The sequence below is a fragment of the Coptis chinensis genome, chromosome 3 (assembly GCF_015680905.1).
Source record: "Coptis chinensis isolate HL-2020 chromosome 3, ASM1568090v1, whole genome shotgun sequence".
Classification (NCBI taxonomy): Eukaryota; Viridiplantae; Streptophyta; class Magnoliopsida; order Ranunculales; family Ranunculaceae; genus Coptis; species Coptis chinensis.
In genome coordinates, this window is record NC_141458.1 from 1,915,713 (window position 1) to 2,032,496 (window position 116,784).

The 116,784-nt window shown below is 36.1% G+C and overlaps 8 protein-coding genes and 4 long non-coding RNA genes across 16 annotated transcripts; 7 read left to right on the forward strand and 5 right to left on the reverse strand.

Annotated features, from left to right (window-relative positions):
* Positions 1-2,289: 2,289 nt before the first annotated feature.
* Positions 2,290-8,367, reverse strand: LOC147507164 (uncharacterized). Its single transcript, XM_086599881.1, is given in 7 exon segments — positions 2,290-4,830; positions 4,833-5,256; positions 5,259-6,833; positions 6,835-6,853; positions 6,855-7,242; positions 7,834-8,044; positions 8,119-8,367. Coding segments are annotated over 7 exon segments (5,199 nt in total). The 5' UTR covers positions 8,362-8,367; the 3' UTR covers positions 2,290-2,491.
* Positions 8,368-25,814: 17,447 nt separating this feature from the next.
* LOC147507165 (uncharacterized) lies at positions 25,815-29,127 on the forward strand. Of its 2 annotated transcripts, XM_086599883.1 has the most exons (3): positions 25,815-26,633; positions 26,706-28,498; positions 28,588-29,127. In XM_086599883.1, exons 1-3 carry the CDS (start codon positions 25,888-25,890, stop codon positions 29,022-29,024), a joined length of 2,976 nt encoding a protein of 991 aa, XP_086456009.1. In that variant the 5' UTR covers positions 25,815-25,887; the 3' UTR covers positions 29,025-29,127. The 2 variants fall into 2 exon arrangements, with proteins under 2 accessions (XP_086456009.1, XP_086456008.1); XM_086599882.1 differs by having other exon boundaries at positions 25,815-28,498.
* A 312-nt stretch (positions 29,128-29,439) lies between these two features.
* LOC147507166 (hexokinase-1-like) lies at positions 29,440-34,145 on the reverse strand. The gene is given in 10 exon segments (XM_086599884.1): positions 29,440-29,850; positions 29,852-29,923; positions 30,187-30,268; positions 30,391-30,521; positions 30,619-30,717; positions 31,061-31,216; positions 31,837-31,911; positions 32,587-32,772; positions 32,858-33,008; positions 33,660-34,145. Coding segments are annotated over 10 exon segments (1,488 nt in total). The 5' UTR covers positions 33,932-34,145; the 3' UTR covers positions 29,440-29,586.
* Positions 34,146-50,355: 16,210 nt separating this feature from the next.
* LOC147507167 (uncharacterized) lies at positions 50,356-55,807 on the forward strand. Its single transcript, XR_015216148.1, has 3 exons — positions 50,356-50,901; positions 51,254-51,339; positions 55,788-55,807. It is a non-coding gene; the product is annotated as an uncharacterized LOC147507167 (long non-coding RNA).
* A 2,175-nt stretch (positions 55,808-57,982) lies between these two features.
* On the forward strand, positions 57,983-58,761 carry LOC147507168 (uncharacterized). The gene is made up of 3 exons (XR_015216149.1): positions 57,983-58,036; positions 58,122-58,424; positions 58,526-58,761. It is a non-coding gene; the product is annotated as an uncharacterized LOC147507168 (long non-coding RNA).
* A 7,293-nt stretch (positions 58,762-66,054) lies between these two features.
* On the reverse strand, positions 66,055-76,245 carry LOC147507169 (uncharacterized). Of its 2 annotated transcripts, none has more exons than XR_015216151.1 (3): positions 75,153-76,245; positions 74,433-74,568; positions 66,055-66,465 (listed from the first exon to the last, which is right to left on the reverse strand). It is a non-coding gene; the product is annotated as an uncharacterized LOC147507169 (long non-coding RNA). The 2 variants fall into 2 exon arrangements; XR_015216150.1 differs by lacking the exon at positions 66,055-66,465 and adding an exon at positions 73,904-74,314.
* Positions 76,246-80,868: 4,623 nt separating this feature from the next.
* On the forward strand, positions 80,869-86,337 carry LYK3 (protein kinase family protein / peptidoglycan-binding LysM domain-containing protein). The gene is made up of 11 exons (XM_086599886.1): positions 80,869-81,518; positions 81,951-82,028; positions 82,647-82,946; positions 83,434-83,579; positions 83,690-83,779; positions 83,893-83,998; positions 84,302-84,453; positions 84,536-84,633; positions 84,724-84,871; positions 85,272-85,379; positions 85,913-86,337. The coding sequence occupies exons 1-11, from the start codon at positions 80,933-80,935 to the stop codon at positions 86,075-86,077; spliced, it is 1,977 nt and encodes a 658-aa protein (XP_086456012.1). The 5' UTR covers positions 80,869-80,932; the 3' UTR covers positions 86,078-86,337.
* Positions 85,011-86,030, reverse strand: LOC147507171 (uncharacterized). Its single transcript, XR_015217567.1, has 2 exons — positions 85,890-86,030; positions 85,011-85,770 (listed from the first exon to the last, which is right to left on the reverse strand). It is a non-coding gene; the product is annotated as an uncharacterized LOC147507171 (long non-coding RNA).
* A 481-nt stretch (positions 86,338-86,818) lies between the features above and the next one.
* On the forward strand, positions 86,819-90,978 carry LOC147507172 (senescence/dehydration-associated protein At3g51250-like). The gene is made up of 5 exons (XM_086599888.1): positions 86,819-87,976; positions 89,845-89,957; positions 90,090-90,256; positions 90,394-90,478; positions 90,647-90,978. Exons 1-5 carry the CDS (start codon positions 87,392-87,394, stop codon positions 90,807-90,809), a joined length of 1,113 nt encoding a protein of 370 aa, XP_086456014.1. The 5' UTR covers positions 86,819-87,391; the 3' UTR covers positions 90,810-90,978.
* A 6,361-nt stretch (positions 90,979-97,339) lies between these two features.
* On the forward strand, positions 97,340-99,728 carry LOC147507173 (uncharacterized). Its single transcript, XM_086599887.1, has 4 exons — positions 97,340-97,548; positions 97,704-97,808; positions 97,906-98,809; positions 98,923-99,728. Exons 1-4 carry the CDS (start codon positions 97,426-97,428, stop codon positions 99,180-99,182), a joined length of 1,392 nt encoding a protein of 463 aa, XP_086456013.1. The 5' UTR covers positions 97,340-97,425; the 3' UTR covers positions 99,183-99,728.
* A 2,600-nt stretch (positions 99,729-102,328) lies between these two features.
* On the forward strand, positions 102,329-108,609 carry LOC147507174 (putative ABC transporter B family member 8). The gene is given in 11 exon segments (XM_086599889.1): positions 102,329-102,805; positions 102,911-102,965; positions 103,051-103,229; positions 103,876-104,284; positions 104,287-104,332; positions 105,034-105,574; positions 105,690-105,869; positions 105,992-106,544; positions 106,705-107,438; positions 107,604-108,022; positions 108,171-108,609. Coding segments are annotated over 11 exon segments (3,741 nt in total). The 5' UTR covers positions 102,329-102,559; the 3' UTR covers positions 108,550-108,609.
* A 284-nt stretch (positions 108,610-108,893) lies between these two features.
* Positions 108,894-115,884, reverse strand: LOC147507175 (early nodulin-93-like). 3 transcript variants are annotated; one of them, XM_086599893.1, is made up of 4 exons: positions 110,458-110,783; positions 110,304-110,365; positions 109,520-109,595; positions 108,894-109,426 (listed from the first exon to the last, which is right to left on the reverse strand). In XM_086599893.1, the coding sequence occupies exons 1-4, from the start codon at positions 110,558-110,560 to the stop codon at positions 109,335-109,337; spliced, it is 333 nt and encodes a 110-aa protein (XP_086456019.1). In that variant the 5' UTR covers positions 110,561-110,783; the 3' UTR covers positions 108,894-109,334. The 3 variants fall into 3 exon arrangements, with proteins under 3 accessions (XP_086456019.1, XP_086456018.1, XP_086456017.1); XM_086599892.1 differs by lacking the exons at positions 109,520-109,595; positions 110,304-110,365; positions 110,458-110,783 and adding exons at positions 114,637-114,712; positions 115,488-115,549; positions 115,658-115,884 and having other exon boundaries at positions 109,079-109,426; XM_086599891.1 differs by lacking the exons at positions 108,894-109,426; positions 109,520-109,595; positions 110,304-110,365; positions 110,458-110,783 and adding exons at positions 114,101-114,543; positions 114,637-114,712; positions 115,488-115,549; positions 115,658-115,880.
* Positions 115,885-116,784: the final 900 nt, after the last annotated feature.

A 116,784-nucleotide genomic window follows, 5' to 3' on the forward strand; every position in this document is an offset into this window, starting at 1 on the left:
CCCACCATTCAGGAAAAAGGTGTTATTAAAAAGCAAATTTTGTATATGCGTCAAGTGGATCAAAGTTGTGCTCGCATGGTTGAAGTAGTAATGGAGCAAATAGTAACCTTAACTAAATCTACTTCATAAAAAAAACTTGTAAGGCATCATATTAGTATATAACAGCCGAGAAAAAACCAACTGTTTCTTGGGAAAATGAACTGAGTGGCTTTTAGGCGTTGTAGTAGTTGCAGTGACCTCTGCACTCATATTTGAAAGATTATCTATGTCCACCAATACAGACCACCCGCATATTTCCCTCTCCACATGTTTTGTGGAAAGAAAATAGGCAATCCTTCATGTACGTAATATTGAAGAAATGAATTATAATTGAAAATACAAATGATGCGAACAACTTGGAAAAGATGTACAACCTCTTGATGGTGATTACAAACCAAGAGTGGTTTGAACTTTTTTTGACATGGCGCATTGTAGGATAGATGTCATACATAATGAGCATATTCATCAAGAGCGATTACTAGGAACATAATAACTAATACGCAACTCCACAACAAACATGGCGGTGGTAGTTTTGAATATAATTCTTTAAAGCGGAATATATTGTGAGCTAATATTCTGTTTTAGAAATATTTGCTAGAGAATCCGGGGGATGCTCAAGGTTGGCCTTGAGTTTATGTTTTTATATCTGTTTTAAATATTATGTCGAACAGAGACATTTCTAATCAATATGGGAACCAAAGGTTTGGATTTCCTCGTGCAGTCATATAACCATGGACAGCTGAACGATTGCAAGAACATGTTGGTTGACTATACTCTTGCAAATTTAGAAATAAATATAGGTATAAGCCTAACGAACATAACACTTCCATTCATTTTTAAGCTTACCTGATACCTAATTTTCTTGCAAATTTAGAAGTAAATATAGGTATAAGCCTAACGAACGTACCACTTCAATTCATTGTTAAGCTTACTTGATATCTAATTTTAATACTATGTAAGTTGTTTACATGTATACAATAAACAACACAAATTCGCATCACCAATTTATAATTTGAGAAACAATATACCAGGTAATTAAAGTGTAAAATATTTGAATTCAACTATATATTGTCTAAAGTATTAAATCAGCGAAGCACAAAAAATAAATGGAATCCTTGTACTTTTTTTTTTTTTTTTTTTTTAATTATCATATATATATATATATATTAGATAGGAAAATTTACATTGTGTCTGTCACTGCTCAGAATGTCCTTGTACCTTGACTACTAAAGAATAATGATGTCCTCCGTCCTCCCAATGGATAACGATGAAGAATTTTCCGCAGCAACATACATTATGTGGAATCATCAACTATGAATTCTAGTCAAGTACGTGGGCAAAATAAGTGACAGAGGATTACACAAATTCTCACATACGAACTGCAATACCATCAAAGAAAAATGACAAAGCAATTATCAAACAAAAATAAAAAACAACACACACTTAAAGTTTGTAACACTAAAAGGTGGTTTTAAAGTGAGATAGAAAAAACTAAGAACTTCCTCAACATACAACACCAAAAGAAAATCAAGTGGAATGGCAAATGAAAATTATTTTCAGTGATTGAATGTGGTAAACTTAGGGATTACCATAAAAGTTAGAAAGATGATCGATACCTGGTGCTTGGAGAGAATATCGGTGTATCTCTGATGAAATGAATGATGAAGTCTTCTCAAATTCGTAGCCTTGGTTATGCCATTTACTGTTTTTTCAGCGAGATGAAGAGAAAACCATCTACCACCGTCTCTTTTTTTTTGTTGATGGAGTCTTGGGGATTAAGCCTACTTCTGAAGCCCACTAAATTAGATAAGGGTGTTTTTTTTAGTATAGAAATTAAATAATAAATTAATTCACCGTTATAAGTTAATTAGGACTAAGGGTATGTTTGTTCTTGAGAAAATGTTAGGGAAAGAAAAGGAAAAGAAGTGTGGTCTACCTTTTCCATAGTTTTTTTGTTGTTTGTTTGCAAAGCTGAAATGATTTTGAGTCCATAGTCCAGACCTAAAAATTTTAGGGAAAGGAAAGGTAAAAAAGAAAACAGACACAGTTTACTTTCCTTTCCTTTCCACAGTTTACTAAACAGACATAATTTTAAAACTGTTTCTATTCTATTCATTTTCTTTGCATAGTGGACCACTTATTTTCTTTTCTTTCCATTAGTTAAAATTTAACAAACTGACCCTAATAGTTAATATGGTGAAGTGTGCTTTAATAATATAATAGATGCATGTGAAATCATAAATCACACTATCGAGAATGCATCTTTACTAGTTGTAAACAAAAGTCCGTCATTCTTGAGAAGTACTATATTCATGAAACATAACCTCAAGCAGACTTGACAGGCAATCAAAAATAGCAAAAATCCATAGGAACAGTAGAGAATACTAAAGGACACCAAATGAAAATTCTACTAACTGACATGTCACGAACTTGGCAGGAAGTGCGGCTAGAGCTATTCACTGGGAAATTTAGAATTCAGAAACTCCAAATCCTCCATAAATAGTTGCAGATTTTTGGTTTTCAGCAAGAAACCAATTGCTTCCTCTTCAAATTCCAACAGCCAGCCCAACTTGATCAGTTCACACAGTTCTGGAATCCGTTCAGATTTCTCCCATAAAATCCCATCAGCTATCACCTGAGAGAAAAACGTAGCAAATTCAATATTGGCTTTGTGTCCACATGACCTGTTTATCTTCTGAGTGAACACTTTGGAACTCTCTCTCTCCCAACGAATCATCTGGCTTGCCTTCACATTAACACTTTCTCCTGAAGACAACGATAAGCTATAACCTACTGTAATGGGTTTCTCAGTCTCAAAGACATTAACATCAAGAAGAGCCTGGACTATCTTTTGCCTCTTGTTCGCATCCACTTCGATAGAAGGATCAGCAAGAAATCCCAGTATGAGCCTTATAAGCTCTCTACGGATCAGAATTTCACTTGGATTAACCTGCTCAAAATCACCATCCACTTTAGAACATTCACTCTTTTCAACAGACTCAGAAACGACTCGAACACCAATACTACTGTAAATTTCATGCAGTTTAGTCCGTGGAATAGATGGTAAACTTGGCTGCGGATACCAGACGAATAACGGATCTGGAGAAGCATTTTGCAGTAGATCCATCAACAGCAAATCATCGGGAATGAAAATATCTTGTTTGTTGCACAACTGAATTACATCCGAGTTTGTGTATGCAGGCAGCTTCACCATTTCAGCAAGAAGATTTTTGGTCTTTGAAGAATTCCAGTGCTGCACAATGCATACCCAAAAAGCACAGCACTCTGCATGTGTCAACTGGCATTCCGAACTTTCCCAAGTCTTCCAAAGCCTGCAGTAGTCATCAACAGAAGGATTCTGCCTCACGTGCAAAGTCAAGGAGAAAAAATACCATAGTTTCTTATCATAGTGTCTCTCCAAAACATTCAACTGTGAGCCAAAGAGACCGTCCATATCATGAAGAACACATTCTTCAGGGCTCACCCACTGTCCCTTGTCACTTCCATCTGGAATCCAGATCCAGTTAGCAGTTCTGTCGTCTGGTTTATCTAATTTCCAGTCGTATTTTTGTAAATACGCATAGATGCGAGCAATGACAGCAAAATGAGAATGAGACTCGAGTTCACTAGCGAGTAAACGGCAGCCATTTTTAACATCAACGGTAACTCCAATTGAGTTCAGCTCCTTTTTGTAGGATGCAAGATCAAAGCCATAAAACTTTTCATCAATAAAAGCACCATCTTCCAATTGTAATATAGAATTCCAATCTGAACCAAATAGCAAACACTCGTTGGGAGGTCTGTAACCCATATGGGTCTTCAACCATTTCTTATTGATTCGCCGCATGAACTCTTTGGGTAAGGGGGGGTCGTTTTTAGATTTCAGCATAATATGGACACATTCAAGCAGTGAAAGAACACTGGAAGGATTTATATCCGTTGGATTGTGAGGGATAGTTAAACCATCAGCTACAAACTTCGACCCCTTGTTGAATTCAAGTACCACCCCCATTGCCTTTAGCTCTTCTTTGTATTCTCGAATGGCAGTACCATAGCAATTCTCACTATCAACAATAAAGGGAAGCAATGCAATTGGAGAGAGATACACCCAGTCTGAGGAAAAAAGGATAGACTCCTTCGGGCTTTTCTGTCCAAGACGAGTCCGCAGCCACCTCTCATCACAGATACAGTTATGAAGCTCTATTGGGATCCGGTGGCGAGATTTCATTAGATCCCTGTAACATTTCAGAAACATGATCACGTTTTCTGTTGTGATGGAACACGAAGAAGCGTGCTGCTTGAATAGACAAGCAAATGCCTTAGCCGCCTCCTCAAAATCAACTACCACTCCCAGTTTCTTCAGCTCGTTTTTGTATGAGAATATATAATTTCCATAGGACTTTTCACAGATCAAAGGGAAACCACCAAAGATCTCAAGAAGGCATCCCCACTCAGAATCGAACAGGAAACATTCACTTGGAAATTTGTAGCCAACAGTTGTCCTTATCCATTTTCTACTTTTTAGTACACTGACAAGTTGATCAGATGATCTTGAATGACGAAGGCAATCCAGTATCAAGAGAACCTCATCCACTGTCATAGATGTAAACGATGTCGGCATTCTGAAACACTCAGTGAGACGCTGATAATCTTTATCAAACCCAACAACAACTCCCAAAAGCTGAAGCTCGGTTCTGAAAGTCAGGATTCGTTCTCCATAATACTGTTGATCAACAAAAGGAAGATTACAAATTTTTGAAGCAGCATTCCATTTTGAGTCATACAAAATGGATCCAACTGAGATCGTTCTCCATGCTTAGTCCTTAACCAGCTTCCCACTCTCACACTCTTGACGAAGTCATCAGGTGGCAAGTACTTTTCCCTCAAAAACTTGATGAAATTAAGGATCGAGAACACATTTGCCCTCGTTAGATTGTTGTTAGAAGCCAAATGCATGAGGTGCCTCCCAATGAACCGACATGCTTCCCCAAACTCGGACATGACCCCTATCGATATTAGCTCCTCCTTGTATTCAATAATTCTATTGTCATAGAACTGCTGATTGATCAAAGGGATATCAACCAGCTCAGATCCGTTTTTCAGTAGATTTCCCCACTCAGGAGTAAGTAAGAATGACTGCGATGGAGGCCTGTATCCCACACTAGTGCTCAACCAACTTCCATCTCTTATGCATCTCAAAAAAAAATTCCGTCCACCAGAGACCTCTTGCGTTTTAAGTTCCGAATCCATTCAAGAAGTAAAAACGTGTTCTCCTTGGTCAACGGAGAAGAAACAGTTGGAAAAGCATCGTCAGGAGGACATAAATCAGGTATATCTGAAGCACCAACATACTTTTTTAAGAACATAACTAGCCGCCTCTCAGGTGAATGTACACCAGCGAAATTGCCCGCATGCAAGTAGTCTTCTCCTAATTCGATATAATTTTTCCTTCTCCACGGATTTGATCCAATCAGTCCCACCCACTTACTTCCTTTAGCTGGGACAAGAACCCCACTTCTCTCTGTAGACACACAGCCATAGTTATCTAACAGGGGCATCTTATCGCACAAGCTTTCAGCTTCCTCTTGAGAAACATATTTATTCACGAGAGAGTGGCGTAAGAAGTGAGCAAAGGCCACAACAAGCCTTCTGTCATTGTTCAGTGAGTTCAAGAGAAGATCAGCATAATCATTAACTTCAATAAAGCTAGCTTCCACATGCTCTGAAAGCCATTTCTTTAATGTCACTGCAGAACGGAATGACCACATTGCCTCCTGTGTGCTTTTTGGCATGAAGAAACAAGCAATGGCTCTGAACTCCTTATTCCAGTCAATCAGCCAGGAAATATGACGAGCATCATGAGAAAGACATATTCTCTTTCCAACCGGCCATTCGGCCACTTCATTAATACTGCACAGATATACATGCCCGTCTTGACCTACATATTTCAGCAGGGGGATATTCTTCATGTTTGTATGCTGAAAATGTGACGTCCACTTATCAGCGACAAAGAAGAGAAGCTCCAAGTAACCATCTTCAGAGAGTCCCAATACCAGATTAGAACTTCGAATACACTTTGCATACCACTCAGCATCCATGAATTTCACCTCCAGAAAGTTCAGTAAGTCATCGTAATATTCCTTATCAAATGCAGAACTCAAAGCACATATTCCATGAAATGACAAATTATGCAAGCTCACCCCTTGGTCCCTTGCCTTGATCAAGATATTCCAAAAAAAAGGAGGCATGATCCCACCTACATCACAAGGCTTGTAGAAGAACTTCTGTTCTGTGCATGACTCTGATAGCATAATGTTTTCTGTTAACAGTTTTTCTCTGATAGTGTCTCTCACAATATTCAGGTTTCCATATGAGGAGCTGTCAACTGGTAAGAATTCAAATATACGCAGTAGAGATGAATTGGGAGCACCTTCTGATGTTTTCAGTAGGGAGATGAAGGCATTAACAAAAGCTAACGGAATAGAATCCAAAATCCCCTGGTTCCACTTGTTGTCTTGGAGGATTGTTTCCCTCGAAGATGCAAGAACAAAATCAGCCTGAATAATAAAGGGGAAATTTGTAACCATCTCCGTTGGCAGAAAAGCGTAGATTCCAGGCGAATCCATCCCTCTATTGAGACGCTTCCCATAAGGAAAAGCCAGCGTGATTACTAACTCATCAATTCCGTTCCTCCTTTCCACCATATTTCCCTGATTAACTGGAAATTTCTGTCTCCACATGTAGTATCTACATTCTCTCTCATTGTCTTCACTATCTTCTTCAGCAGAAAGAAAAAAGAGTGTACGACTCAGCCAACATTCTTCCTCGTAACAAGATCAGTTTCACTTGAAATTGAGATTGCACTAACAGTATTGAGCTTGGACTCCTCGTTATCTTCCCTAACAGAGAGCTTCCTGATCTTCGAAAGAAACAAAAGAACTTCCGGATGGATTTTTGAAAGCTTAATCTTTACAACTCGCTCCTTCTCAGGCTTCAGAGGAAGAATTATAGTCGTTGCTGGAAGAGCGTCACGACCGTATATCTTTTGTATGTCAGCAAGAGTAGGATTCTCATCAACCCACTCAGGAACAATATACCCAAGATTGCAATCTGGGCAAGGGTCTTCATTAAACTTTATCTGATACCCATTACTGAATATGAAAGGCTGAGCCGTGATCAGAAACACGCTCTTAAACCCAATTCCTGCAATGTAAATTGAATATCAGTTGTGTTTACACTAACCAAGTCAACCCAAATCAGAAACTATTCACAGGTACCAAAACACTCCTAATCTTGCCATATACAAGAACAATCATTTGAGATGAGATTTAAGATAGAACTTAGTCATTACAATTTCCAAGGAATAACATAAAACCTTATATTCTTCACTATTAAGCACATAACATCTTATTGGACATAATGGGAAAGGTACCAATATTAACAACAACACAAACATTTTATGCCAACAATTTCAGTTAAAGGTTTCCCTTTTCTATCAAGCTATGAATTACAATAGAAATCATATATATAACAAAGACTCTTGTATGGGAAATCTATTACTTCTGCTCACACTTAAATGGTACAATTATGTTTCGCTACTTCCAAGATCAACTGCTAATACACCATATTCCCAGCTTAACCTCACTAATTGATCCCTAACTCTCCTACTTGTTTATATACCAGTAAAATTAAACATCAAAACACAAAAATGGAATAACAACTAATTCAGAGTAAGCCTCAACACAAATATGAACATAACATTTCAATAATCTCAAAAAAAGAAACATTTGTCACCTTTCTCTCCAATGTAACCGAGTTGTCGTTGTCCTTTCTTAGTAGACCTTCCAACACTACAAATCGACTCAATATTCTTTGCAGAAAATCCTTTCTCATTATTAAATATCAACAAAGTAGACGGTGCACCAGTTCCAGTTATATCACGTGACGTCACTATAAACTCCAACGATGGCTTCACTCCATCTCCATACACATTATCCTCCGCATTCTACAAGCAAAACATGCAAACTCAGTAGAAAAACAAAAAGAACATATACACACAAATAAAAAATGAGTAGTTACCTGAATGATCTCCATGAGGAAGTGAACATCTTTAGCGTAAAGTTCAGCGGAGAGGTTTTTAACTGACTGGTGAAGGTCTTCAGTTAATGGATTAAGCTGTCCACCTATGGAAAATTTACTTGTCCTTATTTGTTCAATGTGTTCTTTTGCTGTCGTCATTCTTTGATCACTAAAAATAATGTCTTCTGCTGTTGAGAAATGAAGAGTGTTTTTATAGTGAGAGAGAAGATGAAAAGCTTGCATGCGAAGGAATGAATAGTGAAAAAGTTAAAAAAGTAGATTCTTTTCTTATTTTTTGGAAGAAGAATAATTGTACGGTATTGACTTTGAGTTGACGGAGAAGACCTACGAGCAGTTAGTAGAGTTACCGATGATTCGTTGGGAAAGAATGCCTTTTTTTTGTATTTTACGTTACGAGGCTACTTGATTCTTTAGAAGGTGAAAATGTGGGTAGTTTTCACTAGTACAAAATATCAGGATGTAGGTATTTATCGATATTCAATTTCTGGATATCTATTGTGGGTATATCCCCTTCTTTAGGGATACTAGCCATTTGGCCCGACCTATGGCCGGACTTGCTACATAAATAGCTAATAACTCAAAAGTCTAAAGTCCACTTGAATAAATAATATATGTATATTGATAGCTAATGATTCATTGCATACTTTGTTTGAAGAGTTTATGTTTTTTTATTTTTTTTAAAGAGATTGCAAGCTCTCAAACCTTGATATCCTTGCAGTAAGTTAGGTTCCTGAGTTACTACTTTGGAGAGCTCTCACTTTTCAGGTTTCTTTTTGTTTAAGAATGGAGATAAGAGGAAGAGAGATGTTTTTCTTTTATACTTTCTATTTTTTTGGTTTTTTTTACGAACAATTGAAAATGGCGTGGATTTGTTTTGTTTTTTTTCTGCAGAGGGTGACATGTCTTTATTAGAGTAAAAAGGGGGCTGACGTGTTTCACTGAGAGCATTCTCAACTACTCAGTATTCATAGTCAATCATGAGTATAACAATAGAAGATGTATTATAATGGGGTTTTAACCTATGCATCGTATAAACAAATAGTACTACGACTATCAAATATTTGTATTTTTTTTATAATCGAGGTGGACTATTATACTCGAATAACAAAGGCCTTGTTTGGCATCCTGCAGCCCTGCCCCATCTTATAGTTATTGGTGACAAACGCACTTTCTACAACTAACATATATGATATTATCTTTCTCCAAAAAAAGTTCAAATTAAATTCATTATCTTTCTACAACTAATAATCATGGTAAGCATATAGGCAAAACTACTGCAGAGCAAAATACCAGACAGTGCTCATAAAAACAAAAAGTAATAGAGTTGTAGAAAACAAAAATCTTATACCTAAGAAAAGAAGAGAAATGCATCCGTCAAACAAAATTAATGGCCAATAAAAACAGAAGGCCATCACCAGAAATCAAAATGTTTCAAGATCTTGAAATAAAACCGATAGATCAAATAATGGGGACGATCCAATTAGTCGACCTCCTCAATCTTGGGGCCGACCGCTTCCACCAACGAAGGACCATCCTCATCCATACCAAAGCACCACCCATATCGCACCGGCTCCTTGGTACATCTTTGCAATGATGGGGTTGCAGATGCTCTCCAGCTATTTCATCTTGTCATCAAAACATTCCACAGGCACCAAATATTAGAAGGAAGCGAAAAACCTAAACAAAAAAATGAGAGAGTCCGGCTCTTCTAAAACCAGGCACAAAAACGCCATCTCTGTAACTGTTTTAATTTATGTGTCGCCTGTCTAATACACTAACAACCAACAAATATGTGGGTTTTGTAAATACAAATCTTGAACTGTTGGTTTTCAGCAAAAATCTGATGGATGATCTCTGGGGTCAAGTTAAATGTGACTTTTTGCTCGCCATCGATCCAATGGTCCGACATCCGCAATCATAGCACTTTTAAATCCCATTTGTTGTTTTGGAGCCTTTTGACATCGCCAGAAGCAAGCAACTCCTTTCTTGTTGCCCGAATTGATTTAGGTCAACACACCACCGATGACAAATTGCTTATGTAATTTCTGCGGTTTACTATCCTCTTGAAGCGCCTTCATTCAAGTTCCATCTCAAAGAAGATAAGTTGTTCATCACCAGATTTCTTAGAAACCGGTGTAGGATCCTTCTCAGATGATTTGGTAGCTTGAAGCTTAGTAAGGACTTTGCTCACAAAATCACGGCAAACATTGCTCTCAGAGAACTTCTCAAACTCAAAAATGCAACCTCCCACCTTAATAGAAGGATCTATTGTAAGATTTAGAAGGGCTTGTTTGTGGTTTCCTTCCTTCATAAACTGGTGCTTTTGAATTGAGCCGACCCCAACATTAAGTTTCACAGATTACGTAAGATCATCAGGTGTAAATGAAAATTTGTCTTCCATGATTATAAGCACGCCCTGAACACCAGGATCCTTTACTGAAGTCTTATACTTGGCCCTCATAACCACCTGCCGAGTTGCCATGTCTTTCTTATAATTGATCCAATGGGGATCAGCCGGAGTTCGAACATTATACTACAATCACCACAGAATGACGCCAACCACGTGTGACAGAGAGCCTCCACTTCCAAAGTAGGTCCACTATACTTGTAGAAAAATGGTCTAACCTTTATTTCATTCACACACCACTGCACATAGAAGGAAAGATATTATCAAAACCTATGAAAAATGGTTTTGTATATCTTCAGTTTTCTGTCTCAACCTGCTCATATAGTACTTAGAAGGAAAGGTGGTGTTATCGAATATCTTTTCCCGAAGTTCCTTAGCAAAAGATGGGGAGGGATTTGAGAGGTGTTGCCAGAGAACAGCATCTTCTGTAACCAGATATTCCACTCACACCAGGATGCACACAACAAACATTGTCCCTTTTGCCTAGAGTGCTTGCATTCCAAGAAGATCCCTTTCCCCGAAAACAGTTATAAAAGCGAGCATTTGTCGCCAAAACCTAAAGCCTTGCTATCCTCTTGAGAAAACGAAGACTATCCCCGATTTTTTGCAGCTTGTGCATAGTTCTCTTCGTCGATAGCAATCTGCAAGTCCCGCTCTAAAGTCTACTCATCCAAAATAGTACCTTCACGACTTAAATTTCCATCAAAATCTTCACTTTTAACTCGACATACTCTAAGTAAATCTCTGTGAGATACTTTAGAGTGCAATGCTGTGAGATACACGGAAATGAATCTTTTCAGTAAAATAATGATAATCTAGTATATAGAATACTATAACAGTAAAAGAAAATATTTATCTTTTTTCATATTTGCTTAAGAAATTTATTTTCATTATTTTGACACTAACAACAGCCGATTTCCATAAATTTATGAATAACTCATTTAAAACTGCAGCATTCCAAAAATGAAGTGCTTAAACGTTGGAAAATCATCATTTTTCATTTGTGATTCAAAATTTGTGGTTGCAACTTATTATGTGTTTTAGAAGGAAAGAAAACCTTGCTTACAGTAATGCGAAAGGGATTCTGATTGGCCAAGCCAACATTTAAAGTCCTCCAAAAAAATAGGTAATTCAACAGGAGGTCGAGGCAAACCAATCACAACTTATATGAACGTAGAGGCAACCAAACCAAACTAACAGTTGTCTAATCATCTCTCAAGACCAAGGTCCACCATACTAACGGCAAGCTTGTTCCCCTCCCCCTCCCTCCCTCTCTCAAACCTGGCACACACACACACACAGAAGGAAGAAAGCAAAACCATGCTTAGTGCTTATAATAAGCTTACGGGAAATCTCATACGAAAACCTATATTTAATGCGCTCCAAAAATATTGGTGGAGCGAGTGACTGGCATAGGATCGAGGCAACCCAACACAACAGGGTCAAAGTGTCAACCAACTTCTAACAATCAGTTGTCTATCAGGACCAAGGTCCACATTGGAACTTTGATATCACTAATGTCCAGTGCGATTGGGCAGCAAAAGAGGAAATTGAAACAAAGGGAGGAAAAGAAATACTTACTTGATTTCCGAAATTTTGTGGCTGACCAAGCAGAATCAGATAAAGATAAACTCCTTATGCGAAATTCATACGAATTTTTCAAGCATTGTTGTCAGAGAGAATTAAACTAACTGAAAATACATGGAACCAATTGATTGACGGAAGTAGATCCTTTCAGCACACTCACCGGAAACTGGAAGATTGATACTACAAAATTCGACCTCTGCCGGAGCCATTAATATTAGTGACTTGAATATCGGTGTGGTGCCTTGTATTAGAAAAAAAAAGCCCAACCCACGCCAGAAGCCAAAACTCTTGAAGTAGAGTGATGTTCCATTCTACTTGAAAGGCTGCCATTTTGACTTATTTTATGATCAAACCTGCGAGGATTGAAATTATCGGTGTCATTCATTGCCTCTAAATTTATCGAGATTAATGGTCTTTGAAGGAAAATGTATGCGATGTAAAGTATTTATAATAGCAAAATGGTCGAACACCTACCATACGTTATACCGACCGGGTAACGAATTCCCATCACCTTCCACGTTGTGCATTTTATATTCTCTTGATCGTTTTATACGGATTGCAATAATAATTGCGCACGCCGCCCACTAAAGCTACTCCAACAACGGTAAAAGCTATTCCTGCAAGGTTACATTTGAGCAGTTTTGTCTTTAAAAGCACCTCTTCGGTGTGTTCATCCAAATGCTTCAAGTGGACCTATAAAATGGATGTCAATTAAAAGCATAAAAGGGCAGTTGCATGATATCGCTCTTTTTCTATACATCATGATGAAGGGATCAAAGACTGCTAGATGTCATAAGCAACAAATACTGCAATTAAAGGAAAAACTCAAATATATTCTCGACCTTGTAATCTTGCATAAACTCATAGTGCGAAACCGTTTCGACTCATCACTGGGCAGCTTCGGGAACTTCTCTAGTCCCTCACGGGTACCATTGTCCACTAACAAAAAAAGTCTTAGTATTGAACTAAAGGTTATGTATTTTTTTTAAGGATTCCCGATGATCCGGAGCTTCAACACAACTGAAAACGCTTTGATCATCTCTTAAAAAGATGTAATGCATGATACTACTAAATTGCATATTTACATACTCGATTTTTCAGTTGAAAGAGACACGATAAAGAGAATGGTAAAAACTAAAAAATAATTTTCATTACCATAGTTGGTTCCAAGAACGTATAGTTTTTCCAAGTTTAAATGTTCCTCTATCGCTCTTAATGTCTTTGCAGTCATAAAGAAACCACTCTGCATTAAAATTGTGAAGTTTGTAACACCTAAAATTTGAACATACAAAGGAATGTTGAGAACATAACCCATAGCCTTGCACTTGGCACCCTACACCACGAAGAGAAGCCTCTTTACACCTGCCACCGACATTGGAATAAAAGACAAAAAGGTCATCTTCAAGATGTTAAAATATATCCCACATTATTGAATTGTCACAATAACAGTGTGAACAGAAAACCGTAGAAAATAAAGTGCAACCACTAATCACTCATTACCAATATTCTTTACATCATAGAATGACTCTCCATGAATATATATATATATATATTGAAGTTCCAGTCACATATTCCTCTTATGTACTCCTTTTGCGAGATCCGATTTCTTATCATTTCTTCGATCTTCGGAAACAACTTTAAGTATATAAAGTAAACCCCATTTGTTCTTAACACTACCAATACCATTTTTGGATGAAAATTTGATGTATAAATCATGGTCCGTAAAAACATAAAGCGGTTTGTCCGGAAATAAGAATACCGATACAAAGACAATAAACACTTACAAAACTTTTCAATAGACTCCAACCGCTCCTCAACTTTTGTTTGATGAAGATACCGTGAGTGAGTAGCCCGCAACACAATTTCAAGTTCTAAAGGTGAAAAAGGCACCATGGTTATGTCAATGATACAGGTACACTAATATATGGTATCCCCATATATTTTTTTCCTTTTTCTTGTAGTTCAAAATTACTTTCGGGTTTCATATGGTTATATCATGGTTTTGACATGGGAGTTGGAATGGAAAAGATGGAAGTAAAAGCAACGAATGACGCTCCAAGTTTGTTATTTATGAAGGCAGCTACAACGGCTTTCTCTCTCTCTCGAACAAAGTTATTTACTTGGTATCCTTGGACCACTAAAGAACAATGCTCTCGAACAAAGACACATCCCATACTTGTTAAAAAAACTTGTTTCCATTATTATTTGCTATCTCTTGGCAAGAATAATCTAAAAGGCATTGGACTAACATTGCTTGTAAAAAGATGCAAAGATCAAAATTCACAAAGCTTCATTTGTATTTGCCATTTCATAATTAGAATATCGCGATGACTCGCTAGGAAGTATATGTCCAATATTATCTGCCATGTTTATTGTCTTTAAGAAGTATATGTCCTTCAGTCCTTCACAATAGGGAGGGGAACCATATCACAAGAACTGCCATCCTCCGTATGCTCTTAATCGTGATCGGAGCAACGACAAGACCTTCTCTAACTTTGAACTTTGAATGTCCGAGCTCATCATTTTCTCCAACTTTACGACGAAGAAGAAGAAAGAACATGTTTCTTACCAAAGACCCACCGCTTTCAATGGCACACAAAGTCACCATGTCCGCAAACTCCTTTTCCCAAATAGTCGCACCCTTAACTAATCAATCCAATTGCAAATTAATCTGAAAAGAAACTTATGTGAGAGGATGGTGGGCTGGTTTCCTTGTGCTACTTTTGGTCACCCCCTAACCTTTACAATATACATACACATTATCCAGCATTTCTTAAAGAATTATTATAAGTTACAGTTTAGAGCACTACAAAGATTTCTAAATCAAGATAATCCCTCAAATTGCTCAATAGATTTCATCGCTTTGGGGACGGATGTATCCCCCCAATAAACTCATGAGTCATACCATTTATTTGAATTGAGTCAAAGCGGTATTCATGCCGATCTTTCTACCATTCATTAACTTCCTCATCTTTGTAACATCTTCCCATCTCCTTTCGCTGGGCATAGATGTTGGCCATGACCGTATAAACCCCACCATCCTCGTGGTCCAATTCCATCAAGCGTTGAGCTGCAATCTCTGCAACCTCAACATTCCCATGTATTCTACACCCACCTAGCAAACCACCCCACACAAACACATCAGCTTTCATAGGCATTCCTTCTATCATCTCCATGGCTTCTTTGATCGCCCCGCTCTTTTCCAAGCAAGTCACCCATGCATCCATAATGCTTGAGCTCGCGTTGCACCCCATAAACAGCTTCACGAATATAAAATCACAATGTTCATGGCAGGAGATGGAAGCTATCAGACAAAAAAGAAGAGTTTCCATTTCGATATGTGGGTTTTGTAAATACAAATCTTAAACAACTAAAAGGAAAACAAAAAACAGATCGACGGAGTCTATTGGGCAATTTAGAACAGTTTAAAATGCTTATCTATTTTGGGTGTGGAACCGGATCGGGTTCGTAAGAATCTAAACTCTTTTCTGATACACATCTAATTACTGTCGGGAGAAGAATAAGAGAGAAGTTTGAAGAGAGGAGATAAGATTTAAGAATGGAGATAAGATTTAAGAAAGAGGTTTTTATCTGCTTACCTATTTTGGGTTTTTATGTATTTTGGGCTACGAACAATTGAAATCGCCAAAAAAAGGCGTAGAATTTATTTTTTTAGATAAAATATGATGTGTCAGTCCCAGAGAAAAAAAAGGGGCTGACGTGGGTCACTGGGAGCATTCTCAACTACTCAGTATTAATGGTCTTTGATTTGACATTGGTTCACATGCAAATATCGTAGATATATCCAAAATATCGATAAATATCGTAGATATTGTGGATATTTCTTAATATATCATGATACATTATTTATATTTATTTGAAATATAATGATAAATATTAAATAAAATTGTTATATACACAAAATATCGCCAGATATCACCAAATATTCCCAAATATCGTAAAAATATCACCGATATTTGCAGTCGTATATATCTCTAAACATATCGTGATATTTATATATCTTTCTCTGAAATCTGGATAAATATCCCCAAATATCGGGATATATCAGGATATTTTGTACTATGGTTTTCACTGCAATACGATTTCCCACGCGCCACGTTTAGGTAGGGAAGAAAACAGTATTGCTAGTGGGACCTACTTTTTAGACCTAATATACACGGACACGTATCATTATTGGGAGAGAAAACAGGTGGGAGTGTGGGACTCGTGTGAGTGCTGACTCCGGTCAAGTCTCGTTACCAAGAAATTGGGCAAGAGAGTCTCATTTTTTTACCAATAATTTTATTGGGTTTTAATACCTTCTGCATTCTGCTTTGTTTTTATCGGCGTAAGTGTTTTTTAAAGGTGATTTTGGACACACCCATAAAAATACTCCTGTACTTCCTAACTAATATAAGTTTTTGCTATACCCCAATAACTACTTAAATCCAATAATATCTCTCAAATAATTTGGGGTATTTTCAATAGGGGCAAAAGATTAAAAAAAAAAAAACATAACGCACGGTTTGTTTTGGTTCCGATTTTTCCGTTTTTGTTAGTGAAAGTTTGTTTATGCCCATTCTTTTTCCCCCACTCTTCTACAAAAAAAATAATAATAAATTCTCTTTCGAGCCTTGCAAACACAGTGGTTTTTTGGACGTTGTAAGTTTCTTGGATTCTATTCAAATCTGCCACCAACAACATGCTTTTTGAAAATCTCAAATAGAGTTTGGAAACGGGATGTTTATACTTTATTGGTATGTAAATGTTTTCATGCTAGTAGTAAAACTGAAAGAGGATGCATATGGCTACAAGTCCTGACAGATGACTGTTGATACCATACTCTGTATGAGAAACTAATTAATATAGTAGTTAATATAATCGCTTCAGCGTGAATTCTTCTCAGTGCAAATGACTCGTTGTTCAGTAATCCTGAGTTGTATTCTTGTCAACAATACTTCTTTATTAATTAAGTTCTAGACTTGTAGTCTGTATGCAGAGTTTTGTATATGCGGTCTGAACTCTAAAGCAGGGCCAGCTCTGGGGCAAGGCCAACTAGGCGGCTGCCTAGGGCCCCAGAGTCAAAGCCCAATAATAAGGCCCCCATTCAGTGCTTGGGTCCAGGGTTTATCTACTATATATCAAATAATCTGGATACAAAAATACTCACAAATAGAGAAATTAGAATAGCAACCAACTACACTAAATAATTTTGGATGCTTATTAGGCATTTAAAATATTTTTGTAGCATAAACAATATGTTACTTACTCCCTTTTTAAGAATTTGCATTGGGCCCCCACAATCTCAGAGCCGGCCCTGCTCTGAAGCATAGAAACTAACCAAATCTCTCCTGACATATGCAGAGGATCGAGGTATCATCTGGGAGTTTGACAAGTAAATCTTTAGTTGGTTCAATGAACTTTCTGGGGCCTTCGTGATGTTTAACTTTTTGTTAAAAGTACAAGAATGGAGGTCTTGAATTCATTAGCTATAATTTGCATCTGATCCAAGCATTAATGGTCCAGACTTCTGGTACTTTTGGGGCCTTACCCAAATTGAAAATTCATTTCCAGTTATATTCATTATGTTCTCGGTTTATTTCCACAAGAAAGGATTCATTGTATTCTATGTTTTTTAAATAACTAGGGTTTGCCTGTGTCGTACAACACAGATACGGGCGCCTTCGGCGCAATTTATATCTATAACGTAAGGCATATATGTATATGTATATGTTTTACCTTGCGCATACACAGTAAAAAGTGTGTTCCACTTTAAACTTGTTCCCCTTCAAAAAGAAATTCAAAAGCATGGGATTTAACAATGCAACACTTCGCGTATTTCAAAAGTGACCAAAAAAAGAAAGTGTTTCAACGAACTTTAATAAATTCAAGCTAGACAAAGGAAAGTCAAAACAATTGGAGATAAGACGCATTATATGAAATTCCACCTAACAAACACAAGGTTCAGCTAAAAATATGAGCAAAAAAGTATTAGGTAACGACTGGAAGTAAAATTTACTGCCATAAAGGCCATAACTAAAAAATAGTAGCCCATATTAAGCAATATCACCAATTCATAATTCCCTTAACCAAAACAAAAAGTACCTATGTTCAAAATACCATGACTGGAAAGTTAAAAACAGTAGAAGCTTAGCCAAAAAATTCTTCAAGATCGACAATAACTTAATTAGTCGACCTCCTCAATCTTAGGACCGGGACCCGGACCACCGCCTCCACCGACCGAAGGACCATCTTCATCCATTCCAAAGACCCATATCGCCAGACCTGCACCCTCGGTACATCTTTGTTATGATTGGGTTGCGAGGCTCTCGAGCTCCTTCATCTTGTCCTCGAACTCATCCGCCTTTGCAAGCTGGTTGTTGTCGAGCCAAAGATAGCAGCCTCAATGGCATCTTCAATCTTATTCTTATCTGGGGGTCAAGTTTGGATGCAATCTTCTCATCCTTGATGGTGTTCCTCATGTTGTGAGAGTAATTCTCGAAAGCATTCTTGGATTCTACCTTCTACTTGTGTTCCTCATCCTCGGACTTGTATTTCTCTGCCCTCTTGAACCATCTTCTCTATCTCATCCTTAGACAACCTACCCTTGTCGTTAGTGAATGGTGATCTTGTTCTTACGCCTGTGGTCTTGTCCTCACCAAACATTTAAGATACCATTGGCATCAATGTCAAAAGAAACTGTAATATGAGGAACACCACGAGGAGTAGGAGGGATGCCCAATAGCTAGAAATTACCTTAACATAGAACGTTCTTATGTTATGCATGGGCAGCTAGAGCCAAGAGAGCGGACTGAACAAAAAAAGATTGTTATTACAAGTAAAGAATCTCAACAATAAAACTTTAAGGAACAAATATGAAAAAGGTTGCATGAAAACAAAAACTGAAAAGAAAAATAACCTTTTAGAATAGTATCTCGGCTGCAACTGGAGGAGGTATAGCAAAGAAAGAAAACTCCAAGAGGAGGATTTGCCGATGGAAACTTATCCATGACCTCAAGGTGACTTCTCGACTTGCAACTATCCACTGTGCATATTCATCCTGCACAAAGAACGGTAAGTTAGCTTCAATGTGTAAAAAGTAAACAATCTCACCAATTGGTTGTCAAGTATTAAAATGCAAACCTTCCCAGCAGGAGATGCAATATTTCTTTATCAATCAACTTCACTTGGATCGGATGCATGAGCAGCTAGAGCCAAGAGAGCGGACTGAAGAAAAAAATATTGTTATTACAAGTAAAGAATCTCAACAATAAAACTTTCAAGAACAAATATGAAAAAGGTAGTATGAAAACGAAAACTGAAAGAAAAATAACCTTTATAGGAGAATTTAAAAGATCAGCATATAATAAATTAAATTAGAGCACCAGTAGAAACACCATTCCCACTTAAGAAAAAACCTAAATTTCTCTAAAAAACTTGCTGAAAAACATAAACCGTAATACTATATGCAGAATTCAACACGGTGTCCAATAAAAATGTTTCTTGCCAATAATGAGCAATCAATCTCCCTAAATCTAAAATACCCAACACTACCAAGGAAATCATGATGGATGACTAAAACAATACCGTTAAACTTCTCATTTAATTTAAATTAGAACGTGCAGCTTGAACCACCATATCATGCGCGATAGTAGCCCCTTGCACTATCACATGTCATGAAAATTCGATTAAAGTTGGCATAGTTATTCCACCAATGTGATCGTCAACCTGACATCCAGAAAATAAAGCTAATAAAATGTTAGAAAATGATCGAATGAGTTCTCCATCTGGTTTGAAAAACTTACTGAGGCCCCAAAATGAGTGACTTTTGTGTGTATCCCATGACTTGAGTAAACATATCCGAAGATGTAGTCAGGTGCCTGTTCATATGTTACGAAAGAAAGTAAGTACAGAAACAAAAGTGTCCACTTACGAAAACAAAGCAAAAGGAAATAAACTAAGTGGGAAAAGGAAAATTACACATTTGTCGTTGAAGATGCTTATAGCAAAACTTCTAAGTATACGACATTCGTGGTTTGACTTTCTGCATTTGGAGGTAGAAGAATGTTGATCCTGTCCGCTGAAGTGCATTTTGAGAGTGCCACATACAATTGACCAAGACTGAAAACTTCCGTGCGGAGGTCAATACCAACATACTTCACTGATTGTCCTTGAGACTTATTAATAGTCATTGAATAGGCCAATCGAACTGGAAATTGTCTTCTCGTCATATGGAAAGGGAAATCAGAATATTGACCCTAATTTATGTTTGAGTACAAAACGTGCTTTTTACTGCAAAACATTCATTGAGAACTCAGTAATCTCTATTAACCCTAATTTATGTTTGAGTACAAAACGTGCTTTTTACTGCAAAACATTTATTGAGAACTCAGTAATCCCAAAACGTGTTTTTTACGTGTATTTACCTCAAATTGTACAACTTCCAGAACTCAGTAATCTGAAATCACGTATTAGGAAAACACTTACACTGAAAATTAACAACTCTGATCATATTATTACTCATAATTAATTATTACCAACAGTAAATTATACTTTGAAATGGACTACATAATATAAAATTATAATGTAGAAGGAAAAAACTATAAGGTCCTAAAGCAGTGTATATATTTAATAACCAACACGGTACTATTACACTGTTGAGTTTGAGATGATAAAAAGCATGAAAAAGGGAGAGAGAAAGAAGAACAGATGGATGTTGGAGAGTGAAATGAGGGGAAGAGTGTTGTTGTGGTGGCAGAGAGACGTTGAAATGTACACGTGGTGACTTGTGGCACTCTTGAATTGGCGGTTTTTTTTTTTGTTTTGCTAAAATTGGTGGAACGTATCTCGAGGCACTTTTTTTTTATCACTCGTGAGTCGTGTGACTCACCCCTGCTGCTGCTGCTACTACTGTTTTTTTTTTGCTGTTTCGCTTGTGATTTTGTCTTTGCAAAAATGTGATGATTGGTGATTACTATGAAGATGACCTTTCAATTTTCAAGGAATCATTGTTGGAAGTTGGTTAAATGCCTGAAATTTAATGAGCATATCTGCCATGTACTTCACATCATTAACTACGAGAGAAATACTAAGAAGCAACGTTTTTTATAAAAGAGGTGCACCATGCAAACGATATTTTAAGACTAACCTATCGAGTTATGGGCTAGCAAGAATAAAACTAGTATACTGCTAAGGCAGTGGGGGCATGAGCGGAGAGGGAGGAGTTGAGAGGGAGAATGCGTGAAGAGAAACGGAAAAGGCGAGAGATGAATAGAAGAGAAGAGATGAGGACAGACAAACAAAAACCAACCAAACACATATTTGTCCGCGTACCCTCTTTCTACCCAGAACATTCGCTCTGCTCACTTGATTAATTTTGTGAAAATTTCTGTGATTGGTTGCCTGAAACTGGAATAACTATACTTGGGAGTGAGGGGAAAGAATGAGAGCGAAGACGAAGATAGAGGGGGAGTTTTCAGCGAAAAAGAAGAAAACATAAATTAAGTTTTGAGGACAGTTAGGTGAACGCCATCTAATTGACATTCTAGACCCCTACCTCTTAGAACCAAAAATGTTTGCTCTGCTCACTCAATTATCACAAAATTTAGAGATATATGTCGGCGTGTTTTTTTTTTTCTTGGATGTATGATGGCTATGAATAGTTGAGTTAGTAGGGTTATGAAAAGAGTCACAAGACGAATTGCAAGTTTGCAACATGTATCTTGGTTCGTCCCTAAATGAATGGGCGTCACATTGCCAATATATATATCAGAGGTGGCACAAGTTTTCCAGGAAAATCCTTATTTATTTTTGTGATGGTAAGCAAGCAAGAACTAACAAGCACGCAAGAAATATCCATCGTAAGATGGAAAATTCCTGATGAAACTTAAGTTCGTCAAACTTTTCGTCACATTCAAAATGAGCTGGGCTGAATTCATTATCCATGCTTCGAGGAGTTGGGGCCCAAAGAGTTGAAAATGACTATGAACTTACAGAGAACAGGCTTGATTTGGATTTGGGCCTTCTTAGATCTCAATTCTTATCTCAATCATAACTCACAACCTTGTTTATAGTGGAGAAGGCAAATTTCCACAACCAAAATATAATGCAAAAATGTTCAATTCGATTTGAACCAAGTTTTAAGAGAGAACAACTTGGGTAGCACAGATCATCTCATCTTCTTTAACTGCAGTGAAAAGGGCCTAAGGGGACTGGGGCATGGTTCTATCTGTGTCAGTAACTTGAAGTAGACAGTGTACTACATATATTGCGAAAAATCCGCAGCATTACATATCAAATACAGTCAACGGGGTGAATCCCACTCTCTAGAAACCGTTACTTGTTCTTTTAGGCTGAGTCCAATGGTTTTGGACTATTTATCCTTATTTCTCAATTTAATAGGGTTTACAGATATAGATAATGACAATGGGTCCAATGGTTTTACAGGTGACAAATCACTTCATTTTATCTGGCTCAAAATGCAAATAAAAAAAAAATTAATAAAATAAATCATACCACTCCACTTGAACTGGTGCGGAATAGAAAAATAAGTCATACCACTCTATTTGATTTGGCACGGAATGTACTATATATCTCAATAATACTCTTTCTATATATAGAATAAATTACAAATAAAGAGTGAAAACCTCAATTTTGACCACTTTATAAAGAGCCATTGGACTTAGCCTTAGCATTTCCGAAATTTTTTGTTATTATCTTCTATATGTCAGTGAAATTCTTTGGAGCAATCATTCTAGGCATTACTGATTCCATTGTGGGCGAACAGTTTATTTTTCCTACTAACAAGTAGTGAATGACAACATACCAAACATTTAACTTTTGGCCTATTGAGTGCGTGTATTGCATAACATATTTCCAACATATTTGTTGTAAATAAATTGTTGAACATAAAATGAGTCTGCTGAGTGCTGGCCATATGCTTAGAAAAACTTAACTACCAACCACCACATTTTGACGATATAGGATAGCATTAATATAAAATCATTGCTATGAGACAATTGCCAGCACCCTTCTTTTTTCAGGCTGCGACCATATATAGATATAATCATATAAACATATAATGACCTACACCTTTTAGTATAGACCATATTTTGAATTATCAGATTAGCAGGTGGGAGATGGTCAGATTGAGACCAAATCTGATTTGAAAATGCGCTTTAATAAGACTTTTGTCGAGCAGACACAGTGAAATTTATTTCTGATCCCCGAAACTTAGTCACCAGAACTTTGAGCTGGAGCGAGATCGCCAAAACGGTTAACTTGAAAAGCTCCATGATCTATGATCTAGAGCGTCTTCGGAGCGTAACATATTTTGCATACAATTATATATTTTTACATACTTAAGAAAAAAGTAACTGTAAAAGAGGGATTAAATAATTGGTGAACTAGTGTTACCTCCTTACAAGATGAGCCAATTTGAATTTTCTCTCACTAGATGGGAAATTAGGGTCTCCTCCCTAAACACACGGTCAATTTGGTTTGACCGTTAACTTTCAAGTCAAACAATTGAAAATGACATAAATGTTTCTACCTAATTAAAATTGAATATTTTCTTTTTGAAAACAATAAGGACATTTGTATAATTTTTAATTATTTGACTTAAAAGTTAACGGTCAAACCAAATTGACCGTGTGTTTAGGGAGGAGACCCTAATTTCCCATCTAATAGGAGGAAAATCCTAATTGGCTCATCTAGTGGGAATAATACTAATTAACCCTTAAATAATCGAGTAACCTTTCTTTCTAGCCCAATTTATTAGTTCTTCTTGATAAAAAAAATATATATAAAATTGTGAGTAGCCACATCAAATAGGATGCTACATTGCTATGAAGTAACAAAACTGATAAGATTCTTATGAACAAATTCAACGTGAACTATTTGTTACTTCAACCATGGCCTCTTTTAAAACTTGGATCATTAACTTTTTTATTTAAAATAGCCAATCTTTACCAGCCTGGAAAAACAGAATTTGATTTTGTGAGGAAATTTAATCAAGTTTCGCACCCAAACTTAGAGAGCATGGACTCAATATCCCGAAGTGCGGTTTTGAAATTTGTAGAGCACGGTTTAACAGAGGTTTTGGGAGCAAAACCGTAAAACAAGAAGACAAGTAGACGGTTTGTGTGACTAAGCCCCGAACATTACTTTACCACAATCAAATTGAGTCTTGTACTAAGTATCGTTTGAGGCCTTAATTACTGAAAGACCTTTGGACAAAAACTAAAAGAAAATAAAGAAAGGAGCAGGAGGAGTCGTCAACCAAATAGGTGAAAGAAAGTGATGTTATGTTGAAAGAATCATATTCCTTCTAGATACACAACAACCAGATACCAAATACATGCCTAAAAACTAAGTAGAGTGTAGACCGTAGAGTCTAATTTGGTTTATATCTACCTAATTCCGTCCATTCTTGATTAGATGGCGGCCAAATTTATATTATCTTCTCCCCCAAGTCTTCCAAAGCTATCTTGGGCTAAAAGCCTATATAACAATAAGTGGGATTGGAGAAAATAACGAAGCTATCTATACGCCTATACTGAGAGTGTGCGACTTTAAAGGAAGCACCGAATGCTGATACAGTAATACACTTTTTTTCAGCCAGCACACTGATCAAATTATGATTTTGATTTCTCAGAGCTTTGGATGTATATGGATTAATTAATAAATGAACCACATGTCCAATAGTAAATTTGCGGACGGTAAAAATTATAGAAATTATTCGTTAAAAACTTGAAACTTTGAATAATAATAAATTTAAAAATTCGGCTAAAAAAACGAAAAAAACGCTAAACATATCATTCGCCTTTTATACGCGTATAATAGGAAAAAAAATCATATATATTTTGTTGCATTATAAATTTAGAATATAATATTTTATCATAATTGTTCATTAACTACACATATATAATTTAATGTTTCATTTATATTTACTTACTAATATTTTAATTATTTTATATTCTTTAGGTATGGAAAATTCTAAATTAAATAGATTTTCAAAATTTTCTATTTTGAAGTGGCATCATTTTTTTTATAGTATGTTTTTTTTTTTTTTAAAAATACAGACCTTATTATTCGGCAATTGTAAGTCTGGATCATAGAATTTGTATATTAATTTTAGATATGAAATGTTCGTCTTATTATTCATATTATACGTAAAAATATATTAAACAAATATTAAGCACGAATTTCCTAGCTATGGGTCCAATCAGATATAGGATCCATGCAGAGAACTTCATCATCAAACATTTTCACATGTTTAATGTGAGTTTAGAGAGCGCGCTTCCCCAACTCCCGACAGTTTTTCCTTGTTCTGTCAGTTCAATACGACTGCTCCATCAGTCACCAACTACTAGTAGTAGCATATTGATCAGTTTCATTTCCATTTCTTGTACGTTTAGCTAGCTCTAAAAGTCATACAACGAAAAACATGGCTCCGATTGTACGTACACTCCAATTCTGTTCTACTTAAATTGGAACATAAACTCCATTGCCAGTTTTAGCAATCGTAATTTGCACGTGTAGAAAAGTTATTTGACTTAGCTTGAAGTTTATACAGACCATCAAATTCAACACTAATACAGTTAGTAAACAAGTAATTGTAAGAAGTCGTAAGCACTCATGCAGTTAACCAAACTAGAACATATATATAAGTGCAAAACAATAAGCTCATTCTCAGACAAGAACTACAAATGACTCCATACTAGTAACCAACTCTCCCTTTCTCCAAGTCGAAAATGTCTCCCTCCAACCTCCTCTACTTACTCCTTCTACTACTTTCTTCACTCTTTCAAGCAAAGTCTCTTGAACAAACTCAAAACCAAGAACTAATCATACTCCAAACCTTAAAACACCAATGGAACAATCCTTCTGCGCTGGATTCTTGGACACCCACATCGCCAATTTGCACTAAGTGGATTGGTATCACTTGCACTAATGGTTCAGTCACTCAACTCATACTTCCAAACATGAACATAACCGAAAAAATCTCGCCGTCCATTTGCAACCTTAACAACCTCACTCATATTGACCTCTCCTATAATTACATTTATGGTGAGTTTCCACTCTTTCTTTATAACTGTTCCAATCTCTACTCACTTGATCTCTCTCAAAACTACTTTGTTGGTCCCCTTCCGAATGATATCAACCGACTTTCTCCTAGTTTACAACACCTTAATCTTAGTTCTAACAACTTCTCTGGTGACATTCCAGTTTCAATAGGCCAGTTAAGTTCATTGCGGACTATGTATCTTTTTTCTAATCAGTTTAATGGGTCTTTTCCATCGAGTATTGGTAATCTTTCTTACCTGCAGTTGCTCGGGTTGGCTTACAACGAGTTCATGCCAACTAACATTCCAATGGAGTTTGGTAGATTGAAGAACTTGCAGTATTTTTGGATGGCACAGACTAATCTTATTGGAGAGATTCCAGGGAGCATTGGCGGGATGAGTAATATCAAACATTTGGATCTTTCAATGAATGAGTTGAGTGGGAGAATTCCTGATCCTTTGTTCCTGTTGAAGAACTTGACTTACTTGTATCTTTATGCCAACAGGTTGTCTGGAGAGATTCCTAGAAATGTTAAAACTGTGTACCTCACAGAAATTGATCTTTCCATTAACAACTTGACTGGAACGATACCGGATGATTTTGGGAAGCTTCAGTATCTAAGAAGCTTTGATATGTATGCTAATCAATTAGCTGGAGAGATACCGAGAAGCCTTGGCCTAATCCAATCACTGATACGTATTCGGTTGTTTATGAACAACTTGACTGGTGTTCTGCCTCCAGAACTAGGCCTTCATTCAAAGCTTGAAGCTATTGAAGTCTCGGATAATTATCTAACTGGTACTTTACCAGAAAACCTATGCGCAGGCGGAGTGCTGATAGGAGTGGTAGCTTTCTCAAACAATTTAAGCGGAGAATTGCCAAGGTCATTAGCAAATTGCCACAGCTTGAGAACTATCCAGCTTCACAGAAATAATTTTTCTGGTGAGATTCCGGCTGGATGTTGGTCTTTGAGGAATATGTCATCCATAATGCTAAGGGAAAATTCATTTTCGGGTGAACTTCCTCATACACTGTCATGGAACTTAACTCGGCTGGAGATAAGTAACAACAGATTTTCAGGTAAGCTTCCTTGTGGAATCAACTCATCGAAAAATATTATGGTCTTTGATGCAAGTAACAATTTGTTTTCTGGAGAAATACCCATGGAACTAACAGCTTTATCTAGCCTATTACTTTTGTCGCTCGATAGGAATCGCCTTTCAGGCCGAATTCCATCAGAGATAATTTCTTGGAAGTCATTAAACAGTCTAAACCTCAGTGGCAACAAACTTTCTGGTGATATCCCACCAACTATTGGCCTACTCCCTGACCTTCTTCGACTCGACTTGTCACAAAACCAACTTTCAGGTGATATTCCACCTGAAATAAGCCAATTGAGGCTCACCTTCCTTAACCTCTCTTCAAACAATTTGACAGGGAAAATCCCAGCTGCACTCGAAAACTTAGCTTATGTCAACAGTTTCTTGAACAACCCTGGCCTTTGTGATGATATCCGGAACCTCAGCTCTTGTATTTCTAAACCTGGAGCCATATCACACAAATCTTCGCCTTCATTACTTGCAATACTTCTAGTTCTTTCCGGAGTTATTGTTGTAGCTGTCGCACTATATTCCTCATTTTTCATTAGTAAGCGTTTGAAGGAAAAGCGTGCACAAGTACTTTCTACATGGAAACTGACCTCATTCCAGAAGTTGCACTTCACTGAATCGGACATTTTGTACTGCTTAACTGAGGACAATTTGATTGGAAGTGGTGGATCAGGAAAGGTTTATCGTATTGCTCTAAATCATTCTGAATTCATTGCGGTAAAAAGGATATGGAACAATGGGAAGTTGGACAATATGCGCGAGAAAGAATTTCAAGCAGAGGTCCAGATATTGGGAACAATTCGTCACTCAAACATAGTAAAACTGTTTTGCTGTATTTCTTGTGAGAGCTCAATGCTTCTTGTTTATGAATACATGGTGAATAGCAGCTTAGACCGATGGTTACACAAAAGAAAGAGAGAATCAATGGTTTCAGATTCAGTTAACCATGTTCTCTTGGATTGGCCTACAAGGTTGCATATCGCAGTTGGAGCTGCTCAAGGTCTTTGCTACATGCATCATGGATGCTCTCAGTCCATCATTCATCGTGATGTGAAATCCAGCAATATCTTGTTGGATGCCAACTTTAATGCTACGATTGCAGACTTTGGATTGGCAAAGATGTTGGTTAAGCATGGGGAGTCGGATACAATGTCTGCGGTAGCAGGCTCTTACGGATACATTGCGCCAGGTGAGTCTTATTTGAGTACATTTCTATATTTTATAACATACTTAAAGTTGGAAAATCGGCTAAACTGCAGTTGGTTGATTGAATTTCAGAGTACACTTACACAACCAAGGTGAATGAAAAGATCGATGTATACAGTTTTGGGGTAGTACTCCTAGAATTGACTACGGGAAAGGAACCTAATGATGGAGATGAGCACATAAGTCTTGCCGAATGGGCATGGCGTCACTTTAATGAGGAAAAATCTATAACTAATGCCCTGGACGAGGAGATCAGGGATCCATGTTATTTGCATGAAATGAGTTTGGTCTTCAGACTAGGGATCATATGTACCTGTGCTTTACCTTCAAAGCGACCTTCAATGACGGAGGTATTGCAAGTCCTACTCCGATGTGGCCCTCAGCAAATCAACAGACAGAAGAAAACCGAGAACATGCATGACGTCGATCCCCTCCTAGATACAACTAGTAGCTACCTTCTTTGCTACAAAGATAGTCACTTGGGATCATTGAAGTACGATTCCTTTTAGTTTTGTATGTATTATTGTTGGTTTTCCATGTATTATCCAGGGCTATACCGATTAGTAGGGTTGTCTCTGCAGAAATAATAGAAATAATTCAACTTGTGCACCAGTTATTCAGAGTTTAAGCCTGTTGACTATGGCCCTTTGTTGAAGAACTTCTACTAAAAAAGAAATAACCGTTATAATATTCACCAAAATCTCTGTTCTAGATATAGCGCACGTTCTGGAATATAGTCATAATATATAAGCACCAACCCTTGTTTATTCTCTGCAGTTCGCCAGTTCCTTGCACTATCAGATCAAAAACCAAAGTGCCATGGTTACACAATGTGAAGTTTGGAAGCAGTAGTGTTTGGCTGGAATACAAATTTGGTGTAGCTATGAGTCCCAAATATTGTGAGACACTGCTAATTACAGTAGTAACTTTAAAGATTAAAAAATGAAAACTAAAAAGAACAAAAATTTTAGGCAACACCTTATGGAAAAGATACAGAAACGGAATTTTTTTTTGACAAGATACAAGGTCGCTCTCACCATTTCAGGAAAGCTACTCAACCACTCTCTGACTCTAATCATTATACTGGGAATGGGAAGCTGCAAGAAGAGCAGCTCCAATGCCTGAGCCATCATTTGCTTGCTCAATGACAATGGTGTCTGCAACTCCCTCCCCCAGCAACTCTTTAATGGTGTCCTCCAAACACTTGCTGAACTCTGTGTAATGCTCAAATAATCCACCATCCATCGCTATTACAGTTCTCTGCTTCTCCCCCTCCTTGACTGTGTCTCTTCCGATTTTCTTCAGGATGCCTAAGATTCCAGCAGCAGAAAGACGAGGCTCCACGCGTTGCAACAATGTTGCAAAGCTCAACAACAACTTTTCTGGTTTTCAGGGATGTATTAGGAATCTGAAATATTAGGAAAAACAACAATGTAAATGGGGATCTTTCATCTGAGCACCAGTTGCTCTTCAGCAGTGTAGAAATTTCAAAATCGCTACAAGTCTTTCAACTCAAAAACAAGAAAATGCTGCACAAAATTTGGACTTTCACCCACTGTGAAAGAGATTCTCCGTGCATATACATGACAAATAATTGATGGTCACAACAGAATATAAGCTATTATGGTACGTGATAGAAATTTCATATAAGGTAAAGACCGGAATTTGTACCCCCAAGACATCTTTCAATTTGTTTCCCACCACTCTTAGATCAGGAGAAGTATCATGATGCATTGCAGACATTTCTGGGGTCCTGCAATATATACTCTAGTCAGATAGATTTGAGGCATATGGAAAAGTCTCAGAATAGGAAAGGCGATCGCAAAGGAGCATGTTATAAAGGAAATCTCACAGTGAAAAGAGAACATGGACTACCTCAATATGAATGGAACATTAAGTTTCGATGGAACAGTATCACCAAAAAAGGCAGCTTCTTCAGCCATCTTGCATAAGACTCTGCGCACAATATCCCCCAAGTACATTCCAGATATAATCTTCTCAAATATCTGTAAAATCAATTAAAACATTATTTAAATTTCAACAATCATGAACACATGTTCTGTACAAAAGCAATTAGATGGAAATAATCGTAAGCTTAAGTACCTGTTCGCCAACATTTAAACTCTCAAGATCCAGCGCATGATCGTACTCCGTTAGAGGAAGGTGTGATGATCTGAAGTTACCCCACTCCATGTTAATAACCTACAGTATCAGAAGGGAGATGCCTTAATGTCAGTTATCTATTATCAGGTGGTGGGTGAGATGGGAGGATACTGTTCCTTTATTCATTGTTTATAGAGGATGAGAAAAACCCAAATTCGGATCAAGACAAACATTCAGGAAGATGATAGCCATGAGCAGTCTGAAACCATCTCTCCTTGATATATGTTGAGAACATGAATAAATATTTATTTATCAGGTGTTGGGCAGTATGGAAGCATGTTCTTTTGTTCCACTTCATGTTTATAGAGGAAGAAAAAGAACACTAGATTTTGATCCAAATTAAACATTCAGAAAGATGATAGCCAGTAAGAAGACAACAAACCATCTCTCCTGATTTAGGTAGAAGACCATGCCACTTAGGAATCGCACTTGCGCGCTCCACATATGCCGCATTTGTTCCAGTACCTAAGATCACTGCCGCAATGACATCATTATTGTCGTATCTGCCTCCAGCTAACGTACCAATTGTATCGTTAACCTGCATAGACATTTTAAGTTAGGTATGTGCTGGTTGAATAATACAAAAAGGAATAGCGCCTATACCTACTGACCTGTAACACTCAATGATTAAAGGAGAACGGCATCACTTGGATTTCAACTCTAAAAGTATAGTGAAGAACAAGAAATAGACAGCATTTATTTAAGTATTTAACTTCATTTAAGCATTTAACTGATCCCAGGCATTCATAAAATTTGATATACCTCCTTTCTGGCAGTCTCTAACTGTGATTGATGGAATTGATAACTACGGTCATTGTACGTAAATTTCAAAAGAAAAACCTTACCCTGTTGTTCATACTTTCATTTATTTCTTTTATTATAAGCAACTTGACAGTATTTTAAAATAAGCTACGCTAAAAATGCTTAAAATACTGTCAAGTTGCTTGGAAAGATCTGTCAACTTGCTAGTATTTTAAGCATTGGAAAGATCTTTTGTCACACTTTCAAAAATAATTACAGAATAATGCCCAGACATTAAACTATTTCTTTTATACAGTTAAATGTTTATAACATTATTGCAAAGAAGGCAATTCAAACAGGCTAGAGGCTGCCCAATTCAAAAGAGTTGAAATAAGGAACAAATGGTGTTCGACTTACTAGCGCTGCGACACGCATATCAAGGCCCTTCTTTTCCACCGATTTTGTCAGTTGTGCTACCACATCTTGGTCAACCTAGTCATATAGAAACCAAGAAGAAACAGATCAGGAAAAAAAAGAGAGAGGGAGAGAAACAGATCAGGTAAAAAAAAAAAAAAAAAAAAGAAATAAAGAGAGAGATTCAGAAATGACTTTTGGGGAGTCCACTGAGTTCATTAACAAAGACACGAGAACGCACACTTTAGTATGTTGAACTTTGATTAGAACATCTAAGATATATCTTCATCAGAGGATCTTTTTCGTGTGCTTTTAATGAACAAATAATTAGAGGAATATAAAGTTACAGTATGGAATGTCTCGGCCTTATCATTATTTCAATGAAGATACAAAATAAAGGAAAAAGCCTCGTCCCGGGAATACATTGAACGCATCAACACAGGCTAACCATCAAAGAGTTTTATGTGGCAGAAGACCTAAAAGTGCCAAGAAGTCATAACTGTGCATTCATTGGTTCCTTCTTTTTAATTGATATCAGAAACAAGATATAGCCTATAGGTCCACTGATATGAACCCCTGTAACTTCTAACAAATGTGGAGAGGAGGAGGAGGGGGGGTCAATAATAAGTCGGACAATACATGATCCTACTCTCACTAAAATTGATCTATGTTTTCAGTTCACCCAACCAAAAAAAAAAGAAAAATTCACCGACTATCAAATAACGCAAGTAAGTCACAAGTAATCAGGATTACCGAGTCCTCTATGGAGAAGCCTTTTGTCCATCTAATAAGACTCCCTGAAGCTATAGATGTTTGCTTCACTGGAAATGAAAAAGTAAAACCCAATTCCCTCTGCCTACCAGGAGAAACATGAAAAAAACTATCGCCTTCTGTACCAACAAACTTTGCTAATTCTTCAGCAATAAAATCAAATAGTCCCTGAAACCATAACATCCAAAAGTTACGGGTGTGCTAAGAATATGATTGAAGAACTTGGTATTCAGTTATAGTTCTTCCTACTTACTTCAGAAGTTCCAACCATCAACTCAGGAGGTATTGACACTTCAGTAAATTCCTGTTTCACAACACGCCCTTCCTTTCCACCCAATTGCACACGTATAACACGGAAATTTGTTCCACCAAGATCCAATGCATAAAATAATCCATGCTCATCCCTAAAACAAAAAAAAAAATTGTAAAAAGATGAGCTTCTTATATCTAGGGCAGAAATTCAAAGCCAATAATAAGCAGAAGTTTGAGACACCGACAACTACATTACATAGAACACGTAGACATGGGCAAGTATACATATAGCGTGTAGAAGATGTTCTATAACATATCGATGCTAATTATACTAACACGGGACAATACAGAATCTAACTTGAAAGTTTTGACAATAAATCAATGCAGACTTACAGTTTTAAATAGATTTCCTCAAAATTCAACTATAACAAAATAAACTAACTACAGGTTATATACTAAACTTACGGTTTTATAAACAATCTAAAAACAGCAAAAGAGTTCCTTCACAAATCACAACTATAATTCCAGCTACGATTTTTCATATCAAATATCTCATAATTCACCTTATAATATAAAAAAACCAACTACATCTTATGTTGAATCTAGATAAATAAGTGGGTAAGAACAATAATTAAATTTGACTCCCAATGTAATTCCATGCATTGCTTAACAAAATCCAATCAAACTCTTCTACCAAAATTCAATTGCAGAGCTACAAATCAAACAGAAACTTAAAACCAATGAGAAGCATAATTAGCTAAACAATATTATTATATATAAATAAAATGATTGAATCTTGTTACCCTGTGGGCAGATTGTCAACATAGCTAATAAGCATCTTAAGTTTACTTCCACCTTCAGAAGCTAAACCAGCATGCATTTCAACAGTCATTGCATCAGCAACTTGTTTCAATTTCCCAATTGGTGTGTCACATTTTTCTTCAAAATCTTTCAATATTGCCATTGCTTTAGCCCACTTAGCTGAATTCTTCATTCTTCTTTGCACAATCAAAGCTGCTGCTGCACATACCGTTGCTGCACATATCACTGTTGCCCCTACTGCTAATTTCCCCATCCTTTTTCTTCTTCAAAAAATAAAAATCTCAACTTTGGACTAAAACAATCAATTTAAAAACACCCAAGTTTAATTCTTTATCTAGTAGATCAGCTTTCACGTTATTGACTTTTTTTATTATTTAAATCATTTATAGTGGTGATGGGGATGACGATGAATCTGCTGCATCAATGAAGAAGAGAGATTCTTGTAAGAGTCTTACCAGGGCATGCCTATTTTTGGGTCAGTGAAAGAATCTTATATATATATTTTTTTTTTTTATATATCTTGTTTTCAGTGCAACACTCAAACTCAAATTATCTCTAGAGTTGCACTAGTGCATGCCTCATAATACTATTTTCCAAATTTTTAGAAAATCAAATTAGAGGACGTCTAGAGTGCATCACGATGTCCGTGTGTGCAGGACATTTAGCCGTTCATAATATTTCTGTCTTGCAATATACATGAACCCCTGCCTATATGAGTGGCCCAAAAGCCTGCGTATAGGTATACTCTGCACACACTAGATTTTTGCATCAAATTAACTAGAGTCTGCCTCAAAATTAGCATATTATGCAACTGAAAATGTGGGTTGCTTACTAATATTTTTCTTGTTATTATCTGGTTGAGAATTTTAACAACTGGTTTAGGATATAATTGACTATATTTGGTTGAGCCAAGTGGCGGTATCCATGCACACCAACTGTTTCTATATGTAGACCATCTGGATGATTGGAGAAAATAAAAATCAAAGCGAATTAAATGTGCATTGAACACAAATTGGATTCTTTAAAACGTGGAAATAAAAATAGTCAAACCTTTATTTATGGGGGTGGGCTATTCTGTGATGCACTATTTCACGTTGATGAATGTTAGGAGGCAGCCAGGCATATATACTAAAATCACAATCTCTGTCTTCAGATTTCATGATTTTGTATGTATATTTTCAGAATCAAAGACAACAATGTGTCGTCCTTTTAGGTGGCATGTATGCAACAGAAAAAGATGGTTTGTATGCTTGCATTTCTCAGTTTTATGGATATTTTCTGACACTTGGTATAATCATACGTGCAAGACCGCAAGGTGCGCAAAACTACAAAAGATAAGGACTACGTAATAGCAAAACAAATTTTTGTCCAGAAAGACGCATGGCACGACTTTAACGGTATTGGAGAAAATTTTCGTAGACAGGACTAACTGACGCTAGCTATTGGGCCCTTCTGAGATTTGACCAGCCCAGTATTGTATGGGGCACAAGCAGGTAGAAAGAGTCGGGGAAATGGAGTTTGAACCTTAATTTATTTATTATTACCTTTTTTTATAGATAAAATGAAGACACTTCCAAAACCATGAAGAGCTCTTTACAGTCATTACATCCATACATCAACTAATCAGCGACCTTGCCGTAAAATGTGGAGGGACTTACCGGCCCCTAGCCGCAAATACATAAGCAATAATGTTCGAGTCTCTAGAAATGTAAAAGAAATTACAATGATCAAACAAATAGATAGTATAGTAAATATCATATGCGACTGATCTAGCTTTCCAGGATAAATTTGTTCCTTTTTGCTCTAGGACTTCTGCTAGGTATTTGTAGTCCGTCAAAATGGCGACACATCAGAGTTGCAAACATCGACACAAGTCTACTCCTCCTCGGATGGCTCGTGTTTCTGCCTCTTCCGAGTCAGCGACACTGGTTCTGTCATGTCCTGCTCCAATATAATATCCAAAGTTATTCCATATAGAAAAACCGAGGCCTGTCTGGTTAGTGTTACTATTTCAGGAGTCATTTGTAAGGTAGTAGCAGTCATTTTCTATCTCAGGGCAACGGTCTATGTAATTGCTTTTAGCATAAGGTTATTGTTTGTTAGTGATGAAGGTTGAATCTCTATGAATTATATTAACTGCATCTATTTGCCTAATATTAAAAATTAGATAATTTCTACTGGTCCATATTGAAAACATGGTAGAAGCAAGATTACTCAGAGTGTCTCTTATCTCAGTTTTATTTTTTATTCTAGCGATAATGGTGGTTGTTGTATGCAGATAAAAGAAAACAATAGAAAACAAGGAATGAGAATAAATTAATAACCAAAGGCGCGGATTAAATGGTAAGGAAAGACAACAATTTTTCCTCACAAATCAAACAAGGTAAGGTGGTCGGTTCGAGATAGGATCACACTTCCATAGTAAACTCTAAGAGATAAAGACTCATCCTCAAACTCTAAAGAGATAAAGACTTCGTCATCCTCATCCTCAAACTCTATTTGTGAAACCGATTAGACAATCAAACTAGTCTTTAGAAATACTCCTTCAAATGGGTGATAATGTAGGTAAGGGTATTTGATTCCAATGGTTCCTTTTTAGAAACATACCGGACTAGGACTAGTAAATTTAACCCTTACAAAGATGGAAAAAATCCATAAGGGATTATATTTCTATTCCATAGGTTTTCTCTTGTGGCAAGGTTGTTGCTAATGGCTTTCCAAAAAAAGAGTTTTACTCTTTTTGCTGTGTCCAGGTTCCATGAGTGATTCCAAAATTTTGGATTGTGGTTGTTGTTGTCTTATGTGTTTTTGCTTAGACTTGTAAACAGATTTCACTGTTAGTTCACCGTCCTTTTTACCCATCCATCTTATGGAGTCAACAATATGCTCGTTGTGACTGAGCGATATTTTCATGATTTCTGTCACAATACATGGGAGAAAGATATTGTGTAGAGCGGTTATTCTCCAAGTTCGAGTTCCACTATCAATTAGGTATTCCACTCGCTGATATGGGCTTGCGCGTGGAGGCCCTATTGGTTTTCTACTTGGTAAGGTTGGTATCCGCAGATCTAGCCATATGTTGATGTTTCTTCCTATTCCGATATGCCAACAAAGTTGGGAAAGGATATCATCTCTTGCTTTGATAATGTCTTTCCATATCTTTGAGGCACATTTTGGGTATGTAGCTCTAACCATTGATTTTCCACATGCATATTTCTTCGAGAGACTAATGGCCCATGGTTTTTCAGGCTCTTTGATTATTCTCCAGAGTAATTTTGCTTGCAGAGCAGTGTTATGATGTGAAGCAAGTCGAACTCTTAGTCCACCACACAACCTTGGTTGGCAGATCTTGTTCCAAGATGTGTAATGCACCTTATTTGTATTGTTGTTTATTTGTCCCCAAAAGAAGTTTGAGTTTACGGAATCTAGGTTTTTTTTAATTGAAGTCCAAAGAGAATTCGATAGGTTAAAGGGTAAGTTTTCCAGTTTGAGAAAGGAGTTTTGCTCTCCACCCTTCCATTCTTCTCCATCTAAAAAAAATACCTTTAACTATAAACTTATAATGTTTTTTTGAAATCTAGTTGTTTCAACGTTTAAGCTAGTTGATTTGTGTGTTGTGATTAGTGATTTAAGATGTGAGAAAACATCTTATTCTCTCATGACAAACACTCTTATCACTTTGCAATCTACTTTTTCATTTTTTCAATTATAAGTTATTGATGATTGAATAATAATTAGGTCGATTTCGACACTGATTTGACAAGCAATTCAACAACAATTGAATTTTCCCTTCAAATGTTTTAATTTTATGTTAATCAATCGTGTGATTTATCTCGATTTCAATATTATTGTCGTCGATGATATTTTTAAATTGGGACTTTAAAGTAGTAGTTCGATACACATGCAAACGCTACTATGTATGTGTATACCAACATGCAAACATCATTACTCATGTGTATAACACGCGCACATGCCAATACTACTATATATGTATATATCACACATGCATGCACTATTATGCATGCATAAGTATAACACACATGCAAACATTATAATGCATGTGCATTAAACACATACATACGCCTCTTTGTATGTAAATTTGTTGCTAAAATATGAATTTCCCATTCTCCGTAATTACATTTGATTCCCAAAAATTAGTAGAGAGAGATGAATAAAAAAATAAAAGAGAAAAACGGTCAAACAAAATTGAGACATGTTTTTGCTCAAAATCATCATTTGGAGGGCAGAAATGTCATTGAAAAAAATTGTCCTCTAGCCATAATCATATACTGGCCCTAACTAAAACCAAAATTAAAACTTAATATTGTCCTATCGGGAGTTCTTTGTTACGGAATTCACATCAAAATATCAAATGCAACTACGCATGCTACATGTAAGCTGACAATCCGATAATGTCCACCAAAATTTCAATATATCCCACTCATTCTCTTTTACCTTCAAAGATGTACAGTAATGTTTTATTTATTTTACGCGAATACGAACAAAGAGGATATCTGTTTAATTAAAAACATGGATGTCTTTTAAGGTTGTTTTAATCATTGTTCAAGATTCCAAACGGAATTTCGGAATTCCACCGGATATTTCGGTTTTTAAAAAACCATAAAATACAACATAGGATCGAAATATTAATCATTCTGAAATTTGGTTGAAATCAAAATTTGACATGAGTCGAAATATGATCAATTTCGGTTTTTGGATTTGTCGGAATTCCAAAATTTTGAAATCCCGAACTATGGTTTTAATTGGCTGTTCATGTTGTCCCTTCTAGCATTGCAAAATTTGCAAGATTGCACTTCAAAATAACAATCTTGGTTGTATCTTGTATCACAACTCACAACTTGTGCAGTTTAATATGCGATTAATAACCAATTAATAGGCGCATATGCACTATAAGCTACTTGGCCGATACGATTAGCAGAAAAAATCCCGATCTAAGCGGGATCAATTAATAGCCCGATTTATGCCGATTAATAGGACGATTTAGAACAAATAAGTGTTAAAAAAGCGGTGATTAATAGGTCTAAGGGTTTGTTGTTTTATGTTTTTCTCAAAACATGGTTTGTATATATAAAGTTATACAACAAAAGACCTATGATATATAAAACCCAATTTAAACCAACTTTTCCATGATATAATTTTAGCGGAGTCATTGACGCCTTTGTGTTTTTCATATTTTATATATTTTTTATTTAACTTATATTGACCAGTTGTAAGTACCATCCATTCTACACTATAGAGCACGTGTCCACAAGGTAGGACGTCTTACTTCAGCTCGTCCCACAACATCAGATCGTACCAACGACCTAACACCCAAGTCGTTACCAGCAGCAGTTACATCCATTCATGGAAAGATATCAACTAGCGCAATCCTGGAGCTCAGTCAACGCAACAATCAAGGAGTCATTTACTTTGTAACATCAGAGTAATGGCGAATCATCAAGATAGCATACAAGATGGATCTGCAATCTATAACGGTTCAAGCACACATCTATAAATAGAGAGGGATGAACTACGTAAGGCTTGATTCAAGTTTACCCCGAGAAACTTAATACGTAGGCAACTCTTATCCCAAGAAGAGTGCAGCCATTTTCAATCCAACAAATCATCAGGTCGTAGTCCCAAAATAACCAACATCTACATTAGCGCCGTCTGCCGGTTCGTTTCCTTAAGAAAAGAACAACCACTCTTTTCTCAAGCCCACGAAGCTGGTCAGAAAAACCACAATGGAGCCCAACCTACAAGCGTTGGCAGACCAGATGAAGACACTTTAAGAAGCCTTCATCACTTTGCAACAAGAAAACCAGGCAATGCGAGAACAGACCAACTCCAACGCCAACAATGGCACCACAGAAGTCGGGGAGCACAACACTGTTGCAGCCCTAACCAACACCACTAATCAGTATTTAGAAGACTTCGCGCAAAAATTAGAGAAGTCAAGCGAAAGAGCCAGCGCGATCCAGATCGCTCAAAAGATGCTAGAGACGTACAAAGCATCACCATTCATCCAAGATATCCGAGACAAACAACCTCCTTCAGAGTTCATCCAACCAAAGTTCCCGTTGTACGACGGTACCTCCTGCCCAGGCGAGCACGTAGCTCGCTTCAGCCAAATCCTAACACTCTACAGTCATCCTGACTACGACTACCTGAAGTGCAAACTTTTTCCAGCCAGTTTAAAAGGAGCAATAGACTGGTTTTACACACTCCCTCCAGATTCGATTAACAACTTTGACAGCCTTGCTGAGACGTTCGTAGCATAGTTCGTCCACAACAGAAAGAAGCGCGCCGACCTGGACTCCTTGTTCCAGCTCAAACAAGCTCATGGCGAAACAATCCGAGCCTTCCTAGGATGTTTTAAGAAGGACCTCCTCTCGCTGGAGTTAGGACTTAGTGATTGTTTTGCAATTTTTGCGTTCACAAACGCCCTCTTAGACGACTCCGACCTAGCAGGGTCCCTCATGCACAACAAGTCAGACACCTCAGCCGACCTGTATCACAGGGTCGACAAATACATCAAGTACAAAGAATGGATGGCCAAGCGCAAAGGCAAAGAGGTCCTCGCAGTTAGCAACGAGCTAGACCCCAAGGAAAGCAAGCAATATTCAAACAACAACAACAACAAGAGATCCAACGCCAGCAAACCCTCATACACAAAGAGGGAATTCTCCAACTTCTCCAGGACGCCAAGTCAAATCCTGAAGAAGATATATACAGTGTCGTACTTCAAACCAAACATCAACAAGGTGATAGCCATACAAGAACATCCATACTACTATTTCCACAAACTCCACCACCACGACACTAATGATTGCTGGAGCCTCAAGCACTACCTCCAAGACCTAGTGGAGGAAGGCAAATTAAAAGAGTTTTTGCCAGAAGGCGATCTGAGGCACAAGCTGGATGCCAAACACCACAGAAGCAGGAGCCGCAGCAATGAACGACCTACCAACAATAGAAACAGAAGCAGGAGAAGATCAACTTGACGATTTAAGTCTCCAGGTTGGTCAAGGCACAACAGGAGACAACACTCCTCCTACCAAGATGAGGACAAAGTAATCAACATGATTACAGACACCTTAAAAGACGAAACCTCAGGTCGGGAGAAACGCAAAAGAGTGGGAGCAATCCAAGAAATCTACCACCTCTCACACAAAGCCGAGATGATAAACTCCACCGACCCCAAGAAGACAACAACAATTGCATTCATAGAAGAGGATCTAGACAAGGTGTGCCTACCTCACAATAATGCCTTGGTAGTGCATGTCAAAATTAACGGTTAGACAGTCAAAAGAGTCCTCATCGATCTAGAGAGCTCATGTGACATACTATTCTATCAAACATACAAGGACATGCACCTGCCAGACTCAGTGAAGATAGAATCCAATGCACCGCTCTGTGGGTTCAACGGAGATCGTACAGATGTCATCGGAGATGTAATCCTACCAGTCTCCATTGGCAAAAAGAGGACATGGTCAAAACTTCAACACGATTAAGTGTGATCAATGTCAGGTCGTCCTACACTGCTATTCTAGGATGCCGTTGGATTCACAAAATCCAAGCAATTCCATCAACCCTACACCAGGTCCTACGATATCCCGGTCCCAGAGGCATCATGGAGCTCAGAAGCAACCAACTGGAAGCTCACCGATGCAATTAGGTCAACACGACGACCTTACCTAAACCTCAGGTCATTGAAGCCAAGACGTCCCAAAAAGGTAAGATCCTCAAACATCCAGCCCCCCAGCAACGGCATCAAACAAGCTCAATGGAAAACAAGCTCAAATAGAATCAGGAGAAAAAGTCAATTTGGGCACAACTGAAAAACAAAATTTGTGTATGTAGGGCTGACTTAGACCTCAAGCTCAAGGAGCAGCTTGTCAAATTTCTATCTCTCAATAAAGATGTTTTTGCTTGGTCGTATATCGATATGCCAGGAATCAACCCTCAGGTCGCTTGCCACAAGTTAAATGTAGATCCAACTGCCAAGCCTATCAAACAACGACCTAGAAAACTAGCACTCAAGTTTCAAAAAGCCATCAACAAAGAGATAGAAAAGCTCAAAAATGTTAGATTCATCAAAGAAGTCAAGTACCCAACCTGGCTTGCCAACATAGTAGCCGTTCCAAAGAAGAATGGTCACGGATTGTAATCTCTGCAAAAACAAACCAAATAAATAAGAACATCCAAATTATAATTTACAACACACACATTACGACCTACCACGAGGTTGTACAACACGTTTATCAATCTCCAAACCAGGCGGGCAATATCTACCTACAGCCAATAATGGCTTACGCCCCCAGTCCTCCTTGCTCACCCCCACAATAACATAAGACTTCCCCTTATAAACATGAAAACTAAAGTTCATAGCACCCGACTTCCTCATAACAAAGTGCTCTGTTACACGTTTAAACATATGTTGTAGCCCCTGTCATTCAATAGGTCCAACACATGGAGAATCCTCCAATTGTTCCCCACGAGCTGACAAGGGGTTTTCCCCAAAAAATTCAAAACTTCCACAGTAAAATGGGAAAAGGGCAGCCTCATCCCAGCCTTCATCTGCCCATAACAAACAACTACTCCTTTACCCCAAGGAACGTGGTCGTTAGTCGGTATACAAATTCTTCCCCAACCAAACTCCTTCCTCAAAGCGGCATTACAATTCATTGACTTAGGCTTCCTCTCATCCACCGTCTCCAACGAGAAAGGCGACGAAGCCTCATTACCACTACCAACCCTCTCCTCAGTTTCTTCACTTACAATTCTCTTTCTCCATTCATTAACTTCAACTTCACCACTCAAACTATCACTAGTCATAGACATTACACAATCAAAAAAAGAAAGAAAGCTCAAATTTTTAAAGTTGAAAGACGAACCTGATTCAAGAAGGAAGATAAGTTTTTTCTTTTTTCTTTTTCTTTTTCTTTTTCTTTTTTCTTTCACTCTAGATTCTTTTTTCCTTTGGTTGAAAAGTGAACAAACAAAAATCTTCTATAAGTCAAAAACCCCTCAACTGCCCAAACACCTCGAGACAATCAAAACATTTTGTGTTCCCAAAACTTAAATTATTACTCGCCCACAAATCGCCGTAACTCCAGGCCCACGAATCCAGCCCAACAGTTCCCGCACATTCCCCAAAATCTAAATTCAAAACAAACCAGCTGTCAGACACGTGTTTTCAAACTTTACTTTTAAAACCGTTCTTGTTCCACGCAACAGCTGTCCAAAGAACAAATAAAAAGTAAAGGGGGCTGTGTAAGTACCCTCCGTTTTACACTACAGAGCACGTGTCCACAAGGCAGGACGTCTTACTTTAGCTCGTCCCACAACATCAGATTGTACCAACGACCCAACACCCAGGTCGTTACTAGCAGCAGTTACAGCCATCCATGGAAATATATCAACTAGCGCAATCCTGGAGCTGAATCAACGCAACAATCAAGGAGTCATTTACTTTGTAATATTAGAGTAATAGCGAATCATCAAGATAGCATCCAAGATGGATCTGCAATCCATAACGGTTCAAGCATACATCTATAAATAGAGAGAGATGAACTACGTAAGGCTTGATTCAAGTTTACCCTGATAAACTTGATATATAGGCAACTCTTATCCCAAAAAGAGTGTAGCCATTTCCAATCCAACAAATCATCATGTCGTAGTCCCAAAATAACCAACATCTACACCAGTAGACTATCTAATTAGGCTATGATTGCATTTTGGTGATTGTTGGATATGTTTCTCATTTTCATTTCACTTCAATATGCATTTAGCTAATAGTTATTTGTGGCATGTGTTATAGATTACTTATGGGAATGGAAAATCTTATTTAGAATTATCACCTGATTAGTTTCAGATTAATCCCCGATATATTCTGATTACTAGACCTAATCGCTATGCACTCCTTAATCGTCTGATTACTAGACCTAATCGCTATGCACTCCTTAAGTGATTAGCTAACGCTTAAACTGCACAGCTCACAACAGTCACAATCATACACAAAAATATTGAAATTTACAATTCCGACAATATGAAAACCTATATCTTTTTGGCAATATCCGTGCTTTTGAGCTGAAAAATTGATTGAATTGGTAAATGGTAAATGGTAAATGGTAAATTGGTAATATGATAGTGAAATCAAGGTGAGTTCAGTAAATGAAGATATGAGAATGGGCTGTTCTGACCGGTCACCGGGAGTAGCTTTAGCAGTACGTGCATGGGACAGTCTAGTGTTAAAATCCAGGTTGTCCTTGTTCGTGTTCTTTGTCGTTTTTTGCTTTCCCGGTCCCATCTGCAAATATGATAATTTCTCAATTTTCTTCATTTCTTACTGACCCACGTGCGGGTCTTAAATTTCCATTTCACTATTTATTGCTTCCAATCAATCAGTGAGTTGATGACTTCACTATTTACAGAGAAGTTCCGAAAAGTAGACTTCACTTCACTATTTAAAGAGAATTTCGACACCTTAAAAAGCTTCCCACATGTGCAGTTTAAGCTCCTACTAATCCCCGCTTAATCAGTGCATAACGGCTATACGTCTCCGACCAATCCAATCAAGAAAAAATTTAGAAATCTGAACGGGTGCTATAAAATGGGCAATTTTTTCTGCTTAATTGACAATTAATCAGAAAATCAGTATAAAAAAACACCGATTAATAAGTTTACAGGTTTTGTTTGTTTGTTTTTTTTTTTATTTAAGTCCATAAAAAAACCCAAAAAAAAACCCCCACAAATGACGAATCTATATATTGAAATTTTTTGAGAAAAAATAATCAAAACCGTAAAAAATGAAAAATCATTAAAGAAAATTTTTAGGCCAGTTAACACTCCACCACTCAGGTTTGTGGTTTTTATTTTAAAATGAAAAATCATTAAAGAAAATTTTTAGGCCAGTTAACACTCCATCACTCAGGTTTGTGATTTTTTTATTTTATTTTATTTTATTTTAGATTGTTATATCACTTATATATGGCATATGTATTATAAGTTAATTAAGACGATTAATTTCAATTAATCTCCAATTAATAACTATAAACTCTTAGAGCGATTTGCTCCCGATTAACGTTTAAACTATATAGTATCCCAGTTGAAGTGTTCGACTTTGGTGAAAATTGAAAAGTTTTAAGATTTCAGCTTGCGGAATTTTGTAAATTCTAGAAGATTGTCCACCCCTGAGGTACTGGACAACTGCTGCTGTACGGCAATGCTGCGTAGCCAGTTGTTACATCGTTTATGACTAAGTCAACGTTTCAATTTCAGTTCATAGGCACATTCTAATCATAAAAATTTGAGCCGATCACATGGCCTTACGTGTATATTAAAAAGAGCAGGTATACATACAGTTTAATTCTCATGTCCTAAGTTTCCATACTAGGTAGTAGGTAAAGCCCTAATGAGCAATGACTAAAAATACGTTTCACAAGAGTGTGTTACGTAGGTGATTCTAAACAAACATGATGCAAATTGAACCAAACCCTATGTCTTGTGCCAATGTACAATCCATGCTACAATGAACATTGAGGGACGCTGCGCTCAATATTGACCGAATCAACAAGGTGCTATCAATGTTCATCACCAAACATATTCCCCATTGCAGCCCAAGCTAGGACGGTGGAATGGTGCCGCGGTCTCTAAAAAGCGAAGGAATTAGCTGGTCGAATCTGAGACTCTGAGTGACCATGTTATCAGTTAGCTGCCAATCATACCCTTTTGTCTGGTCAGTATCTTCTTTCACTTTCATTATTGTTTTTCTTTTCCTTTTCCGTTCTTTACTTTGCTTTGGTTAACAATTAAATTAAATTCAGGCCCTTAAACCCTTGAACAAAGTACAGTGAAAATAAATGAACAGTGATATTGTCATTCTTCCAGACCTGTCATGGTCTCAAATAACATACAGAGTTTTGTGATAATACAACATTTTCTTATATAGTTGAATTTGTAATTAGTAAATTAAATATATGAAAGATGAGATGGGTAGTTTAACGCCACTTTAACAACATAAATGACCACTTTAGACTATAGTTGCTGTTTCTAATTAACCACTGCCGTTCATGATCCACTCCACGAGCACAAGTAGTCCTCTGAGGAAGGATGTGCGACCACTGACCACCTTAGCATATATATACACTTTAACTGACGCAAATACTGGAAAAAGATAAATCAGAACTCAGAGCTTGTAGATATAGTCGATCCAGCCGTGCATGCAATTACTTTTAAATGGAGTGTGTTCTTATTGATTTGGATACAACTAACCCACGTGATCCAGCACAAAAAAAACGTCCGAAAAAGTCGACTTTAATTGGTGTATTACAATAAAGTAATGAGTCAAACTCTCTCTCATCTCTCTCCTCACCAGCCAATCACAACTGACTTTGAAACCTACAACCATCAAACAATCAATTGTTTTTGCGCCTATAAAGTCTTAGGTACTTAGAAATATCTAAATTTACACCAAAGATTAATTAAGACTTAGTTTTTAGTTCTTAAATTAGGATAATAAAGAAATAATGATTTTATTTAGTGTTAATGGCTACTCTTCATAAGTAAGAAGATGCTTATGTATCTAACACTGTGTTAGTGAGATTAGAATCAAACCACACGTAGCTCTAGATGATGGATTTTATAATCATTGAGAGTGAGTATCAGATGCGACAGTATACTGATGAGTACAGATGTGCGGTCGAGATGGATGACATGTGCCTGTGAGAGGCACGTGGATAACAGTTGTAGGTGTTTAGGTCTATCTGAATTGGCATAGAGTGTAATAATAGTGTTCTTCGTAATGATGGTGGATGGCTGTAATAGTGCATGTATTACAGCAGGAAAATGGCTTAAAGATAAGTTGATAATGATAACAGTGATAGGTGATAATGTCACGAGATGAAATCGAGTGACGAGTCACTGGGCTGTTGAGTCACTGGGCTGTTGAGTATGTCTGGGAGTCGCATTATATTGAGGAAGTTGTTGCATATATACATCACGTGAATGGTGGGATGTCCCTTATAGGTACAGTACATGCAGATTCATTTTACTAAGATATCACAGCATAATCAAACATATCGAGATATAGTTACTTTGTAATTTCGTATGGATGTCCATGTCCTCATGTCCATTTGCTTAGTTGATTTTTAGGGTGTACGGGTATGGGGCCCTAGTGCGGAGGCTGGAGGTATGCAGCGAGCGAACTCTCAAGTTCGGTTTCAAAAGGAGCCAAAATCATGTTTGGTCCCCCTAAAAAAAAAATCTTCCCGCTCACGTCCCCACTGCAATGCAATCTACAAGTATAGTTGTTTTTTTTTTTTTTTTCATCAGGAGCATTATATATCGTCATACCTTTTATTTGACTAGGTATAACCCATGCCTACAACACGATTTGTTGATCACCAAAATACATTTTCTTTAAAAAAAATGCGAGATTCATGAAGATAGGTTCACATACGATATTTTAATTGAGAAAAACATTGAGATTAGTTACGACCATCAAAATATTGACCCATGCGACGTCACGCACAACTACTACCATTTGTCAAAAAGTTATATATATTATTGCCAAAATAGTAATTGTAGTTACAGCAAAATAAGAGATTAAATATAGCGTTGTAAGAGAAGAAAAAGACAAAGATAGAAAATTGTTTATGATTATTGATTACCATTCTATAGTACATAATTCCAAACATCTGTAATGTGAGGAGGCCCTTTTGGGGTAGTTTATGAAGGAATCTTCCACCAGTGAGAGACACATTTTGCATAAGTTAGCAGTTAGCACCCATTCTGGCACATAAGTCAGCACAAGTGTTCACCTCCCTCCAAACTGATGTTATGTTACTCCACCAAACTTTGTGTTTGCACATTTGACATTGCTCTCTTTTGCCAATAAACTCTATTGGATTGAAATGTGTTCACCGCAGTGGCAGAATCTGATTCAATCTAGATGTTTTTCCATCACAACTCAATGGCTTCGGGCAATCCTTTAACAATAGATACAAATTCTGTAACATAATTTGTTTCTAACACCAAGCCACCATTATAACCACTTTCACCATCGCCACTCTTTTTTTTCAAAGTAACGTTCCCTAACTTGTATTCCCATGGGTTCCTTTTAGATGGGCCATCAATATTGTTCACTTCTAGCACCCCAAGAGGAGGGGCTAACCAATAGCAATCAAGAATTCCGGGATCTCGATCTTCTTGCTTTGCCTTGCAGACCCAATCCATGTTATGTTGTATCACAGTCCATGTTATGTTGTATCGCTAGGACTGAGGTTTTGTTGTCCATGCAACTAACCTATAGAGTAGTTGTGCACTCTACTGGTGCGTACAACTCCTGATCAGCAAAGAAAAACAACTAAAATTAAGGTTCCCGTTGTCAGACATGATCTTATTTCTACCCTATCAAATTAGAATCATACCAATGATACAACAGCCTCCCAATTGCCGAACACCAGTGAGCTTTTACTGCTGCCTCTGTCTAGTATGTCAATAAGACTCTGCATTGACCATGCATTATTTCACCAAAACTGAAGAGAATTCAGTATGAGAGTACATAATTATATATTACTTTACAATGTAAATTCATTTAAGAAATAGCAAGGACTTAATAGCTTCATCGACATATATTTAGCAATAGATAGATCAAAATGTGAATACTTTTTATTTACTTTGAGGCATCAAAATAATGTCCCCTTGGTTCATAAGAAGATTTAATTCTTCTAGTCAAGTGTGCAATGTTGTCAGTGGACTTGGGGTACCTTATAAATGACACAATTGATGGATGGAACAAAGTCATCATACAATACCAAACAGTTTAAATATATGGAAATGTATCCTATGGAAAATGCGCGCTAATATCATCAAAGCTTTCACCCATAGTACAATACCCTAGTTGAAATTCATGTATCACGTAGTTAGATCAAGTCAAGCAAACATTGCAAATGAAATAATAATAACAATTACATAGTTAGAGGAAAAATATAGTTGAATTCAATTAAATGAATTGGGTGTTGTCCTTTCGTTCACATACAATTGTTGAATGAACAACAAAAAAAAAAGGAAAATCAAAAAACAAAAGCCAACCTAAAATCAAATAACTTATCAATAGGTTGGAAACATAAACAATTCTAATTCCTTGTAACTCAACTGGCACCTCAAACAACTGTAATAGCAAGATTCCCCTCAGAGCTCATTTTGGCTCCTGCATGTCTTTACATATACAAATAATGGCTCAGGTCGTGAACATCACTTAGACTAAGTTTGTTGTGTTGCTGTTTATTGCATGCAGAAATCATTTCTGGAAATTCTTGAAATTTGTAAAAGAAGAAAAAAAATAAATACACAAACAAAAGCAAATGCGTCACGTTAATTGGTGGAAGCATAGTTATGTTAATTGGGCATCGTAGAGTAACTAAACTCTAAAGCAACTTCCAAGATGTTCCCTATTGTTGTTGTTTCATTTACGCACATGTTAGTTGGAGAATGTGTTGCATATAGCTACTCACTATAAGGCATAGTAACATGCAACAACTATACACTAAAACATTCCATCTATAGCAATAATTTTCTAATGCAATGTAATCAAAAGAAAATATTTAACATACTAAACACGGTTCCACTTTGTAAGAAGGAAAAAATATATTTACTAATCCAAAATTTTCAAGATTAGTAATCTAGTGCTAAATCTAAAAACTAAAAACCACTGCACAATGAAATAAGTCCGACAAAAGAACTTGCACTGCATGGGTTGTTTGAGAATATGCTGATATGAAAGAGGAGATGAGAAAAATGAAGTTGGAAAATCAAGCAGCATCCAATAGAACTAATAAATAGATTAGTTCCAGTGATGTTATTTGTTCAAAGTTCCCTAAGTGGAAACATACGCATTGAGAACTTGCAAGCTATAATTTTCAGTTGTTAGGAAATACCATACAAACATTCATTTTCTAGATGAAATGGTGGACATACCAAAATATGGTGAATTTGCATCTTCTCCATGAATCTGCATATATATAGCAGCCAGCGGTGCATATATTGGAATTTCTTTGAGCATTTGTGATGAAGAAGTTTGCAGCGCATGCAGTGGGTATATATCTTACATATTTCGCTGACCACCTCTCTAGTGTTTAGAGTGCAAATAAGACATTCAGTAACTAAATCATCATTTCCCAAATGATAATGTTCTAAGTGCCAACAAATTTGATAGTTAATATCAGGAAAAGCTGAAAAACGTTAGAGAAACAAAAAGTGTGTAAATACTCCTGCCTAACCAATTCCAATCTACCAGAAAGAATAACAGCCAATGGATTATCCCAAGGCAAAAAATCACCCTACAGCCATGGTACAATTCAAAGCTCACATCCAAAAATAGAGACTATTATGACTAAAGAATAAAAGAAAAAGTATCAAACTTTAATACATACGAAAATTTCTTTTACTAATTATTAGGTGGGACAACCAAAGCTATGTTGTAAAAGAGCTCAATAAAATGCTAAGCATTCACAAAAAGAAATACCTGTTACTGACTTGTAAATGATCTTACGTAGTAAATTGAAGTCGGATAATACTATTTTGATTCCTGTTCTGCGAAAACTAGACACTACAAGAAAATCGATTTTTCCCCACGGATTCCCGGTATTTTTAGCCACAGTCATAAATCCTTGCATAGTTTCCTACGAATTTTGACCGTAGCAAATACATTTTTTCTCGTTTCGTGCCTTTGATACCTTTAGCCACGGTTTATCTCTTTAATTGGGCCGTGGGTGGAGCTACGGCCAAAACCGTCGGGTACAATTTTTTTAACCATTACACCTGCTCTACGCGTTTTGACCGTGGGCTTAGAGCTGAAAAGTTTGGGCGGGCTGACCACTTGCTTCCCTCCCACCGCCAACAGTTTTAAAAAAGAAAAGAAAAGACCGGACTGTTCCTTCTTCTCTCATCTCCCACCGCGAACAGTTAAAACACTTCATCCCCCACCGCCACTCAACCCTATTTTTCTTTTCTGTTCCTTCTTCTCTCATCTCAAGAAGGTATTTCAAGCACCGATTTTTTTTTCAAGCACTGATTTTTTTTTCAAGCACCGATTTTTTTTTGCCAAAACTGGGAGAACTAATTTTTCAATTTAAATTTTTTTAGGATTTACTAAGTGGGAAAGGGATTACAAGCTTCGTTTCTCTTCTCCGAACGCGATTCCTCCATTACAAATTGAAGGTGACTTATTATGCTATTAAACATTGATTTTTTTTTTAATTTTTTTTTTCGTTTTTAATCTAATATTAGATGTTGTTGTTATCAAAGTAGTATTCATTCCCTATTCTCTCTGTCTCTCTAAATTTATATTAACTGATCGCCATGTCATGTTTCTGTAACCATTTTTTTTAGGGTTTTATATCTTTTGTTGGGTTTTATTTTATAAATATGTTTTTACTGTTTTTACTTTGTATTGAAATCATGACTTGTTTTGGATTGTGTGTTTCTTTTCTTTTTTTTTTATTCTCTGTGCCGTTACGTATGCTATTTCTGAAATGTTAAACTACTGGTAATTCGACCTGCTACTTGAAAGGGATGTTTTTAATCAAGACCTAATCTATCTCTCGACCAAACGCCTCAGATTGTTCGATTGTCCTCAAAGTGCAACCTTTATTCAAGGTAAAGAATTTCTATTTATGTTTTGTATTTATGTAATACCAAATTCCTTGTATAGAACTGCTTGTAGTGCTTGTTGTTGGAACATTAGAGCTACCAACCATCCCCCGTATAGAACTGCTTTCGTGTCAATTTAAAAATGGTTCTTTGTAATTTCGAGACAAGTCTCGATACATTCACTTATGATATAATGTTCTGATTGTCTATAAATTTGTGAGATAGCCTATGGATTTTAGAAGGTCGAATTGGAGATATTGGTGATTAGTCATTACTAGTCACTTTACTTGCTTTTTAAAGTTTGATTAATTTTACTAGTCCGGACAGTTGTTATGAATATTTGATTTGTTTGACTAGTCTAGAGTCCGGCATGTGCTATGAGTTAATCTTTAGTTGATTAGTTTTACTTGAGGTGTCGGACATGTCCATGAAATAATCTCTAGTTGATTAGTTTCACTTGTGGAAGTTTGAAATTTGTAGCTAGAATAGCTCATGAAATCGAGGCGCATTTGCACATTCATTAGATTCATTTGTAACGACGCATTCTTCTAGGCATTTTGGTATTGTAGATACGAACAAGATTGGATTAATGTGGTATATATGCATGGTGATATATTATTATGTCTAACATTTTTGAATGTTGTGTGTATCTTTTATTTATTCCTAGATACACCATGGAGGGTTCTACTCCAATCGATAGAAGTTGGATTGAATTAGATCACCATGACGAACGCTTTCTAAAGGGTGTTGATGAGTTTCTAGAGTTTGCAAAAAAATACCATCATAATAAGGTACTGATACCGTGCCCGTGTCGCATATGTAGAAATGGGGGGAAGGCATTGACACACGAAACCGTGAAATTTCATGTTTATAAATGGAGGTTTTATCCAACATATTTACGTTGGATTTTTCATGGTGAAAAAAGACAAGATGCACATGTAGAGTCCAATATGAATTCTAATGTGTTTGAGAATATGAATGATGCATTTGCCACTGTGGTAGAAGAATTTGGTGGTGAAGACTTGGATACATTTCTTGGGGGTTGGGAAGTGGTGCTTTGAAGGGGACTAGTCGATGATGATGAAGCAGAGCCATTGGTGTCGGATAAAATTTTTGAAGAGGCCACAAGTGCTTTATACCCTGACTGTAAAGACTTCACTGTTTCACAGAGTTGCTTCAGTTACTTAAAGTTGTACTACCGCATGGTAATAAGATCCCGAAAGATACATATCGAGCAGAAAAGTTTGTTAAGGATTTGGGACTGAATTACCAGAAGATTGATGCTTGCCCGAATGACTGCATCTTGTATTGGGGAGATAACGAATTCCTGGAACAATGTCCTACTTGTAACTCATTCAGATACAAGTTTGCAACAATTCAAGACAGAAAAAAAAAACGTGTTAGGCAAGCTGCAAAAGCAATTCGCGTACTTTCCTATAGCAGATAGGTTGAAGAGAATGTACAAATGTTGATTGGGTAGCAAAAGCAATGTGTTGGCACTCTACAAACCGATTGAAGGGTGGTGAGTTGGGTCACCCAGTTGGACTCCTCATCTTGGAAACATATTGATAAAACATACCCAAGTTTCTCGTCGAGCCTCGTAACGTTCGATTGGGTCTTTCTACTGATGGGTTCAATCCGTTTGGAATGCAAAGCACTTCGCGATAGTTCATGGCGGTAATGTGTGTCACATACAACCTCCCCTTGGCTGTGTATGAAACCACAATTCACTATGCTTGCATTGCTTATTGAGGGTCCAAAACAGCCTGGAAAAGATATTGATGTTTACTTGCAACCATTGGTTCTTGAAGTTCGGATCTTTGTGGGATATCGGAGTGTTAGTTAAAGATGCTAATAAGGGAGATGTGTTCACCATGCGTCGCGGTGTTATTATTGGGACAATTCATGACCTCCCCGCATATGGAAACATCTCTAGTTGTAGGACTAAGGGGAGATTTGCTTGCCCCCTTTGTGGTCCTAATACTTCCACTTTGAGACTTGTTCATGGGAGGAAAAATGTTTATCTTGACACGAGGCGATTTCTAGGGCAATCGGATCCAAGCAGATTTGATGTGAGAGAATCAACTTTCAACAAGAAAGAAGAACATCGGGCACCACCGCACCGGACATTGTTGGTAAGAAGGTTAAAGAGTCGACCGAGCATCTTAAAGTGAAATGGGGAAAACGAAAGAAAGGGAAGGGTGGTGATTCTGAGGAGGAATATGATACCAGTGACTCTTGTTTCTACAAGCAGTCAATGTTTTTGAAGGAGCTAGACTATGTGGAGGAGCTTCCCATCTTTCATAACCTTGATGTAATGCACATTGAGAAGAACGCGATGCTAAATACTTCTTTCTATGATGTTGGACCGCAAAAAACCAAAGATGACATTAATGCACGCAAAGACTTGGAGCTCTTAAGGATTAAAAAGAAGTATTGGTTGACTGAAAATGCTCGTAAGAAGAAACGCGGGGGGTTTTGTGTCCATTACGAGGAGAAGAAGTTGTTTTTACTACTTTAAGGAATATCGTGTTCCGTTGGTTTTAGTAGTAATTGGAGGATTATCGCCAATGAGGGATCGTCTATGGAGCTGAAAGGGATGAAATCTCATGATTATCACATTTTAATGCAACATTTGCTCCCCGTATTAATCCAACATGCGATAAAAGATAGGAAAGAGGCTCGAAATGTTCTACTAAGTTTTTGTACCTTTTTCCGTGCTCTATGCTCGAGGAGAATTGATGTTGAGTCGCTGACTATACTTGAGATGGGTATGGTACGAACCTTATGTGAGCTTGAGAAAATGTGCCCCCCTTCATTGTTTGTCATAATGATGCATCTGCCTATTCATTTGGCATATGAGGCCCGTGTTTTGGGACCCGTGTTCTACCGGTGGATGTATGTTTTCGAAAGGTACAATAATTTTTATTTTTTATAAATAGTTAGAATTTATTTTACAGAATCTTCCTAATTCATTTTAGCACTCGAAGGTTAATGAAAACCTACAAGGACTCTGTCACGAACAAAGCACGTCCAGCAGGTTGCATTGCAGAGAGATATTTGAAGGAGGAAACAATGACATACTGTGGAGGATATGAAGGAGGGGGTGGCATCCTTCAAAAACTAGATGAAGATGCTGAGGGTTCTACGGTAACAATACCTCTAGGTTCGATTCTTAGTGTTAGTGAGGAAGACGAAGTTGGTCCTCTTGGTCCTCAGAAACGTTATCTTCTAGAAGGTGTTGAGTGGGAACAAGCACGACAATGGATATTGAAAAGCCACCCCAAGTATGATATGTGGAAAAAGTACGTATTTTTCGTGTTGTTACATTGTGGATGTGCTTTTCAATTCCATATTTTATTTTTGTATTGTATGTGTTTTACATGAGAAATTTGCTCACTTTAGGGAGTACGATAGCTTCCTCGAAACATGTAGGAGGACCATGGGGAGAAGGGCAGGGCAAAGACAAAAGTACCTGAAAAAGACGAGTTCATGCCATGGTTAAGGAGACAACTTGACGCTCAAAACCCGAAAGATGATGAGCTCATACAAATAGCAAGGGGACCAACACGAGAGGCCAGAACTTATGATAAGTACACAGTGAATGGGTTTTTATTTGTCACCAAGGATTACGAGATGACTAAACGAAATCAAAACAGTGGAGTTTCTACCAAGTGCCCAACTACCTTTCGCTCGAGTGCTAAGGATAAGAATCCAATTGATGGGTTTGCTGAATACTATGGTGTTATTAGAAAAATCATTCAATTGGAGTACCGGAGTATTGACTATGAACCAGTTATATTCAAGTGTGACTGGGTTAAGCTCCAACATGGTGTGAAGGTCGATAATGAATCAAAGTTGTTGTTGGTCAATTTGTCCAATATATATGGGTCATCCCAAAGGAGTGACGAGCCATTTATTCTTGTTGATCGAGCACGTATCACAAGTCTTTTACTCTCAAGACCCAGTGAATCCCGATTGGCATCACGGTGATTGAGGTTCCAAGAAGGGTATACTCGATCTAGATGCAACAAGATTGGTGTCGGAAGATGTAGTTGTGGATGAATCCTTTTCATGGGCTAGTGAATCAAGAACCAATTAGAATGGAAGACGAAGTGATATTTAATGACCAAGAAGACATGGTTGAGGTCAAGTTCCTAGGCTAAGAAAAAAAGACTTAGAAAGAAGTGAATGTATGTATCTATATATTGGAACTTAAAATAAGTGTATGTTTTTTTTTAAAACTTTTTCCTTTACATATGCGTTTTTTTTGTTTGACGTATTGCATGTCTATTTTAACTCTGTAAGGACATCTATTCAATTTTAAACATCTTGACTTGTAGCCCGCATAAAACACTTGACCTACTGAAAATATTATTAGCTATTGTGGCATTGTCTAGTGTATGTCCCATGTGTGATTATTTGTTTGATAATGCATTTTTTTTTAATATCAGGTAATTTACAATGGTTAGCAAAGACATCACATGGTTCGGTTCCACTTCGTGAGTCCCTAGGGGCAGGTACATAACATTAGGCTAACATAACATTTTATCGACATTAGGCTACATAACATTTTGCTTCTCGACTTCCACCCATTTTATGATCGGTATGTCCGCCACTTCACGGGCGAAGGTCGGGTAATACTAGAGGCCCAAATATATACTTGCTTTTCAAAAGGTTGAAACCGGTGAGAAAATTGTTCTTCGATTAATCAAGACACCTTGCAGCCTTGCTCCCCTAAAAAGGGTGTACATCACTTGTCTAATGAAATTGCTACACTTGTTAAAAACATAAGATCCCGATTTACTATAAATCTTTTCCGGATATGATCATAGGTTGTCTTGAGAATGATATCTTCCCTTATAAAACCATAATTGATAGTCCGAATAATATGTTTCAATTTGAGGGTGATGATGATGATGAGGGGGTTGTTGGTGATTATGTTCGAGACAAGATAATGGCTGCTTGGAGGAGTCGCAAGTATGACTTAAAGAAGACATACCTTGATGGTAAGGATCTAGAAGAAGTGAGAACAATGGAATCCCCATAAGACATTCCTTTGGAGGATTGGAGAGCTTTTATGAGCTTTGTAATTCAGACAACTTTAAGGTTTGTAAACCATACCCAATCATTTTACATTACCTATTTGATAGTATGTTGTCCGATAAATTGTGATTTCTCTTTGTATGCTTGGTTTGAATTTTATCAATGACGTGTAGGAAAAAAGTCACGAAAAATAAAATTAATCGCAAAAGCAAAGAACCCAATTGCTTTCGGGAAGGACACCGCACAACTTGTTAAGCCATGAGATTGCAAAGGAAAGAGGTGTGCCGATGTAGAAATTTTCGTGGTGACTGTACCTAGGCATGCATAGCCATGGGAAAAACAAAATTCATAAAAGACAAGATTTGGTGGTAAGTCTTTATATGGTACCTTTTGTGATTTTTCGATTTGCAAACATTTATGGTATTGATAACCGGAGTTGGTATGTTTATCTATCAATAGGATAAGATTGGTGAACATTCTGCCACCAATCCTCAATCGGACCGACTTGTGATCTTTGTGGCGAGGGTTTGAAATTTAATTGTTTTTTTTTTTCAAAAGGTAAATTAGTCTAGAATATTAGTTATAAGCATAAATTAAAATTTTCCAATTAAATAGGTTCTTGGCAAGGATAGTAGAGGTCGATGCGGTTGATGGGATCGGGTTGCTCCAAATCAAAATTGAAGAACTTCGTCTCCTTATGTCAAGAGGAATCGAGAAAACAAGTGAAGGCGACTTCGGACTTAGCCACCTTGTTTGAAAATAAACTTGATCGGTGACTAACAAATTTCAAGGGCAAGTAGATCACCGACTGAAACAAAGCGGTGCAAATTCTCTCCCCGTATGATACCAATCACGCCTAGTACCCCTAATGGACCATCTTCTTCTTACGGATTCTCTTCACGTAAACACGGTTTCCAATGTATGTAATCTATTTAATTTTTTTATGTTCTTAATGAAACATGTATACTTTCGACTAGTAATGTTTCTTGCACTGTTTTTCAGAAAGCAATTACATTGATGTTGAAGTGGATGTTAGAGCTCATTGGCCTTTGAGAAAAAAGTTGCATCCGGGAGGGTGATAAATGTTGATCCAGGACATAAAATTGGTAGAAGAACCATAGGGAGGGCAATTTCCTAGTCTGCATTGAAGCGATTATCGAAAGCTCATGTGAGATACCGAACCATATAACCACTTTCAACCCTTGGACAAATTGGCAGGAAATGTTATATGGCCTAAAGCGTTCTCAATTTTCTCCCTCCTCGTTGTTAGGCAGCAAACTTGAACTAGTAAGCTTCATTTTGAGTTCCATGTAAGCTTAAGTACTTTATTAGACATGTAAGGTTCATTTTGAGTTCCATGTAAGCTTAAGGTACTTTATTAGACATGTAAGCTTCATTTTGTGCAGACTTTGTCTTTCTATGGATAATTTTGTTAGATGGAATAGTTTATCTTATTCATCTATTTAGTTTTATTTTTTTTTCATTGTGGAACTTGCATATGTATGTATGTCTATGTGTTTGATATTCAGGTGGTGGACTCTACTCAATTGTACTAACCCCTTTTAACTCATGATGCAAATTTATTTGCATTGTCGATCCCAAGCCCAATAAAGGAGGAGGGAAAAGGGTGGCGACTTGAAGGAATGTTGAAACTTAGGTATGTGCTATTCTACTTTGAAATATTTACATCTCACTCTTTTTAAAATTTCAAGTTCACTAAGTAAAGTTTGGTTGGCATCGAGGTGGTGGATTACAACAGTATTGGGGATTACTGGATGCGCTGTTGCACGAAGCGGAAGTTCTTTTTTTTCAGTGAATGGGGTGAAAGATAGAGTCTGTGGAGAGCTCTTGGAGAGACCTCATTTACAACCCAAACTGGTGGCGAGATCATGGGAAGGAAAAACTTAATGGACAGGTCAAGAAACTTGTTTTTTCCCGTGGCAATTTGGTTGGTGATGATCATCCACTTCCAGCTGTAGAGAAAGTGAAATTATCCCTTGCATATACCATTCCTTCATCAATCACACTGCTTGCAAATGAACCTGGTATGTGCTACAATCCTACAGGGGTCATAGAGTATTTCTGGTTTGTTTCTACCTATTACCGATTGCTAAAACCGTATATTGTGTGATCTCAATTCATGCAGTGAATACCCCCGCACTAATCCGGTCTGCCACTCAAGCTGATCACAGCCCAAAGAGAATTCTTGCAATACCTATTAGTCTGTTACTGTAGCAAACGGATGCACTATCAGAGTAGCTGCAGTTGGCATTCATAAATCTGGAAAGGTTTTTGCAAACTCTTCATCTCTTTGTTTAAACTGGGAGCTGAGCAGTTGTAATGGGTTGGCTCACTGGGAAGGTAATGGGTTAGAAAGTTCAAAGGCCATTCCGGGTATTAGTCTTAGGGGCCATTTGTTTTTGCCTCTTATAAGACCTTGAGGTCTTATAACCTCTTATAAGATGTGGCCCAGTGATTTTGGACATTTTTTGTTTGTTTTTGCCTCTTATAAGAGGCATTCTACTAGAAATGTCTTATAAGAGGCTCCAATTCTATAAGTACCAAAATTGGATCTACTTCAATTCTATAAGTCTTATAACTTGAAAAATGACACAAACACCCCCGTCCATATACCCCTAGCCTCATTTCTCTCTTCTTCCCTTTTCATTATTTTATTTTCCAAATAACTCCATTACCCTAACCACCACCGACTACCACCACCACCACCACCACCACTGCTGCCACTACCACCATCACCACCACTACCACCACCATCACCACCACCATCATTACCTCCACCACCACTATCACCGTACTATTAAGACTATCACCACCACCACCACCACCACCGTACTATTAAGACCAATATCATCACCTCTACTACCACCACCACCGTATTATTAAGACTATCACCACCACCACCACCACCGTGCTATTAAGACATCCACCACTTCTACTACCACCACCATCACCGTGATATTAAAACCAATATCATCACCTCCACTACCACCACTACTGCCAATTAAGGTAGTTTCCTAAAATCGATATTTTAATTATTAAAATTGATTTGAAACCAAAAATCAAACTATACGTTTGTTTCAAATTAATATATTCAAATTAAATGTGATGTAAAGTAGGGTTATATTTGTCAAATAACCATCTATAAGATGTCATGTATTTGTTTTTTCTATTTTTACAAGTGCTTATAAGAGAAACTTAAAATAAAAAACAAACCACTTTATAAGACCATCTTATAAGACCCTCTTATAACACATGGTCTTATAAGACCCTCTTATAACTTAACACAAAAAAACAAATAGCCCCTTAGTCTTAATTGCACATTGTAAGAGAGGTAAGATTATCATTTCATTGATTATTCTCCTCTCAAGATTGCTCGATTGGCTTTTTACGCTGAGAAGTTGAACTTTATATGAATCTGTTTTAAACCCGACATTGTGCTAGCTCTTTATCCCCCATTTATATTTTTCTGTTTATATTTTTTTGCAAGTCGCTACTTTATGTGATATTAGGTGTTGGATTTGTAGACAAAGATTAGCTCTTTCCTTAACAATTATATTGGATTACATTGTCTACTTACGCACTTGGTGGACAATTGTATTTGAATAATTCAATAAGTACTTGGTTAAAAGAACATAAGTTTCAATCCTCGGCGATAAATACTAGTGGGTGACCGGTTCTCCGACTTCCATTAAGCGGACCAACCAGCCCAAACCTCATTGCGAATGTTCAATAAGCCTCTTTTTCCTTCCTTAAAACCTTGTCGAAATGCCCAAAAGTTAGTGTAGGTTATAAATCGTAGACCGTGGTTCAAGCTTAGCCTAGAAAGGTAAGATAGTTGTTGGATGGAGGGATAGTGGCACCATCGTGATTATGTTCATATTATATATATCGTCTGTTCACCACAGTTTACCGTCACCTTATTAGTGATAACGTGCATCGAAACTGTTTGTGAACTGTCCATCCATCACGAGTTATTTTCCACTTTTTGTTCACCAAGAAACCAAGATATTAGACTATATGTAGATCTTTTTATTTTTTTTTCTCGTTGCCACTTATTCCTACTATGTCTTGTCGATGCGGTGGTTTTCCTTTTGCTTGATCACGACAATTTTGCTCCTTGCAAGTTACCTAATAGCCTAAACAAGGTGTTAGTGATGTTGCATATCCCTAAAGAGATGTTCCATGTTGATTAAGCTGTTTGTTCTTTGTCTCCGGCTAAAGTCACACACACACACACACACACAGCTTTATGCTTTTTAGTCCTTAAGCTGTCAAAATTCAACATCTTCATTGATACTATTCAAGACTAGACAATACATACAGTTTTTTGTTTAGGACACCTTGCATTTCTGATTTTGGTATTCAATCATTTGACACAGGCATTTAAGCAAACGTTTGCCCCTTTTGGTATGTGTAGGGAATCTATTGGATTACTGAAAAATGAAGGTGTGATTACCGTCACTTGGAATACTATCAACTGCGGGTGTTTAAATGAGGCTAATTACGAGAGGGGCACTTGAATTCTCATATGAGGATGCCAAGGGTTGGAGCACGATATGGTAACTTCAACTTCTAAATAATTGTGTCAAGTTATGCAATAAAGTAACAGGAAATATTTTCTCTATATGAAAAGAGTTCTTTATTTCTAATTGAAATTGTAATGTTCTTTTCGGATAATTTGGTGGAGGATCTCTTGGGAGAATTTGAATCTGAGATGGCGATCCCATATTTGCTATATAAGAATGCTGCCCAAGAAGTTAATGGGATATGGTTCTACAATTCATCCGATTGTGAAGCCGTTGAAGATTTATTCATTCGCAAACCGAAAGTGTTTAGTGCTCTAAAAGTTATTTTCTCATGTAAGAGACCCGATACTTTCTCTTTTTTTTTGACCTGATATGACATCTGGTGGAGTAATGTTTCTAATGCTGATACTTGTCCTATATGAGGTCTGTGTGTTGAAATTTAATGTGCGTGTGACCACATATGAATTTATTATGTACGACCGGTCGAAGCTATCAAGAATTGATTGGAAGTATATCATAATCGACGAAGCACAACGAATGAAAGACAGGGAATCAGTTCTAGCGCGAGATCTCGATAGATATCGCTGCCAACACATTTACTTCTTGCTGGCACTCCATTACAAGTAAGTTATCCTCTCATGTGTAATAATTAGAGATGTATTTGCAGCTTGAAATAAAATAAACAACGAACCAAAGTGCATTTTTTTACCTTACTTTATATTGAAATTTGTGCTAGTAGTGTAATTTATGCTATTTATGGTTTCTTGCCTCTCGGTGATTGGTTAATTTGGCTAGTTACTTGAGATGTCCTCTATTTCCTTTGTTGCTTTCTCCGTACCTTGTAATTATATATATATTTTTATAGCTCAACCGCGATTCTTTCAAAATGATGAGGATGAATGGAAATGGTGATTTTGAGGTGTAGGATGGTTAGGGGAGTTTTGCTAGGTCTTTGTTGATGATTGCAGGTAAAATGACCCAACAGGAATTAAAATATCAATATTTTTTTTAAAACAATAAATAACTCTGTCACGCCCATAGCCGTCATAAAATACTTTTTCCCACGGTCGTCCACTTTACCCACGGTCAAATAACAACCAGCCAAAAACCAAAATTCACGACGCAAACACCAAATCCCACGTACTAAGACCGTAGGAAATATCTTTACCCACGGCCTATAACCGTCGGTACAAATAATCTTTACCTACGGACTCAAACCGTGGGAAATACAGACTTTTTCCGACAGCTTTTTTGACGGGTTAAAACCGTGGCTATACCGACGGCAATGACCGTCACAAAGACCGTCGCTATTGGTGAGCTTTACCGACGGTCATGGCTGTCGGCAGACCATTCCCGACGCACAAATACCCCACGGTCCTCTGACGGTCCAAAACCGGACCGTGGCGTAAAACCTGTTTTCTTGTAGTGAGAAGCTATATATATATTAACAAAATGAAAAGAGAAATGCATACCCATTTCAGTTTAAGACTCTGAGGTTGTGATTCAATGCTTAAGTTTGTATTTCAGAGTAGTACGTACAATGACCTCAATGAAAAAACCAAAATCCGACAATTAGATAGTGAAATGAAATATTATTTGGAAGAAATCAGTTTACTGCAATTATGAAATATACATTACCAATTAAGTCAAACAGAGTGGAAAGAATAATACCATTGGCTATTGGCTATATGTTAATGTAAAGAAGAAAATTATCACAAAGATTGGAAGAGATTGTACCTTTCAACCAACAAAAATATAACATTCCATTGGTTATGATTTTTTCCTTTGTGAAACTCAGTTTCCTACGACTAAACCAATTCAATGAAGCGAGAGCAAAAAGTATTCCATAATGTCAGTATTTCTTAATCCGAAAGTTGGCAGGTGCCGACTAGCAAAGTCGGTAAAATCTTTGGGTGATGATACCAGAGGTCTGGGGATCGAACCCCGCCAGCATCAAAGAGTTACTGATCTCATTTAAAACAGGCTTGCCAATCAAAAAAAAAATCCGAAAGTTGAGTAATTAGAAATAAACGTGCTAATAACCGGAGGAAAACAGAGAACAATTACCTTGAAAAAGGATTAAGGAGAGGATTAAGAAGAAGAACAATTAGCTTGAGATAACGTGTCCGCTCGCTTACTTCAATCAAACCACAACTGCTGTCCCAACCAATATATTGGGAACTCAAGAAGATGAAAGTATTTTTAGTTATTAGTAGACTTTATGAAGCCATTATGTGAGAGCACGTTGCATTTTGTTTTAAAACGGCTAGAGAGTAGAGACGCTATAGAAGGAAAGTGCGCATGAACTAAAGTGTATAGTTGAACCATTTTGCCGATGGAAAATCTTTATTAACCCCATGGCAATAACTGTTTTTTTTGTTGTTGTGAATTATTGGCAATAAATGGTGTTGGAGAGAAGACGTCAAGAGTTCAATTGCCCGGGAATTCCGCTCCCTTTGAAAAACGTTACAAACCACAATAAAGTCAGTTGAGAACTATTTTATGTCACCAAGAGTCGCGAATAATTCTTTAGTTTTAAGCCTAACACTTCAACCCAAGAGTCACGATTCATTTTTATGACATTTAGCACATTAAACCCAAGAGTTTTTTTTTTTGGTAATTTATTAAACCCAAGAGTTGCAAACCACTTAATTGGCATATTTTTAAAATTTAATACATGAAGACTACTCAAAGCTGTTTCAAAATGTTATTGACCATACACATGTTCCTCTTCTAACTCGAATCCCGAGATAATCCCGACCACCTTTTGTCTTCTCATTTTGTTTTATTATAATAGACTAGATATAACCCGTGTCGTACGACACAGTTAGTTATGAGGTGCTTATTATTTAGTTATGATGTGCTTATTATATTGAATGGAGGTGCTTATTATGTTTTGAAGATGCAAAGGAAGCTTTTAGCTCAGTGTGTGAGAAATTAGTCGCAAAGCATAATACCATTGTTGAAGGTACATGTCTCTCAATTTAGAATCATATTTAATCAAAATAAGTTTAGGAATTAATGATAACTTGTACCAAAAAATTAAATTTTATTTAAGTTAACCTACCTAGGTAGTCAAGACTGAAATAAGAAGTGACTACCAAGACATCCTTAATCAGGCTCTCAATGGAAAAAACCTAAGCCACAAATTAAAAGCAAAGCGTCTCGCATTAAATAAGATAATAGATTGAACTGAATCTGATTTTTCTAGTATGAATAATAGAACCCATAATTCTTCGGACTCCTTCTGAAGAAATTAGTTTTTGATGTCAGACTTTAAATCTTCAATTTTCTTATACAAACTGATAATTTCTTCCTAGACAATTTTGAAACATATAAATTTATAAAACCGGTGTTCTTTTTTGCAATTCCAAGCTTAGTTTTTGTATTTTTTCTACCAAGTCTCCATAGTTGTAATTCTCTACTTCAAACGTATACACTTGACATAAGTCAATTGCTCTTCTAGCACCTAAATTTCCAAATACTTCTTGGATTGTTGATGGTGTCTCTTCAAATTTGTATATTGGTGGTTCGTATTCCAACTGTTCCACTACCTCTATTATCGGAAGGTTAAGAGAAACAGAAACAGTTGATGTAAACTTGCTATCTTCAAGTATATTGGTGGAGCGTCAATTTTGAATTTGTCAATGATGAAGTATTGTAGCATCTCTTTGAATTAGACTGGTATTATGTCATCATATATAAATTACTGCAAAAAGTGATAATTGAATGGAGGCTCTCTATTAACCGAAGTTATTGGTTTGATAAAATAATAGTAATTTAAAAAATAAAAGTCTTACCTCTCTTCCATATCTGCTAATATTTAACTCACGTTCACTGTTTTCCATGATTTGTTTTACCTAAGATAGATGGATTTTCCTCAAATATAATTGTCTATACCTTATATTCCCAAATCAATTACAATCTAATAAGAGACATCTCATTTAGTACAATTGTTCGAAATTAAAACACAAAATAGTTACAAATGTTTTAACAATAACAGATCCGTTTCGATGCTTTTATCATGTTGATGTAAGGTCTTTAGAATTGAAACCAAACTAATATATAAAGCAAAGTACACATACACTTCCGTAGAAAATTAAAACATTTTCTGTAATGGTGGGAAAAATTCACCATGTGGGAGCTTGCAAGACTACTTGACATGACTCCCAAGCAATACTGGTTGTTTGCTTACCTAATAGGCGAGCGATAAAGTTAAAATACCTAAATTGCATTCTAACTTAGCATATATGGTGTAAGATACCCAATTCAAATATGGATATGATATATCAGTATTAAACACAAATTCAACTCAGTAAAAAAAACTGAAATTGTGATTCCGAACTTTCAGTTTTGGTCGATGGATGAGGCTTTGGTATCGATTACTTATTTGCAAAGGGTTGTTGTCACGAAAAGCAGAATATGGTATTGAAAATGTAAAATGCAAGTCCATCGATAATTGTAGGTATTTTTATAAGCTGAAAAATTCACACTGGATACTTTTTTGTTGAGATCATAATTTCAGAAAACAAATTTCATGGATGAGTTTAACCTAGTTCTCGTTCATTTTTTTTTACCGGAATTAATATGTATGTGCTCGCTTCGCATAATATATTTTCCTTACATTGATTCCAATAGGAAAAAATCTAAAAGAAAAAAAGGATATAAAGTATGAACCTAAACCATTAAGAATAACTATGTACCAGTCAAACTTCCGTGTTGCATTGCAATAGCTCTAGAGGCACCTATATTAAAGGTTGTATCACCTTAAGAAGCACCCTACGGCTCTACGCAAATAGATTATATATTCTTTGAATTCCTGAAAATGGACAATGTTAAACATTAATAATGGCATTTTAAAAGTTCATAGCATGCACCTATGTATAGTATTTCCTTTTACAGTCAAGAATATAAGTTGGGCTGATGCCCTAGAAAATATAAATGTAAAACCAACTTGCAAATGACTGTTTAGTGACCACACTCTAATAACCACTGATTATTGATCCAAAATGGCTAATCAAGATAATTATTCCTCCCCTTCTACAAAAATTAAACGATAGATGTTTGCAGCCACCACAAAATAATTTCCATCACAACGATCATATCACGACATATATCCACACAACAACTACTTTTTCTCAGATATCAATTTGCCTCATTCTAATAAAGATAAGTGCATTGCTAAAAAGAAATAACATATATAGAGACTAACCATTCACAACTCACGTGACTTGCAAATATATGAAAAATCAAATCTAAAAACGTCTTCAAGTACAGTAGCAAGAAACTAACCCAACATCAACATTTAACGAATGTAGATCTCAAGATAAAGAAGAATTACTTTGGTAAATTGAAATAAAGACAACGAAGCCTTCATCAATTACCTAAGCTATGGAATCAAAGCGACACTTTTAAAACAATTTGATGCTCGTAAACCCGTGACTAAAACTCACTCGCTCTCCTTCTCCTTCAATTTCCATCACTGGTTGGAGTCGAAAAACTCGTGATAATCCGCCCCTTCTAGGAATTCATACAGAAACTATATCCAAGAAACAATATATGATTGTACATTAATAAACACTTGGAGACAGGATATTGTCACACACACACGAATGGAGTGACTCATTGATTTTGTATGTGGGTGGAAGAAGACTTACCAAAAGCGAGAAGAACTCATCTAATTCACAACTCAATGGCTTCGGGCAATCCTTTAACAATAGATACAAATTCTGTAACATAATTTGTTTCTAACGCCAAGCCACCATTATAACCACTTTCACCATCGCCACTGTTTTTTTTCAAAGTAACGTTCCCTAACTTGTATTCCCATGGGTTCCTTTTAGATGGGCCATCAATACTGTTCACTTCTAGCACCCCAAGAGGAGGGGCTAACCAATAGCAATCAAGAATTCCGGGATCTCGATCTTCTTGCTTTGCCTTGCAGACCCAATCCATGTTATGTTGTATCCGCGATCAATATTATGTTGTATCGCCCGAGATCGAGGTATTGTTGTCCATGCAACTAACCTATAGAGTAGTTGTGCACTCTACTGGTGCGTACAACTCCTGATCAGCAAAGAAAAACAACTAAAATTAAGGTTCCCGTTGTCAGACATGATCTTATTTCTACCCTATCAAATTAGAATCATACCAATGATACAACAGCCTCCCAATTGCCGAACACCAGTGAGCTTTTATTGCTGCCTCTGTCTAGTATGTCAATAAGACTCTGCATTGACCATGCATTATTTCACCAAAACTGAAGAGAATTCAGTATGAGAGTACATAATGATATATTACTTTACAATGTAAATTCATTTAAGAAATAGCAAGGACTTAATAGCTTCATCGACATATATTTAACAATAGATAGATCAAAATGTGAATACTTTTTATTTACTTTGAAGCATCAAAATAATGTCCCCTTGGTTCATAAGAAGATTTAATTCTTCTAGTCAAGTGTGCAATGTTGTTAGTGGACTTGGGGTACCTTATAAATGACACAATTGATGGATGGAACAAAGTCATCATACAATACCAAACAATTTAAATATATGGAAATGTATCATATGGAAAATGCGCGCTAGTATCATCAAAGCTTTCACCCATAGTACAATACCCTAGTTGAAATTCATGTATCACGTAGTTAGATCAAGTCAAGCAAACATTGCAAATGAAATAATAATAACAGTTACATAGTTAGAGGAAAAATATAGTTGAATTCAATTAAATGAATTGGGTGTTGTCCTTTCGTTCACATACAATTGTTGAATGAACAACAAAAAAAAAAGGAAAATCAAAAAACAAAAGCCAACCTAAAATCAAATAACTTATCAATAGGTTGGAAACATAAACAATTCTAATTCCTTGTAACTCAACTGGCACCTCAAACAACTGTAATAGCAAGATTCCCTGTAGCTCATTTTGGCTCCTGCATGTCTTTACATATACAAATAATGGCTCAGGTCGTGAACATCACTTAGACTAAGTTTGTTGTGTTGCTGTTTATTGCAGAAATCATTTTTGGAAATTCCTGAAATTCGTAAAAGAAGAAAAAAAATAAATACACAAACAAAAGCAAATGCGTCACGTTAATTGGTGGAAGCATAGTTATGTGTTAATTGGGCATCGTAGAGTAACTAAACTCTAAAGCAACTTCCAAGATGTTCCCTATTGTTGTTGTTTCATTTACGCACATGTTAGTTGGAGAATGTGTTGCATATAGCTACTCACTATAAGGCATAGTAACATGCAACAACTATACACTAAAACATTCCATCTATAGCAATAATTTTCTAATGCAATGTAATCAAAAGAAAATATTTAACATACTAAACACGGTTCCACTTTGTAAGAAGGAAAAAATATATTTACTAATCCAAAATTTTCAAGATTAGTAATCTAGTGCTAAATCTAAAAACTAAAAACCAATGCACAATGAAATAAGTACGACAAAAGAACTTGCACTGCATGGGTTGTTTGAGAATATCCTGATATGAAAGAGGAGGAGAAAAATGAAGTTGGAAAATCAAGCAGCATCCAATAGAACTAATAAATAGATTAGTTCCAGTGATGTTATTTGTTCAAAGTTCCCTAAGTGGAAACATACGCATTGAGAACTTGCAAGCTATAATTTCCAGTTGTTAGGAAATACCATACAAACATTCATTTTCTAGATGAAATGGTGGACATACCAAAATATGGTGAATTTGCATCTTCTCCATGAATCTGCATATATATAGCAGCCAGCGGTGCATATATTGGAATTTCTTTGAGCATTTGTGATGAAGAAGTTTGCAGCGCATGCAGTGGGTATATATCTTACATATTCCGCTGACCACCTCTCTAGTGTTTAGAGTGCAAATAAGATATTCAGTAACTAAATAATCATTTCCCAAATGATAATGTTCTAAGTGCCAACAAATTTGATACTTAATATCAGGAAAAGCTGAAAAACGTTAGAGAAACAAAAAGTGTGCAAATACTCCTGCCTAACCAATTCCAATCTACCAGAAAGAATAACAGCCAATGGATTATCCCGAGGCAAAAAATCACCCTACAGCCATGGTACAATTCAAAGCTCACATCCAAAAATAGAGACTAATATGACTAAAGAATAAAAGAAAAAGTATCAAACTCTAATACATACGAAAATTTCTTTTACTAATTATTAGGTGGGACAACCAAAGCTATGTTGTAAAAGAGCTCAATAAAATGCTAAGCATTCACAAAAAGAAATACCTGTTACTGACTTGTAAATGATCTTACGTAGTAAATTGAAGTCGGATAATACTATTTTGATTCTAGTTCTGCGAAAACTAGAAGCTATATATATTAACAAAATGAAAAGAGAAATGCATACCCATTTCAGTTTAAGACTCTGAGGTTGTGATTCAATGCTTAAGTTTGTATTTCATAGTAGTACGTATAATGACCTCAATGAAAAAACCAAAATCCGACAATTAGATAGTGAAATGAAATATTATTTGGAAGAAATCAGTTTACTGCAATTATGAAATATGCATTACCAATTAAGTCAAACAGAGTGGAAAGAATAATACCATTGGCTATTGGCTATATGTTAATGTAAAGAAGAAAATTATCACAAAGATTGGAAGAGATTGTACCCTTCAACCAAAAAAAATATAACATTCCATTGGTTATGATTTTTTCCTTTGTGAAACTCAGTTTCCTACGACTAAACCAATTCAATGAAGCGAGAGCAAAAAGTATTCCATAATGTCAGTATTTCTTAATCCGAAAGTTGGCAGATGCCGACTAGCAAAGTCGGTAAAACCTTTGGGTGATGATACCAGAGGTCTGGGGATCGAACTCCGCCAGCATCAAAGAGTTACTGATCTCATTTAAAACAAACTTGCCAATCCGAAAGTTGAGTAATTAGAAATAACTGATCTCATTTAAAACAAACTTGCCAATCAAAAAAAAAATCCGAAAGTTGAGTAATTAGAAATAAACGTGCTAATAACCGGAAGCTAATTATATGAAGCCTCTAGAAATGAGGAAAACAGAGAGCAATTACCTTGAAAAAGGATTAAGGAGAGGATTAAGAAGAAGAACAATTAGCTTGAGATAACGTGTCCACTCGCTTACTTCAATCAAACCACAACTGCTGTCCCAACCAATATATTAGGAACTCAAGAAGATGAAAGTATTTTTAGTTATTAGCAAGGCCGAAAATATCGGTCGATTTATCGAAAAATCGCCGATATATATCGTTTTTTCAGCAATCCGACTTGAAAAATCCGAAATATCGGCTCAAAAATTTAATATTTTTAAACCGATATATATCGGTAAAACCGATATAAAGATATATATCGTATATTCCGATGTATTCGATATATATCGTTTGACTTGGTTGGACGGTTTGACTTTTGACCGATTTTGTTGATCGTTGACCGATATATAACGATATATCCCGATATATATCATTATATATCGGTGATATTTTCGATATATTCCGATTTTTGATTTTTTGAATATTATCACCAAAATGGGCAAAAACGATTTATCTCTCCGACATATCGATATATCCGATATATATCTTTTTTTGGCCTCTCCGATATATCCTAATATCCCGAAAAATTGGGCCTTGGTTATTAGTAGACTTTATGAAGCCATTATGTGAGAGCACGTTGCATTTTGTTTTAAAACGGCTAGAGAGTAGAGACGCTATAGAAGGAAAGTGCGCATGAACTAAAGTGTATAGTTGAACCATTTTGCCGATGGAAAATCTTTATTAACCCCATGGCAATAACTGTTTTTTTTGTTGTTGTGAATTATTGGCAATAAATGGCGTTGGAGAGAAGACGTCAAGAGTTCAATTGCCCGGGAATTCCGCTCCCTTTGAAAAACGTTACAAACCACAATAAAGTCAGTAGAGAACTATTTTATGTCACCAAGAGTCGCGAATAATTCTTTAGTTTTAAGACTAAGGGTGTGTTTGTTATGATGGAAAGGAAAGGAAATACTATGGAAAGGAAAGGAAAATAAGAGTGGTCCACCTTTTCCATAGTTTTTAAGGCGTTTGTTTACCCATGGAAAGGAAATGAGTTTTTCCATATGGAAACAAATGGAAAAGGTTTTGTGTCTTTAGCTAACCCCTGAAATTTTTGTGGAAAGGAAAGGAAAGGAAATAGATAAATAGGAACTTACTACTAATACACTCCACTCAACAATACAATTATTCCTTTCCATAGCTTTTGCAAACAAACATGATTATTCCTTTCCCTAGTTTTTACTTTCCTTTCCCCAGTTTACCAAACACATACCATTTAAAATTATTTCCTTTCCATTCCATTCCATTCCATTCCATAGTGGACCACCCATTTTATTTCCTTTCCTTTCCATGAGTTAAAATTTAACAAACACACACTAACACTTCAACCCAAGAGTCACGATTCATTTTTATGACATTTAGCACATTAAACCCAAGAGTTTTTTTTTTTGGTAATTTATTAAACCCAAGAGTTGCAAACCACTTAATTGGCATATTTTTAAAATTTAATACATGAAGACTACTCAAAGCTGTTTCAAAATGTTATTGACCATACACATGTTCCTCTTCTAACTCGAATCCCGAGATAATCCCGACCACCTTTTGTCTTCTCATTTTGTTTTATTATAATAGACTAGATATAACCCGTGTCGTACGACACAGTTAGTTATGAGGTGCTTATTATTTAGTTATGATGTGCTTATTATATTGAATGGAGGTGCTTATTATGTTTTGAAGATGCAAAGGAAGCTTTTAGCTCAGTGTGTAAGAAATTAGTCGCAAAGCAGAATACCATTGTTGAAGGTACATATCTCTCAATTTAGAATCATATTCAATCAAAATAAGTCTAGGAATTAATGATAACTTGTACAAAAAAATTAAATTTTATTTAAGTTAACCTACCTAGGTAGTCAAGACTGAAATAAGAAGTGACTACCAAGACATCCTTAATCAGGCTCTCAATGGAAAAAACCTAAGCCACAAATTAAAAGCAAAACGTCTCGCATTAAATAAGATAATAGATTGAACTGAATCTGATTTTTCTAGTATAAATAATAGAACCCATAATTCTTGGACTCCTTCAAGAAAATTAGTTTTGATGTCGACTTTAAATCTTCAATTTTCTTATACAAACTGATAATTTCTTCCTAGACAATTTTGAAGCATATAAATTCATAAAACCGGTGTTCTTTTTTGCAATTCCAAGCTTAGTTTTTGTATTTTTTCTACCAAGTCTCCATAGTTGTAATTCTCTACTTCAAACGTATACACTTGACACAAGTCAATTGCTCTTCTAGCACCTCAATTTCCAAATACTTCTTGGATTGTTGATGGTGTCTCTTCAAATTTGTATATTGGTGGTTCGTATTCCAACTGTTCCACTACCTCTATTATCGGAAGGTTAAGAGAAACAGAAACAGTTGATGTAAACTTGCTATCTTCAAGTATATTGGTGGAGCGTCAATTTTGAATTTGTCAATGATGAAGTATTGTAGCATCTCTTTGAATTAGACTGGTATTATGTCATCATATATAAATTACTGCAAAAAGTGATAATTGAATGGAGGCTCTCTATTAACCGAAGTTATTGGTTTGATAAAATAATAGTAATTTAAAAAATAAAAGTCTTACCTCTCTTCCATATCTGCTAATATTTAACTCACGTTCACTGTTTTCCATGATTTGTTTTACCTAAGATAGATGGATTTTCCTCAAATATAATTGTCTATACCTTATATTCCCAAATCAATTACAATCTAATAAGAGACATCTCATTTAGTACAATTGTTCGAAATTAAAACACAAAATAGTTACAAATGTTTTAACAATAACAGATCCGTTTCGATGCTTTTATCATGTTGATGTAAGGTCTTTAGAATTGAAACCAAACTAATATATAAAGCAAAGTACACATACACTTCCGTAGAAAATTAAAACATTCTCTGTAATGGTGGGAAAAATTCACCATGTGGGAGCTTGCAAGACTACTTGACATGACTCCCAAGCAATACTGGTTGTTTGCTTACCTAATAGGCGAGCGATAAAGTTCAAATACGTAAATTGCATTCTAACTTAGCATATATGGTGTAAGATACCCAATTCAAATATGGATATGATATATCAGTATTAAACACAAATTCAACTCAATAAAAAAAACTGAAATTGTGATTCCGAACTTTCAGTTTTGGTCGATGGATGAGGCTTTGACTGTCAGTACTTATTTGCAAAGGGTTGTTGTCACAGAAAGCAGAATATGGTATTGAAAATGTAAAATGCAAGTCCATCGATAATTGTAGGTATTTTTATATGCTGAAAAATTCACACTGGATACTTTTTTGTTGAGATCATAATTTTAGAAAACAAATTTCATGGATGAGTTTAACCTAGTTCTCGTTCATTTTTTTTTTACCGGAATTAATATGTATGTGCTCGCTTCGCATAATATATTTTCCTTACATTGATTCCAATAGGAAAAAATCTAAAAGAAAAAAAGGATATAAAGTATGAACCTAAACCATTAAGAATAACTATGTACCAGTCAAGCTTCCGTGTTGCATTACAATAGCTCTAGAGGCACCTATATTAAAGGTTTGTATCACCTTAAGAAGCACCCTACGGCTCTACGCAAATAGATTATATATTCTTTGAATTCCTAAAAATGGACAATGTTAAACATTAATAATGGCATTTTAAAAGTTCATAGCATGCACCTATGTATAGTATTTCCCTTTATAGTCAAGAATATAAGTTGGGCTGATGCCCTAGAAAATATAAATGTAAAACCAACTTGCAAATGACTGTTTAGTGACCACACTCTAATAACCACTGATTATTGATCCAAAATGGCTAATCAAGATAATTATTCCTCCCCTTCTACAAAAATTAAACGATAGATGTTTGCAGCCACCACAAAATAATTTCCACCACAACGATCATATCACGACATATATCCACACAACAACTACTTTTTCTCAGATATCAATTTGCCTCATTCTAATAAAGATAAGTGCATTGCTAAAAAGAAATAACATATATAGAGACTAACCATTCACAACTCACGTGACTTGCAAATATATGAAAAATCAAATCTAAAAACGTCTTCAAGTACAGTAGCAAGAAACTAACCCAACATCAACATTTAACGAATGTAGATCTCAAGATAAAGAAGAATTACTTTGGTAAATTGAAATAAAGACAACGAAGCCTTCATCAATTACCTAAGATATGGAATCAAAGCGACACTTTTAAAACAATTTGATGCTCGTAAACCCGTGACTAAAAGTCACTCGCTCTCCTTCTCCTTCAATTTCCATCACTGGTTGGAGTCGAAAAACTCGTGATAATCCGCCCCTTATAGGAATTCATACAGAAACTATATCCAAGAAACAATATATGATTGTACATTAATAAACACTTGGAGACAGGATATTGTCACACACACACGAATGGAGTGACTCATTGATTTTGTATGTAGGTGGAAGAAGACTTACCAAAAGAAAGAAGAACTCATCTAATTCACGCAACATCCAATCTTCTCTTCCACCCAAGCAAGAGAGAATCCTGCTAACTCGTAAACTCCGTACTAATTTGGTAAATGCTTCCCAAATTTGCAGTTCATTTGTTGCCCTTCTCACCACAAAAATGCAAAGTTTTGCTTAACCCAAAGCATTAGATTAAGAAAATATTCAGAAAAAACAGTATAGCGTACTTGTTACTTAACTACCATGACAACTCCATCATATCATCACTAACGTTGGGAGCATATCACAAATGTATGTTTATAGTGAAGAATGTAGTGAACTTGTTGATGCTATATTATTGCAGGTTTGCCAAAAGCTGAGAAGGGAAACAAAAAAAATCTAGAAAAAAGTAATATTTATTGTTACTGATTAACATGACTAACATCCCAAAAGAAAATAACACATTCCTTAAATGCCTAAGACATACATAAATAGTAAAAACAGGAAAATCATGATGCACTAATGATAAAATGTTGATATGTCGACTGTCGCTTGTATTTTGTACTTTCATATCATGCCAACATTACCAGGATAGCATATGAGACCAATTAAATTGACAAAGAATGAATGCACCAAGCAATACAGTTCCCTCTGCTCATGCACACAAATACAAACAAAATTATTACCATACAACAACCTACGTGTGATTCATTCAATGTTCAAAGCAAAACACAAATTGTGATTCTTTACCTCGCTTCCTCAGCAGGTTTATGTGACTTTCTCCTGCCCTTGTCTACATCTCAATGTTCAGCGAATTAGGTGTTTTGAGATCAAATACCATTCTCAAATGCAAACATAAGTTTCACATGTAAATCACAATAAAAAATTAAATCAAAAGACTAATGTAGATCAGTTATATTTGTTTGTTACGTCGAAAGTCATTATGGTGGACTGAAAAAAAAAAAAAACTACTGTGTGCATTCAATATACGTAATTCCAATGCCTATATATTCATTCTTGTTCCTCTGAGATAGAAGTTTTCCTGTGCATTCAATCCAACTTTGTCTACAGCTTTAGACGACACAATGAATCATAATTTTGTGAGTTCTAACAAAATTAGTGAATATGACAGTGCAAATACAAATCAATACTACAATCCTATTGGAATTTGAACCATATATATAAATGTGCAAATTCAAATGAGGAACAAATCAAAACTGTACAATGAATTGAAGAGACATGGAGAAGTTGAAAAAGCCTTTGTCCTCACAGTCACTGTTATGGAAATTCTAGCTAAACACTATCTTCAAATACTAATCGAAAAATTACATGTTATGATATATTTTCTAGAGAGGAGCAAATTAAAATTTTAAGCTTTCAGAGATATCCAGAAAAACAACATAGAACATTATAAGAAATTCAGCCACCTAAAAAAGCATAATCAATTCACTTAAGCATCAAGTAACACTACCAGTGCCAAATGAGCTTCTAAGAACAACAGAGGAGAAATAGTGATATACAATACAACAACTTCCCAAAAGGATAATATATATTTTCCTTTTTTCGTATACAAAAGCCTCCATTATTAGAAATCACACTTCCTTCCCCTACTTGCAGTTTCCAATCAACAATTTTAAACTAAATAAAGCAAAAGAGAATAGCATAACTGCGAGTGGAATATCGACCCTCAAAAGAAAATTCTTTAATGAAAATGGAGAACAAAAGAGACATACCTGCTTGAGAATAATTGAACCCAGAAATTTTAGTCGGTTGTGAAAAAGAAGTGAGTCAAATAGAGAGAGCAATGGACGGTATTGTTGTTTATTATTGGACAAAAAATGGACGGTATTGTTGGATACGTTAGACTTGAGTTCAATTTTGTGGTAATTATGAGACGTCTTATAAGGAGCCATTACTTTGTTTGCATGCGTATGTTTTCTCTTATTTTTTCCTTTTACATGTGAGGTGCAGTACATTTAATTTATGGGGAATGTAAATATAAATAGGCACTATAATAATGATTTCCGATTGGGCAAAGTTTAGAAAAGTATTGTGTGAGGTTTAAGTTTAAAAAAAAAATCGTTTAAGTTTTAAAACACATCTATGTACCAATAAAAAAAAACACACACACATGTAAGTTAAAATAAGTAAAGGAAGTTGAAGGGTTTTAAAAGTTTTATTATCTTGCCAATTGAGGGTGTTTAAGTGCTTTTAGAGAGAACTTTGTTTAAGTGCCAACTTAGGGATTTAAAGTTTAACCAAGCCCAAATCAAACAAAGCCCTCGTGCGGTACACTTTTTTCATGAAGTTTTATAAAGTTTTACACTGAACCTCCTGTACGTTACACTTTTTTCGAAGTGTAGGCTCTTCGTAATTATGAACATTTATCTATGTATTTATAAAAGTCCATGTCTGAAGCCACCTATTTAAGGCATGTTTAACACTTTAACCTCTTAAAGTCTAGTGCTTTGGTATTCTTGGTATTCTTTTGGGAACATTTTTCTTTAATCCAATCCTAACGTTAATGGCTTAATGCAATCATTTGACCAAAGTTTGTCAACGTATTTAAAAGTATCATTTATTCACAAAAACCCACGATCCCACGTATTAAGTTAGGCTATTGATTGAGCTATTTAGTTAATATATAGTTATTGGGTTGAATTTATTTCCCCCACGTATTAAGTTAGGCTTTGATGCTCTTTATTACAACTGTTACATTTTGATTTTAATGCTTTTAAGAATTAAACCCAAGAATCATAAATTTTCTTTAATGCATATTTTTACATACTAATGCACTTCAAAAATTGTTTCAAAATGTTATACACCATACACGTGTCTTCCGTCGAACTCAGATTTCCACAAAATCCCAACCACCCTTTGTCTATCCATTTTGTTTTATTATAATAGATAGACACATCGTCATATCATTAATTAAGGTAAGAGTGATAATTTGCCATTAATGAAACACTTGGGCATTTATGGTAGTTTACAGTTAACTCAAAAGTCGTTTAATTAGTTAACTTAGATTTCCCATAAAAATCTCTTGGATTATTTTCATCATCTTCAAATCACCTTCTCTTATTTACCTGTCTAACCATCACTATCTTGTTGTACGTACTCCTCACCAGTCACTACTCCCTCCTTACAAATACGGTTTATGTTTTCTTTAATGGATTACAAGTTTTTCTCTATGTTTATATTCATATTTTGCAAATCCTTTTATTTTGTTTATTGAGTTGGTATGGTTTGGTATGTATTTACTCTATTCGTATTCATAGTTTGTAAACTCTTTATATTTTGTTTAGTGATGAGTAATTGCGGATTTGTTAGAGGAGTAACAAGTATTGGTTCACCTGATTATGCAAAGTTGGAAATATCTTCCTCAGGAAGAAACTCTCCAAGACAGATCGGGGAAGAACGTAACTCGTAAGGATACATTTTTTTTAATCACTCACAAAGATGGGTATATGAAAGTTCAAGTATACCATTGACGCGAAATTAAGAATAACTCGAGTAGATGAAATGTCCCCTAATGAGAAATAATAAGCGGCGCGGCCGAACCAAAACGACCCAGTGTATATAGTATGAACAATCATTGTTCATACCTATTTAGTATATAAACAATCATTGTTCATACCTCATCATGAGTTATGAACAACTATTCATACCTCAATGATGAGGTATGAACAATGATTGTTTGGCAATCACTGTTTATACCTCAATATAATATATATAATTAGTAATAACACCTATTGGAGTATGAACAATCATTGTTCATATCTATTTGGAGTATGAATAATCAATGTTCATACATCAATATAATGTATGATCAGTAAGAACACTTATTGAAGTATGAACAATCATTGTTCATATCTCAACATAAGATATGAACACTCACTGTTCTTTCTGATCATACATTATGTGATGTATGAACAGTATGAACACTTATTGGAATATGAACAATCATTGTTCATATCTGCTCATATCTATTTGGGGTATGAACAATCACTGTTCATATGAACACTCATTGTTCATACTTATTTGGGGTATGAACAATCAATGTTTATACCTCAATATAATGTATGATCAGTAAAAACACCTATTAGGGTATGAACAATTTGGGTATGAACAATCATTTTTCATACCTTAACATAAGCTATGAACACTCACTGTTCATAATGTTCATACATCAACATAATGTATGATCAATAAAACACTTATTGGAGTATGAACAATCACTATTCATACTTCAACATGAGCTATGAACACTTATTGTTCATATAAACAATCATTATTCATACCTATTTGGGGTATGAATAATCACTGTTCACACCTCAACGCATCAACGTAACGTATGATAAGTAAAAACACCTATTGGACTAGTATGAACAATCATTGTTCATATGATTGTTCATATTTATTTGGGGTATGAACAATCACTGTTCATATACTTCAACATGAGCTATGAACAATCAATGTTCATACCTCAACATAATGTATGATCAGTAAAAACACATATTGAAGTATGAGCAATAATTGTTTATACCTCAACATGAGTTATGAACAATCATTGTTCATACTTTAATATATTGTATGAGGTACATTAATCTATTTGGGTATGAACAATCAATGTTCATACATCAACATAAGATATGAACACTTATTGTTCATAGCAAAATGACTGAAAGGGTAAAATCAGAAAATATTTATTTCAAATCCGGACTATTTGTCTTTACAAATTATTTTCACTCGAAATTTGGTTTTCCGGATTATTTACACCTGAAAATTGTCTTTTAGAGTGATTAAAAAAAAAACACTAGTTCTATGAGTGATTTTCACTTGCAAATGGCCCTTGGGACCAATTTTACATGTTGGTTTGTTTGCAGGAGCAGGCTATGGCAACTGTTTCGATACGACACCTTGGTCTGTTTAAAATCCAATACGTACTTCCATTTTTTTTTTGCACTAAGCACTCATAAATAAACCCAACTATATTAAGTACACTGATTTATCTTTAAGTTGACTCTCCCCACCCCCCACCCCCCCAATGTCTGTTGGTATTCATTTAGTATCAAGGATTTCCACAATTGCGAATGTAAATGGTTCTCTGAGCTTGATCGATAAGAAATCAGGGATGGTTAGACTTTTAAATCATGTGAATGGATCAATATCATCCATGGATTGGACCGGTGCAGTTGAGAGAGTTCCTAGTTATATGTTCACAGAACCTACTTTTGAAGGCTTATTGGAGCTTGTAAACGATCAGTGGGAAAATTGTTTTACAGAAGAAGACCTCAATTGTTCAACTGTTCGTAAAACGGTAGTAAGTGGCTAAGTGTCCTTGACCGGGAGGCATTACAGTTCTTTGATTCTTCTCCATTCATTGATGGGTCCAATTCGCTACTTATTTTCGAAATAAATTTACTTCGCTTGCTTGGAAGTTGGAACTCTTGGAGGCAACATCAATCCACATACGATCATAAAGGCGGAAAGCATCATATCATCAGTTAAAATTACGTACTACACACAGCTACAGAAATAAACTCTGTAGGCCTACCAGCCTAGTTCAAGGTATACTCCATCCACAGCATTCAAAATTATGTCATCTTGAGGCAGGAACCAGGAAGTATCCTCTTCAAGCTCGTTCAGCAGATTCATTGCATGGGTTGAGTCAACACTTTTTTATCACGATTCATTGCATACCTTAACCGTATAAATTCATTTCTACCAGTATAAGTTTCTGACCATCTCCAAATCTCCAATGGCATACATACATTGGATAAATAATGTCTTTGTGACGTGGATGGTGGATCCAATCATAAGTGACAATAAATTCACACAGACTCCAAAACCTTTTCGATAAGAGCATTCTCAGTGCAATGCAAAATATTTCCCTTTCTTTTTAAAAAACAAGGAAAATGTTAGATTAATGCAAAGGTTTTTTTTGGAGGAATGTTAGATTCCGTATGGAGGTTTTTGATCCCGACCGATTTTTTTTTGTTTGAAGTTAAAAAACCGAAAAAACACGCGAGACGGAATGTTTCATTCCGTCCGAAAAAAAAATCGAAAAAACACACGAGATGGAATCCAATATCCCGTCCGAAATTAACAAATCAACCACTATCTCGGTGGAAGATTTCACCTTGATTTCAACTAGAGAAAATATTCACACCTGCATTGCACACCTCTTTTCCCCAAAACCGGTGACTATAGTCACAAACCCCCCAAAATCACCAACATGGGATTGGGGAATGCTCTAAAAGTATTATACATTAATTAATTAAGATAAAAGTGGTAATTTGGCAATTAATGAAACACTTGGGCATTACGGTAGTTATCAGTTAACTCAAAGGTCGTTTAATTAGTTAACTTAGATTCTCCATAAAAATCTCCCGGTTTATTTCCATCATCTTCAAATCACCTTCTCATACTTACCTGTCTAACCATCACTGTCTTGCTGTACTCCAACTGTACTCCTCACTACTCCCTACTTACACACTTCCCCTGTTTTTTTTTTCCTCCCAGTAGCAATGGAGTTTTTCTTAACTCTGGTTTTCTTGTTTCTTAACATGCACACTCTCTTTTCTTATCCCACTACACCTCTTACTTGCACTGATACAACTAGAGTATGCACTTCATTTCTTGCTTTCAAACCAAGTTTAAACCATACTCTACCTATACTAGAATCCATGTTTGATGTACTTCACCAAGATATAACAGTTGACAAGAAAGATTTTTTTGAGTATGTTTTTGTAAAAAAGAACTGTTTTTGTGCACCAACTAGTAATGGGTATTTGACAAATACTACATTTACAGTGAAAACTAATGAAGGATCTGTGTTTGAAACTGTTAATGAAGCTTATATGGGTCTTGCTATGTTGTCGAATTCTACACGGAAAGCAAGATATGGTGCTGTTGTTTCTTTGCATCTTTTGTGTGGATGTTCAAGTGGGTTGTGGAATTATTTGATGAGTTATGTGTTACGAGATGGTGATTCAATTGAATCGCTTTCGAGTCGATTTGGAGTTAGTATGGATAGTATTGAATCTGTTAATGGAATTGTTAATCCAGATAATGTTACTGTTGGGGCTCTTTATTACATTCCTCTCAACTCAGGTCAGCGTTTTTCTTCTTTTAGTCATCTTTGATTTGGAAATTGAAGCAATGAGTGATCTTTATTGGTAGATGTTTATGTAAAATTACAGATTTTATATGAATGTACCAAAATTGAGATTCAGCTTAGCGCAATTGACAAATTGTTCAAAGCATTTTTACTTATTTCCATGGAAAATGAGTCAGAATCAAATTCTAAGCATCTTTCCCACAACCCCTAGTCGATTTTTATGGAAATTGAGTTGTGATCATCTAAGGGCTTAGTCTTGGGACTTCTACCACTTGAATGGGCAATGCAATGAATATTGTGCTTTTGCAGAAATGTCATTTTCTTATGGTTGTTAGTAGTTTGCATTATTTAATTTTTGGTTGTAAAATCTTCCTGGTGTAGCTATTGCTGAATTTTTATCTCTTATTGCCTTGATGTTTCTGCAGTTCCTGGTGAACCTTATCCTTTAGAGACAGAGATATCTCCCACTCCAGTGCCTGAGCCATCTGTTGACAGTTCTACAGGTATGTTTGACCTCTACTAACTGAAATTTGCCAGATTCGTAGTACGACCTTGATTGCTCTGAAAATTTTATCAAACTGAATATTTGTGTAGTTTGTTGAGTGTTTTTCCTGAAGCTATGATCAACTTCCGTTATCAAGTAAAAGCCAAGTGAGGATTGCCTAGGTATATGGCTGTCTAGATTTCAATGTAGACTATGATTCTCAATTTTAAGATAAAGACTGAAGCCAGTTCTTGCAGTTAACTTAGAGGGGTATCTGAAAGCATTTGATATAACATCAAATGAAGGCTTTTATGTAGTCCATTTGGTGTTAATAACTTGGCTTCTCCTAGTAGCCCACTCTCCACAGTGGCAGTGAAACAACTTAAGTGAAAACTTTACCAGCAGAAATCCGATACTCTGGGTGTATTTCCTTTGTTTGAGGTTTGTTACTGGTAACAAAGTAGAAAACCTCACATGGTTTTCTGAAAGATCTTCAAATCTTCAATATCCAGTGGAGGAGAAAAGTGAACGAAAAATCATTGCGTTATAAAATGTGCATAAGTCAAGAACTTTCCTACTAATACTTATTATACTGTTGAGATATATAACAAGTGACATGCTACTCCCTCTTATGCAGCAAATCAAGTGAACTATAAATCTCATTTTCCATATGCATGGACTATTGGGGGCTCAGGTGCCGGTCTTCTTCTAATCTTCGTCATTGTACTCATGTGCATTTCTTTCAAATCTTCTAGTTGCTGTCATCCATCCCCTAGAAGTAATGCCAAAAATCCTGATGGAAAGATTGGTCACAAGTTTCACATTCTTGGGAGGACAAGTTTCTGCTGTACCTCAGGAAGGTCAGTATGTGTCAAGTCTAAGGACTGGAAGCCCAACAATGGAGAACCTGTCAATCGTCAAAAGAATATTCCCAAAGGTATTCAACCCACTGACCTTCTTAACGTCCATAAGCTTTTGTTTAGGAGTTAAATTTTTGAATATTATGTCTTTCCCTGTGTTTCAGATGCATGTAGACACGTTCAATAGAAATTTGTATCAGCTTTCTTGTAGGTCACTGTGTTGGAAACTTCTGACCATTTGGATACTAGACGGTGTCAGTGCCATTGTTACATAGTGATGATGCTATCTGTCAGTCACATGTCCTGATGTCCACACACTTGAATAGTACTTTTATCTCTTTCACAAAGTCACCAGGTTTAACACTTCTGTTCATTCTTGTGTAAATACTGACATGCCGGTGGGATTCAGATTCCTGCCATTGTTGTGTAGGCAGTGTTTTATTTGTGTTTCTGATAAATTCATTTGAATTATTTATGTAATCAGTGATATATTCTTTCTTCTTTACCTTTTATTTTATCAAGGTTCAGTGCTTTGAACTATATATACGTCTTATTTTCTTGTAGGTATGGGGACTGAAGTCTTTGACATGGAGAAGCCTGTCGTGTTCACCTATGAGGAAATTATTTTTTCGACTGATAGTTTCGCTGATTCAAATCTTCTTGGACATGGGACATATGGTTCTGTATATTATGCACTTCTTCGGGACCAGGTCTGTAGCTTTTTATGCATCGAGTGCGTCTATTAAAGTTTGTGCTTATGCAAGTGATGTTGTTGTCTCTGCTGTGAGTGACAATAATCACAATACTTCAATTCTATTAGGAGGTTGCAATCAAAAGAATGACTGCTATGAAGACAAAGGAATTCTTGGCAGAGATGAAAGTTCTTTGCAAAGTGCACCATGCAAACTTGGTAATACTTCTGTAGGGTTTTAGTGGCCCCTGTTGCTTATTCAGTTTCGGAAAGTTCTTATTGTTGCAGTATCTAAATTATTTGACTCTTAAATTTACCTTACTTTTGTCAAGGTAGAACTGATTGGCTATGCTGCTAGTGATGATGAGCTCTTCCTTATTTACGAGTATGCTCAGAAGGGTTCACTAAGAAGTCATCTACATGATCCCCAGAACAAGGGTAAGAATATTATTTTTATGAGTGATTACAAAACTATTTTTTTGTTGAGTGATTACAAAATTCATTCCCCAGTACCTCTATTACCTTATCTATGCAGAAATTTTCACTTCTGGTTTATCCTGCGTCTTTTGTAATGATGAACCTTGTGATGTCACATTAGCCAGTGAAGTTGATAGTGACAACATCTGAATGTTTAAAATATAACTGGGGTTTATCGGTTTGGGGAAAGTGGAAACATATGTCTGATTCATGTATGTTAGCCAGTTATGTACAGTACTTATTTTGTGACTGTTGGATGTTCAGGCAATACATCCCTTTCGTGGATTGTAAGGGTTCAAATTGCACTTGACACTGCACGTGGTCTGGAATACATTCATGAGCACACCAAAACTCATTATGTCCATCGAGACATCAAAACAAGCAATATCTTAATTGATAGCGCCTTCAGGGGAAAGGTTTGACACAACCATAACAGTTTCTTGTTTAACTTTAATGATTATTTCATTAAGTTTTACTTACCCTTCTATTTGTATGTAGGTCTCTGATTTTGGGCTTGCGAAACTTGTTGGAAAAACTAGTGAAGGAGAAGCTTCTGCAACAAGAGTTGTAGGAACTTTTGGTTATTTGGCTCCAGAGTAATCTATTCTACACTAATATAGGCAGAGTTGATTTGAGCTTATTAAAGTTGTACTCACTAATATACTTAGCATTACTACTCTTGACAGATATTTGAGTGACGGCCTGGCGACTACAAAAAGTGATGTGTACGCCTTTGGAGTTGTTCTTTTTGAGCTAATCTCAGGAAAGGAAGCAATTACTCGAACTGACGGATTGGTGTTGAAAAATCCTGAAAGACGGTCATTAGCATCCATTGTACGCCTTCTTCTTCCTTCTCAATGAACCAATACATAGCGCATCCAAGTTTTACGAGTTCATTTTGTGAAATGATTTGGCAGAGATCTGAGGGTTGCATGAATGGCTTGGATTTGGACAAATATGAAGGATCTAGTAATACAAACTAAAACTGATAACATATTAATAAATCCTGTAGATGTAGAACTTGATATACAAGATATTAAGTCCTATAGATCTATCTAGTAATATATACACCATATTTTCTTAAAGCTTACGTTTTCTTCAAAGAAACATTGTTTGTTGCCTACTTTTTTTTGCTGGTTACTAATTACATATTTCCTTTGGGTTACTTGGTTTATTTTACTATCCTTTGAAGCATTGTATAATCTCTTCTTTGGTTTTCACATATTCATATCAGATGCTAGCAGCACTTAGAAACTCCCCCAATTCAATGAGCATGACAAGCTTGAGAGAGTGCATTGATCCAAATTTGATGGACTTATATCCTCACGATTGTGTATACAAGGTAAGCATCATCATGTTTCATTTCTTTACATTCTAGCAGCAGTTTGCAATATGTAAGCTCAGTATCCCTGGGATACATGTTATGAATCTGGCAGATGGAGTAACTTAACTAAGATCAAAGAAATCAATGGATGTCATATATGAGCATGACTGTGGCCTTATATATGCTTTTGGATGCTTTCTTTGTTACTTTTGAGAAATCCACAACATAAATGTCAGAAACTGGAGAACAAATTGAAACTTTACGAACGTGACAAAGCGATACCTTTTATTTTTTCTTTTTTTTGGCTCAGATAGCATGGTGAACCTTCAGTGAATTGCAAAGCGACCTGTGTATTTCACTGAAATCTTAGTAGCACTGCATCCAATCAAGCCCTCACACTCACAATGCACTGTCGTTAAAAGACCTCTTAAACTTGGAATTACCATATATATACGCAAGTGTATCCTTTCTTATTTTTAATAACGTGATCTAGCTTGGTCTTGTAACTGGAAGTCGTTAGTCACTCACCTCCTATTTCGCTGATGGTGTAGCTGGCCTTGCTGGCCAAACAATGTGTGGATGAGGATCCCATTCTACGACCAGACATGAAACAAGTGGTGATGTCCCTGTCACAGATCCTCTTGTCTTCAGTTGAGTGGGAAGCAACTCTTGCTGGGAACAGTCAAGTATTCAGTGGTCTTGTGCAGGGAAGGTAGAAGGCAATGAAGTCATGAAGAAGATGTACTGTTGAGGTGCAACTTATTTTCACCACCGTACTTTGAGCTTTATAACAGCTTAGTGTGTATGTACAGAGTTGCAAAGATGTGCCATGCATGCCATCACAATCATTATTAGTTTTTCTTTACTTTTCATCTGTGTTTTTTTTAAAGGTGTTGTATTCTTTTGACTTTTCTTCATGACAAAATTTTGATGTAATGTATATCAAGATGTATTGATGACGCCGTGTTTTGCGTTATTATCTCGTCGACATCCTTTCCATATCAGATTTCCATGTCACGTTCTGAAACAAATAAGTTTAACAAATATAACAGTAGAGCATGTCGTTCATGCATATGTTCCTCGATAATTTCGAGTGTTACCTTGCTAGTAGTACAAGAGTAAATTGAGATTTTCCATTGGAAGAGTCTGTCTGAATGAAATTAAGGCATGATGTCTCTCCTATTATGCTGATGATCGATCATTTACCCGTGGTTGAATTAAGCTTGAATTTTATTAACAGTTTAGTAGCATTGTAGTCTTTACAGATTATTAGCTCCTTTTTAAAAAGCACCTTTACTTTTCTTCACATGGAAGTATTCCTCAAGAATATGATAGAACGAGTGATAAATATGAACGGAATCAAAAGCAAGACTGCATGAAAATCTGTCTAATTTCTTTGAAAGAGAGTTATTAAAACTGCTATAACAACACTTTCACGGAGTAGTATGTCAAAAACTGTAGGTAAAAAGCACTACCTATTACCTACCCTGTGGCATGTGGCATGTGGAATGTCCTATGCTTTAGACAAACTGGAAGACGGCACATACACCACGTCGGCAATTGCAGTGGCGTGAGCCAATTCTACTCTTATCCACCAAAGATGGTGATGGCGCAGTGTCTTAAAAATCCTCAGATATATTGGTAGTAATATATACCATAGTTTTTGCTGGAAGCCAGTGCCAAATGATTTTGATATATACCTTTGATGACGATATATGCTTACGTCTTTAAGCAAACTTCGTTGAAATTATGGCTTAGTTGAAACTTGAGTAATATATGTTGATCTTGGTTTCTTCGTTTTACCCCCGACAATGAGGATGATTGATCCCTTTCCATTTTCTTTGTTTCATTCTTTTCAAGTAATACTTTAGCATCCTTTTTACTGGCTTCAATTATTATCTTTCTTAATTATTCTTATTCCATACGTGCTTTCGGTAACACTAATATCTCTTTCTCTAAAAAAAATATCTTCTTCTAAGTTGAAGCTTGAAAAATAATCCAGAAAGAAAAAGAAAAACATAGAAGAAGACATGGGCTGCTGCGGAAGAAGTAGCACTCATGCTAAAAATCATCCTCATGCTCAAACCATGACCACCAACTCCCCTACTGAAACTTCAAATCTTCCAAAGCAAGAGTTACTCCTCCAAATCCCAGAATGTACTCTGAACTTAATAGAAGGTGGAGAAAGTACTGTGCTCGTTAAAGGTGACTTCACTCTCATCAGGCTCTTAGATGAGAACACATCACTTGCTTTCATCGTAAAAGTAGGCAATGATATTCAATGGCCTTTAACAAAAGATGAGCCAGTAGTGAAACTCAACAAGCTTAATTATCTCTTTTCATTACCCTTGAAAGATGGCGATCCTTTGAGCTATGGGGTGTCTTTCTCTGAACAATTTAGTAGTGATCTGGCTCTTTTTGATACTTTTCTGAAAGAACACTCTTGTTTCTCTGTGGCCTCTACGCTGTCTGTGGATGGGAACCGTGCTGTAAATTGGAAAGAATATGCACCAAGGATTGAAGATTACAATGGAGTTTTGGCTAAAGCTATTGCAGCAGGAACAGGTCATCTCGTCAGGGGAATTTTCGTATGCAGTAATGCCTACACCAAGCAGGTTGGTAATAATAACTTAGATACGACTCTAAGGGCCGGTTTGTTTTGTGGTTTTTGCAAGTGATTACTACTTATTTGTGGTGTTTGTTTTTCAGCTACTTGTAAGTGGTAGATCTTTTTTATAGTATAATTTTGTTATTTATAAGTGCCAAAAGTGTTCAGTAGCAAAACTTGACTTATATAAACTTATAATTAGTAAACACTTACAAGTAGCAAAAAAACAAACGCCCCCTAACTCTCATGACTAAACTTTATTCAGAGACTTGAACTCTAATCTTCCAAAATATTGTAAACAAAAGGGCGTTTACAATATTTTCATATCATTAACAACAGTCGGCGGCGCTGAGTTTTGCGGGGCACTAGACGAGTTCCTAAAGTGTGGCCCTAAAGAGTTGTGGGAGAACGGTACGCAATTCAAAACAATAAAAGAAAGAGGAGTGGGACTAGTTTGGAGAATTGAAGAGAAGAATAACCGATATACTAGTTCTTTTTTTATTTTGTTTGTGTTTTGGAGAGAAGAATTGCAGGTTGGGTAGTTAGTGTAGGAATGAGGACGTTGGTTTCTGAGGTGGAGGGTGGAGTTATGGACTTATAGGCTTTTACTTATTATTTATTTAAGACTCATGTTTGGGACAAATTTAGATTTAAGAGCTCAATATTGGGCCAAAAAAAAAAAAAAACAGTAGGCTTATTGTTTGTGAAATACTTCATATTTGGGCTGAAAAAGAACACTAGTGCCAGAACTGGTTTAAGGGGGGGGCTCGTTTGGGACCAAATTCGCTTGTGTAGAATGTCCTCAGGCCGGCCCTGTTAACAATATGATTATACTCTATTTTGCAAGACAAGAGAGAATACATAGATTGATTAAAAAAGGGTTTTCATAAAAACACCACTTATTTTACCAAGAACTACCTATACCCAAAACAAAACCAAACGGATCCTAAGACCAAATGAGCACCACTTAAGATTTTTATGTTTTTATAAAAAAAAATGTTTAATTTTGACAAATTCAAAATTTTAATCATCTTCTATAAAATTGAACGAATGAGTATATTCAATTGAATAATTTTATTAAAAGTTTTGCTTTGATTTCAACTGTAATAATGTGGAGAAAAGATTATGGATTTGATTCTTAAATTATTATGAGACTTATTTGTTTTCATGTTGGAGTTCTTCCAAACTTTGATAAATTTTATAATTCAATCATTTTTTTTAAAATAAAATAAATAAATGAATGGGTACCTTCAATTAGTAATAATTTTTTCTTGTTTGATTTTGATTATTAGAAAATTTTCTAAAAGAAAATTTGTGTTTTGATTATTAATAAATTATTTTAAAATATTATTAATTTCGGTCCTAATTTTAGGACGTGTTTGTTTTGTGGTTAGTGTATGGTGCTCTTGGTAAAATCAGTGGTGTCTATATGAAAACCTTAAAGAAACTTTACAATTTACAAGGTATTACAGTAACTAAAAAAATGTTAAGGATGGGTTAGTTTGGTACTATTTAAAGTAGACGTCAACTTACACTAAAAAAAAAAAAAAAAAAAAGTGATGGTCTAAATATTTTGCGATGGAAGCTGAGGCGAACGCTTCAAGAACGCCTCACACACTGAAGCTTACGCTTCCATTGCACAAACGCCTTACTCAACGGCTTTCAGTCCGCACAATGACAAACACATCCTTAAACTAAAAAATTGCTTGAAACTCTGTTGATACTCTTAAATCTTATCATATTAAGTTACATGAAATGTATACATTTGAGCTTTGGGGTTCGACAATCTATATATATACCTATGGACCTATGGTAATTAGAGTACAAGCCATTGCTTATATATGATAGCAACATCCTAATAGAAGTAAGTTGCAGGTTCAAAAGGGAGGAGAGATGATTACAGAGAAGAACACCGCCTATGCTGAAGGGAGCACGGTGAACAACAGTGGCAATGGGAACAAGAGTGGATTAAACAAAGGCCTCAAAAGGTATTAAACATAAAATTAGTAGCAACACCTACCTTTTGCAAAGCAACAACGTGTTTTGTTTTGATATTGTATATCTGGTGCTAGGATATATTTGAAAAGTTGGTAAGTATTTTTGATCCTGTGTCTGCGTAGGGTGAGGAAGCTGTCCAAGACGACAGAGAAGATGAGTAAATCTCTGCTGAATGGTGTTGGATTTGTTACTGGGTCGGTAGTAAAACCTATTGCTCGTTCTCCAGCAGGGAAAGCACTCCTTGCCAATGTTCCTGGAGAGGTCCTCCTTGCCTCACTTGATGCTGTCAGTAAGTGAAACGTTACACCCCCTCTTTGCGTGTTTCATTTAATTTGTTTCTCAACAAGGCTTTTATTAGCTAGATTGATTGGTGCAACATTTTAAGATGATTTTTCTTACAAGTAAATTTTTTTCTTGGAATTACAGACAAGATCCTGGATGCAGCTGAAGTTGCTGAAAAACAAGCTCTATCTGCTACTTCCAAGGTCGCAAGCAGAATGGTCAGCAACAAGTAAGGAGTTTATTAGCCATGAACACGACTGAAATTAATTTGAATTGTCCCGGACTTTTGGTCTATTTGGCATGTTATTTCATGCTGACAGATTGTGCGCCTAGACGTCGACATTTTTCTTCATTTTGTCGTTGGACAATCATTAGCATTATATTCATGTTTTTTCAGATTTGGCGAAAGCGCAGGGGAGGCCACAGAACATGTACTTGCAACAGCAGGGCATTGTGCTGGCACTGCATGGAACATCTTTAAGATTCGAAAAGCCGTCAATCCTGCAACTTCTCTTCGATCTTCTGTGTTGAAGAATGCAGTAGGAACTAAACGGGGTTAGAACATGCAAAATACTGACCCACCCCATCCATCTAGTCTTATCAAGTGAAGACTGAGCGAGTGTTATTTTGTTACAGAAAGTTTGAATGATACAATTTAAAAGTGGCATTAGTCCACCCCACCCTTCCAGATTTGTATAAATTTAATTATATATAACTAGTTAATGGGCACTTGCGTTGCACATGTTGTTATGAAGATAGTAAAATTTTAATCTGGGAAAAAGGATGGCAACACAACAATGGTTCTAGTGGGACAAAATACGACAATAGATCCTCGAACATTAAAATCCTAAATATACAATAGCATTTGATGGTTCAATTATTCAGTTAAACTAAGATGTTGTAAGTATAGTCAATATTATATTATGATCCCATAGAAAATCTGAATAATCTAATTAATCTTGGCTGCTATAAAATTGTGTTCCAAAATCATTCAAACAAATTTCTTCTAAAATAATTCCTGGTTTAAAAATTGAAGGTTAAATTATTTGATGTTGTTATCAAGTTATACAATTATACAAACAAATTAATATAAATCCGTCAGAGAAATTCGGGAATAACAATTGGAATTTGTAATAGTAAATATTATGCAGACACTTGTTAAATTTATGAGAAGAATATATAGAAAAAACAAATATAAAATGATGTTCGTTGGTATTGACATGCGTGAGGCAGTTGTTGTTGGAGTCATCAAGAGTGTGAATCCTAATGGAGGCAAGTTCACCAATTCTGTTGCCAAGAAAAACTGCACCTGTGGGAGTTTGCTGGGAGGCCGAGGGTCAAAGTGATTCATTGTCCAACAGACATGCCATCTTTAAGTCCCTCAATTTTGTGTACGTCTAGTTGCAAGAACCAAACTCCTAGGGACACCGAAACAACTGTACACATAAAAAAACTGAGAAACTTGAATAAACAAATTCATCATCTAAGTGTAGCAACAAAAACAGTTTCTACACGTAAAGTAGATTCCTACCAGTACTGTAACTCGCGTAATTATGATCTTAAATGTTTGGGACCAACACTTACATAATTGTACTGTCATGGTGATTTGCATTGTAGAAGTGAATTCATCAATTCATGGAGTGATCCACGCGACTCATAGAAGAATCCTACATCTTACTCACCCGTTCTGATTGAACTCACCTAACGGGAGACTCAACTCAACTTCATCTTCTGCGGAATCAATGAAAAATAATTATTGTAGTAAGAATGTACGTACACTAATTAAAAACAATTAATTTAGTGGAAACTTGGACTGTCTCTCAGCTCCAAGTATTAGAGTTGAGGCCCTAGGCCTCAAACTCCATGGAACGAAGTTGAGATGTACCATAAGCAGTGACAGCTGCAACTTACCTGAGTCGAGTCTAATTCGATGCATAAATCCTTTCATAGTTCAATCCCATGTTGATAGCCTCTTAAATGATTTCTATGATTTCCAAAGTCGTACTCCAATGTTTCTGCAAAAAAAACCTGGAGAATCTCACATTTACTATTTCTAAAAATTGCACCATATCCTGTAGGGCCAGGATTTCCATGAGAATTGAGAAGAAGTGAAGAACCATGCACATTTATCTTTATCACCCCTTCATCCAAATTTGTAAAAAAAATTGTTTTTCTTCTTAAGGTCAATGAATGCAATTACTTATATCCTAAGCCTCTTGTTTATTTATTTATTTTTTTTCTGTTTCTACTTGTGAAGAGGAAGTGATTGTGACTCACTCAGGTGAGGAACATGGTTCTTAACATTAATAATCCTTATTTTCTTTTAAGGTGTCAATACTGTATTGTGATTCTTTGGAGTGTAGATACTATCTTCAATGGATTATGTATGTCAGAACTTGGAGTTCTATTCCTCCAGCAAAAATTTACGTTGCGGTCTGTTTGGTGGTTAGTTTTTACAGGTATATTGGTCAAGAACGAAGACGAGCGGTTTTTTTTTTTTTAATTGTGAAACTGCGAAACCGCGAAATGGTGTCTTGTTTTATGAAGACGTTGAGTTTTATAGTCCTCGGAATGTTTTAACTTACCGATTTACCCTTGGAAAGTGGAGTGTAGAAAATTCCGTGGGCGAAACTTTCGATTTAAAAGATTGGGCTAAAATCGAAAATACGGATACTAATAAACGTCGGCAAGCTCTAAAGCACGGACGTACCTACTAATGGGCTGTGTCCGCGTCGGACACAGACATGGCATGGACGCGCGTCGGACGCGGTCAAGACGCGGTCAATTAAGTTGGACGCGGTCAGGACGCGGTCAACATGGTCAGGACGCGGATTTTGACCCAAATAAATAAAAATAATATTAAAAAACTCAATTTTTTCATTTTTTGTTTTGTTAAGACTTATGACATATTTTTAAAGTTTGATTAGGAAATATTAAACTTAGTTTTGTGGTTATTTATCTTTAATAGTTTTGAATTTATAAATGTTGATACATTTAATTTAGTTTTTAATATTTAATTTATATAAAATAAAATTATAAATATTAATTAATTTCCGGGTCCGTGTCCTATCTTTTTGAGATATAACTGAGTGTCAGCGTCCGTGTCCGTGCAACATAGTCGGAAAGTTTTCCCATTTCCCGATATTTCACGGCATTTGGTATTGTGGCTGAGAAAACAGAGTCTGGTAAACCAACGGCCCCTAAAATTCAAATTTATGAGGTTGAGTCTTGGTAGAAATTGATTCGAAAATGTGGAATAAGAACAGCAGATCGAAATCAACGAGAAAACCATTTAAACAAATCTCTTCAGAGGACAACATTACAAATCAACTCTTTCTTGTTCGCTCAGATCTCTCTAATCTCATCCAACAGGTAAACTAAACCAAACCCTAGTTTTTTTCATGTTGTGTTTAAAGAGAAATCAAACTAGACAAATATGCAACATTCATGTTGCAGTCAACAACATATGCAAATTTCAAAACCCTAATTCCCCAAATTAAACCTAAATTTTGAAACTCTAATCCTACTTCCCCAAATTAAACCCAAATTTTGAAACCCAAGTTCCCCAAATTAAACCCTAGTTTCCTCAAATTAAACCCAAATTTCGAAATGAAGAACCTTAATGAAGAAAAAAAAAAAGATTCAAACGATAATGTGCAAGCAAACACAAGATCTACTACAAAAAAAAAAGAGAACAAGATGGCAAAAAGGTTAAATACCAAATTTCATTGATAGTTTCACAATTTTGATATATTAGGATTTTCATTTTATGAAAAATTGGTTAAAGTGTGTTGAATGTATTCACTGCAACATTAGTGTTGCATCGAATATACTTAGATTTTCATTTGCACTGTCACTTACCACTGCAATATGGATGTTGCACTATCAAATCCCAATGCAACATGGATGTTGCAGTGTCAAATCCCACTTTAACATGAGTATTTTGGGTCGAATGCAACATGAGTGTTGTTTGAGGTTTAAATTGGTGATGTTTGTTTGAGTTTTGAGGCATGTTTTCCACTGAAACATCCATGTTGTAGTAAAAAGCACAATTTGAAACATTCATGCTGCGATCGTAATTGGTTGCAACAAGCTACTAATTCATTAGTTTTCTTCGAGTTTCTGCAAACAAGGGAAGGCCGCTAAATCTAAACTGAGCCTTCCGAAACAAACTAAAGATGCAACTACCTCAACGAGCAAAAACCCAAAAACGAAAGGCAAAGAAAAGATAGAGGAGAAAGGTAAAGAAAATTTGGTGAAAAGCGAGTTGTTGAATTATAGGTCCAGTTTAAAGTCAATGATTGATATTATGGATTTGATTAGAGCTGATATAACGGAAGTGCATAAGGAAAAAATGATAGATACACCATTTGCAAATCTTTTTAGTGTCTTTATTGAAAATAGGGTGAATGTTAATACCACAATAAAAGCAAATATTGATGTTTGGTCAGTTTTGAAGGCTACAAAATTCCTTATTAGTGCTATCAGTTTGATACCTCATCAATTTCATTAATGATATCTTTGAGAAGCTGGCTCAGGAATCTTCAAGGCTTGCAAGGTACAACAAGAAGCCCACCATCACTTCTCGAGATTCGGACTCTTCGTTCATCTTGTTCTTCTTATTGAATTGGCTAAGCATGCCGTTTCTGGAGGCACCAAGGCGGTTACCAAATTTACTAGTTCTTGAAAATGTTTGTTTAGGGTTTGTTTCAATGTTTCAATGTTTCTGTCTTTAGTATTTAGTATTAGAATGTTTCAATGTTAGTGGTGTCGATGTAATATATAGTTGATTTAGAACCTATGAATCAGAGTTAGATATTTTGTGAATGAAATTAGGGTTTCTGGTGTTCTCTATTTTGGTTGATTTCTTCATTCGTTTTACCTAGTTCAGATCTGAGATGGTTTGATTACAATGCCAATCTGGTGTTATTGGCGTAAATTTCTGTAACCAGTTATAATTGATGATGGTTATGGATCTTGAATTGGAATGATGGCAGTTAAGAAAATGTTAGCATAATTGTAAAGTTTGGTTACTTTTTATGCCTAAATTGATGAAAGGTTGTGAATGCTTGAGGCTTCGTTTACGCCATTTCTTGAGAATTTGGTACTTCATAAATCCCATTTTGTGCTTAGGTTCATTCTTGTGAATTGTGATTGTTGTTATGAATGGTATCCTTGTCCAATAGGGGTTGCAATGTTTTGTTGTGTTGGTGGGCATCATAGTGAATGTGTAGTAAAGTTCAGACCCTATATAGGATGATCTACAATCCCCAATTTGTATCGATGAGGCGTTGAATGCCTAAATCACCCGGTTGCTTCCTAAATTCCAAGTTTCTAATAAATGGGGTTAGCTTTGTCTACATTATGAGTACATGATTCCAAAGACAAAAACACCAAGTTTAAAAGGAAGCATCAAACTATGTAGTTGCAGTACATAGCATGGCATCCGTAAAATGGAGAAGTCTCCTTTAAAAGAGATGGGTTGATGGAATTCGCACACATTACGACCGCATGCAATATGAATGTTTCACTCTCAATTACAAGCTGCAACATGAATGTTGCACTCTCAATTCGACTACAATAGATCGAACATGAATGTTGCACTCTCAATCACAACCGCAACATGAATGTTTCACTCTCAATTACGATCGCAATGCATCGCAACATGAATGGTGCACTATCAATTACAACCGCAACAAGAATGTTACACTTTCAATTCACGATTTTAACATGAATGTTGCACTATCATCACAACCGCAACATGAATGTTGCACTATCAATCTGACCGCAACATGAATGTTGCATCATCAATCACCGCAACATGAATAATTTTACAGGCTATAAATTTCATTATAACAAATGAAAAATAAAACAAACCGACTAGCGAATAATCTCAAATGAGTATCAACATTCCATAAAAGTATACAATGAATATCAATTTCTCATTAATAAATGTCAAAAGACCAAACTTAAAAATCTCAATTAAGACAACTAAAAACATATGGTTTGCCGAGAACATCAAAACCCGATCATAGACTAACGAATCACACCGGTGCTTTCAATTCTTTTCTTCTTGGGTCTACCAGGACCAATCTTCGGACTACACGGATAAACCGCAGGAGAATCAGGCATGCGTCTTGGCATAAAACCATTCGGAACTGGCTTGATAGAATGTGAGTAGCATTGCCTGAACGCGATCACCGTATATCCTTCATCAATGTAGCCATAAAAGGAATCACCCTTACTACCAATACAGGCAATAACATGTATGCAAGGGAAATTCGTTAAATCTCATTTTGACATCGATAATTGAAGAAGACGGACCAATACGACTCGAGAGTTAAATTTTTGAAGGATATAACTCCAAGAACAAGTAAAATCTATCCTACAACACAAAATTGAAATGAAACTAAAAATTACAACAATTCCATTATCTTAAAAGAGGGCAGGTTATATTATTCAATGAAAAAATGATCAAATCTGAGATGACGATAAGTTAAATTATCATTAGTCAATTTCCATCTTTTGCTTGCCCTAGATAACATAATAATAGAAGTGTATGTGTAAATAAATGTACCTTAGTGGTGACAGTTCGTAAAGTCCAAAGAAAAGGAGAACAAAGAACAAAGAAGAAAAGAGAAAAGACGGTCTCAATTTCAGTCCAAAATCACGATATGAGAAATCACCATTGCCAATTGAGGAAGAAAGAAATTAAGTAACAACTTTCATATAAAAGGGTATGTAAGGTATTTTGAAAAAACAATAAAGGTCGCGGTTGGTTTTTTCTCACAAACTCACCGAAAACGAAACCTTTATTTCGCACTTTTACAAACCGGGTGGGCTTTAGACATAATTCAAAAAGTCAACGGGTTTTAGGCTAATAAAGACCGGAATCAGGGTTTTGAACCTAGTTTTATGTTATCTTTAATAGTTTTGAATTTATGAATGTTGATACATTTAATTTAGTTTTTAATGTTTAATTTATATAAAATAAAATTATAAATATTAATTAATTTCCGCGTTATTTGCCGCTTCCCCGTCCTACTGTTTTGAGATATAAATAAGTCGATATTTCAGGGCATTTGGTACTGTGGCTGAGAAAACAGAGTCTGGTAAACCAACGGCCCCTAAAATTCAAATTTATGAGGTTGAGTCTTGGTAGAAATTGATTCGAAAATGCGGAATAAGAACAGCAGATCGAAATCAACGAGAAAACCTTTTAAACAAATCTCTTCAGAGGACAACATTACAAATCAACTCTTTCTTGTTCGCTCAGATCTCTCTAATCTCATCCAACAGGTAAACTAAACCAAACCCTAGTTGTTGTTGTTGTTGTTGTTGTTGTTGTTTTTTTTTTTTTTTTTTTTTGCATTTTGTTCGATTTGGTATCGTGGTTTATTTAGGCAGTTAGGTGAGTTGATACCAGGTAAAAAAATTAACTTTTTGTTTGCCAGATTGATGAATTGGTTGTGCAAGCAGAGAATGTTAAAGGGAAAAGGGAAGAAAAGGAAATCAATACCTTCACAAATGTCTTATCTAACATGCATTCCTCTTTAAAGGTTTGATATACTGACGGATTCCATTTTACTAGTTAACGTTCATGCTAAATGTTTGCTATTAACTGATATAGTGATATGGATTTTCGTTATTATGTAGGCATGGATGCCAATGCTCCAAAGTGCATTGTCTGCGGAGTCTGAAAATCAGTTGGAACAGTTTTCGCCGAGCCAAACCTTTACTTCTGAAAATGTTGATGAGAGCCCAGTACATTTTGATTTGGAATCATTAGTGTCTCCGTCACCCCTAGTGTCTTGGTGTGGTGAGCGTGCCATTGAAAGTGGAAGGCAACTGTTTCTTCTTACGCCATTACCCAGATCGAAACAAGTATCCTCCAAACGTCGTGGTTTGTCTAGATCAGTCTTTGAAAAAACAACAGATGCCCCTTTTAATACTAACCTCGGGATCCCCTCGTTGAATTTCTGTCATCATGTTGATGAGGATTTGCTAGAAGGAAAGGAAACGAAATCAATACAAAACAGCTATAGCAAATCATTTGTTACCGAGACAAAGAGTAGTTTAGATCATGGTTTTGTATCCCCAGCCAAGTTTGTACACAGGAATCACACTGCGTTTCTTATGACCCCACGCCTAAAATTGTCACCTCCAAAGTCTTGTGTTTTGCTAGAACCAATCTCAGAGTCCTGTCAGCAAGACAGATACGTTCCCAAGTCAACTCCATACCATGTTGGAAGCCAAACTACTAGTTCACCTTTGAGTAGCTATTTCTCTGAGAGGCTTACATTAAAGTATCCGGAGCTTTTTGGGCCTCAGCAGGCAAGAATGGGTAGGAAACAAATCGATCCACCAGATTGCTGTATGTCACCTCTCAAATCTTGTGTTCTAATGGAGCCACCAGACGGAAATCTTATGAAAAGTTTGGCTGATGATGGGAAATTATCCATCAAAGGGTGCACTCTTGACAAGCAAACAACAACTCTTGCAGCTGCAATGTACAAGGATGTTCGAGGGGATCAGTTAGCTAAGCAAACTTTTGTTCAAGGTACACAGTTCTGTTTTCAGTAGTTATGTTTGAGAAGCATTTCTCGCACTAGTTTTCACAGAAGCATTTGTTATCTTTTCTTCCTAAGATTTTTATTTGTGTGTGTTTTCCAGAACCTGGAAGTACAAGTATAGCATTTGTTGATAGCACTCCTATCTGGAAGGAACCTGAAAGTAGAACAAATATAGGTAATCAGCCTGGAGAAAACACTTTGAAGAAAGAATTATGGAGAGAATTTGAGGCTGCATCATCGTCATCAAATGTGTTGCGATTGGATGCCTCGGTCTTTCGAGACACTACTAGAAAGGGATTCCTTGACAGACTTGAAGAGGTCTGTGAAGATATGAGTTCAGAGCCTGAAGGTTTGAGCTAATAGACATTGAAGGATGTTTTGAACCTGTAAACTGTTCACAAGTCACCCTCTGCTTGTATAATTTTGCATTTTGTAAACCTGTATGGCTGTATGACATCAATGCATGCAATTATGCCAATTGCTTGGTTAAAAAATTCAACTCCTACATATTGCTCAAAGTAGATGAGGCTCTTCGTGTATAGTTACTAGTTAGTCACTGAAGCAGTGAGTGCCAGTCAATATCTATTCTGCTACACCACCAAGTCAAAAATAACTAAATAAGTGAGCCTTTGTTTGGTTGTAAACATTTGCACTTCTTTAGATTGGTGGGGTTTCTGGGGCACAAGCATATGCACCAGTGCACCAGTACCTAAATAGAAGTTTTTAATGAACGAAAGTGTCTCGAACATTTTCAAGCATCTTATGCCTTTATGTGGAGGAGACAGGATGTTGATCTTCACTGAACCTGCGTCGCAGAATAAGTGTTGAGATACAGCAGTTATGTTTAAAATATAAAAATGTTTGTCCTCTTATCTGCTTTTTATGGGATCCTTCATGGCTTCTTCACTTTCTATATCTTCTTCATCTTTATGTAAAGCATGCATTAAGCATAAAAGGGTGGTCAATTACCTTTTCTATTATTTTAGAAAGGTAACACAAGTAAAAGAATTGATCGATGCGTTGCTTTTGAAACTTATATTGGAATTGTTCTCGTCCATGGCCGTCGCTTCGAGTCGGATTCCAGTGGTCGAGTCAAATTTAGAGGGCTATGGAATTATGGTGAGTTCAGCTGAATTCCAACTTCACTTTGTTAATGAAATGGTAACTACAAACGACTACCTTAAAAACACATGTATAATTTGCATCAGTTTATATTATTCCAACTTTTCTACGGAAGTGGCAGTCTGCTTAAAATAAACAATTGTTAGGTTCTCGAGTTATCAAGTACCTGACGATTTTATAGGATCTTGTAGGTGACTTTGAGTTAAAATATTATCGAAATCGTACGTGAAAGAGTTCACCTTAAATCCCTCATTGTCATTGCGAACAATATATTATTGGACTAATGATGGTGGTTATATCTCCATAATTTTCTATTTTCTTTATATGGATTGATCTGAACAACAAATCTTTTTCCCGAAAACAAAATGCTAGCAGGAAAGCACAAGGGGATGAGTGCATCACATGGTGCATGAGTGCATCACAACCTATGCTATCAATATCGGTTATACTGGCCGCTGTATAATTTGTAATCTGATTAGTTTTTATCGATTTTTAATTTTTTCTCACTGAACAGATTTAATTACCGAATTGACCGATTAAACCGTATCAATAATAATAGAACCTAATAAACATACAAAGCTAAGAGTTTATTTATTTTTTTTCTCTTAATGAATGTTAAATATACAAATTATTGTCATATCTCTCTAATATATATCATATTTTTTTCTTTTTCTCTCTATTCTTTTAAATATTTAACATAATTGTTGTGTTTGATATATCTGTAGTACTCTAAAATTGAATTGATTATATATGATTATGAGAATTTGATATTTTTTGTTGCATCTCAGATAACTATTTAGAAATATCTTGTATGATTATGTTATTATATATTTTAAAAATATCAAATATATACCTCCGATATAACTGATTAATCACCAATTAACTGATATCGCTCCCGATTAGTTCCAAAAACCGATTTTAACTGCTTAGATCACAACAAGACAATCATAATTGGATTTCCAACTGCAAGGATTTATCTTGAGAAATGACTTTTCAATTATTTTTGACTTCTCAATTTTTTTTTAACTATTTTTAATTTTGAGTGGCCGACAGGCCAAACCATATCACTGCCTTCCAACTATTTGCATTGGACAGCAAAAACTATCTTCTTGTGCCATATTCTAGACATGCGTACATGACCAAAACACAAGGTTGTGACGGTTCTATTCTATCAGTTTCTAATGGCACCATTCCTCCATGTAAGAAATTTTATGAATATATCTTTTTGGAAGTAAATTCGAAGTTGCTGATAGTATGACAGTATGTTGCTTTGATATTTGTCGTTTTATTTGCTTACTTTATAACCTTTCATCATATTATATCCATGAAGTAAAGGTGTATATATCTTTGCTTAATCGGTTGATATATGATGTATAGGAAGGATTTCTCTTTGTCATTTAACAATAATTCTATTTCCTAAGATGGAAAGAAAATATGGAGTTCATTATTTGACAAAAAGTTGTACTTCTAAATGGTTTACGAAAACATAATTACAAGCGAATTTATAATGGCTAGAGTATTGTTTTGCTAATTTGCTATGCGGTTAGATATCCCCATACACTCCATACATAACCCTGCTAATCTCCTGAAGAAAGAACTTGTGTACATACCTTAATTACTTAATATGCTCCCCCTCACGGCCTCAGGTGTGGAACATGGAATAGATGGACAATTGCGCTCAGAATAATAGTCTGCTGAAATTTAAAAGTGCCCTCATTAAGAAGCGAACATGCAACAGACAACGCGACCGTTCCAGTTCCAGTAACATATAAATTATTTGTTCCAAGTCCATGAAGTATTGAAGTTACCAAAAAAAAAAGTGATTGAAGTATTGAACGAAAAGGGGAGTAACCTAAACCTTAAAACCCCATAAATAAAAGAGAATTGTTTGAACTGTCACTTGTCAGTGTATTGAAATTTCCCATGTACTGGATGTTGATATATATGCATGAGTGCATGACCAACTGCTCAATATATGCACAAAGATAATACCTTTTCAGTTTTTCCTTGTTGATCTGCAACAATAGGCAGGGGATTTGTGGGGGGTCATGAGGCACATCAGAGTCACTTTCAGTTGTAATATATAGATATGAACTTGAAATAAATCATTTTAACTTACCCAACAACCAAAGAAAAAAAGCTGAAGCACTCTTAATTAAACCACATAAATGACTAACAATTAGTATCATAAAAGCAATATGGATGTGACTAGATAAAGTGCTTAGCGCGCATATATACTTAATTCATCAAAAGGAAAAAATAATGGGAATAAAAGGAGAAAATGACCAATAGAATGTGGTCCTAATAACTTTATTGAAATGAATACAGATAATCTCCAATTCTCCATGATTTGGTAAAATAAGAGCAACAACCACAAAACAGTTAAAGTGGTGTAAGTGTGTAACAATCCCCACACATAGATTATGACTAATAAGACATATACTCATAGAAATACTTGTTACTCTTCTATATATAGAGAACATAGTACTATAATCAAAACCTAAGATGTTATTCACTCTCTCGATCAGCTCTTTCTTCCTCCATATGTGGTTTGCATGTTTTTTAATCATCTTTGTCTTGGAAACTTAACTGCACTGAGTCGTCCTTAATAGAAAATGAGTTCTTCTAAGGAGGAACTAGAGAAAGTAGATAAGATCAGGAGCGGGAAAATTTCTATAGCTGCAATCATTAGATATGCTGATTGGTTTGATGTAATTTTAATGTTTTTGGGAACCATTGGCGCCATAGGAGATGGAATGTCCACAAACTGGTTATTAGTCTTCGCTAGCCGTCTTATGAATAGTTTAGGCTATGGAAATACTCAAAATAATCATAAGAATTTCATGAATGAAGTTGAGAAGGTTAGACTTAGTAACTTGTACATTTTTCCTTTTTTCGAAACTTCACTTTCTTTATTTAGTTGTCACATTTTCTCTTCTTTACTTAATCTTTTGAGGGGTCTACAGTGCAGTTTGTACTTTGTGTATTTGGGATTAGCAGTCATGGTGGTGGCTTTCATGGGTAAGGTTTAAATTCAGTTAGTATTCCATTGTCAAACTCAAAATATATATGCTTATATGCTAATGGTAATGATCATTATTTGCAGAAGGATATTGTTGGAGTAGGACAAGTGAAAGACAGGTGCTTCGGATTCGTTACAAGTATTTGGAAGCCGTGCTTAGACAAGAGGTTGCGTTTTTCGATTCACAAGAAGCAACTACTTCAGAGATCATCAACAGTATATCCAAGGATACTTCACTCATACAAGAGGTTCTAAGTGAAAAGGTGATATTATTAATCATATATCCTCATCTACAGCATCATTATATTTATTTGTTCTATGTCTGTCCATTGCAATAATACCACACAATGAGACAACATATGAATATAAAGAGAATGTGTAAGATTCTTAAAATCTGAGTGCATGGTTAACCATTATATAGTGTCCATTAGAAATTGTTTTCTTTCTTTCTTCAGAACTTCGAAAAAAAAAGTTTTCTTTCTTCATTTCTTCATATGGTAAGGTTTCTATGCTTGAGAAGTTATTCCAACAGTATAATCTGATAAGATTCAACCAGTTTCTGATGATAAGAAGTAGAGGGACCTTTGGATGCTATTAAAAGATTGCAACAAAACAGTATTAACGTACGTTCCATAAGAGAAAAAGGTAAAGTTCTTGGAGCCCTCATTTATATATGTTATAGATTTATATATAGCCCGAGATAATAGTTGAACACTGTTAATAGTTTTTAATTTTTTTTATCAATCACGTTCTACGGACTGGCAGAAGCTCCATGCCGTACGTATAACAATATGATGGAATTAACACTGAATACGTAATTTTAGTCACTTCACTATATGATACAATTTAAGGACATTCCCCAATTAATTAAAGCTAATGGAGTATCTGATCGATCTTCTTGTCTTGCAGGTGCCTATATTTTTAATGCACACATCTGTGTTTATGTCAGGACTTGCATTCTCAATTTACTTTTCTTGGAGACTTGCCTTAGTAGCCCTTCCTTTGATGATTCTACTAATCATTCCGGGACTGATCTATGGGAAGTACCTGGTCTATTTATCTAAGAAATCCTCCAAAGAATATAGTAAAGCAAATACCATTGTCGAACAAGCGCTAAGTTCAATCAAGACTGTCTATTCATTCACTGCAGAGAGGAGGATTGTGGAGAGGTACTCGGTGATATTGGATAGAACAGTGAAGCTGGGAATTAAGCAGGGGGTTGCAAAAGGGCTAGCTGTTGGGAGCACTGGTCTTTCATTTGCAATATGGGCTTTTCTTGCTTGGTATGGAAGTCATTTGGTTATGTATAAAGGAGAAAGTGGGGAAGGATTTATGCAGCTGGGATTACCTTTGTCTTGAGCGGATTGTACGTAGTTCTGTTCCATCATTTAACTTTACATTTTTCATATTTGTTTCTTGGTATGTCTGTTTTAATAAAAATCTAATTATTAGTAGACAATACTGGAGAAAGTGTTATCTATATAGTCTTAGCTACTAATCTACCTTCTGGTGTGCAGCGTACTGCTCATAGAATCTGCACCATGTTAGGTAGTGAGATCTGTATGACCTGAGCACTCCCGGCTGTATTATGAATGACAGATTCTGCCTACCTTCCCATCATAGGTCCTTTTGAAAATCTAATAGTAGATGATTACTCTTGTTATGATGATCTCTTCACGAGGGTGATCTTCTCAACGAAAACAATTACCTCACAGGTTGCCTCCATGAAGGACATTATGAATAGTATATCATATACATTATTAGTTTCTTAAAAAAAAAAGTAAGAAAAAAAACATAAGAGAAATTTGGACTTCTCAAGATATTAGAAAAGTAGATGATGCTCATTATGGTCATTGTACCAAAACAAGTCCCGGAAACTCTCACAAATCAAATAATTTCCAATATAATTAGCTCAACGTGGAGCAGTCTATATATTGGAACTAATAATAGGCCTTCTTTATGATTTAGATAGTGAAATATAATCTCCACTGCCCAGTATGAAGCATATATCGTGTCTTACTAAGTAAGATACTATGTTGCTTGGATGATCAGCTAAACGAATTGCAGGTCTCTAGGAATGGCTCTTCCCGATATCAAGCACTTCACTGAAGCGTCAGTTGCTGCGACTAGAATATTTCAGCGCATTGATCGCATTCCCAAAATTGACGGGGAGGACATGAAAGGTCTGGTGCTAAAGCATGTCCATGGTGAACTTGAATTTGAGCATGTGAACTTCACATACCCTTCTAGACCAGACACAATTGTGCTGAAAGATTTTAATCTCAAGGTTCATGCTGGAATGAAAGTTGCATTTGTTGGCGCAAGTGGATGTGGAAAATCTACAGCCATTTCATTGGTGCAAAGGTTTTATGACACAGATGATGGAATAGTGAGGATCGATGGGATTGACATAAAAGCATTGCAATTGAAATGGTTAAGAGGGAAAATGGGACTAGTTAGTCAAGAACACGCGCTCTTCGGAACAACGATAAAAGAAAATATTATGTTCGGGAAGCCAGATGCTACCATGGCTGAAATTATTGCAGCAGCTATGGCTGCAAATGCTCATAACTTTATAAGGCAGCTCCCAAAAGGGTACGAGACCATGGTAAGGAAATGATATCATTTCATCGTCATTTTCCAGCGCTTCAGGAACATGAAGGTTTTACTAGGGGAGGAAAAATTGCGTCATGACAGTAATGAGTTTTAGACTTGTATTGCAGGTAGGTGAGCGAGGAACTCTATTGTCTGGAGGACAGAAACAACGAATTGCCATTGCTAGAGCCATCATAAAGAACCCAGTGATTCTCCTCCTTGATGAAGCCACAAGTGCACTTGATTCTGAATCTGAAACTTTAGTGCAAAATGCTCTTGATCAAGCCTCCATGGGAAGAACCACACTGGTATACTTGCACTTGATCCACATCAATGCCACCCAAAACTAACTTTGCCAAATTAGATAGTGTTAGAATGACATATAAACTCTGATTTATTCATTCATGCTGATACGTCCTACTTTACTCAGGTTGTGGCGCACAAGCTCTCAACAATAAAGAATGCAGACCAAATAGCAGTAGTTAGCAATGGTTGTATCATCGAGATTGGTTCTCACAACGATCTCATCAACTGGAAAAACGGGCATTACGCAAAACTAGCCAAACTACAGAGACAGTTCAGTACTGATGATCAAGAACAAACCCATGTCTCTTCAACCACAAGAAGTAGTGCTAAACGCTCAGTTAGCTTCAATAAATCAAGTCCAGCTTCTTTTGCTTCACCATTGCCATTTGATGGAAAATCTGACTTTATACGTTATCCTACACCTTCATTTACTCGGTTATTACGCTTGAATTCTTCAGAGTGGAAGCAGGGTTTAGTTGGTAGCCTCTCTGCCATGATCTTTGGTGCCGTGCAACCAATATATGCATTAGCAATTGGTGGAATGATTTCAGCATTCTTCTATCCTAACCATGATGAGATGCGTGCTCATATTCGCAAGTTCTCCTTAATATTTTGCGCTCTCTCAGTTGTCTCAATGCTTGCAAATCTCTGTCAGCACTACAATTTCGCATATATGGGTGAGTTTTGTCGATAATTTACCTAACATGCTGAAGCAGTCGTAATAAGTTCATGTCTGATTTGCAATTTTTTTTGTTGAAAATATCCCTCAGATTAATTCACCAATCGTTAAGCATCTTGTACCTGAGACTGTTTCAATTATAAATTTTCTAAAACCAGGTGAGTGTCTAACAAGAAGAGTTCGATTGAGAATGCTGGCGAAGATCTTTACCTTCGAAACAGCATGGTTTGACGAAGAGCAGAACTCAAGTGGTGCCTTGGCGTCTAGACTAAGCAGTGACGCTTCCATGGTCAAGTCCCTTGTTGCAGATAGAGTTTCTCTACTAGTTCAAGCGTCCTCAGCAGTGATCATTGCTATGGTGATGGGTTTAGTAGTTGCATGGAAGCTTGCTCTAGTCATGATTGCAATTCAACCACTAACGATTCTATGTTTTTATGCAAGAAAAGTTTTGCTCTCTAGCCTCTCAATAAACTTTGCCAAAGCACAGCATCAGAGCACTCAAATTGCAGCTGAAGCAGTTTATAATCATAGAATTGTGACATCATTTGGAAGTGTGGGAAAGGTTCTTCAAATATTTGATGAAGCTCAAGAGGAGGCGAGGAAGACGGGAAGAAAGAAATCTTGGTTTGCAGGGATTGGGATTGGGATGGGATCTGCACTATGTCTCACTTTTATGTCATGGGCATTGGATTTTTGGTATGGAGGGAAACTGGTAGAAGCTGGTCAGATATCTGCTGGAGACGTCTTCAAAACTTTCTTTATATTGGTAAGCACTGGTAAGGTCATTGCTGAAGCTGGGAGTATGACCTCTGATCTAGCTAAGGGTGCAACTGCTGTGGCATCTGTGTTTGAGGTGCTTGATAGACAGTCACTCATCCCTGGATTTAATCTGGTAAGGATTTCTCTACCCAGTAGCTTTTCATACCAAGTCACTCTTCGCCTTTTCATATTAAGAAATTTCCGTATCAGTAAAACTCAATAACTTCACAAATTCACCCGACATAATGTTTTGATGACGAAAATATTACTTGTTTATGTTTGGTTGAGCGCCGAATAGGCAGGCAAGGATGGCGCTAAAGGAATGCAGCTGGGCAGGCTAAGTGGAGTAATAGAGTTGAAGAGAGTGGATTTCATGTATCCAAATAGGCCTAACTTCCTAGTTTTGCAAAATTTTAGCTTGGAAGTGAAGGCAGGTACAAGCATAGGACTTGTTGGGAAAAGTGGGTGTGGTAAATCAACAGTGATCAGCTTGATTCAGAGGTTTCATGATGTTCATAGAGGGGTAGTTAGGATTGATGGAATGGATATAAGGGAACTTGATATTGGATGGTACAGGATGCACACTGCACTAGTTAGTCAAGAGCCTGTGATCTATTCTGGCAGCATACATGACAATATTGTTTTAGGAAAGCTTGAAGCATCCGAGAGTGAAGTCGTGGATGCTTCCAAAGCTGCTAATGCTCACGACTTCATCTCGTAAGTTACAATTTATTTAGTTCCGAACTACACATTTTGCAAAAATAAAAAATAGCTGTTTAACTTTATGTGCGGACAAGATACTCCAAGAACCAATTTCAAGCACAATAGCTAAACCTTTTCATGTTCATTACCGACTCTTGTGTAGATCACTAAAAGATGGGTACGAGACTGAATGTGGGGAGCGAGGAGTTCAACTATCAGGAGGGCAGAAGCAAAGACTCGCTATAGCAAGAGCCATCATACGGAACCCGACAATACTCCTACTTGATGAGGCTACGAGTGCTCTTGATGTGCAATCAGAGCAAATTGTCCAGGAGGCTTTAGACAGGAACATGGTGGGAAGGACCACCATTGTGGTGGCTCATCGACTCAACACAATTAAGAAGCTTGACTCGATAGCCTTTGTTGAAGAAGGAAAGGTGGTGGAGCGTGGAACTTATAAACAACTCAAGCGCAAAAGAGGGGCATTTTTTAACCTAGCTACCTTATCTTCCATGGATGTAAGCACAAGCGTTAAAGATTGATATAAGCATAGAGTGTCGAATTCGGCAAACACCAAAAATAAAATTTTGCATTTTGCATTTCATCTGAAGATAATATTGGTTTATAGCTTAGTATCTTAAAATAAGAAACAAGGATAGTGCCAAGGTTACGTTTTCCTCCAGATTAGTAGGGTGGGTGTGCTATCTCCTCACCTTTGAGATCCAAGTATGAAGACCATAAGGTCCACACTTTCATTTCTGGCCCTTATAATAGATCACTCCTGGTATCAGGATTTATACAGAAAAGGGTGTTGGAGGGGGGGGGGGCACATGTTTTGTGGTGGATGTAAAATAGCTTCCCATCCAGCAAGCGAAAAACATACGTCAGAGAAGCATAAGAATTCTATAAGGAAGCTCAATCAGAGTTGAAAGTAAACTGTAATCCAACCGTAATGTGTAGATTACAAATGGCAAAAAAGAAACAAGCATAAAATCTCTCCTTTCAAGAATAGAAATCGTGAAGAACCGAAAATGGTGAAACATTCGTACCATAATATTACAAGTCACAAGATTTACAACAAAACAGGGAGAAGCTTCTCCTTTGTTATTGAAAGCTTTACAAAATGAGAATGTTATTTGCAAGGAGATCTGTTCATACCATTCCCTATACTGTAAGCATTACAGACCAGAACTAAGGCAAGAATGCAATGTGTTCACTCCACGTATGTGAAACCAAAATGATAACAATACTACTGCAGAGAAGATAATGGGCAAAAGTGATCATGATCTAACCTAAACTTGTGCAGAGCTGTGTCAGGGCAATTTCGCTAAGCTGATTTTTCATATGCCTCCCTACTATTTCTCCTCGCACACTCCAAAATTGTTTTATCAGCAGTAATGAAATAGGCAGCAATGGAAGCTGTTGATCACAGAAACAAAGTAGATGTCAGTTTTCTGATTTAATTAGTTAGTTTTATCATCAGTAACAAGAGCTTTGGTCCTATCACAATACCTGCAGATATAATAAGTGCTTGAGCAGTGTAATTGAGGTTACTCTTTGCCCAAGGAAAAACACGAACCGCAACCAACTGTAGTACAAGATGTAAGAAAAATATACTACATGATATTCTAAGAAATTTATACAGAGGGAAAGAGATGATCTGTAATATAAGCACAACGTCTGTTAAAGGGCACAGTAAAGTTAGATGTCAATTTAAAGCAGAGTTTGTTTGATCACGAGTGGAATCAATGTGATTGTAAATGGTTAGACCAAGTTTCTCAGCTACATATCTAAGACAGAGTCTCCAATGACTGCTTATGAAGGCCATAGCGATGAGCAATACCAGCACATTAGGATTTTCCATTCAAGAGCAGCAGTTCCCAAAATAATATTTTATGCTTCATGTGGATAATACAGAGATGCTGGATTCTCACAGTTGATAATTTCATTAGAAAGACAGGATTTTATATATTCATAATGTGTTAGTTATTTGCTTCTCCTAAGGCCCCCAAACCTAAGTTTCGGCAGAAGCATATAAAGTATATCTTCTAGTAGTCACTTATATGACTCAAACATAAGCATATCCAATATGAAAATGGAGTGTGTTTAAGCAGCTAATAAAACTAAGCAAATCAAAATGCAGTCTAATACGGTTTAAGGTAGAACTAGATGTCCATGTAATCACTTCCTAACAGTTCATTTTAAGTAGTAAGAATTAGGAAAAAGCCAACAATTAGACATAACCCCTTTTTTAATTATCTTCAACTAACACAAATTAACAATGAAATTTTCATACCGTTGGAACAGCAGTAACAACACAAGCAATTGAAGCAGCTTTCACTCCTGCCTTCACTCCTTCTGCAAAAAACCAATTTAATAAAAAAAGATTAAATCTTTACTTGTTCTATAAACAAAGTGAAATAAAAATAAAAGAAATGCAATTAGATTACCATGAGTACAGTTTCTAGCATTGAGAATTCTCTGTTCTTCAGAAGGTGATGCAATAAATATTGACTTCCTTTTGTTCACCCATGCATCTGTTGGGATTCCCATTTCTCTTAACAACTACTCTTTTTTCTTCTTTTTGTTGTTGTTGAAAATGAAAAGTTTATGTATGTTAAACAAATCAACAAAAGGATCAGAAGAAGAACAGTGATTAAAAAAATTTTGGATTGCCACTAAAGGTTAGGGATGTCCAAACGGGTACCCGACCCGGCCCGAACCCGATTTTTTGGGTTTTGAACGGGTATCGGATTATCCGGGACTGGCCCTGTTCTTTGCGGGTCGGGTTCAGATTCAGGTATTTGTTGGATATATGTGACCAAATCCTACCATAATCCTATATTTCGGGTATCCGTTGGGCTCGGGTTTCGGGTATGATAAAACCCGAAATATATGAAACAAAAGAATATTAGATCTCTTCATCAGGAACGTCATTTTCAGCTATTAGATATCAGGATCTCAAGAAAAACCTCTTTTTCATCTAATTAATCAAAAGCTATCTTCTTTTATTGGATTTGATCTGTTTAACTTTAACATCATAAAGCCACCCAACAGTCATCAAAGATTCAAAGCACACATGATTGTATTTTTTGAAAAGCAGAATAAGACAAAAGTAGACCAAGCAAGGCAAGCAATTCTAAAACAATAACTCAATAAGATTGATGGCTTTTTGGAGTTTCAACTTTGTGGTGGTGTGAATCCAACCTGTTGATTTGATAATAAGATTGATGGCTTTTTTTTAGAACTTCTGGTGATGTGATGTGAATCCGACTTGTTGATTTCTTTCGATCTTAAATGACCACATTTAGAAAGAGATATTTGAGGAGGTCTTTATGAATTTTTTGAGTGAATCTGAACTTAAGACTAACCATCAAACCTACCAATCTCTTCATCGAACGCCGTGATTGGGTTGTTTTGTTCTTGGGGAGTTGTTGGAGGGAAGAGGGAGAAGAGTAATAAGGGTACGGTCAAAGGTAATTTGTCTTGAAGACCAAAAGTAAATAGTAATGAGCAAAATACAAAAAGTTTGTTGAAGATAAATAGATAATAAATGAAAATAGAACTGATAAGAATTATGGTCTGGTTCGGGTTCGGGTTTTGGTCGGGCATTTTTATCCTCTATAATCGGGTTTTGGGTTCGGGTTCGGTCTGAATATGGTTTCGGGCTTTTTAACCCTTTTAACGGGTTTAGGGCCAAATTATCGAGTCAGGTTCGGGTCAGTTTGGGTTTAGATAGTGTCACCAAACCCGACCCTATGTATTTCGGTCTGGGTTTGGATTCGGGTTTTGTCGGGGCTCGGGTAGGGTTCAGTGCGGGGTTTTTTTTTCGTGTTTCGAGTTTCGGGCATAATGGACATGTAAAACTGACCATGGGGACACGGGGTGACTCAGACAAAATTACCCAAACCCGGCTCAACCCGGCCCAATCTTCAAAAGCCCAGCCCGAAACTCAAAGGTCCATGACTTTATGTAACATATTGTCAATTTGTCACAAAGTACGGTACGAATTTAAAACGGTGTATTTGAAAAAAAAATTAATTCATATTTTAAACAGAACGTCTCGGGAAAAAAATGTGGGGCATAAAAAACGGGTTTAAAACGTATAATACGTAAAAAAAAAAATGGTAAAAACCGATGATAAATAATATAATAGATAAGGAATTTGATTTTTTATAAGAGTGGAAAAAAAAATAGGCACATAAAATAAAAATAATAATAATACAAATAAAAGAAAATTCAAATATATGAAAGTATCAAATTATCAAATTATCATTACTCATCCAAATACTAGAAGTTTTAGATTTAGTACCAAAACACGACTCTAAATAAGATACTACTAATTACCAATCATAGTCGCATAATCAATTACTACAAAATACAAATATACAAATAAGTTAATAATTTTAAAATTTCTAATTATTAATAGTCCAAAGCAAAATAGAACTGTCTCAATAAGTCAATCTAATCCCTACTCTTAAAAAATGCAAACTCCAAAACCCCTTTTTCTTAAAAAAAATAAAAATAAAAAAATTAATAAAGTTTTAAACGAGAAATTTTCAAAATCTTGGATTTTAAACGTTTTTTAAGTTTAAAACACATTTTTTTGAAAAACCTTGGTTTTAAACTGGAACAAGGCGCTTTGCCAAAATAGGTTTTAAACAGAAAAAACGTCGAATTTGGTGACAATTATATTCACGTGACAAGGTGAACAGTCGTACAGATATAGTGCTTGTGTCTCAAAATCAAGCAAATTTATACGAAATGAATGAGATTGGGATGGTGGACTTTTTAAAGTTGCATTTAAATCATGACTGCCAAATTAGCATTCAAGCCCATGGGTTGGTACAAGAAGGCCCAGCCCTTATCCGTAGTTGCTAGTTGGTGAGCTCGTGTGTCGGGTAGTCGGGTTAAACTGTAATTACACATCTTTACTCTTTACCCACAAAGTTGAAATAAGAAATTTATCTATTTCAAGCATTGGGATCTACATTTTTTTTTGTCCGGCAGGCTATGGAAACTGCTTGACACCTAGGTAAGTTTAAGATCCAATAACTACTTCTCACCAATTGAGTTTTTTGTATTTTCTTCGCGTGAATGGTTATATGAACTCCAGACTCTAAAAAAATTTCATAAATAAATACAATGAATTAGAAATTAATTTTTGGTGGAGATGTTCTCCAAACAATATAAATCATTCTCACAAAAAATCAGTTCATTTGAAAATGTACAATCTCTTATCAACTGTCAAAGATTTTGTTAATTTCATAACAATTTTTTACAATATCAAACATATTCAATTGAGTTGATTTTTTGTAAAGATGTTCTTCATCACATAATGTTATCTCCACAAAAAAAATAACTCTCAATTCATATCGCTATAATGTAGAGTTCATATAATCATCCCTTTCTTCGACTGTGGGGAGCGAGGAGTTAAGAATTGCTATAGCAAGAGCCATCATACGGAACCCGACAATACTCCTACTTGATGAGGCCACGAGTGCTCTTGATGTGCAATCAGAGCAAATTGTCCAGGAGGCTTTAGACAGGAACATGGTGGGAAGGACCACCATTGTGGTGGCTCATCCACTCAACACAATTAAGAAGCTTGCCTCGATAGCCTTTGTTGCAGAAGGAAAGGTGGTGGAGCGTGGAACTTATAAACAACTCAAGCGCAAAAGAGGGGCTTTTTTTAACTTAGCTACCTTATCTTCCATGGATGTAAGCACAAGCGTTGAAGATTGATATAAGCATAGAGTGTTGAATTCAACACCAAAAATAAAATTTTGCATTTAATCTGAAGATAATATTGGTTTATAGCTTAGTATCTTAAAATAAGAAACAAGGATAGTGCCAAGGTTACGTTTTCCTCCAGATTAGTAGGGTAGGGCGTGCTATCTCCTCGCCTTTGAGATCCAAGTATGAAGCCCATAAGGTCCACACTTTCATTTCAGGCCCTTATAATAGATCACTCTTGGTATCGGGATTTATACAGAAAAAGAGGGGGGGGGACACATGTTTTGTGGTAAATGTAAAATAACCTCCCATCCAGCAAGCGAAAAACAAACATACATAAGATTACAAATGGCAAAAAAGAAACAAGCATAAAATCTCTCCTTTCAAGAATAGAAATCGTGAAGAACCAAAAGTGGTGAAACATTCGTACCATAATATTACAAGTCACAAGATTTACAACAAAACAGGGAGAAAGCTTCTCTTTTGTTATTGAAAGCTTGACAAAATGAGAAAGTTATTTGCAAGGAGAGCTGTTCATACCATTCCCTATACTGTAGCATTACAGACCAGAACTAAAGCAAGAATGCAATGTGTTCACTACACGTATGTGAAACCAAAACGATAACAATACTACTGCAGAGAAGATAATGGCCAAAAGTGATCATGATCTAACCTAAACTTGCGCAGAGCTGTGTCACTGCAATTTCGCTAAGCTGATTTTTCATATGCCTCCCTACTATTTCTCCTCATACACTCCGAAATTGTTTTATCACCAGAAATCATATAGGCAGCAAACGAAGCTGTTGATCACAGAAACAAAGTAGATATGAGTTTTCTGATTTAATTAGTTAGTTTTATCATCAGTAATAAGACCTTTGGTCCTATCACAATACCTGCAGTTATAATAAGTGCCTGAGCAGTGTAATTGAGGTTACTCTTTGCCCAAGGAAAAACACGAACTGCAACCAACTGTAGTACAAGGTGTAAGAAAAATATACTGCGTGATATTCTAAGAAATTTATACAAAGGGAAAGAGATGATCTGTAATATAAGCACAATGTCTGTTAAAGGGCACAGAAAAGTTAGATGTGAATTTAAAGCAGAGTTTGTTTGATCACGAGTGGAATCAATGTGATTGTAACTGGTTAGACCAAGTTTCTCAGCTACATATCTAAGGCAGAGTCTCCTATGACTGCTTATGGAGGCCATAGCAATGAGCGATACCAAAGCATTAGGATTTTCCATTCAAGAGCAGCAGTTCCCAAAATAATATTTTATGCTTCATGTGGATAATACAGAGATGCTGGATTCTCACAGTTGATAATTTCATTAGAAAGACAGGATTTTATATATTCATAATGTGTAGTGACTATAAGCAATGTTGGTGGATCATGTGCTAGTTATATGCTTCTCCTAAGGCGTTGTGTTATTAAGTCCCCAAACCTAAGTTTCGGCAAAAGCATATAAAGTATATCTTCTAGTAGTCACTTATATGACTCAAACATATGCATATCCAATATGAAAATGGAGTGTGTTTAAGCAGCTAATAAAACTAAGCAAATCAAAATGCAGTCTAATACGGTTTAAGGAACAACAATTTGAAGATTCATCCAGTCTTCAGCTAGAACTAGACGCCATGTAATCAATTCCTAACAGTTCATTTTTAAGTACTAAGAATTACGAAAAAGCCAACAATTAGACATAACCCTTTTTTAATTATCTTCAACTAACACAAATTTCATACCGTTGGAACAGCAGTAACAACACAAGCAATTGAAGCAGCCTTCACTCCTGCCTTCAATCCTTCTGCAAAAAAACCAATTTAATAAAAAAAAAAGATTAAATCTTTACTTGTTCTATAAGCAAAGTGGAATAAAAATAAAAGAAATGCAAAGGGGTGGTGGTTTAGATTACCAAGAATACAGTTAACCTCTAATTGTTGTTGAGAATTGAGAGTTCTCTGTTCTTCAGAAGGTGATGCAATAAATATTGATTTCCTTTTGTTCACCCATGCATCTGTTGGGATTCCCATTTCTCTTTACAACTGTTGCAACTCACTTTTCTCTCCTCACACTCTTCTCCCTTTTTTCTCTCTTTTTTTCCTTTTTTCCTTTTTCATTACTTTTCATTTTTCTCCAAAACTCATTGCTCTTGGAAAAAATAAATAAAAAACAAATGGCATGACCTTTTTCATTTTGCATATATATATATGAAACTTGTAAATTAAAATAAATTTAGCATATAGAACTAAAAAAAAAAAAAAAAAACTACCCTGTTTTAGGAGTATAAACACTTGTATGACATCTGCAAACTCATATATAATATTGTCTAATAATAATAATAGAAAACTCCCTCAAACACATAAACTATTGTTGCATTCACTAAAACAATAATAAAATACTACAATAATCTTGAAAACTTCCAAAATAGTTAATGGATCTGAAATACTACAAAATACTTTAACACTCTATCATAAAAAGAAAAATAACACATGAAAGTATATCCAAAGTGTATCTAAAACAACCACAAAAGACTTGAGAACCCATCCACTCAATTATCACCAAGCTTCTTCAATAACCAACTAGCATGCTTGTTGGTACTCATCTTGAGAAAAAAACAATTTTAGGTTTTCAGCACCATCTTGTGAAAACAACTTCATAGCTGCAATATTTTGTTCCTCATCCAACACATCAATTTCATCAATGGCTAAACAAATTTGGTCCCAAGTGAGGACTAGAGCATTGTTCTTACTAGCCTCAACTGCAATTCTCTCGCGCTCAATTTCAGTCCTCACGCTCAATTTCACTCCTCACACTAAAAAGAATGCGCCACATTCTCGCATAACAAGCCTCATGCATTCCATAACATCATTGCCTCCACCTTCCATGCTCTCTTAGGCTTCTTTCCGAGGCAATTTGCTTGACAAAGGACTAACTTGATGGTTGGGAAGTAGCAGTGTAGGAGCGTCCACCCTCGTTACTAGTTGGTGGGAAGTTATCCACATGGATATGCATGCCTTCCCTAAGCAAAGTATATGAATA

Excerpts from the sequence above, each read along its gene's own strand:
- LOC147507165 (XM_086599882.1), top strand. The coding sequence starts at position 25,888 with ATGTCTCCCTCCAACCTCCTCTACTTACTCCTTCTACTACTTTCTTCA. Across the intron at positions 28,499-28,587 it reads TTACGGATACATTGCGCCAG|AGTACACTTACACAACCAAG; the intron begins GTGAGTCTTATT and ends ATTGAATTTCAG.
- LYK3 (XM_086599886.1), top strand. The coding sequence starts at position 80,933 with ATGGAGTTTTTCTTAACTCTGGTTTTCTTGTTTCTTAACATGCACACT. Across the intron at positions 83,780-83,892 it reads AAGTGCACCATGCAAACTTG|GTAGAACTGATTGGCTATGC; the intron begins GTAATACTTCTG and ends ACTTTTGTCAAG. Across the intron at positions 84,454-84,535 it reads ATAGCGCCTTCAGGGGAAAG|GTCTCTGATTTTGGGCTTGC; the intron begins GTTTGACACAAC and ends ATTTGTATGTAG.
- LOC147507172 (XM_086599888.1), top strand. The coding sequence starts at position 87,392 with ATGGGCTGCTGCGGAAGAAGTAGCACTCATGCTAAAAATCATCCTCAT. Across the intron at positions 89,958-90,089 it reads TTAAACAAAGGCCTCAAAAG|GGTGAGGAAGCTGTCCAAGA; the intron begins GTATTAAACATA and ends GTGTCTGCGTAG. Across the intron at positions 90,257-90,393 it reads TGCCTCACTTGATGCTGTCA|ACAAGATCCTGGATGCAGCT; the intron begins GTAAGTGAAACG and ends TTGGAATTACAG.
- LOC147507173 (XM_086599887.1), top strand. The coding sequence starts at position 97,426 with ATGCGGAATAAGAACAGCAGATCGAAATCAACGAGAAAACCTTTTAAA. Across the intron at positions 97,549-97,703 it reads TCTCTAATCTCATCCAACAG|ATTGATGAATTGGTTGTGCA; the intron begins GTAAACTAAACC and ends TTTGTTTGCCAG. Across the intron at positions 98,810-98,922 it reads TAAGCAAACTTTTGTTCAAG|AACCTGGAAGTACAAGTATA; the intron begins GTACACAGTTCT and ends TGTGTTTTCCAG.
- LOC147507175 (XM_086599892.1), bottom strand. The coding sequence starts at position 115,775 with ATGGGAATCCCAACAGATGCATGGGTGAACAAAAGGAAATCAATATTT. Across the intron at positions 115,550-115,657 it reads AGAGGTTAACTGTATTCTTG|AAGGATTGAAGGCAGGAGTG; the intron begins GTAATCTAAACC and ends GTTTTTTTGCAG. Across the intron at positions 109,427-114,636 it reads GGCACTTATTATAACTGCAG|CTTCCATTGCTGCCTATTTC; the intron begins GTATTGTGATAG and ends TGTGATCAACAG.